The 113,334-nt window shown below is 46.7% G+C and overlaps 7 protein-coding genes and 1 pseudogene across 9 annotated transcripts; 3 read left to right on the forward strand and 5 right to left on the reverse strand.

The window, feature by feature from the left end:
• Positions 1 to 1,136: 1,136 nt before the first annotated feature.
• Arfip2 (ADP ribosylation factor interacting protein 2) lies at positions 1,137 to 5,568 on the reverse strand. Of its 2 annotated transcripts, XM_051149147.1 has the most exons (8): positions 5,401 to 5,568; positions 4,498 to 4,598; positions 4,166 to 4,262; positions 3,391 to 3,509; positions 2,997 to 3,218; positions 2,271 to 2,428; positions 1,950 to 2,124; positions 1,137 to 1,489 (listed from the first exon to the last, which is right to left on the reverse strand). In XM_051149147.1, the coding sequence occupies exons 2-8, from the start codon at positions 4,594 to 4,596 to the stop codon at positions 1,334 to 1,336; spliced, it is 1,026 nt and encodes a 341-aa protein (XP_051005104.1). In that variant the 5' UTR covers positions 4,597 to 4,598; positions 5,401 to 5,568; the 3' UTR covers positions 1,137 to 1,333. The 2 variants fall into 2 exon arrangements, with proteins under 2 accessions (XP_051005104.1, XP_051005105.1); XM_051149148.1 differs by lacking the exon at positions 4,498 to 4,598 and having other exon boundaries at positions 5,401 to 5,559.
• Positions 5,569 to 5,835: 267 nt separating this feature from the next.
• Timm10b (translocase of inner mitochondrial membrane 10B) lies at positions 5,836 to 8,636 on the forward strand. 2 transcript variants are annotated; one of them, XM_051149603.1, is made up of 3 exons: positions 5,836 to 5,979; positions 6,155 to 6,355; positions 8,535 to 8,636. In XM_051149603.1, exons 1-2 carry the CDS (start codon positions 5,914 to 5,916, stop codon positions 6,329 to 6,331), a joined length of 243 nt encoding a protein of 80 aa, XP_051005560.1. In that variant the 5' UTR covers positions 5,836 to 5,913; the 3' UTR covers positions 6,332 to 6,355; positions 8,535 to 8,636. The 2 variants fall into 2 exon arrangements, with proteins under 2 accessions (XP_051005560.1, XP_051005559.1); XM_051149602.1 differs by lacking the exon at positions 8,535 to 8,636 and having other exon boundaries at positions 6,155 to 6,388.
• Positions 8,637 to 11,338: 2,702 nt separating this feature from the next.
• On the reverse strand, positions 11,339 to 11,733 carry LOC127192008 (ubiquitin-conjugating enzyme E2 C-like; annotated as a pseudogene).
• A 4,410-nt stretch (positions 11,734 to 16,143) lies between these two features.
• Positions 16,144 to 79,862, forward strand: Dnhd1 (dynein heavy chain domain 1). Its single transcript, XM_051149149.1, is given in 45 exon segments — positions 16,144 to 16,320; positions 16,513 to 17,332; positions 20,413 to 20,574; positions 22,331 to 22,534; positions 22,618 to 22,728; positions 25,176 to 25,332; positions 29,528 to 29,782; positions 29,885 to 30,022; positions 30,160 to 30,211; positions 33,589 to 33,851; positions 33,936 to 34,179; positions 40,206 to 40,363; positions 41,274 to 41,399; positions 41,482 to 41,758; positions 43,402 to 43,529; positions 43,695 to 43,893; positions 44,278 to 44,372; positions 44,900 to 45,107; positions 53,726 to 53,851; positions 54,170 to 54,267; positions 54,366 to 57,092; positions 57,094 to 57,256; positions 57,459 to 57,624; positions 57,776 to 57,968; positions 58,196 to 58,484; positions 64,057 to 65,606; positions 65,608 to 65,663; positions 65,829 to 66,037; positions 66,408 to 66,612; positions 66,686 to 66,788; positions 70,010 to 70,159; positions 70,392 to 70,574; positions 70,697 to 71,128; positions 71,331 to 71,796; positions 73,125 to 73,421; positions 73,639 to 73,791; positions 73,984 to 74,162; positions 74,266 to 75,231; positions 75,434 to 75,614; positions 76,436 to 76,633; positions 76,775 to 76,973; positions 77,727 to 77,818; positions 77,950 to 78,099; positions 78,302 to 79,104; positions 79,423 to 79,862. Coding segments are annotated over 45 exon segments (14,346 nt in total). The 5' UTR covers positions 16,144 to 16,256; the 3' UTR covers positions 79,774 to 79,862.
• A 13,422-nt stretch (positions 79,863 to 93,284) lies between these two features.
• On the reverse strand, positions 93,285 to 97,053 carry Rrp8 (ribosomal RNA processing 8). The gene is given in 8 exon segments (XM_051149151.1): positions 93,285 to 93,530; positions 93,717 to 93,813; positions 93,894 to 94,000; positions 94,127 to 94,256; positions 94,402 to 94,478; positions 94,480 to 94,840; positions 95,047 to 95,426; positions 96,801 to 97,053. Coding segments are annotated over 8 exon segments (1,371 nt in total). The 5' UTR covers positions 96,900 to 97,053; the 3' UTR covers positions 93,285 to 93,410.
• A 57-nt stretch (positions 97,054 to 97,110) lies between these two features.
• On the forward strand, positions 97,111 to 103,577 carry Ilk (integrin linked kinase). The gene is made up of 13 exons (XM_051149150.1): positions 97,111 to 97,203; positions 97,590 to 97,726; positions 100,979 to 101,144; positions 101,309 to 101,404; positions 101,515 to 101,611; positions 101,701 to 101,784; positions 101,885 to 101,970; positions 102,289 to 102,398; positions 102,496 to 102,623; positions 102,702 to 102,823; positions 102,913 to 103,012; positions 103,125 to 103,255; positions 103,428 to 103,577. Exons 2-13 carry the CDS (start codon positions 97,638 to 97,640, stop codon positions 103,575 to 103,577), a joined length of 1,359 nt encoding a protein of 452 aa, XP_051005107.1. The 5' UTR covers positions 97,111 to 97,203; positions 97,590 to 97,637.
• A 230-nt stretch (positions 103,578 to 103,807) lies between these two features.
• Taf10 (TATA-box binding protein associated factor 10) lies at positions 103,808 to 105,051 on the reverse strand. The gene is made up of 5 exons (XM_051149152.1): positions 104,805 to 105,051; positions 104,558 to 104,712; positions 104,321 to 104,385; positions 104,112 to 104,226; positions 103,808 to 103,956 (listed from the first exon to the last, which is right to left on the reverse strand). Exons 1-5 carry the CDS (start codon positions 105,034 to 105,036, stop codon positions 103,867 to 103,869), a joined length of 657 nt encoding a protein of 218 aa, XP_051005109.1. The 5' UTR covers positions 105,037 to 105,051; the 3' UTR covers positions 103,808 to 103,866.
• Positions 105,052 to 106,900: 1,849 nt separating this feature from the next.
• On the reverse strand, positions 106,901 to 112,936 carry Tpp1 (tripeptidyl peptidase 1). The gene is made up of 12 exons (XM_051149153.1): positions 112,775 to 112,936; positions 112,350 to 112,489; positions 110,947 to 111,097; positions 110,627 to 110,754; positions 110,301 to 110,479; positions 109,986 to 110,184; positions 109,641 to 109,829; positions 109,367 to 109,436; positions 108,455 to 108,575; positions 108,185 to 108,343; positions 107,874 to 107,999; positions 106,901 to 107,696 (listed from the first exon to the last, which is right to left on the reverse strand). Exons 1-12 carry the CDS (start codon positions 112,888 to 112,890, stop codon positions 107,556 to 107,558), a joined length of 1,719 nt encoding a protein of 572 aa, XP_051005110.1. The 5' UTR covers positions 112,891 to 112,936; the 3' UTR covers positions 106,901 to 107,555.
• Positions 112,937 to 113,334: the final 398 nt, after the last annotated feature.

Below are 113,334 nucleotides of genomic sequence, written 5' to 3' on the forward strand. Positions count from 1 at the left end.
GCTAAAGCCACTAGGCCACCCCAACAGCCAAGAAAGACAATTTTCTCAACCCTATGCTTCTCCCACACTGCCAAAATCCTGGTTAATTACTTCCATTTCTTCGAGGATCAAAAGTCCTAACTCTTGCCACACCCACTTAATTTTTCATTCTGGACTGAATTCTTACTCAGACTTCATGTACACTGACTAGCCTTTCTGCCTGAGCTGCCAGTGACCCACTTTTCAGATCTTAGCTTCTAAACTGGCATCACCACCTTTCCAGTCTAATGCCCCTTATCTGGTGCTCCCACAGCATCCCGTATCCCAGCATTTCTCATTGTATTGTAGTTGCCTGGTTACTTGTCTCTCTCTCCTACTAGGCCTTAAGCACTGTGAGCAGGGACCGTGTTTTATTCACTGATGTTTCCCCAGGGCCTAACGCAGCGCCTGGCAAATAAAAGCACTCAGTAAACACTGGCTGTATGATTGAATGCGTGATGGTTAGCCAGCCCAACCCCCTCTAGATCTTATGTTTTTCAGACCCATAGCTGTTTTGGTTCTAATGGGAAGAGAAAGCTTTGGCTCTAACTGGGACTGAGGGGGATCAGGCCTTCAGCAGCTTCTAAAACTTAGCTGCAGCTCTTTTGAAATCATAGGAATTGAAGGAATGATTACTGGGCCCTTCTTACCAATCAATCCACCCCCCTCTGGTCCCCCACAAATTGACCTCACTGGGCCTGCTTTTACGAAAGGTTTATTCCTAGTGCTAGAACCCAGTCTTCTGGGGGCTCTAAGCACAATTCAACTGGGCGGGTGGACGAGGGAAAGGCCCATTCAGATGCAGGACCATAAATGGGGCTCCCCATTATCCCCAGCCCTTTGGTCCCAGTTCCCTTCTCTGCAACGGACACACATCGAAGAGGGACAAAGGGTATCGGAGGCAACACATTGGCCCAGGGGAGCCCAAGAAGAGCTGCCATTGGCTGACAGAGCCTTTTGAGGTCCTGTCTTTGGTCAGGGGCACATCCCAAGAGCTGGGGATATGCCTGAGGAGTGATGCCATTGGCCAGGGAGTGTTTTGTCATAGCCTTTGGCTGTGGAGTGAAAGAAAACGATCTGGGAATGAAGCCCAGTGGCCAGGAAAAAAAAAGGACAGGGCAGCAGCTTCTGGGCCTATAGGCCCTCTTCAGACCACAGCAGTATGGGCAAAACTGGTGTTAAGAGCCCAGCCAGGAAAGGGGGGCCCAAGCCAGCAAGTAGGTGGCAAAGGACATCCCATGTCCATTCTCCTCCACCCTGGGGTTGCCCCACCCAGTGTCCTTCTTGATAGCCAAAGTGGGCTGGGAGCCTCCTCTCACTGCTCCTCTAACCAGGACGGCTTCTCGGCTCCTGGAGGCCGCAGCTTGATGTTGAACTGCTGCAGGGTCTGTTCCAGTTGTTTCTGGTTCCCAGCAAAGTAGGCGGACACCGCGTTGTGGAAGAGCAGCAGCTGTTTGTGCATCACCTTGATCTGGGGGCCCAGCAGGGTCAGCTAAGGCTGGACTCAAGCACCCTTCTTGAGGGGCTGTGAGCCTAACCCCAGGCATATACCAGAGCAGATGGATTCTGCTCTGGCAGTGCTGTGGGGGTGAGGAGTTTCCAAGAAGTGAAAAGAGAAGGGGCAATAAGAAGAAAGAAACCTGACTTGACCTGCTGGGTTCCAGCACCCCAGCCCAGGGGGGGCAGGTTTTTTTTTTTTTTCTCAGTTATGCTCCTGGGACTAGTAACCAGATTCTCGACCAAAAAAAAAAAAAAAAAAAAAAAAAAGGCTAGTGATGACGAGGGTGACCCGGAAGTGGTCAGATGTCAAGAGGCGAGGGGACCCACTGCCTAGCCAGGCTGTATCTTCCCACCCAGCACTCAGGAGGGTCTGAAGGGAAGGGCACTGTCAAACGGGAAGGTGATTTAGGGCCAAGGGAGGAGGGCAGCACCTTGTTTTCTTCCAGAAACTTGAGCTTGATGGCCACATCTCCCCGCAGCTTCTCATATTTGTCCCGATGCGTCTGGAAAGTGGCCTGGGCACTCTCCAGCCGACCACGCGTACCGGCATCCCGGGGACCTAGGCTTAGCTCCTCTAAGTCTGTCCGGTAGGCATCATATTCCAGCCTGGGAAGGGGGAGGACAAAGGCTGGTCTCCACCTCTTCGTCCACACATATAACTCCTTTCCCGTTCCTGTGCATGCCCCTACATGCTTGACTTTTCACCCACGCCAGCCAACTTCCCAAACCCTGGGCCTTGTCAGTGCCCACACCTGGCAGCCTCATACTGTTTGACAGTCATGAGTGTGTCTTCCATGGTCTTGGTGACCAGTGTGTTGATGCTGGAGACAAAGAAGTTCACAGCCCCTAGCAGCGTCTCCCCATTCTTGCACAGCAGCTTCTGCGTCTCTGCGTTATAGCCAAACTCCTCCTACGGGCAGAAGGGAGGCACAGGCCTTGAGCGACAGCCCTTACCTGACCGGAGCTGTACAGCCACTCATCTCCCTCCATCCCAAAGAAGAACCAGCCATCAAAACTAAAACCACCAGGCTGCCTCTAGCAAGGCTTTCTTTCTCAGCCAGTTAGTAGGGTCGCCCCTGGGGATGCCTGAGGTAGGATGTGGGGATAGGAGTTCTTAGGTGAGTTGACAAGACAGGAACAGGGAAAGCTAGTGCAGCAGGCAGGGAGGGGCTCTGATTAGGCCAAGCACCGAAGGCATTCTTGATGACACGGAGAGAGGTTACTTGTGAGGCGCTGGTGAACCCCCCACCCCCTCAACCCCTCCAACTTTTGGACCTCTGTACAAACCCTTAGGCTGCCTCCATAGGTGAGTGATGCTGGGGGGGGCAGGACTGGGCACACCCCAGAGGGGTTCTCCCTGGGGGCTGCAGGAGGGAGGGAGGGAGGGAGGCAGGCTGAGGAATGCCTGTCTGGAAGGGCCAGGGCCCAGTACCACCACCCCCACCACCCCGCCCCCCTCTTTGTTTTGGCTGAGGCACCTGAAGCTCTGGAGACTTCTGGCTGAGGTCAGCAAAGGCATCACCTAGTGCATGCTGGGTCTGCAACAGGCTGTAGAGGTGGGCTGTCAGTGCCCGGCCCAGCTGCAGGACACTTTCATACTTGCGCTTCGTCTCACGGAGCAACTCAATCTGCAGCTCTAGCTCCAGGTCCACAGTCCGGGAGCCTCGGCCAAACCTCTCTGATAACAGCTGCTTTGTGCACTGATTGGGAAGGGTTGGGGGAGGGGTGTCAGAAATCTAAACACCCCAACCCCAATGAGTAAATGCTCCAGCACCCCCATTCTCTTAGTCATAGCACAGACTACATACTAAGACCTTGGGGAAGGGAAAGGTCCCCATGGAGAGTTTCTGAGGAGAGGCACTTGAGTCTTACCTTATATGTGTTGATGCCCCATTTCTTTACGATATCAAACTTTTCTCCAGCGATGCCCCGGGCAACCTCATCACCAGGGCCAGGAGGTGAGGTGCTGTGAGATGGGTGGCGGCCAGACCCTAAAGGACCAAGTTCTCTGACAACTAGTTTCTCTTAAGATACAACCAGACACTTCTGTGGCCCCACTTCCCTCCCAGGTCATGGAATGACCTCTCTGAAGAAGAAAAATCTAGACAGACAACTGCATTCTTCTGGTCACTAGGGCAACAAGGACTCAAGTCAGTGTATGCACCTGGCATTCTTGGGGTAGGGTAGGACTACGGTTGGTGTACCCGGAAGCGAACGTGATGAGTGAGATTGGCAGGGTCAAGGATGGGAGGCGCCAAAAACAGGGAGTTTGGCTGATACTCCCAGGCAGAATTCTAGTCAGCATAAGAGTCTAAAACACAAGTCTGAGTAAGCCTCACAAAGGTCCAGACTTGCGGTAAGCTCCAATGCTCTTGTAACCTACAGGTCTTAACTCGGCTCAGGTGGGGGCGGCAGCAAGGAAAAGACAAATGAGGCTTCCTAGAGACTAAGCGGCACATGGGAAACAGTCGGGCAGCTCTGGGAATGGGCTGGCACTGGACGGCCTGTGGATTCCACACTAGCAGCTCTCCTAATCCATGAATCAAGCTTTCCTATATGTGTCCTATGTGCCTCCAAACTGTCCCAATGGCGCTCCTCCCCGCCTCCCCCCCCCCCTGACTCAAGCCTCTGCCTCTATCATCCATACCTGTAGGGATGAGTCCATCACCAGAGCCCCCATAGCCACCAGACACAATGCTAGTTTCATTGAGGTTGGGTCCTGACACCATCACCTGCTGGAGGTCCTATAGGTCAGAGAAGACGGGGTACTTCAGGAATGTGGGGGCGGGTTGAAACGTTTTGGGGATGGAGATAGTGCGTAGTGAAGTCTGTACAGAACCATAATGAAGATTTGAAAAGGATGAAAGGATCCAGTTAAATGAATATGCTCTCGGGATGTGGTGGGGGCGGGGAGGAGGTGAAGCATTCCTAAGTCAGGTTTGCTAAGTTGAAACAATTAGAAGAATCAGACAGAAGCACCTGTTCCAGCCCATCATCTTCAGGGAGCTGCCCAGCTTCGCCATTTCCGTGGATGGGGATCTCCATTGTGGCTGCCTTCCCCAGGATCCCGTCCGTCATGGCTAGGGGAAGGGACTGGAGTCAAGGTCTCCACCCCAGCACGCTGTGAAGCCCAACACACACAGTTCTGGAAACTGGCCAGAGCGCCGGGACAAGGAGGCCTTCCCTGTGTCCTCAGAGATTGTCCTAGGGCTTGAGGGTCCCTGGGGACCAGTCACCATTTCTTTCCTTGAGTGTGTGTGCATTTCTTCTCTTCTTGAGTATATTAGTTTTACAGATGCATGCATACCTAAGCCTCTGGTGTATTCTCAACCCCCAACCACTCATGCACTCAGTCACTCAACAAACACTTAGTGAGTGCCTACCATGTGTGAGATGCGGAGGCAACGGGATTACAGCAGTGAGGACCAGTAAGAAGGTCTGTGCTCTCTGGGAACTTAAGCCTGAACAGGCATGTTTACCAGGAAGCAAAACCCTTTCCTAGGCTCAGATGCTCACTCGCCACTCAAGCATGCTCTGTGATCCTGGTCTTTCACACCCTGTGGTGTTCCCTCCCCTTTTCCTTCAGGGGGTCTCTCCTTTCTACAGCTCATGCACCTGCCTCCCTCAGACCCTCCCCACCAGGCCTTAGTTGAAGCAGTCGGTGAATGTTCCTGGTGTCGAGCGAAAGCCTCTCTTTCCCAGGACACAAATAAGCCCTTCCAAAGTCAGTTTATGCCTCCCAGATGTGAGAGGTTTTCCCCCAGCCCCCCCATACACCTGGGCATCAGGTGTGTCCTCATCCTCGCCAAGGGCTCAGGGCATCTTGCCTTCAGTACAGGTTCGTGCATTCAACTTCCCTTCGTTCAAGTATGTCCTTCTTACCTGAGCCGGGCCGCTCTTCCCCTTAGGGCGCGAGGCCCGGACGCGCTGGGACCTCGGGTTCCAGTTCCCGTCGCGATTCTAGCAGCAGGTCAGAGAGCTGGCGGAAGTGACGTGCTCTCTGGGCAGAAGAAGCCGGCCACGTCGCAGAGAAAAAGGGCGGAAGTGACGTTTACAGGCATGGGCAGGGCGATCTTGGAGCCACGCCTTCAAGCTCTTGATGAATAGCGAGCGATTACTTCCGGGGCCACTCCGAACTTTCCCCTCCCTCCCACCCCCCAGGTCGGAAGTGGCATGGGCTGCGCGCCTGGAGTGTGATGGAGCAGCAGCAGCAACTGAGAAACGTGAGTAAGAGCTAAGTTGCTCTCAGGGTTAGACGCGCGGTTTGTTTCCCGGGGTATATGCAAGCGCCTCCAGAGGGGGAGGGGGACTGCGTACTCCGGGAAACCTGGGCGGTGTTGAAGTCTTGGTCTTCTTTTCTCACAGTTGCGAGACTTCCTGTTGGTCTACAATCGGATGACAGAACTATGTTTCCAGCGCTGTGTGCCCAGCCTGCACCATCGAGCTCTGGACGCCGAGGAGGTGGAGACTGGGGCGGGGGGGCGGGTTCCAGAGTTGACAATTACGTGACGTGACCTCACCCCCCCACTTCCCCTCGCCCTTCCATGGCCTCACCCCTAGGCTGGGGACCGGGAAGGAAGGAGGAGGGTTTGATAGGACCCCTTTTAGTTTCTACTTGCATCCGTCTTCCTTCCAGGAGGCCTGTCTGCACAGCTGTGCTGGGAAACTCATCCATTCGAACCACCGCCTCATGGCCGCTTATGTGCACCTCATGCCCGCCCTGGTCCAGCGCCGCATCGCTGACTACGAGGCTGCCTCAGCCGTGCCAGGTGTTTCTACAGAACAGCCCAGAGACTCGTCATCAGGCAGCTAGCCATCGCTGGCTCCAGGAGAGCAGGTGCTTGGATGGGATCCTCTATGGATCTTAAGCTTGTCACAGAGATTGAGCCTGAAAGCTGGGTGCTGTTGCTCCTTTTCTTGGAGCCAATAAACCCGGTTTTCACTCTGGTTGATTTTTCTGGGCAGGAACTTTTGTCTTTTTATTGGTGCCATCTTTAATTCTGTCATTTAGTGACTACATGCTGCCCTTAGCCCTAGCAGTGGAGAAACTGCCTTCTGTATGTAGAATTGTCAAAACTCAGCATTACCAGACCCCCAGCAAAAGCAGGGATTATGGGTATGGGTTTAAGGTTGGTAATAACAACGGGAAGTTGGTTCCAAAAGGAGAGCTCTCAGTGGCTGTACTTGAGTCTAACTCAAATGCCTGAAGAACCATTGGCTCATAACTTTGGGTTTTGTTTCGTTTTATGAGCTGTCATACAAAAAGGGAATTTTTTTTTTTTTTTTTTTTTTTTTTTTTTTTTTGGTTTTTTGAGACAGGGTTTCTCTGTGTAGCCTTGGCCATCCTGGACTCACTTTGTAGACCAGGCTGGCCTTGAACTCACAGCGATCCGCCTGCCTCTGCCTCCCGAGTGCTGGGATTAAAGGCGTGCGCCACCAGGCCCGGCCCAAAAGGGAATTTTTACGTGGGTCTAGGGGAAGAAGGCAGTATCAAACCACAAAAGGAGGAAGAGAACAGCACCACCATGCACCATAGGCTTTAGCCACTCATTCCTAGGAGCTCAGTGACAACAGAACAAAGACAAGCCTCTAAGAATTCAGCGATGTCGACTAAAATTTCAACCATTTCCCCAGTTTGCTATATTAGTATTTCCTGCCTTTGTGAAGTTAGCAATAAAGACTTTAAACAAACAAACAAAAAAGGTCTTTCTTCTTGTCTTCAGGTCAGTCAGGAAGAGTGTGCTAGTCAAACCTCAAGTAGAGGAACCTGAGGAAGAGGCAGATGGTGTTAGAGGGGGAGGGTTAAGTGTAATCTGTGTGACCTCCTAATGCTTTCCTTAGAATGCTTGTCCAGAGTCTCCCAACCCTAGCCCTCTGCCCTCCACCTTGCACCAGTCTCACTATAATTACACTGATGCCAGCTTCTCTATTCTGGTTTCATTACTGCCCCGCCCCCACCCCCTCCACCCCAGCAGGGGATACAGATGTATTCATGAGGATTCCTTTTTTCCTGGTGCTGCCATTTACATGGCTTCGTTCCTAGTGTAGGGATAGGGAAGGACGGACTTGGCATGCACCACCATGTGGGGGCTTCGAGGACAATGACAACACGCAGGGCAGCCAACAGCACGGGAGCTGCAGTCATTATCATTTTGCAGGGGACTGAACTCAAGGCCTGTGTGCCAGGCAGGAACCCTAACAACTAAGCCACCTATTTCTTTTTTACTGCTTCTCTTGATCTCATCCCATCCCATCCCCTTGAATTTTGCAATGGGTGGCCAACTTTTCATTTTTCGCAGAGGAATTAAATTCACAGTCAAAACCAACCATTCACAAAGCAGATTTTTCTCTCCACCTGCAGGTCAGAAATACACATATTATTCTTTTTATTTTTGAGGTGGGGGTCTCACATACCCAAGACTGACCTGGAAATCATACCTAAAGATGACCATGAACTCCTGGACCTCCTGCCTCTATCTCCCACGTATTGGCCAGCCAAACATTTGTAAATATTAGTGGCCTCCATTTTAACATGTAGATCTTGCACCAAGCTTTGTTATGCATGCCTGTAACCCTGGCACTTAGCAGTGGAGGATTGTGAGTTTGAAGGTGTGGGCTGGATCAAAACCCTATCAATAAAATGCAGCTGGGACATTAAACCCGCATTCTTTGAATTGCAGCAGGTTGCTTCTCAAAACTCATGTCTGTTGAATATTTTCTGTAAATTTATGATACTTATTCGCTTTAATTGTAAAACTAGGAGGTATTATTTCCTTTAAACATGTCAAGAAGCAAGAATCCAGAGTGTAGGAGAACTTTCTCTTACACATAGTTCTTGAAAAATAGATTCTAGTGTGTTGCTGCCTTTTTTTTTTTTTTTTTCCTTTTTTCCTTCTCCTTTTATGCATTTTTGCTGTGGGGCCCATTGGCCTTCAACTTGTAATCCTCCTGACTCAGCTTCCCAGGTATTGAGATTACAGACATGAGTTGTAACTGGTTGCTATGTAATTCTTTAGGAAGACAAAAATTTGCTGACCAGGAGCTTCCCTGTAGAGTGACCTCGTGTCTACATGATAAAATTCACTCCTTGACAAGTAAGTAAAGCAACTTGGGAACTTAATGACCAGAATGTTGTTGCTGTTCCGAGCTCCACAGCAGGGTGTGTGTGATGAGTCCTTTCAATAAACATGTTCTGTGAATTGTCTGTTTTCTTTCTTCCCACGTAACTAGTAATTCCTGGGAAAAGACTAGAAGCCCACTCTCTGAACTACCCGAACTTTTTTTTCCTCTATTTTGTTTCGTTTCTGAGATGGTCTCACAATGCAGTTAGTCTCACATCTGGACTTTACTTCTAAGAGTTGGGATCACACCTGTGCCCACCACTCAGTTCACAGAGCTCCTGCACAGCATCGTCCGCACCTTCATCTGCCTTCATTAAAAACAAATGTGCCTCAATCTGGCCCGTCTGTCCTTTCCTATTTTCAGTCTCTTCTCCGGTTTTCTTTTCTTCAACACTTAGGAGAAAATCTGTTTCTACTGCCCCACTTTCTATAGTTGCTGGTGGTTTTCAGGTCTTGCAGTAAGGTAATAGTCATTGGAATAGTGAGAGCAAGGCAGTGTTCTCAAGTACAGCACAGTTTTATGGGGGTTTTATTTGTTTTGGTTTGGATTTTTTGAGGGGAAAAGGTTTCAGGTGGTCAAATTCAGGGTTTTGTACATGCTAAGGGCTCTACCACTGACCCCTGGCCAGGAGTAAATTTTGACATAGTGTTATCACATACAACCATCGGAGGGCACTGTAGAGTAATGTTAATGCAGAACATGGCTGTTCTGGCAAGACCTTCAAGGTCTTTGTGGTCTGGCTGGCAAAAGATCATATCGAAAGATCTTCTAGGTCTGTGTGATCTGGCTGGAATACAAACATGCCTTTAATGCAGGAGACAGACGGAAACATCTGAGTTCAAGGCCAGCCTGGTATAGAGCAAGTATCAGGTAAAGAAAAGCTTAGATCCAGGCGTGGTGGAACATGGCATTAAGCACCCATCTTTGAAAGTGATGTCTAATTGAGTGGCTGAAAAGGTGATGAATCGGAGATTTGACAGAATAGGGTATGCCCAACTCTCACGAGAAGAGAGAGGAAAGGGAAGCTATCTAAGATGCAGTTTTACAGAGTGGGGAGGCAGTTTTACTGCGACAGTAACAGAAAGATGGGTTGCAGAGAAAGAATTCAGGTGGAGACTGAACAAACCAGAAAATGAGAAGAAGCCAGAAGGTTACAGCAGATTGCTGAGTTAGTTTGAGGCCAAGCAGAGCGATTCTGGACCACGAGAGAAGCCAGTTGAAATAAGGCGCCTGGGAGAAGAGTTCAAGCCAGAACAGCTGAGTTGAACCAGCCAGAGCTCAGGAAAAGCAAGTAAGGGTGAGCTTATTAAGCAGTAAGTCTCAGAGGCTGAAAACATTCTAGGCCTAGGTTAGATTGTACGGAGGCTAGAAGCTTCCACAATTAGGCCTAGGTTAACAGAAGGAGGCAGTAAGCCTCCCAGACAACAATTAAGCAAGGAGAATTAAAAACTTTTATAGGGCAAAGGTGGTTGTCCTAGCAGTGTGACTTCAGAACTTTACTGCCTGTTCCTTGGCTCAATCTATTTGCTTGAAAGCTGTTCATGCAGCCGTCTCAATGTTTTACTATTCTCCTGTACTTTTTCTTTTTTCATTTCTTTTCCTCTAAATAGTCTTGCACTTCCTGTCAACCACTTAATGCTTTGGTGTTTACAGATAGTCCATTCAGTAATTAAGACCACTTAATTCCTTGACCCATCCATTTAATTGTATCTTGGCTACTGTTATCATTCTAAACCATTCAGTCTTCAGAGTACTATTACTAAAACAACAGAATACTATTTATTTATTTTGGTTTTTTTCAGGATAGGGTTTCTCTGTAGCCTTGGGTGTCCTGGAACTCACTCTGTAGACAAGGCTGGCCTCGAACTCAGATCCACCTGCCTGTGCCTCCTGAATGCTAGGATTAAAGGCGTGCACTGCCTGGCTATTTATTTAATTTTATCCACTGAGCATATTCCTTCTGCTTGGTTTAGTAAGCCATAGTCCTTCCTATCATTTGATTTTACTGTAGCTTTCCCATTGTTTCTTTTCTCACTAGCACTTGCTTTTAGATTCCTAGGCAGTTTAAACCCCAATGATTTTCCTGCTACAGCTGAATCTTTTTTGTGCCCCGCCCCCTTATGAAACGTTTGTGTTTGCATTTGAACAACTAAATGCCACTCAGAGGGATCACTATAGAGCAAATGTATGCCACATAGAGCTCATGGCATCTCGGCTCTCACAAGCTCATTGATTAGTATGTGTGTGTCTTTGAGCAGGTATCACTCTGCAGCCCTGGCTGGCCTGGAATTTCAGAGATCCTTCTGCCTCTTGTCTCAAGTGCTGAGATTAAAAGCACATACTACCACACCCAGTGATTTTCTGTTCTTTACAGCTCCCCTAAGTAACTGTTCTAAGTCAGTATTTGTAACCATCTTAGCCTCTTACTGATTTCTTTCTGTAGGCTGTACTGTTCTCTAGTGTCCTGCTGCTGACCAACCCGTCTGTCGTTCCCTTTCCCTTTACTATGATCTTCCAGTGGGACTATTACAATGCTCCTTTTCCCTATGCCTACGTTTTTTTAAAACACAAAAACAGTCTGCACATATTTCTTTAATATACATTGTAAGGATTCACGCAGACTTAATTTTTTTTAAAAAGCAGTTTAGAAATCAAGGAAAGGGAAGACCACCTAAGAACAAAAATGACACAAAGTGCATCAGAGATCTAGACTGGAGACCTGCTTTGAATAGGTTTCTTGCAGGTATTTTGTAAGTGCTGTGTGTGAGTTTTTTCCAGAGCTCAGTTGCATGCATGTTCAGGGGACTATCGATGTTGGTTTCTTCTAGCAGGCTCTGGACGGAGAGCAAGATGGTCCTGCATCATAACTGTGCAGACCACTTGCCCCTGGGTGTCCATGTTGAGGTGGTAGCGGGGTGTAAGGACCCGTCCCTGTCGGTGCATGGTAAGGGTAGCCGCCACCGGGGAGAATTTATACCTCAGGTCTTCATATACTGTGCCGCTTCCTCCATGGATAGTCCCTACCCTTTTAAACAGGTTGTCTGATTCAGGGAAGGTAGAAGTTCCTTTGTCACTAGACATCATGAAGATCATCAGCTCCTGGAGCCTCTTCCCTACAAGGCCCCGGGGAGGAGGGGGATCCGGGGGGGGGGGGCTCCCCTGCTGACAGCAGCTGGGTCACAGTTTTGCAAGGCCATCCCTGGGGTGCTGGCGCTCAGCCAGGAGTGTGGAGACCCCCTCCCCCTCATACCGACTTTTGTGCCCCATTTAACCTATCTACTCATTAGCCAAGAAATAACGTGCTTAAATCATTCTTATGATAAAAACAGGATTTTTTTTTTTTTTCCTGTGGTGAGGATTGAACCCAGGGCTTTGCATATGCTATGCAAGTGCTCTACCCAAAACCTAGAGCTCTAGTCATGATTTACAGGGCCTTGGATAACCAGTCCTGCCTACCTCCAGCTTTATCTTAACAAAAACTGAGATATTATCGACCTTTTTGTTGAGTTGATTTGAACTCCTTTTTATCAGCAGCTTAATTGAACTTCTGTCAGTTCCTGATACAGGTGACAGAAGCTGTCTCCTAACAGCCTTTTGTCATGAGTCCAGATCCCTTTTGATTAGTTGGAACCCAGCTCAGTTAATGATAGCAAAGAGGCAAAAACCACAGCTTACCAACTTTTTATTTCTTTTAAGTAAAAAACCTATTCCAAAGCTGATGTGGTAGCTTCACAGTCATCTCAGATATAAGCTGCTTTGCCGTTTTCTGGCGGTTTGTCTGGGGTGTCCCCTCATCCTTGTAACCTAAGGTAGGGCTTTCTTCATCACACACACCTTTCAAGGAACAGAATGGAGCAGTTTGTTGATGAGGGCTATGACTTCCTCCCTCTGGGAATCAAGCTCTGGTCCTTTGTAAAAGCAGCAAGCCCTCTTCACCACTGAGCCACTTCTTCAGCCTCCTAAGGAAGTGGTTAAATTTTTAAAATTACATTTTGCCAGGCAGTGGTGACGCACACCTTTAACCCCAGCACTTGGGAGGCAGAGGCAGGCAGATCACTGTGAGTTCAAGGCCAGCCTGGTCTACAAAGTGAGTCTAGGACAGCTAAGGCTACACAGAGAAACCCTGTCTCAAAAAGCAAAAGCCAGGAGGTGAGTTCAAAGTCAGCCTGGTCTATAGACTGAGTTCAAGGACAGACAGGGCTGTTACTCAGAGAAACCCTGTCTCAGAAAAAAACAAAAACAAAAACAAAAAAGCAGGTGGTAAAGTTATTTGAAAATAATGAATAAAACAAAATGGTGATGGGTGGCTGAAAGCTAAAGTTCAAAATAGTCCTATGCAGAAAAGGGAATTAACTAACAATACAAACATAGTTAAGATTTTAAGTAGTGTTAAGGGCTCGTCAGCAGCTACTGAACAGAGTGCCCACTTATTTTTGCCTACCTGGAAAACTTGTGTTAGGGCCTAAACTTCTTAACCTTCTGTAACTTGAAGATTCCTCACAGGAAGAGTTGGTTACCTATGCCTTTATCCCTTCCCTCACTGAACCCTATTATGTCTTATTCATGTTAATTATACCAAGTATCTATTTTCTATGCAACTAAATGGTTTATCATTTAATCTCAAAATTGCCCTAAGAAGTAGACATTTTTTTTTCATTAAAAAAAAAGGAAGAGAAATTATAAAAAATCAAGATTTCAGGGCTGAAGAGATGGCTCAGTGGTTAAGAGCACTGATGCTTTTCCAAAGGACTGGGGTTTAATTCCCAGCAACCACACAGCAGCTCACAACTGTCTGCAACTCCAAGATCTGACACCCTCACACAGACACATACAGACGAAACACCAATGCACATAAAATAAAAATAAATAAATTTTTTTAAAAATCAAGAATTTAATTTAGTCTGATCTCAGAACCAATCCTACTAATTAATATTGTTACATTTATGCATTTTCCCATAAATACTTAGCAATCATCTACTTATGGTATTTAGCACTAAGGACTGGGGATAGAGTAAGAGACAGTAAGAACAATTAGAATCTCTGCCACTGTTTGTCGGCACTTCTGCTCATATACAAAGGTATCTGGGGACCCAGGAGTCCAGGGATCACACAGCTCTGAGATGGGACAGTGTCCCAATGAAAGGGAATCCTGACACAGGGGGTCCAGGAACCACACAGCTCTAGAGATGTTGCAGCCCTAGGGAGGATATCCTTGGCTGTGCTGGAGTGCTACAGTGTAACAGCTCCACTTAGCACTCTCCTCTTCAGTGTTGCAGCTCCCAGGAGAGGGTATCCCCAGCTGAACTGAGAAGCCCCGGAGCCTCAGCCTCTCTCCACTTCTTTGCTGCTTAGCTTCTTCCAATGAGAGACACACCATGCAGCAAATCTCATAAAAGAGATTGATTGGGAGGGACCAATTCAGGGGGAGCTCCCCTGGGAGAAGACAGTAGAGAACTAAACAGTAGGCAGGCCTTATATAGGATTTCTTGGGCGGGGCGGTATCCAGGGTTTGGGGGAGCTCAGAGATTGGTGAATTTTCCTGTTCAGGATTGGTTGGATTTTCTTATAGTGGGGTTGGGGTGAGGTTGGTGGTGGTGATGTGTGCGTGTGTGGGCACATGCCCAGTCTCCTGCTTTGGGGCTGGAAATGACAGTTACAGAATTGGAAAGTGACCACCATTATGGAAGTCTGGGGTGTGGGGCCTGGCTGCTGGAGCTCCTTAGGTGGAGGCCTGAAGACTTCCCTGCCTTGAGGGTTTACAAAGGGAGTCGGCTGCAGGGAAGGCTTTTCCTGCAGCTGCAGTCTGTGTGAATACCCAACACTGTGGAGCTTATAGTTTTAGTTAGGCTAAACAGATAATAAGCATATGAGATAACAAAGTATGAAAAAATAATCTGGGGTAAAGAAGATAAAGAAATGGAAGAGTGCTGACTTCTGGGAAGTTAACTCACTCTAAAGGGGGTAGCTCATCAGAAACTTAGGAGCCCCATGGAGAAAAGTGTTCACTCCTGTATCCTATACTTACACTAGTGAGATGAGTCAACAAGGCCACGCCTCCTAATCCTTCCCAAACAGCTCCAAGAAGGGACCAGCCCTTCAGATATCTGAGCCTTTGGGGTCATTCTTATTCAAGCCACCACAGCCACTGAATGTGCTTGCTTTACTTTTACCTATGTCGGGACAAGTGAAGAATGACACATGCATCTGCCAGTCTGTGCCCTTAATAAAGAGGTGTGCTTCCTTCTCCCCGCCCCCCTACCCCCTGCATTCATCTCAGGAGCTGGAATGGGCCTGGGCGGTTAGCTCTCTTGGACCCTGATTGGACCCTGAAGGCAACAACTGTTTCCTTAGCCGTAGGGAGGGCAGAACACTCTGGTTATAGCCCAGTGAATACTTACGCTTGTATGTGTGTCATTGTGAGAGCAAACACTAAAGCTTCTAGCTGGACAGGTACACAAGCATAAGCCTTTTGCTCAGGAGGCTGAAGCAGGGTAGTCATGAGTTCAAGGCCAGCTTCCCTCTGGAGACCGAACCCAGGGTTTTGAGCATATGAAGCAAGCACTATGCCTCCCACTCACGGATATCTCAGACTTAAAACTTGAAATATATGAAATCAGGTTCCCAACTACGCCCCCTCCCCACAAGCCTTTTTTCTTTTCTTTCTTTTTCTTTCCTGTCTTCCCCATCACAGTTCTGGCACATCAAAAGTTCTACTGGCTAGAGTAAAGTCTATAACAGAGAGGTAGGGCAGGGTTTCTGTTTTTTATAATTAAACCATTCCCAGAGTCTCAGACCCAACTAGACATGTAGCTTGTTGAGAGGGATGAAAGTTGTTTTGTTTTGTTTTTTGTCGTACTCGGGTTTTGTTTGTGGGAGTTGAGGTGGGACAAATGGATATGCTGTTGAGGGAGAGGAGGGGAGGGGAGAATCAGTGAGCAGAAAAGTAAGTAGCCTGCGGATTACACCCTTGATGTTCTTGGTGGGCCAAATCAATCTGTCTGTCATTCTCCCGCCTAGCCAGATTCTCTTTGGGCTTTTCGGTTGTCAGGTTAGAGGTAGCCTGTTGCTGTAGCCTGGGGTCCATCCCCAGGCCCCGCCCACATGCACGCTGAACTCTCCTTCGGACTCCAAGCTGAGGCTCGGGCCTCCAGGATTTTGTAACGGTTCTAACAGCTGGTGGTGCAGTGATCTGGATCCAGATCTGCTTCCCTTGGTCTCCTTGCGCCTCGGGAGGCCCCGCCCACTGGCGTTCCTGGAGCCGCCGCCTTCTGCGGCTTCTTTCCTCTAGGGGGCCTTGGGAACCCGCACCCCCACCCAGCAGTCGGCTTTCCACTCAGATCTTCTCAGCCTGTGGTGAAGACTTCGGGTGACTGGATCGTTCCTGCTTCTGAGTGACGATTTGTGTGTGTGTGTGTGTGTGTGTGTGTGTGTGTGTGTGTGTGTGTGTGTGTGTGTGTGCGTGTGCGTGTGTGTGTGTCGTTTTAAGGCGGTTGTCAACCTCCACAGAAGCTTCCCTGCTGTGAACAGAGTTTTTGAGGTTTTGCAAGAGTGATGGGTCTCCGTGTTAAGTGACTGGGACGGAGTCTAAGCTCAGTCACTACAGCGAATGCTCCGCAATGAAACCTCATCCTCAGACCAAGCCCCCTTCCCTTCCCACGCCTTCTACATGTAGCATGCCAGGTGAGACAGGGCTGGAGGGTGGAAAGGACGGCTTCCTTCTTGGACCTGTGACAGTCCTTGACAGTGAGGGGCTCGTGAAAGGCCCTCTACTGGTCTGCCTGTGCCCTGCAGCTCTGTCCTAACCCTCTTGGCACAATCCAGAGCCTGAACCCTACTCCCTTTCTCCCCCTCCAACCCTGCTGGGTCACACAGGTGAGACGCAGCAGCCAAAAGCCTGGAACTGGCATTTGGACCCCGAGCTGTGGGCAAGATCAGTTCGACAACAGTTGAATACCTGCCTCCGCTTTCTTGTGGAAGAGAGGAAGGTCTCTTCGTCTCCTGATAAGGCATCATCTGATACCCTTGAGTTTGGGCTCACTGGATGTAGCTGCAGCAGCCAAGGACACTCCTGGGACTGTCAGAAGCAACAGGAGCTCCTGAAGGCGGTGGTTAAATCAGAGCAACGGGCATCGCTGGAGCTGCTGCTCTCTGAGCTTCGGTCTCTGTTGTCAGCTGTGCTGCGGGATGGCAGCTGTGAAGCTTGGCGCTATCTGCACGCAGTACTGGGCTTGTTGCCTCCATACCGTGAGATGCTAGCTGGTCAACTCGATTTGCTCCCCTTCCTGGAGCAGCTGTACTGCTGGGCACCCAAGGTCCAGTCCCAACTCCACTTAGACCTGCTAGATGCTATAGACAAGGCTTTTCCCCCAGACAGCTCTTTGTTACAGAGTTCCTCCCATGTTGACTGCCGTCCCCGGAGGAAGAGTTCTCACCGAGGGCCCCCATGCTCAGTATGCCCTTTTGTGAAGGCCCGCTGGGGTGGGCAACAAAAAAAGGAATTGGCCACGTGGCTACAACCACTGACACTGCCTGAGCTACAGCGCTGCCTGGGCATTGTTGGTGCTGAGGTGGCCCTAGAAGAGACCCAGTGGCTGGATAGTCTCAGTCTCTTGCCCTTGGCACTGGCAACAGACATCCCTGTAGAGTATGAAAGCAGAGATACTGATCACGAAGGGGAGCCTGCTGGGAGAAAGTGAGTGGCACTGTCTGGGGCTTTGAGTAGAAGGGATAAGTTGGTTTTAGGTGCCTGCAGGGCCAGTGGCTCCTTAAACCCTCTCCTAATGGCCGTTCAGGGTTAGCCCAACTCTAAACTGAGCTGAACTAGGCTGCACCTTTCTTTTCACTTGCAAAACAAAGCTAGCGCCGCCTCAGTGCTGACCTGTAGGGAAATACTGAAATCAAGAGTCAGCCAGTAGGAAGCCAAGACTTGACCTGGCAGTTTCCATTTTTCTCAGATGGTGCTAGACACTTCTTTGAAGTTCATTTTCTTGGTCATTTTATATTTGCTGAACCATACTTTGGGGCCTATCTTGTGCTGGTCCTGGGTGCTATATGGGGTCTTTGGTTGCTCCTAGGGAGTGCTTGTCTGAGTGGTCTTCCCGCACGGGTCCATGAGAAGTATTCCAGGGCAAAGGCAGAGCCCTGGCTCTTTGAGTCCTTGTCCTGCTCTGACAGTATGGCTGGCCCCTTTAGTAATGATCCATTCCTTCCAGTCTGCCAGCCTGGCTTCTAAAATCCTAGGATTTGAGAATCCCTGAAAGACCCCTTCTGGGAGTTCTTTGACTTTAGGAACTTCTTCCTAGCTATGGTCTGATTTTCTCAATATTTTGTGGCTTATCTATGATACAGACATTCAGTGTTTAGGGGGGGAAAGGTAGTTTTGCCTTTAATCCAACATAGCTTGCTCAGTTTTTGCTCTTATGTTTATGGTTGGATCAATTTATAACTTTTCGTGAACTCTCAAATCCCTAATGGTGGACAGTGGGCAGATTCCTGGAGCTATAAAGCAAAGTGGCAAATGGCAAGAACGTATTGTCAGTAATCCTAGCAGAGCTTCTCTTTTTCAGCATGGTCCCAAGTATAACTTTCCTCTCTTGGGAGACCTTAACAGAAATGGCCATGGGCTGATATTTCAAGAAGGAATCAAGTTGTCTTATGTGTCTGAACATGCCAGTCAATCTCTGAGGTCTAACTAATTCACTTTTACTTTACTCTTCTTCAGACCCTGATTCATTTAATTATTATTATTAGATATGTGGGAGCCTGGTGGTGGTAGCGCACACCTTTAATCCCAGCACTCGGGAGGCAGAGGCGGGTGGATCTCTGTGAGTTTGAGGCCAGCCTGGTCAACAGAGTGAGTTCTAGGACAGCTAAGGCTACATAAAGAAACCCTGTCTCAAAAAAAGAAGCAAACAAAAACAAACAACAAAAATAGATATGTGGCTGTATCTAGATGCTGGGAATGTAAGAAATGAATCAGACTGACTCACTCTTTCCTTTGAAGCCTTACAGTTTTCTGAGGGAGACATTAGGATAAGTAAGATATAATTAAGAAAGTGTAGGGTTTGGAGAGATGGCTCAGAGGTTAAGAGCACGAGGTTCTTCCAAAGGTCCTGAGTTCAATTCCCGGCAACCACATGGGGGCTCACGACCGTCTGTAGTGAGATCTAGTGCCCTCTTCTGGCTCACATGAAGGCAGAATACTGTATACATAATAAATGAATCTTTTTTTAAAAGGGGGGAAAAAAGAAAGTGTAGGGTTGGAGAGATGGCTCAGAGGTTGAGTACTGTCTGCTCTCCCAAAGGTCCTGAGCAACCACATGGAGGCTCACAACCATCTATAATGAGATCTGATGTCCTCTTCTGGTGGGCAGACATACATACAAGAAAGTATAGCAAGGATGTTAAGGGGTATAAAACAAAAGAATGCTGGCTATTGTCTGTGTACTCTCTTATTGGGATGGGGTTAGGAGAGAGACAGAATACAGCAGGAATAGAGGATTTGGGTAGGTATTAGATTAGTAAAGTGGGTTCAGAGGTGAAAATGTGTCAGTGGGACAGCAGTTAGTAGTATTAAGTGCTGCCAGGGTTGCTGAGAACTATTTCCAGTTTTGTGGTAAGGAAGCCAGATTGTAGTGCATTGGGGATTGAATAGGAGACAAGTGGAAGTGCCTTTTTACTATTCGTCAAGGCTGGTTTAAATGAGAGAAAGATACTAGGACCAAGTCTGAAGTAATTTTGGCATCTGGACAAGACTCTTGTTACAGTACAGGGATATTTACAGCCCTTAAGATACAGTACCTAAGAAGTAAGTACTCCATCTGTATTTGTAGACTAAAGGAACAAACAGGTTATGGTAAGAGAACATTTAGAGAAAAGTAAGGGATCTAGCATTCATGTGAGGAAGTAGCCTTGAAGAAAAGGGCACACTCTCCTTTGGGAGAAGACAGTATGGGAGAAGGCAACTGAAACCAAGGGAGCCAAGAAGCTCAGTTTGTGCAGGCAAAGAAGAAATAATGTGATGAGGCTGGGGTTAGGCGGGGTTGAGCATGTGGGTTAGGGTTAGCAGCTTAGGGGGCTGAGGACAGTAGTTGTTTGTACTATAGATCAAAGCGGAATGAGCCCAGAATAGAGAGTGGGCCCTAGGGATCTGTTCATGAGCCAATAGTTCTGATTTTGTGGTTATGTGACCTCACTACTGAGGAAGTAACATTTTTGGTTTTTGTCATGCTAGGGATCAATCCTGGGTCCTCAGGAATGCTAAGCAACTGCCGTACCACTGAGCCAAAGATTCAGTCCTCTTTGTACTTTTATTTTGAGATAGGGTTTTACCAAGTTGCCTATGCTAGCCTTGAACTTGATAGTCTCTTTTGATCACAGATACAGTAGTTAAGATGACTTGGTCCAATATTGAAGCCTATTGCTGATAAGAATTCCAGGACAGTGGGCTTACAGGGTGATTAGCTGGGACAATAATGCCTTCCTATTATTGTATCAATATAACACTGATTGCATTAATCACAAGCAGTCTAGTAGAATCATTTATCATAAAAAGAGTTTTTCATGTCCAGGCTATAACTGACCAACATGCGTGATGGACTGCATTTGCTCAAATGTGATGTCTTTGATTATAGATCAGACAGTTCTGACAGTGCCGTGTCCCCTAGGCGCTTGATCTAGCTCCTGGTTTCCATGGTCAGTGGTGGCAAGACCCATCTCTAGGCACTCATATCTTTGGTCTGTCTTTTCTCCCTAATTTGTCTTGTCATGAAGGTTTCAGCTTGCCTCTGAAGCTCCTGAGGAAAAGACCTTTGAGAAGAAACATTCTAGGACTTCCTTCTTGAGAAGTCAGGTGAAATCCCTTCTGAAGACAGACCAGTCCCAGAAGAAGATCCATTTCCTTTATCTCAACGTGGCTCCTGATCGGCACTTTAAGTAAGAACCTGGATGCAGACTCCTCCCATTCCTGCCCACGTCACCGTGCAGTTTTTCCTCACCATGCTCATCTTCCTTTTTCTGCTTGTTGTCCATACACCTCTCCATCTCATAGTCTCCGGCCTTCTTCCCTTTTCCACCTCCTCCTCCTCTTCGCTCTCCAGCTCCTCTGTGCCACACTTTGCTTTCACAACCTCTTGTCTGAATTGTGCCTTTCTTACCTTTGCTCTTTATTCTTTTCCGCACGGAGGAAAGCATTTATTTGTAGCCTCAGAAGCACATTTAATGCTGACCTTATCCAACCACAGTGCTAGACTCACAGGTTGAAATCTCGATATTAGAAACCATGCTCTTCCAAAGCATCCTGATTTTAGACTGAGCTAAAATCTTCTCCCTCTGGTCTTCCACCTCTTTGTCTTTGTCTTTCTCTCTCTCTCTTTTTTTTTAATCTCTGAGACTAGAAATGCAAGCCTCTGATTCCATGTCAGTTGCATTCATTCACTTTCTCCCATTGGATCCCTTTTTCTCCCCTTGCGTGGAACTCAGTGACTCACAAATGCTGAGTGATCTACCACTGAGCCCAGCTCTACATTCCTCTTTCCATCCCTCCCTCACCCACGGCCTTCACAGGCTATGCTAGTTGTAGGCACACTTTTTATCTGCTGTATTTGAGTTCCTCCTCCTCCTCCTCCTCCTCCTCCTCCTCCTCTTCTTCTTCTTCTTTTTGGCTTTCCGAGACAGGGTTTCTCTGTGTATCCTTGACTGTCCTGGACTCTCTTTGTAGACCAGGATGGCCTCGAACTCACAGAGATCCGCCTGCCTCTGCCTCCCAAGTGCTGGGATTAAAGGCGTGTGCCACCATGCCCGGCTTTATTTGGGTTCTTATGCTTCTACCTCCTTTCCAGCTCCCCAACACTGAGAGAAAGAGGTTAGAAGGGAAAGGGGACGTGGCCTCTTTTAGACTTAGTTCCTTGGGGAAATTCCAATTTTCATAGTCAGTATATCCAGCAGTCCAGCTAACCAGCAAACCAGCAAGCAGCAAACACAGCAGCAGGATGAACCAGCAGCTCCCTTCTTCTTCCTTGGACTCTTTTTCTCAAAATGCTCTGGCATTTATACCCTGTCAGAGTCTTCAGAATTAAACTATCTGTAGCTGGCAAAGACCACACCCTTCTCTGAGCCTGCATGAGGCAATCATAGTTAACAAGTGTTGGCAAACTAAAAGCAGCCCCATATCCCACATTGGGATTACAACAAAAACATGTTTCTATTACATAACTGAGTTTTTGAGGGCCCAAAACTTCCACTACAGATAGTCACTATTAAGACACCCCCACCTCCACCTCACACACACTTCAAATCTCTGAAATGTCCATGTATCTTAAAAATCGAAGAAGTATCACAATGGAAGGATTTTTAACCTCAGCTTTTCATAAAATAATATTCCAGCTTACATGTGATGGTGTCTTAAATTTTGAGATGTTCTATATCTGAAGATAAGAACTTGGAACAGGCTAACAGGCTTGATGCCTTTTTCTGTCTTTTTATTTATCTTTGGCTTAAATTTCCTAGTTGTTCCATTATTCTATTCTGAATACTACTCTGCTGTCTTTTCCCTCTTTCTACTCCTTCTGCCTACCTTCTTGCCTCCTTTTTCTCTTCCATCCTTCTCTGGTCTTCTCAGGATATGTGCAAAAGTTCTTTGGTTCTCACTGCCCAGAAGTGGCTTTTGTTGTTGTCTTTTCATTAAAAACAGGCCTTACAACCTGGTGGTGGTGCCACCAAACAAGGTGAATCCAGAACACTACATCTTTTCTCCCTTTGGGGTCCTGCATGTACATCCTGTGGAGGGCAGTGAAGCAATGACACTGGGTACTTGGCACCGCAACACTACCGTCTGGCACGAACTCCAGCACATTCCATTCTTTAAGAATTGCCTCTTACAAAAGGCTTTGACCTGGTGGGTAATGACGGGATTGGTCTTGGGTAGACATATGGATGAGAGAAATGTGAGGCCTATTGCTACTCACCTCTCACTTGCAGTTGGAAGAAGAATGTGAGGGTGTACAGGCTGCATCGGATCCAGACCTTCCTGAAGAACCATCTGCTCTTGGCTGTTCCTCACTTTGGAGCTGGGATACTCCACATCAGCAGGTGAGGTATTACAAATACAACTGCCACGGATTTTTAAATGTTAAATACTGGCTACATTGGTGCATGCTTGTAGCCTCACCTCTCAGAAGGATGGGACAGGATGATTGCGAGTTTGAGACTGGCCTTGGTTGTATAACAGATCCTATCATGTTTTGGGTTGTTTGGGGGTTTGGGTTTTATTTTTGGTTTTGATGTGTATACATGTATGTTGTAGTGCTAGATATTAAATCTAGTGCCTTCAACATACTAGGCAAGTGCTCTACCACTGAGCTACATCTTCAGCCTTCAAAATTTGTGTCAATGACCACAAAAAATTATCTGAACAAAAGGCAATACCATGTCCATTTATAAAATTTTAAGATAGGAAAAAGCACAAAGGAAAAAAAAAAACCTAACTTTATTGTCTGTAAATAACCACTAAGAACATTATATTTTATTTTTCTAGTCCTATAATACATATAAAATATGATCGTATATTACATATTACTATATAATCAGTATTCTGAATATATCTCCATGCAAATCACATGTTCTTCTATACCAGTTTATCCTAAGTATAACATAATTAAGTACCAAGCCTGTGAGTCAAACATGGGTGTTTGAATCTAAAAATTCTTTACTCTCTCCTCACTTCTCTCTCAAACACACCTACACTTTTCTGAAAGTTGGTTTTCCTTATTTTTATCACTTCCTTGCCTTTCCTTCATGATTCTGTGATAGGAGTTGAAAACTCAAATGCTCAGAGAGCCTAAATGGAAGATACTGCAAGAATACAGTGATTAGAGCCGGGTGGTGGTGGTGCACGCCTTTAATCCCAGCACTCAGGAGGCAGAGGCAGGTGGATCGTGTAAGTTCGAGGACAGCCTGGTCTACAAAGTGAGTCCAGGACAGCCAAAGCTACACAGAGAAGCCTTGTCTCGAAAACTAAAAAAAAAAAAAAAAAAAAAAAAAAAGAAAAAAAGAAAAGAATATAGTGATTGGGTACAAGACATTAGGGACCATGGCACTGCAGCATGAAGATTGCTTCCCAGTTCCAACTAACTTATATTTTGGAATATAAGTTCAATGTGATCAACTTACCTTCTTTTTAAGGATTTCCTGGAAATCTACATTTCATTAAAAAACTTAACTTTTAAGATTAAATATAGTATTTTAGGTGTGTGTGTATCTGAGAGAGAGAGAGAGAAAGAGAGAAAGACAGAGAGAGACAGAGAGAGAGAGAGAGAGAGAGAGAGAGAGAGAGAGACAGAGAGAGACAGAGAGAGACAGAGAGAGACAGAGAGAGACAGAGAGAGACAACTTGGGGAGTCAGTTCTTTCCTTCCACCATGTGGGACTTGGGGACTGAAGTTAGGTCATCAGGCTTAGTGGAAATGCTTTTACCTGCTGAGCCATCTTGCCATTTCTGTAAAAATTTAATTTTTTAAAATTAAAATTTAACATTTGAATACTATTTGGGGTCAAATTTTAGTTAAAGGACTGTGAGGGTCAACTCTCAGCTGTACACACAGGAACTTTTCAGTGTGAATTTGGTACATTGGTTCCCAGATTGCAACCTCTCCTTTAGGCTGTTACCATCCTCCAGATTTGTCTAGTCATCACAATGGTTTTTGTTTTCTGGTTTTTTTGTTGTGGTTGTTTTTGATTTTTGAGACAGAGTCACGTATATCCAAGACTGGCTTTTAATAGCCTACCTAGGCCAAGGCTAGCTTTAAACTTCCTGTCTTATCCTCCCAACAGCTAGGATTGCAGGTGTGTGCCCCCATGCCTGGTGACGGTGTAAATCTTGGATGGATTGGTAGGTCTGAATCTAGATCCAGAAAACTAGCAGGGAGTTTACTCTTTGAGCCTCATGTTAATGGCCTGCAAACTCTTGTGCTAATAAGGAGAACTAAATGAGATAAGGATATAAAGTAACATATCAAGTGCCTTCCAGCAGATCCAGAATAGATACTATCCCTCCTTATCTTAGGCACCCTGTCTACTTATTGGGGGTTGTTCATGTTCCAAGGGATCTCAAGAGCTATGGATGGAATTCTGAGGAAACAGGTGAAGTGGAGAACAGGAACAGCTTCCTCAGAGTCAGTTAACTCTAAAGAAGCTATAATTTAATCACCCTTGATCCTAAAATGCTCCCGTCAGCCTTGAGTTTTTAGGACCTTTGGTTTTCCTTATTCCCAGGAAGAAGCCTCTTGTCTTTTCACAGCTTAGGACTCATCTGAGCCTCTTTTGGAAGAAAGGTCCCTAGGTGTAAGCATCTGTACATTCCATGAGGCTTTTCAAATAATTCCCCATCTGGCAACTTTCTGGTCTTAGGAAACTGTCATTGGTCACTGGAATATTGAGCATTTGCTTGGTGTGCATTGAACTGGGTTGGGAAGAATTGAAAGGCATTGAAAGAGGGACGGCTGGGACACCAGCTCTAACCAGCTTATTTCTTGATTCTAGGCTTCTTCAGGAGTTTCGTACTGTGTCCTGGCTACCCAAGGAGCCAGATACGTGCTATGAGCTGCTGGACTTTCAGAAGATCATAGCCAAAGAGCACCAGAAGGCTCTGCAGTTCCTCTGTCGCTTTCTGAATCTCTGCACATCCATTCTTCAACTGGTAAGAGGCTCTACTTCATTGTGAGACTTTTCTCCAGCCAGAGTTTCAGCCTTCTCTTGGCTAACGCTTCTGGGGCCCCTCTGTGACCTGGATCCTGCTGTTGGATTAGATAGGTTTTTTTTCTCCTTATCAACAACAATTTCTATTCTAAGATAGATGGATCAATAACAAGTGAGCTGAAACTGGGACTTTGATTTTCTCTAAGGATTGTTCCTGGCCTAGGACTAGGAAGGAGAAGGACTGTAACAGTGTCTGTTACATGAAGGAATTAGAGCATTAAGGAAATTAAGAACTGGGATCCTAATACATCTGGAATTATCTTTGACTCCACGGTGGCAGGCCTCCGTGGCTAGCAGATGCAGACAATGATGAAATCTTTCCTGATTATGATTACTTTGTATCTGAGGTTCACATCTCTGTCTAGTGCTCTGGAATGTCTTGTCGGGTTCTTGCCATTGTGGCAATATTAGGACACTGGAACTTCTGGAAGGTGATAAGGCCATGAAGGCTCTGCTTGTCTCCTTCCCCTTCTAAGCCCTTCTACTTCCCCCTCAACATAGTTGCCCTCTCATTTGGAAGATGTGGAAAGAAGCCTTTAGTCAGAGGGACCCAAGGCTGCTTCCAGATAGCGTCAGAGTTAAATTATGGGATATACACCTGGAGATTGCCAAAGAGGTGTTTGTATATAAGAGAAAATTCCTATATGTCTGCTGTCAGAGTGTTGTGGGTGTCACTGGTGTGTGTAAGAGTAAGTTTTTCCTACTCTCACTGTCTTATTCATTGTAAATGTAAATTCTATTTGAATTGTATGACAACAGAAGTTTGTAGTTTACTTTTTCACTGTTTTAGTTGTGGCTTTTGGTAAACCGAAAAACTTAATTTTCTTTTTCAAAATTTTTATCTGTATGAGAGTTTTGCTTGCATTTCTGTCTGTGCACAACATTTGTGCCTGGTGCCAACAGAGGCCAGAAGTGGACATAGGATTCCCAGGATTGGAGTTTCAGTTGGTTGTGAGTCATCATGTAGGTACCATGAATTGAACCTGGGTTCTCTGGAAGAATAGCCATCTCTTTTCTGCTGAGCCTTACCTCCAGCCCCTGATTTTAACTTTCTTAAAGGTTTCTCAGTGCTATCAAGTCCTGGTTTAAAATTTCTCCACTTTCTCCAAGTCACACAAATATTCTCTTCTGTTTTCCTATAGTAATTTTATTCATCTTTAGATTTAGGTGTATAGTCTGTTTCAAGTTTTTATATATGAGGTAAGAGTCAAAATAATTTTATTTTGAATTAGACTCTTCTTCATTTAATACTACTGACCTTTCTTTTGGTGTATTTGTATAAGGGTATGCATTTGTATGTTTACATGGATGCGTGTGTATAGACCAGAGGTAGATGTCAGGTGTGGTCCTCAGTCACATCTACCTTCTGTTTTTGGAGACATGGTCTTTCACTAAACCTGACACTCATCAGGTATCTGGATTTGCTGACCAGTGAGTTCTGGGGATCCGCCTGTCCCAACCCCTGCACTAGAGTTCTATCCCGACTTCTTAACCTGAATGCTGGGATCTGTACTCAAGTCTTCATGTTTTTGCTGGGGGCTCTTTACTGGCTGAGCCATCTCCCCAGATGGCTCCCATGTCTATCTCTACACTCTGTACCACTCATTAGCTTACCCACATTTTTTCAGGATCACACCGATTTCATTATTACACCTTTCTGATGAAGGTTTATATCTGGTATTACAAATCCTCTGCTTTTCTTGCTCTTCTGGCTGTTCTGCTTCTTTGAATTTCTATATTAAGTTTGAAATTAGATGGTTATTTTCTACAAAATAGCCTTTTTTTTTTTAAAGTCTCTCTATGTTCTTTCTATGTAGCTGTGGCTGTCCTTGAATTCAATATGCAGATCAGAATGGCCCTAACCCCCAAAGATCTATCTACTTCTGTCTCATGGGATTAAAGATGTGCATCACCATACCCAGAGATGTACTTTTATTACAGCTATTTTAACAGTTTGTTAACCATTAACATGAATTTCTTCATGTTTTGCATTCTTTACTGTCCCTTACCCAAGATTCTGTGGGCTAGATGTCTTGAACATTTTTTCACAAGGCCATTGTTTTCTAATTACTGCTCCACTGTGGGTAAAAGATATCAGTGTGAAATTAAAATAACTCTTTTAGATTTCTGAGGCAGATTTTTATTATTTCAAGATATGAAAAGGTTTTTTTTTTTTAATTTTTTCTTCTTCTTGGTGATGAGAATTGAAGCCAGAGACTTACATGTGCTAAGGCAAGTGTTCTGAAGAAACTATGAAAATTATAAATTACAAAACATCAATGAATGTTTCCACATTAAAATTTAAACTTTAGTACCAAAAACATTATTTAAGAAACAAAAAGACAAGTATTAAACACATAGAACCACATTCTCTGCTCTTCATGGAGCAGAATGAAGCCTTTCCTTCAAGAGGGAGGTGGGAGGTGGGAGCTCAGTAACCCTAACAGCTGGTCATTGAACTGTTGAAACCAAGGTTTTAATTGGTTCTGAATAAATGCATTTCACTGCCTCATAAAGAGCTAAAGTAGTTTTTAAACATTAAAGAAAAATGTTAACTGTGGGTGTTTTGTGGCTCTCTCTTACTCACTTGCTGAGAGGTTTTTATTAGAAATGGGTATTGAGTTGTGTTTGACAGGGTTAAAAGAAGTACAACGTCCAAGTTATTGTGCCCAGGATTGGTGCTTTAAAACTGTATACTGATTATAATTTTCAATAGTAATTATTATTGTCATTTGTATGGTTTTATGCTCAATAGCCACCAGGGGGGGCCTTTTAATAGAAGGCATTATATTCTTTCTCTAAACATTTATAATGGAACTATTCTATACCAAATATTATGTCAAGCAAGGAAAAAAAAAAAGGATATGACAGAGACTCGTTCCTTGAGTATCTTACAGTAGAGAGGGTAAGTCTTATAGTTTTCTAGATAATGATGAAGTACTAGACCAACAGTTCTCAACCTGTGTGTTGCAACCTCCACAGGAGTCACAGATCAGATACCCTGCATATCATATATCTACATTATGACTCATAACAGTGGCAAAATTATAATTATGAAGTAGCAACAAAATACTTTTCATGGTGGGGTCACCACAACATGAGGCACTGTATTAAAGGGTCACAGCAATGGGAAAGTTGAGGACCACTGCGCTAGACTGAGGGCTGTGAAGTGAAAAACACTAAGCTTTGAGGGGATCCCCAAAGCATGGAGGAACACACTTTCCCAGTTTTGAGGACATGTTTGCTTAAATCTCAACTGACTCTCGGGACACTGAGACTTGAATTCACAGAGAGCAGAAATATAATGCTTAGATACCAGTCAACTCTACCCATAGGCTCAGTGGAACATGGCAAGGAACAGGAGAGCATCAGGGACCATTGAGTCCACCTGGCCAAACATAGCTGTCCTGTATTTCTCTGAGGTTCCTCAACTGGACAAATGCAGAAACTTGAAAAAGCTCAGCCTTTGTCAGTTAAAATCTGCCTAGACCAAGAAGACCCCATAAAGAGACTCCCACACCAACTTCCCTTCAACCGAAAGTCTATGCCAGTATCCATAAACAGCTTGTAATAGAACATGAGGTGACACTGTTTCTCAGCAGGCTCCATTACTCCAGGCCTAATGGTTAGAGTCCAAATCCTGCAACCATTGCTGGCTTTGGTCATACCATATCTACTCTGCCTTGTAACACTTCCTATGCCCCTACACTCACTTCTTCTCATTGGGTTCCAATCCAGGGTTTGCTTATGCACTTGCTTGCCTGCTTGTTTTGAGGCACAGTCTCATCATAACTCAGGCTGACCTTTAGCTCCTGATTTTCTTGCCTACATCTTGAAAGTGTTGGAATTCCGTGTATGTGCCACCAAGGTCAGCTGTCTTCTCCTGGGGCCTCTTCATAGGCAGGCCTGGCCTATCACATTAGCACATGTGCCCTCTGAACGTACGTCCTCTATTTTGTGTCTTCTCAAGTCCTTTAAAGGTGTATGGGATCAGCCTCTACTAAAAAGGAGACTTCCACAGAGATGTCCAAGTTCTAGCTTTCAGATACCAAGGCCTCATTGTCTGCAGGGACCAGTGAGTAGCTGCTTTACTTCATCTTCTGTCTCCACTAAGTTTCCCTTTTCTACCTTGGAAGATTCATGAAGACACATACCAAATGCAACAGGGACTCCAGGAGCGACTGCAAAACTGGAACCGCATCAGGAAAGGCCAGGGCTCCATATATCTTCAGAGGGTGCTGTGCAAGCATCTGGAGAAGAAGCTGAAGCAAGCGGAAACATGGCTGATGAAGCTGGGAAAATTTGCCCGCCTGATTGACTACATGATTTGTCAGAATCTCATTTCCATCTTAGAAGATGAGATAACTTCCTTCGTTGCCAACACTTTTGAAGTGAGGTGGTGGGTGAGGTGGGAAGGCGATCAGGGAGCAGACTGCGTGGGGGAGGTGCACTTTCATCTGGCCCTTCAACCTCCGCTGATGCTTCTTTTGCAGGCCCCAAGGCAAAACCCCTTTCTCTTATCACGGCTGGCCTTTGATGACAACAGCCATTTGTCTCCTATGCCCTCTGTGGAAGCTATAATCCAGAGCCTCACTAAGAACCTGCAGTCTATCAAGACCTCCGCCTTAAAGGTTTCTGGATTGGGCCGGGGGGGGGGGGGGGGCTCTGGAAATTCCTAGTCCTATCCTTTATGGACCTGAAGTTCTCAGCTTGCTTAGAATCTCATTGCTTCTCTATTTCTGTCCCTTCTCTGTCTCCTGGCATGAAGGTAGTGCAATCTACAGACCTGAGGACCTCCAGAGAACCCCTGTATTCTGAAGGTACTTAAAGGGCCTGAGACAGGGGACAGGAAGTCTGAATGAAGGGAGGGACACAGGTAGAGTGAAATGGCATGGGAAGTGGACAGGAGGCTCAGCCAGTACAGGTCAGACCTTGGATATAATGGGCCAGCTTGAACTTGGCAACTGTACATGGCTGGTAGGAAGTAGGAGAGTCTAGAGGGAATTGTGCTCACTAATTCATGTGCTGACGTTCATGTGCTTGCTAATTCACATGCTTTTGTACATGTGCTTACCAATCCATGTGCTTATGTACATGTGTGTGTGGATACAGTAGCTGTCCCCTGGTTTGCTTCAAATTCCAAGTTTTCTCCAGTGCCACACACTTTCTATGCTGTTGAATTTGATTGCTGAACCAATGTGTGCTTGTCTGATGAGCTCAGCTTGTTCAATGTCTGCTTTAGCTCATGTGGTGGTGCTATTTGTGATAGGACAAGTCATCAAGGTTTTGAAATATTAATCCTCAGCTTTTAAAAAGTGAATTAAAATTATTTATTATTTTATATGCATTGGTGTTTCACCTGCACATGTGAGAGTGCTGCATCTCCTGAAGCTGGAGTTTACACTAACAGTTGTGAGCTGCCATGTGGGTGCTAGGAGTAGACCCTGCATCCTCTGGAAGAATAGCCAATGCTCTTAACTATCGAGCCATCTGTCCCCCCCTAATTCTCAATTTTGTTAACCATCAGAAAGAAAACTCATCTTGATAATTGTCTTTCTTCACGGTACGAATGCTGCCATAAAAAAGTCATTAAAATCATTATGTATCTTTTAATTTTCCACCCAACTGGTATGTCTTCATGAAGAAGAATTAAGGATGAAGTTAATTTTAGGGGATCATTCACAAGAAGGAAAAGGTCCTGGAAAAGGAATCTGCATTTTATATAGATAAACATGTAAATGACACTTGTTGGGCACATACTTTCAAAAAATAAGTTTATATTAAGTGACAAAAAGTATTGGTGTTTTACATAGTCATAAATGCTGGTACCTTGTGGCTGTGAGTGGCTTGGCCCACTCACTGGTACCTTGGGACTTGTGCCTTTTCCTTAGTTGTTAAAAATATTGCCCATATGTGAGCTTCTAATTGCTTTGTCATTTTTATATGAGGATTTGCGGTAATTTCAAAATGGTTTTTACTACCATCATCTCAGAATCCCTTCTGGAGTTAACATTGTTATTGTTTCTATATGGAACAGGCTGTAAGGTATGCAGACAAGGGCCAAAGCAAGAAAAGGCTAGATGATTGTTGCAGTAATCTTCTCTCGGGCTGCTCTCTGGCTCAGAAACTTCTAGGTTCTTGGCATGTTATCGAAAGAATTGAAAGAGCACACATAAAGAGCAAGGCATCAAGATGTTGTAGTTAAAGAGACAGTGCAGGACACACTGCAAGGAAGTGGCAGGCCACCTGGGCTGGAGTGCCAATGTGTGTGGCTCCTTTTTGTGTGGTCTGAGAAGAGGAAAAGGAGTTAGTTGCTAAGTGGTGTGTTGTGGCTGATTCTTTCTTCTAATCAACAGGCTTAGATTATGTAAAACTAACTTGGCTATTCAAATCCTTTTCCGTGATGCATCTGATTTTAGCCATAAACATGTCCAGTTGTGCATAGGCATAAATGGTAAATGGACTGTGATTCACATTACTGTGACTAAATCCAAAACTGGTTTATGCAGGCTTGGCTCCTTGCCTCTCGTTCCTGGATATATTCTGCAATATGTTTGGATGGAAACTAACCACAAAGGGGGAGCTAACAAGAGGTTGCTAAGGGGACTAACCAATTGCATTGTTGGGAGTCTACATATCAACCACAACATGGTGCCGGTGGGGATCCCAAGCAGTGGAGTGTGTGCACAGTTTAAGCCAAGCAGAGGTTGCATTTCTAAGCTATCCCTGTGCTTGCCTGCTTCTGTAATGGCAGTGGTAGGCAATGGTTTGGCTGAGTTTGGTAAAGTGATGGTAGATGTGGGTTGAATCAGTTGGATTTTTGGTATAGTTTGAGTGTAGACCTCATGTGTCAGTGTAGAGGCTTGAAGGAAAATGGCTCCTATGGGCTTATATGCTTAAGTACGCTCCTCTGTTGGTAGAACTATTTGGGAAGGAATGGCAGGCATGGTGTTGTTTTTTTTTCTTTTTTCTTTTTTTCTTTCTTTCTTTCTTTCTTTTCTTTTCTTTTTTTACCAAAATCTCAATTACTCTATTTCACCAATAAACACTCAAGAGTCAGATGCTGGGGTAAAAGCCTGCTAGCTCAGAGAAGCAGAGAAAGCATCCAGCTGACCTTCCTACTCAGCTGATATCCCAGAAGGAATCCTCAACCTCCTTCAAACATCCCGTCTACTACCTTTGCATCTTTCTATTTGTCCTCCTGACTTCCTTTTCCTCTCTATTTTTTTTTCTTAACAACCCTGTCTTCACGTTCTGTCAAGTAGTTGCTTGCTCTGCCGCTTGACCTATGGTTGACTTTATTTAATCCTGTTTACAATATTGAAGCAGAATGCTCTTGGATTAAAGGTGTGTGCTAAGGCTGAGCCACACCACAACTAAAAACAGGTTTTTCCAGCAAATAATGCAATCTTAGGGTTCACAATGGGATCAAATATCCTGCCACCACGTGGTCTGGTTGAAGGAGTGTCATGGGGGCAGGTTTTGAGGTTTCAGAAGTTTCCTACCCTTCCCAGTGTGCGCTCTGCCTCCTGCTTGTGGTTTTGAGGTGTCAGCTATCAGTTGTTTCTGCTGAAATGCCTTTTTATAAAAAATACTGACACTGGCAATTAACCACCCCCTAAACTGTTACGGGGAGGGACCAGGTCTAAGGATAATTCCTAGAGGTGGGTATTGGGAGCTGGCATATTCAATCAACACGTATCTGTTCCTCCCTCTTCCTCTGTTCTCTAGAGGCTAGAATGCTCCTAAGAGTACTTGCCAGTCCCCTTGCAGCTAGACAGCATATATGATGTAGGATCTGCCAATTACATTGATCTGAGCTTTCAATTCAGAATTAATTGGAGAAAAGGCAGGTTATATCCCATCCACTCTGCAGATTTGGTAACAACACCCCAACTCTAGATAGTCAGCTTATAGTATTTTTGCTTTTCAGATTTCCTAATTACTCTGAAACCTACCTAATAAGTTGTAGTAATTTCCCTTTTTTGCTCACACTAGACAAATTCTATTCTCAGCATGTGAGTTCTGTCTAATCCACTCCTCCCTTGGATCTGCTGTACTGTGTTAATTAATGTTGAAGACGTCTGTATAGACTCACTATAAGCAGGGAATGGGAGCACGGTGTGGGATGAATGCGTGTGCATTCACAGTAGAGAAAGGAGAGTCTCACGGTCTATTATATCATGCCCTCCACTAGACGATAAAGACCAGTACTCAGATGCGGAATTCCTGATGCCCTATGTCCGTGGAAAGCCCAGCGATGCTGTTCGCCTCTTCTGTGGCCCAAATGTAGGATTTGTGTGGCCTTGGAAGTCTCATGCAATTACTGATGTCCTGGAAGTCCGTGGGCACCGGCTACGGGGTCAGTATTTGCACCCCAATTATAGTCATGTGCAACAGGACTTGGACAACAATGCTAGAATCCAGCAGGCGCTGGCTGTACAGAAGGCACTCCTGGAGGTGAGAGCAGAGGTTCAGGGATGTTCTCCTGGCTGGCAGCTCCCGTTGTAGCTACGGCCTCTGCTACGTCTTATTTGCCCTTAGGACATGCTGCAGGAGGTACAGGAATTCTGCAAAGAACAACAATGGGTAGAAAACGTATATAAGTTCCTGAAAGCCTGGGGTCCTCAGAAGCTAGAGAACCTGAGAGGCTCACCCATCAAAGACTATATAGTGCTGGTAAGGCAGCTGAAAGATTGGCAGGAACGTGTGTCCAATATGCCTGTCCAGTTGCTGACAAAAGGCAAGTTGCTGCTTCTGAGTGGCCGTGAGGTTCAAGCAGAGCTGGGTAAGTGCCTCTTGTCTCCCCTATGCCTTCCTTCCATCTATACACACAGATTATTTTGGGACTAGCATATCCTCCAAGGACATTTGTTTCAGGCCCCTCTTTGGGCCTTTGGAGCCTCCCAAAGCTCTAGCTCCCAAACCCTTTCTCTTTGCCATCTAAGATATGGTCCGAGAGGATAGCCTCTATTTGGCTTTGTTCGTTCCCTGTATTCATTACGAATCACGTTCCAGTTGATGAAACATTTCTATTAGCCAGGCATGGTGGCACATGCCTTTAATTCCAGCACTCAGGAGGCAAAGGCAGGTGGATCTCTGAGTTCCAGACCAGCCTGGTCTACAAAGTGAGTCCAGGACAGCCAGGGCTCTGTTATACAGAGGAAACCTTGTCTGGAAAAACCAGGAAAAAAGAAGAGGAGGAGGAGAAGGAAAAAGCAAAAGAAAGAAAATGTTTTTATTCTTTTTTTTTAAATTGAAAAATAAAATCATTCATATTACATTTCAATTGCTATCCCATCCCGTGCATCCTCCCATTCCTCCCTCCCTCCCGCTTTCACCCCATTCCCCTTCCCTATGACTGGAAAATGTTTTTATTCTTGTAAAGAAAGGTTAAACCAAATATGATTAAGAAGCTTGGGTTGAGCTTGGGTTTCTTCATAGCGAGTCTTGGGAATCTAGGGTGTGACCTTTTCTTGAATGAAGCAGAACACCGTTTGCATGTGTGAAAAGTCACTTCGTTCTGGCTTCACTCTGCATTCCTCCCAGGTAATGAGGGCTCTTCTCATCTAAAGCAGCCACGCTGCCCCAATTTGGTTGATTTTGAACATTTGGTCAGTTTGGAATTCTTAACACCCTAATATTTATTCTAGAGTATTCTTTGCTTCATTTTGCTTCCACAGCCATCCAACTGGGCTGTACAGTATCTGCACAGTTTAACACTCTTAACACAATCTAGCCCTCCTCTTGACATTGATGTTTCTGATGCTGCTCCCCCCCCCACCCCCGAGACAGGATTTCTCTGTGTAGCCTTGGCTGTCCTGGACTCACTTTGTAGACCAGGCTGGCCTCGAACTCACAGAGATCCTCCTGCCTCTGCCTCCCAAGTACTGGGATTACAGGTGTGCTCTACCTTGCCCAGCTATTTCTTTTCTTTTTTCTTTGAATGTATTTTAATTGTGTGTGTGTGTGTGTGTGTGTGTGTGGTATGCAGGTGCTGGTGGTGGCCACATGAGGAAGCTGGATCCCTTGAAGCTGGTGTCATGTCCAACATGGGTGCTAGGAAACAAACTTCAGTCCCCTAAAAGAACAGCAAGTTCTCTTAACCTTTGAGCCATTTCTCCAGCCCTCACCTTTTCTATGTCTGCATAACCATGGCTGCTATTGCTATGGCAGCTCTTTGGGGCTTTACTGAATTCCTTGCCTCTTACATTTGCCATTGGTCTTAGCCAATCATTCCCATGTTATTTACCTTAGGATCCATTATTTTCAACACCGAAACTGCATCCAGGCCCAGTGGGGTCAGTGTTCTGCTATCTTTGGCATTGCCTGCCATCTGGGACCAAGGGGCCTTGTACGTATTGGATTTGTCTCCTTTCTGCCACAACACAGCACACTGCAATTTTTACAATGTAGTAATCCGCACCGGGAACCACTGAAGGAGGCCTCTTCCCAAAGTTCCATAGTGAGAGTTAAAAACACTCTATTCTGTTTTGTCTTCAATCCATTTTACTTTTCTTCACTTCCCTTTGTTTTGTTTTGTTGTTGTTGTTGCTGCTGTTTTTAAACCGGGTTTCTCTTGCTATCCTGGAACTCACTTTGTAGACCAGGCTGACCTTGAAATCAGAGATGTGCCTGCCTCTGCCTCCTGAGAGTTGGGGTTAAAGGCGTGTGCCACCACTACCTCACCTTCTTGGTATTCCTGAATCTGAGAAGTCTAGCTTACAACCTCTTTTTTTTTTTAAATCATCTCCCCTTTTGTCTTCCTTCCTTCCTGTGGGAAGTGTGGCTCATACTGTCATGTACTAGCTAAGTGCTTAGACGTGAGCTGGCCTTATGGAGGCTCATGGTGGGGTAAATCAGAAAGCCATTGGTTTGATTCCTTAGGTTATTTTGACCCTCACACAGGCTCAGTTGTTGTAGTATGAGAATTACCCCACAAACCACTCAAGTACCAATCTCAGTGAGATATTGATGGGTTATTGAGTGAACACATTCCCCAAGACAAGGCTGATTGCAATCAGGGCCACAGAAAGGACTCTGGAGCCTAACTGTGATATTGGCCTTTTTCTTCCTTCCTTCCTTCCTTCCTTCCTTCCTTCCTTTCTTTTTAAAATATATTTTATTTTATGTGCATTAATGCGAAGTATCAGATCCTTTGGAACTAGAGTTACAGATAGATGTGAGCTGCCATGTAGGTGCTTGGAATTGAACCTGGGTCCTTTGAAAGAGCAGACAGTACTTTTAACCTAGAAGAATTGATTTTGTTCTTAGTACATTGTATCCAGATAGCTAGACAAAGCATTTTAAGCTGACTGGCTAAGATATAGACTTGGGGGACTTTCCATTTCCCCACTGTTCCAGGATAAAGAAACATAGCAGGGTATTACAGTTTTGTTTAAGTAGAACATAAATCATTAATTCAAGCAGAATGTTCAACAAGTATTGAATTGTAAGTAAAAGGCTGTTCAAGCTCCCAGACAGGCAGAGTCTGAGAACCTGAATATAATTTCACCTTATGATCAAAATGGAGACTTAAAAACAAAACTGTTTCTGTTATGCTAAAGACAAAAGCAGGTGCTAATAGAGGAGCTACAGTTTTAATCAGGTTACAACACAATCATAATAACTATTTCCAGGACTAAATATTGGATGAACACACACACACACACACACACACACACACACACACACACACACACACACATGCCTGCTTTATTTATGAAGGTAAGAGCCTTGACTCTGGGGCCTGCAGAGAGATTGCTTGAAAGCACCTCGCTGTCGAGCCCTCTTGGCTTTTGCTCCTCATTGGCTAAGTGTGCAAACTTCACTGAGTTTCTTATGGGCCACCGAAACTTGCAACTCTTAGGTAGGGGGTGGGGGTGGGGGGGTTGTTCATTCTGGCAAAGTGGGAACAAGATGATGTGACTGGCTCACTTTGTTCCTGGCTCTGTTTTTGGGCAGACCTTTCTCTGGTACTGACCAGGAGTCTGTGTTCTCTTTTCTTTTCTTTCTTTCTTTCTTTCTTTCTTTTTTTTTTTTTAAAGACTTATTTATTATGTATACAGTATTCTGCCTGCATGTGTGCCTGCCTGCCTGAAGAGGGCACCAGATCTTATTACAGATGGTTGTGAGCCACCATGTGGTTGCCAGGAATTGAACTCAAAACCTCTGGAAGAGCAGACAGTGCCCTTAACCGCTGAGCCATCTCCCCAGGCCCTGTGATCTCTTCTAATTTGTAAGCTTCATAATCCTTAGCCCAGGATCCACTGGCCTCTTCAGTTCAGTGTCCTACTGTCTTAGCTCTGTTTCTCACTTGTTTTGTGATGTAAGGCCACTCAGCTTTGGTTTCTTTGTACCCCAGGTATGCTAATGTGTCACTGAAGGTTACAGGAAGGAAAATAAAGTATTTTTTCCTTATTTTTTTCTTTGCTTTATTTTTTAATTACTTCTAGAAGTGGCTGACATAGGCACTGGCATTTTCATTTCCTCTAATTCTCTGTCTGCTTCAGTCACCTCTCTGATCATCCTTTATGAACTTTTCTGCTAGCTCCCTTGAGCAGAGAAGGGAATTAAATATACGACGCCCAATCTATCACCAAGTCGTTTCCTTTCTTTTCCCTTCTCATATCTCTCAAATCCGTTTTCCAGTCCATCTCCACTCAGCTCCTGGACCCAAGGAGCCCTAATACTTTATCCTACCATTGTTTCTTCATGCCATGTGGTGTCACTGTTGCAATCCTACCAAGTACTCCTGATCCCAAAACAGCACCATTTCTTGGCCTAGCAACAATTACCACCAAGAGGGATGCTCTGTTGAGCATAGGTGCTCTTCAAAAGTTCTTTCTCGGGGGCTGGAGAGATGGCTCAGTGGTTAAAAGCATTGACTGCTCTTCCAGAGGTCATGAGTTCAATTCCTAGCAACCACATGGTGGCTCACAACCATCTATAAGGAGATCTGGTGCCCTCTTCTGGCATGTAGGTGTACATGCAGGCAGAGCAGTATATACATAATAATAAATAAATTAATTAAAAGTTCCTTCTCAATAGGTTTTATCAGTTTCATATCACGGTGCCTAGTTCTCTTGTATAGACTCTCCAGGTCTCTGACAGTTCCATGCACGGTGGGTCTCAATTGTCTGCCCTCCAGACTCACTACTGTACCTACCAGCTGCATAGGTGCTAGTAGGGGGCAGGAAGATTAATGTTTTACATAACATTGCATAATGTATAAAATAAGATATAATTATGTACGTGTGTGTATATATAAATATACATGATTTATGTGTACTCCAAAGACTACATGTATACATGTCTAACTCTACATTGTGTTTGGAAGCTGAACTATAATGGAGTGAAGAAGAGCCCTCACAGTGTGAGTCATTACTCTATCATTTCACTCTACATTGTATAACATGGACCACATACAGTTAACTTCTGTGAGCCTCTGTGTGCTTGTTTATGAAATAAGTATAAACAATAGAACTTGCTCAGAGGGACTCTATGAGGACAAAGTAAGTTAATACATGTGAAATACTTAAAATAATGTCTGACATAATGGACTCTGTGGTATACAATATTTTTATATTACATTTTGGTGTTCTATGTCTATTTTAATCGAGCTATACTTAAGAAGTGTCTTACAGCATTGTAGCATATCAAAGTTTAATTTTTCCTTTTTTTAGTAGTATATAAAATGATGATATATTTTATAGCTAATGAGATCTTAAAAGTCTGGGAATTATACCATATTGACATTATTCCTGACTTTCTTAAAATTACAGTTGGGGCTGTAGAGATGGCTCAGTAGTAAAGAGTGTATGTTGTTGTTCCAGAGGATCTGGGTTTGGGTCCCAGAATCCCAGGTATATATCCAGGAAATCAAGTATATTTGGCTTCCTCTGGCACTTACAGTCCCATGCACATACCCCCACCACACACACACACACACACACACACACACACACACACACACACAATACACAAGAGTAACAAAAATGAAAAGTTTAAAATATATCTACATATTTTAAGTTTGTGTGTACTCACATTTCATGGTATATATATGCACAAGCATGAGTGTGTGGGTGTGTGACTGTCAGAGGACATCCAAGAGAGTCAGTTCTCTCCTTCCACTGTATGGATGCTGAGCATTGACCTCAGGTTGTCAGTTTGTTGGCAAGTACCTTTACCCATCTGAGACATCTCTACAGCCCCCTTATTCCTACTGCAGGAGGCAATGAAGTTGTTCATATGACTAAATGTAGATTATCTTCTAGCCTTATATCCACTTGAACTTTTTTTTTTCCACTAAATCTGCAAAAGCAAAAATCATGCTGGGCTTGGTGACACATGATAGTAAGACCTTGAAGTCAAAACACCAAATTAAACAAAACAAAACAAACAAACAAACAAAAATCAAAGAACAAAAGGAAACAGAACCGGGGACAGCTTTTATGTTCTTGTTGGTGTTCCTTCTGCCAGAATAAAGAAGGGCCCCAAAAGAACACAGACAAATTAGTGAATGTGCATTTCCATGTTGCTTAGAGTGTTAGAACTGCTCACACACTCAATTCTGTACCCTCCTGCAGAGGCCTCTTCAAGTCTTTCCGCGGCCCCCGCCCTTCACTATGCTTGGGCTGGGGGCTCCAGGCAGCTCAGCGGATTTATCACACTGTAAGAGCCCCTTGTGATTGGACCTTTATGATCATGTACTTATCTCTCTTGTCATATTATGAGGAAACTTCCTGTCTTGCCCATTCACTCTTGTATAGGAATTCTTATGCATCCTCTAACTCTATATCCGCTTCTTTCCAGAATCCAAATTAAACAGCACAAGGAAGAACATTCTCGATCAGGTGCAAAGTGAATGCTGGAGCCGTAATCAGCAGCTGATAGCAGAGCTGACAGACTTCTTGCTGGGCTTCCGAACCATCAACTCAGACATTCATGCCGTTGCACAGTGCTCCCAAAAAGTGAGTGCTCCTCATCCTTTCCCCCTCATATATCCAGGGCCTGGCCTGCTTAAAGGCTCAGCACACTCTTCTTTAGATTTCCGTTGAGCTCTTTATGGCTTGATGATATTAAACTATACTTCCATATGTCATCTGTCCTTGCTGATTCTTGCTCTGCCTGTGTGGTGCTCTGCTTTCTCATGTCAGGAGCAGACCCTGAAGAAACAGGATAAAATCTTGATTTAAGACAATGGTTCTTAGCCAGGCATGGTGGCACATTCCTTTAATCCCAGCACTCGGGGAGGCAGATGCAGGCAGATCATTGTGAGTTCGAGGCCAGCCTGGTCTACCAAGCAAGTCCAGGACAGCCAAGGCTACACAGAGAAACTGTGTCTCAAAAAACAAACAAACAAAAAAAGACAATGGTCTTCAACCTGTGGGTCGTGACACCTTTGAGGGTCAAACAATCCTTTGACAAGGGTTGTGTGTCAGATATTCTACATATCAGGCGTTTACATTATAATTTATAACAGTAGCAAAATTATAGTTATGGAGTAGCTTCAAAAATAATTTTATGGTTGGGGGTCACCACAACGTGAGACACTGTATTAAAGCATTGCAGCCATGGGAAGGTTGAGAACCACTGCTTTAAGAGGTATGGTTCTGTACCTTGAGACAGTTGGCCAATTAGGGATATGTTGCCCTAATATCAGGTCTGGGAGTTAAGAACTAGACTGCCTTTAAGACCCAAGTCGAAAGGGAATCTGGTCCTGAATATAACCCTCCTAATCTCAAATAGTTTAAGGGCTGAAGCTGGCTCTGGAGCCTCCAGATGCCCACTCTAGATAGTGGGATTACCTCCTGAGGGTGAGTCCAAAGAGGTGGGCAGCAGGGTAGTTGGGGTGCTGGTCTCATGCTGTAACCTCTGCAGTTGCATGAAGCCAGTGAGCAATACAGCCAGCTGGAGGAGCGAGTGGAATATGTCCGGTCACTCCATGACCTCATCCGCAACCACTATGGCCTTTTCATCGCTGAGAATGAGACGCTAGACATCTCGGTGAGAGAACAATTCAAGGAGCCATTTGTCTTTCCTGGCCTACCTCTTCTATACATCTCACTGTCCTCTGCTTGCCCCGCAGCTTCTGGATGCATGGGAGGCATTTCAGTTCGAGAGAAGCCAGGCTTCAGAGTTCCTGCTCAGCAAGCAACATGCCATTATGCCCAAGCTGCAGCAGCTAATGGCAGCAGCGTTGGCAGAGCTAGAAGGCCTGCTGGAGGAGGCAGTGTCTGGTCCCTTCATGGATCCTTCACAAGAACAGAGGAGCACTGAGCACAAGCTTGCTGCCTTGGAGCATCAGTTCCTGAATACACTCAACAACTTCAACGACCTGTGCTTTTCTTACAAAACCTTCACGGGTACTGCTCTTTACCGTCTCCCCCTTCACCCTGGGATGGACCCACCCCCACCCCAACTAAGATGATGGTTGAGACTCAGGGTCCTGTGTCTTCTGTGGTCCTAAACAAGCCTCCAGAACCACATACTTCCACTGGTCTCTTTTTACAAACAAATATCGCAGGACAAAAGCCTCATTCGCTGTATGTCCCAGGTGTTATGTTAGTGAAATTCACAGTCTGGTAGGGAAAGCAAACAGCTGAGTATTTCTTTAGAATGTGATGGGGCTGGGATTAAATGCTGATTCAGAAGAAATGTGTGTACTCATTGTAAAATGTAGCCTTGGTGTAGCCTTGGTCAGCGTGTCCTGTTCCAAGCAGCAGTTAATAGATAAAAACAGCCGAGATAAGATCTTGCTGTGGTTGGTAACGGCCTCCAGCCTACTTATCCTGGGGGAAAAAAAAGAAAAGACTAGTGAGAGTTTTGCCACTGCACAGGATGAGATCAGGACAGAGACTGGGCTGAGATAGCCGTCCTCTGCAGGAGTGCAGCTAGGCCGGTCTCTTTCTGTATGGGCTCTAGCCTCATAGGCAGTCACTCAACCTCTTGAAAGGGTGCATTGTGAGAGTGAGCTAGCAACTGAAGGAGGAGGTGTGGTAGGAGATGCTCTAGAACCTTCTCCCCCCCACACACACACACACAGAGTGCTGGGAAGCCTTCAGTCCATATTCTAACTGTTGTTGCTATAGACTCCTTTCTGTTAGGAGTTTGGGTTGTTGGTGGAAAAGCAGGGTAGAGGTCTTAGGACATTGGTGCTAGGCCCAGGGAGCTGCATAGCAGTATGTTCACTTCCGTCTGCACCCAGCTCCTCACCTAATCCCAGTTTTTGTAAACATTATGTAGTACTTTAGATCCTGATGATTTGGTAACCATCCTCAGTTTCTGAAAGTTCATTCACTTATTCATTATTCTTTCAGCACTTGTTCAGTGCCTGCTATGTACCAAGCTCAGGGTATATCAGTGAACAAATGGCAAACATCTCCGTTGATGGACCCAATATTGCAGCTGGAGAAGAAAGATGCTAAATAATAATTATAAATTAATAATTGATAATGAAGTTATGTAACATATTAGAAAGTGATAGGTAACCTAGGAAAAAAAAGTAGCAGAACAAGAAAGAAAGAGTGTCTGAAAATTCTAAATGGTTGGAGAATGGTGTTTTGTGGGATAATCTGCATAGGCCTTGTGAAGAAGGCACTGTTTGGGCAGGAACTTGGGGCTGGAGGTGGTGAAGGTGTGAGTGGTGGCAAGCTGTCTGTGGCAAGAGTTTTCCATAAAGAATGAACTAAAGGCATTGGCAAGAGGGAGTATGCCTGGTATATATCTGAGCTACAGTCAAGTCCGTTGTGGTTGGAATTGAGTGGGTGAGCACTAAAAGAAGGGAAGCTTCCTCCCCCCTTCCCCCCCATCACCCCCAACTAGGTGTTTCCTAGGAAATCCTTTCTTTGAAATCATTGCTCTTTGTGTGGCCTCACTTCCACTGCTGAACTGAGAGATTTACATAGGCACATCTCATTTATTTTTTCTGGACTTCTGTTCATTAAAGGCTTTTGACTGACCCATTTCCCCCAACAAAGCGAATCTCAGCCAGCCCTATTTCACACAGGGGAGGAGAGTACGATGTCTCCGCCCGCTTCTGGGAGCCGGCCTATAGTACAGCAGCAGCGCATCTGGCGCCTCTACCGAATCATCTTTGAAAACTTCAGCGAGTGGAAGTGCATGGCTTTTACCAAGGTGCTAACAAATCTCCTGGGAGCTCTGGGGGTTAGGGTTAGGGTTAGGGGGTGGTGGGGTGGTCGGGGGGTAAGTGGGAGGGGGGATGGGGGAAAGGGGGAGGGCGGAAGTCAGCAGGTGGAGATGGGAGGGTGTCCAGCTGAAAATGAGCTCTTCTCTCTGCAGTTCAGCCTTCCTATGGCCTGGGAGAAGACAAGTACCTGGCTGACAGAGGCTGTGCGGCTCAGCACAACCCTGGGGCTGCACAGTCCAGTGCTACAACGCTGCATGCGCATGCTAGAGGAGTTTCGAAACTACCTGCCCTTGCTTACCAAGCTGGGCAGCCTCCACCTGGAGAACTTTCATTGCCAATCCCTCTTGAGAGGTGTTTTTGGTTCGAGACTGGGGAGAGGGATGGGGGGGGGTGCGGGGGAACAAAACAGTGTTTGGAGCAATTCCCTGTTCCTCCCTTCTTTCCCAAACATATGCTAAACTCATTTACATTAGAGGGAAACACATTTCTGTGCTTCCTCATTACAACGCATGGTCCTCTCAAGCAGTGGGGATTGGATGATACAGGTGCAGCCTCAGATCTGGGGTTGAGTTGTGCCCTGGACCTTGAGCTCCTGAGTTCTTGGCTCGGGGCTGTTCTCCTGACCTTGAACTACAGTCCAAGCTGGTGTGGGCTCAGGGTAGACATGAGCTCTGGGATATGAGCTCAGTCTAGCCATGTGCTAGCTGCTGTTCTGACTGCTCTGTTCTATTCCAGTGTTAGGGCTGGGTGGTCTCCAAAGCCTGGACTTCCTCACACTGGGCCAGCTGCTCCACTGTCCACTGCTGGAATTTGCAGATCGAATCAATCAGGTGGGGCTCACAAGAAAGGGAGGAGGTGGCAGGAGCCAAGGTACTGGCTTATAATAAAGCCAGTCAAGGCTGAGCAGTCCCTTGGGCTATGGAGAGGGTGGTTGGCATGTAGGTGAGAGGAACTGAAGACCTTCCTGGGGGGTAGGAAGTGTCTCCATCCCTCTACAGGTGAGGATCGGATAGCCGTCCCAGACTCCTAAAATGCTTCCCCTGGTGGAAGGCAGTGGCAGATGTCAGCCAACATCTGCTTGATCCCTAAAAGCTGACTAGGGTATTGTCCGCTTGGTGGAAGTCATGCAGGAGGCTGCTCAGTAGAAGCAGCAGTGCTGAGCCAAGTGCTAGTAGTTTGATGTGGCTGCCACCAGCTCATCACTGAAGCCTGCTGGCTCCACTCCTCCTTGGTCTCTGAGACTTCCATTCTCCAGGCCCTTGGGTTTTGCCTCAGACCCAGTCATCAATTCCCAGTTTCAAGGCTGCCCTTCCTGAGGTACTAGCCAGTTCTGGTTTCTGCGACGTACCTTTTCCAGGTCTGGCAGTATGACAAAGAACAAATTCATGCCCAAGAGAGCCTGCAGCAGATGCAGCAGTACTGGGAGGGGCGCCAGCTGCGGCTGCTCAACTTCATCCTGCATGTGCCCTACAAGCCCCCAGCCCCAGAGCGGTCCAAGAGGCAGACGTTCCGGAGCCCGCGGTGGGAGTTGGTGGGCAAAGACAGTGGCACCTTCCTTCTCTCAGGTGAGTCTCAGGTGATCCAATAAATACTTCCAGCTAGAAGCTCTTCTCACTTCCCTCCTCCCCCTGCCTTTTTTTAAAGACAGGGTTTCTCTGTGTAGCCCTGGCTGTCCTGGAACTCACTCTGTAGAACAGGGGGGCCTTGAACTTAGAGCTCCGCCTGCCTCTGCCTCCCTGGTTGACTGAGTCCTGGGATTAAAGGCATCCATGTATTGTGAGATAGTCTCTTCCAAGCTCTCTTAATGTCTTAACCTTTGCAGGGCTCTTTACACACAAGCCCCTTCCTATACTCAGTGCCTGGCTCCTTCAGTGAAGTTCCTTTTCTTGAGTACTAGGAAATTATTTTGTATGCCATGCTATGTATACTGAGATCAGGAGACAGCCTGTGGGTGTTGGTTCTCTTTCTACCATGTAGGTTGTCAGGCTTGGCAGCAGCAGGTACCTTTTGGAGCCATCTGGCCATGCCTCAGAAATTGCTTGTGGGGCTGGAGATATGGCTCAGTGGCTTGGAGCACTTGTTGCTCTTATGGCGGTCCTGGGTTCAATTCCCAGCAGCACATGGTACCTCACAGCCATCTGTAACTCCAGTACAGGAGCCCAGGGCCTTCTGATGGCCTCCACATGAATCAGGCAGATTCACATGCATACATGAAAAACACTGAATATGTAAAATAAAATACATCTTAAACAATTTCCTTGTAGTCATTTTTGTAGCACCTATCAGTGCTCTGTCCTCTGTATTTTACCCTGCCAGTTTTATGCTTTACTTTCTTCCTTTCTTCCTTCCTTCTTTTTTTCTTTTCTCCTTCCTTCCTTCCTTCCTTCCTTCCTTCCTTCCTTCCTTCCCCAGTTGATAGAAGAGGACTCTACCATGGTCCTGAACCATGGGCCAGGCAGGGCTCCCACTTTATTTGACCTCATTCTCAGGTCACAGGTTGTTGGTGTGAATGACAGTTGACTGCATGGTGTTGCAGGCATGCATAGCACTTGCAGCAGTTTGTGCCAGTTGTAGTGGGTAAGCTGACCAAGGGATTCCTCAATGAGGCCACCACGCAGGTACAGCATCAGGTGTAGGGTGTACTCATTCTTAACCTTGCAGTTAGGCAGGGTGCAAGCATCTTCTAGGACATTGCCAGCAATATCTGCTACTGCTGGTCAGGTGGAATGCCTTCCTTGACTTGGATCTGGGCCTTGACAGTCTCCATGGTGTTGAGGCGTCATTGGGCTCAATCTTGAGCGTGATGGTCTTACCTATCAGGGTCTTCACAAAGATCTGCACATCTGTTGATTGGCCACCTTGTTGAAGACAAAGAGCCATTCTTTTATTCTTTCTCTTATTAAATTCATGAGCCTCAGGCTGGAGAAATGGCTCAGAGGTTAAAAGCACTGACTGCTTTTCCAGAGGACCCGGGTTCAGTTCCCAGCACCCACATGGCAGCTCATAACTATCTATAACTCCAAGATCTGACACCCTCTTACAGATATACATGCAGGCAAAACACCAATGCACATAATTTTTTTTAATTAAAAAAAAGCATGAGCCTATTTTGTGCCAAAAACAAGGCACTGCGAGATCCACAAATATAGCCATATCTTACATCCCAGTGAAATCGTCAATACCATTCATTTAAATTCATGATAGACCACTATACTGAGGACAGTAGGTAAAAGAAGACCAGCTCAAAGAACCATAGATATTAAGAGAAGTAACTCTTTAGACAGAGGCCTCAGGCTAACTTTTGAAGAAGGTAAGAGTTGTCAAACTTGCAAGGTGAGAAAAACAAGCCACTTAAGGAACTGCACTTTTACAACTTGGGGGAAGGAAGGGTTTATTTGCCTTATCAAGAGAATAATCAAGGAACTACTCCATCATCAAGGGAAACCAAGGTTGGAACTCAAAGCAGGCCTCTAGAGACAGGAACTGAAGCAAAGACCACAGAAAAATGATCATTACTGGCTTGTTTTCTCTGGATTACTCAGTTACCTATACAGCTAAGACGCAATTGCTTTGGCATGATGCTGTTCACAGTGGGCTGGGTCCTCCTCCATCAACCAGCAATCAAGAATATGCCCACAAGCTGGGCATGGTGGCATGCAACTGTAATCTCAGCACTCTAGGAGGCAGAGGCAGGTAGATCTCTGTGAGTTTGAGGCCAGTGTGATCTACAAAGTGAGTCCAAGACAGCCAAGGCTACAAAGAGAAACCCTACAAAACAAAACAAACAAAACAAAAAAGAAAGAAAGAAAAGAGAACACCCCGGGATTAAGGTAATTTCTCAATTGAAGTTCCTTCTTCTAAATGTGTCAAGTTGAGAACTGAAGTTGACAACTATGACAAAAAACATCCAAGAAGATGTGCAGGACTTGCTAGTAGAGAAACTCTCTTATTCAACATAATTGGTATCAAATCAGTGAATCTAAAAAGTTAGTTAAATGTGTAATCATAATAGGTAGGTAAATAGGACTTGAAATTTTTTTGTTTTTGTTTTTCCAAGATAGGGTTTCTCTGTGTAGCCTTGGCTTTCCTGGACTCACTTTGTAGACCAGGCTGGCCTCGAACTCACAGAGATCTACCTACCTCTGCCTCCCGAGTGCTGGGATTAAAGGGTGCACAACTGTGCCTGGCTCTACTTTATTTTATTCATCAATTTATTTATTTACTTTACATCCCGGTTCCAGCTTCCCCTCCCTCTTCTCCTCCCAGCCCCTTCCTCTCCCCTCCCCTCCCTCTTCATCCTGCAGTCCACCCTTTCTCCTCAGAAAAGGGGAGGCCTCCCATAGAAATCAACCTACCTTGTCATATCAAGTTGTAGTAGGACTAGGCATATCTTCTCCTATTGTGGCTAGACAAAGCAGCCCAGTTGAGGGGTGGGGGGGGGATCCAAAGATAGACAACAGAGTCAAAAGCCAGCTGCTGCTCCTGCTCTTAGGGTTCCCACATGAAGACTGAGCTGCACATCTCTTATATATGTGCAGAGAGCCTAGATCCATCCCATGTATGCTCTTTGTTTGGCAGTTCAGTCTCTGTTGGCCCCTATGGGTCCAGGTTAGTTGATCCTGTAGGTCTTCTTGTGCTGTTCTTGACCTCTCTGACTCATTCAATCCTTCCTCCCACTCTTCCACAGGATTGCGCAAGCTTTGCCTAATGTTTGTCTGTGGGTCTCTGCATCTGTTTCCATCAGTTGCTGGGTGAAACTTCTCAGGTGACGTTATTTTAGGACCTGTCTGCAAATGTAGCAGAATATTGTTGTATCAGGGGTGGGCTCTCTCTTAGAGCATAGGTGTCAAGTTGAATCAGTCATTGATTAGCCTTTCCCTCAATCTCTGCTCCATCTTTACCTCTGTACCTCTTGTAGGCAGGATAAATTGTGGGTGGAAGGTTTTGTGGCTGGGTTGATGTCCCAGTCTCTCCATTGGAAGTCTTTTCTGGTCACAGGAGGTCAAGTCAGGGTCCATATCCCTGTTTGCTAAGAGTCTTAGGTAGGGTCACCCTCATTGATTCCTGGGAGTCTCCATTGTCCTAGCTTTCTAGATCATTCCAGAGATGCCACACCACCACTGATTCCAGTTTTCTCCCCCCCCCAGCCCCACCAAATCCCTTCTGCTCCATCCCCTTCATCACCCAGTTCCCTCCCTCCCTCCACCCCCCCCCCCATGTCTATTCTATTTTCTCTATTCAGAGAGATTCAAGTGTTCCCCTTCAGGCTCTCCTTGTTACTTAGATTCATTGGGTCTGTGGACTGTAGCATGGTTATCCTGTACTTTAAAGCTAATATATACTTATAAATGAGTACATACCATGTTTGTCCTTCTGGTCTGGGTTACCTCACTCAGGATGATCTTTTCTAGTTCTGTCCATTTGCCTGCAAGGGTCTTGAGGTAGAACTATTCCAAATTTTCTGAGAAACCACCAAATTGATTTCCAAAGTGGTTGTACAAGTGTGCACTCCCACCAGCAGTGGATGAGTGTTCCCCTTGCTCCACATCCTCACCAGCATGTGCTGTCACTTAGGTGTTTGGTCTTAGCCATTCTGATGGACAGAAGATGGAATCTCAGAGTCATTTCAATTTTCATTTTTCTGATGACTAAGGATGTTGAACGCTTTTTTAAGTGTTTTGTTTTTTTTTGGGGGGGGGTGTTATTTGGTTTGTTGATGTCTAATTTCTTGAGTTCTTTATATGTGTTTTTAAATTGGACTATTTAGTTTGTTGATCACACACACACACACACACACACACACACACACACACACACTTGGATATCAGCCCTATGTCAGGGCTTTGTGAAGGATTTGTGAAGATCTTTTCCCATTCTGGAGGCTGCTGTTTTGTCTTTTTGATGATGTCCTTTGCCTTACAAAAGCTTTTCAGTTTCATGAAGTTCCATTTATTAATTGTTGATCTTAGAGCCTGAGCTGTTGGTGATCTGTACAGGAAATTGTCTCATGTGCCAAGGCATTAAAGGTATTTCCCATGTTCTCTGCTATTAGATTTAGTGTATCTGGCATTATGTTGAGGACTTTGATCCACTTGGACTTGAGTTTTGTGCAGGGTGACAGATGTGGATCTATTTGCATTCTTCTACATGCAGGCATCCAGTTAGACCAGCACCATTTGTTGAAAATTCTTTTCCTCCCATTGTATCGTTTTTTACTTCTTTGTCATAAATCAAGTGTCTATAGGTATATGGGTTTACTTCTGGGTCTTCAATTTGATTCCACTGTTCAACCAGTCTGCTTGTATATCAATACTATGTGGCTTTTGGTACTATTGGTCTGTAGTACAGCTTGAGATCTGGGATGGTGATATTTCCAGAAGTTCTTTTATTGTACAGGGTTGTTTTAGCTCTCCTGGTTTTTTTTTTGTTTGTTTTTCCACATGAAGTTGAGAATTACTCTTTCAAGGTCTGTAAAAAAAATTGTGTTTAAATTTTGATAGGAATTGCATTGAATCTGTAGATTGCTTTTGGTAAGATAGTCAGTTTTACTATGCTAATCCCACCAATCCATGAGCATGGGAGATCTTTCCATCTTCTGATATCTTTTTCAATTTCTTTCTTCAAAGACTTGAAGTTCTTGTCATACTTGTCATACAAGCAAAAGTGCTTGCTTGGTTAGAGTTATACCAAGATATTTTTTATTATTTGTGGCTATTATGAAGGGTGTTGTTTAAATGAAGAGAGATTAAAGCAATTCCACTAAAATCAGGGACATGACAAGCTGTCCTCATTCATTCCATATCTATTCAATATAGCACTTGAAGTTTTAGCTAGACAACTAAAGGAGGTCAAAGGGATATAATTGGAAAGGAAGAAGTCAAACTATCACTATTCACAGATGATATGATAGTATACATAAGTGACCCTAAAAACTCTACCAGGGAACTCCTACAGCTGATAAACACCTTCAACAAAGTGACTGGATACAAAATTAAGTTTAAAAAATGTGTAGCTCTTCTTTATAGAAATGATAAATGGGATAAGAAATAACTTAGGACTTGAGATTTATATTTTAGTGAAAACATATGCACATCTGCTTGCTAACATTTTGTTCTAAGAACAAGAGCTTTTTATCAGCTCACCTTTTCCAAAGTCTTCTATGGTTTCTATAGAAACAACAACTCTTTTTGTTTGTTTATTTGTTTTGAGACAGGGTTTCTCCATCTAGCCTTGGCTCTCTGGGACTCACTTTGTAGAACAGGCTGGCCTTGAACTCACAGAGCTCTGCCTGCCTCTGCCTCTCAGAAGTTCTGGCATTAAAGTTGCATGCCATCACACCCAGCTCAAAATAACAACTCTTTTCTCACACACATTCCAGCAGTTACCACTTTGTTAGATTATATTATTTAATGAAAATCATTGCATAACTCATACAAATGGGTTTTCAAATACAAATAGGTTTTAAAGTATATTCATCTAACTTGCATTTAATCCGGCATATGATTTAAGTTGGAGCAAAACTGTTGGAATCTTCTAAAAGAATAGCTTGAGATTTATGAGGTTCTATTGGAGTTTGGTCATTAGATAGTACCATAGTAGTAGTTTGAATTACGCAGTGCCTCCCACATGCTCATGTAAATTGTGAGTTTGATTGCCAGCTGACAGGCTTTTAGCAAGTTATTGGATCCTAAGGGTTTAGTCTTCTGATGGATTTAGGGTTTCGTGACATTGTTGGGTGGTAGAACGCAGATGGGTCCTAGTTGAGGAAGTTTACTGGAAATGTGTCCTTGTGAGCCACACCTTTTGCTTTGTTTCTTCCCGTTTTCCTTTTTCTCTGTTTCCTGACCACCATGATGTAAGCTACTGAGCTTACCCTCCCCACAATGACTGGCAAAACCTCTGAGACTATGAACTAAAAGAAATCTCTCCCCCCTTCACTAGGGGAATTGCCAGGCAATTTGTCATAGCAACAAAACTTTATACAGTCAGTATATCCAACTTATAGAGGACCTTCCAACCCACTGATTCTAGAGCCCAAAGACTACTTGGAACAGAAAATAGACATAGGAAGTTAGAGAAGTCAGATTTATGCAAAAGAATTTATTCATTAACATTTAAATCATGGAACATATTTGGTTTTGTTTGCTTGTTTGTTTTGGTTTTTAGTTTTTTAAGACAAGGTTTCCCTGTGTAGCCCTGGCTGTCCTGGACTCGCTTTGTAGGCCAAACTGGCCTCAAACTCACAGAGATCCACCTGCCTCTGCCTCTCTGAGTGCTAGGATTAAAGGGGTGCGCCACCACAACCAACTGAGAATATTTGTTATAGGGAAGTGGTGAGCCAGATTTTAGTTTAATCCAGAGAGTTGAAAGGCAAAGAATAGAGACTTGGAGACAACTGGTGTGACTCAAGTGAAAAATATGGGGCTTACACTAAGATGGTAGCACTGGAGAATGAGAAAAGTAGATATATTTGGGCTACTTATGAATCTCTCTGGGCAAAAGGTATAGCTGGTGCAAATTTGTCTAGAAGGAGGATATGGCTTTTCTTTTGTTCTTTCTTCTTTCTTTTAGGTTCTTTTTGAGGCAGGGTTTCTCTGTGTAGACCAGGCTGGCCTCCAACTCACAAAGATCCACCTGTCTTTGTCTCTCTGGTGCTGGAATTAAAGGCGTACACCACCATACCCAGCTCTAGTATTTGGCTTTTCTATTATAATAGGAATCCATGTGCAGTATTTGGTTTGGAATACCTTTCTTATCTGCTTTTACACTGATTTCTTGTTCACATCTCTATTTAGAGCTAATCATTTTTTTTCTCACAGTCCACAGAGGCTTTTTATTTATTTTTTACATCTCTAGAAGAAGAATCCCAGGATCTTCCCTCCTGTGTGTTTTCATCTTGCTTCTTCATGGTCCATGATGCCAGCTGAGGTTGTCAGTACAATGAAGCCAAACTGAGCATGCTTCCTTGTCACAGCTAGGAATCAGACGATGACTTCGGAGCATGGCCTGAGGAAGACCTGGCGTTTGTCCCTCTTCTCAGCGTTGTTGATGCTCTTCAGAGCATCCGCCAGGACATTCATGTGCACCATGGTGACGGTGCAGAAAGATGGCGGAAAGATAGAGCTAATCATTTTAAGTGTTGACTGAAACGTATTTATCTGTAGTTAATACTTAGGCCATGATTCAATGGACATTCTTTTCCCACTTTTCACATAAGCACATTGTATGCTGATCTTTTGCTCTTGTTTGACCCTGGTTCCAATCTTTGTCAGTCTGACTCTCTTTGTTCTGTCCCACTTTCCTGTATAACCCTTAGGTTCATCTGCTACTAAAGTAATTTTTAAAACTATTGGAGAACAAACTATGGGTAGTTTTGTTCTTGGGCCTTAAGTGTCACTTTAGGTACCAAGTGGACTCTTCGAATCTTCACTTGAGTTCACAGTCCTCAGTCTACTTTCTGTCCATCTTTCCCCCTGGCTCCAACAGAGTACTGTTCACTTGACATTTCTCCCTATGGGTTTTTCTCCTTTCTCTGTAGTAGGCTTCTGCATCAGCTCTGGGTGCAGTCATCGAGGACACATTTTATGGTGGCTATGCACTGTGAAACTAGTAACTTCGAGTGGATGAGCCCAGGACGATGGAACCTTGTGTATCTAACTTACCTAGGAAGCTATACTCTCGTAGGGGTGACACTATTAACCATTTACTCTCCCCTTTCGATTCTTAGCACAATAAGAATGATTCATATATGAAAAGCATAGTTCAAGCCAGGCAGTAGTGGTGCATACCTTTAATCCCAGCACTCAGGAAGCAGAGGCAGATCTCTGTGAGTTTGAAGCTAGCCCGGGCTACAGAGCGAGTTCTGGGACAGCCAAGGCTACATGGAGAGACCCTGTCTTGTAAAACAAAAACAAAAAGAATGACAGTACCTAGCAGGAGAAATCAGCTGGTTTAGAGTCTGCCCACAGTGCCTGTCTTATGGTCTCAGTTTTGTACCATATCAACTCTATGGGCTGATGAAGTCTTTGAAGATAGGAAAAGTATTGAGGTAATTTCACGTGCCCCCCACCCCCGGTGCCGGAGGTCAAAATGTGCCCTTTCCTGCCCCAGCACCTAACTTTGACTCACATAGAATGATACCAGATTCGCTGAACTTTTGACAGTGCATCTTTTTCTGCCTTAGACTACAGCAGCCTGCAAAATGCCATCCAGAACAGTCTCCAGGCACTATTCAAGATCTTAGCCATCCAAAAATCAGGAGAGTTGCATAAGACAGCTTTAGAGTGGGTGACTATGATGTATGGCCTGGGTGAGTACAGGCCTCTAAGTGGGTGGATGGGTGGAACCTGATGAAGATTAGCCTAGAAGGTGGCAGGTGGACGTTGAATAGAACGTGTGGAAGACAGAGTAAGGACTTCCCAGGCTCCTCCTTGGTTCAATGTGACCAGGCCTTTGTTTCTAGTGACTGCTTCACTTCCTCTCATAAGGTCCGTGGGTTCTGCTGTGCAGTATATTTCTGTTGGGCTAGTGGGTCACTGGAGAGGTCAGGCATATGCTAGACCTCCCTCCCCCTTGAAGGTGTCAGGACCCTAGAATCTCACGTATCTACTTCTGACTGCTTACACAGGTGCCCTGCTGGAGGTGTGGGTGGCTTTCCAGCAGAAGTGGATTTTTCTGAATAAAGTTCTCCATGAGATGAAGATCCAGTTTCCTAGTGCTGAGATGGTAGGAAGCGGAGTGGGCAAGAGCTCCTGAGCATCAGAGCCCTGGATGGAAATGTAGAGCCAGCCCGTGACACTCACTTACCACCTTTCTTACCACAGAACGCCCGTTTCAAGGTCATGGATGATCAGTATCGGACGCTAATGCGCATCTCTGTAGCTGACCCAATGGTTCTGTCACTTATAGTGCCCAATGCCAAGAGGAGCCCATACTTCCAAGGCCACCATCTACAGCAACTCCTGAAAGCAGGATCCACGGAGCTGGAGGCCATCATCATGGCTTTGGAGGATGTCCTCTATGGAGTATGTGCCCACTTCCCCCGCCTTTTCTTCCTCAGTGACAGTGAACTGGTGGCCCTGCTGGCTGCCCCTCTAGAGACCTGTGATGCCCAGCCATGGGCACAGCGCTGCTTTCCTCAAGTTAAAGCTGTGAGCTTCAAGTCCAACCCAATTGATGAGAAAAACACTAATAACCAGGATTCAAGATCAAGTACAGAGGCTCCTGTGGATACGGTTGCTGTGCTAGGGCCATGTGGAGAGAAAGTGAAGCTTCAGGGGCCCCTTCCTCTACATCCAGATCTTCCAAAGTGGCTAGCCTCTTTGGAGAAGTGTCTGCGTTTTGTAATAGTGAACCTGCTGCAGGGCTGTGTGGCCACCCGCCTTGCTCAAGGCCCTTCCCTAGTTAAAACACTGAAGACAATGCCTCAGCAAAAACAGGTGCCCATGCAACTATATGTCCGGCACTGGCTAGATGCAATCCAGGTTTTTCCATGGCAGTGCATACTGGTGGCAGAGCAGATAGTGTGGCGGGCTGAGATGGAGGAGGCTCTGCTTGAGTGGGGGACCATGCACATGACTTCCATCCACGCACACAAGCTTGAGGTATTGGTGCAATTTATACAAGCTCAGAGGAACTCCCAGGGTGAGCAACCTCTGCCTTCTGTTCGCCAGACAAGACTATTCAGTGCCCTGTTGGTCATGGCAATGACTCACAGGGATATAGCACAACTCCTGGAGAAGAACAAGGTCAGCAGCCTCACAGACTTCCACTGGGCCCGCCAACTGAAGTATCACCTGGGCTCATCTCACCTGAACCCCAAAAATCCCCTGCAGTGTCTTAAGACGACTGCATCTGCTGAGCCCTCTGTGTCACCAGCTGCATGCTGGGTAGATGTGCTGGGCCGGTCCTTCATATACAATTATGAGTACCTGGGGCCCAAACAGGGGCCTCTACCAAGCTTGATGCATGAGCGGCAAGTGTTGGTTCTCTTATTGGCCCTGGAGGAAGTCGCCTGTGGGACCCTAGTGGGCCGGGATGGTTTGGGCAAGACAGAAACCGTGAGTAGCCTAGCATGGGCCCTGGGCCGCCAGCTGGTAATGATGCCCTGCTTGCCCCAGATAGAGTTCCGGTGTCTGAGCAATTACCTGAATGGTGCCCTTCAGAGTGGGGCCTGGCTGCTGTTGGAGGACGCTCACCACCTGCCTCCTACCTTGCTCTCTGCCCTGGGCCAGCGTCTGGATGAACTGCACCATCTTTATGTTCCACTGTACCAGAAAGCCTCTAAAAACATAAGTACCATAAACCCTACTAACCCCCTATTCCTTGGTGCTGGTTTCTTTGAGAAGCATCATGTGTCTGTGTGTCTTGGCTATGGCTGTTTCCTGACATTCCATGCCCTGAGTACTGATATACCTGCTAATCTACACCTGCTACTGCGTCCTGTGGCATTGTCACTACCTGACCTGCAGCGAGTGGCAGAGCTGAACCTGCTGGGAGCAGGGGTGCGGGATGCCTCCCGCATGGCTACTCGCCTATCCAAACTATTCTCCCTAGAGCGTGAGCTGGTGTCTGGGACTTTGCCCTGCCGCTTGCCGCTGCTCAAACAGATCCTAGAAGACACCATACAGACACTAAATGTACCTGAGGAAGAAAACAAGTCTCAGGCGCCCCACAACCTAGCTTCCCCTGAGGAGGCTGCCCTACTGCGTGCCCTGTTGCACTCACCACTGTTCAGCATTCTTGATGGATTCCGCCTGCAAAAGCTCCGAGAGCTGCTCTGTGGGATTTTCCCTAATGCTAGCCATGTGATGGCAGAGCCTATGACTCATAGACTGATGAAGTCAGTCGTGGTGGAAGAACTTCAGCAAGTAGGCCTGCTTCCCACCCCTAACACACTGATGTCTCTGGAGCACCTCAGTCAGGCCCTGAGGCGAGCCTCTGGCATTTTGCTCCTGGGCCCTGCAGGCAGTGGCAAGAGTACTTGCTGGAAGAGCTTATTTAAGATTCAGAATCGACTGGCAGCCATGGAACAAACCTCAAACCAGGGCTTCCAATTTGTGGAAATTGTCCACCTATATCCTAGTGTTCTCAGCTCTCAAGAATTCCTAGGGTGGTCAGAAGGTCCCTCCTGGCACTATGGCATCCTTCCCAAGCTCCTTCATGCTGCCCCTCACGGTAAGAGTGTGGTCTCAGAAGGGCAGTCAGAAGAATTCACCGGGATCCAACAATGGATCGTATGCGATGGTGCCCCTAGCCCTGCGTGGTTAGACTCTATCACTTTCTTCCTGAGTGACCCTCCCCAGCTGAGTCTCCCAAATGGTCAACAGATAGCACGACCCCTGAATACCTTTCTCTTGATGGAGGTGGCAGAGGCGGCAGGCATCTCTCCTACGGTGGTAGGCCGGTGTGCTCTAGTCTGGTGTTGTGGGGAACAGACTTGGCAGTGCATTCTTAATGTTTTGATGGCATCTCTGCCCAATGAATACCACCTTCAGCAAGAGACGGCCATTGAGCTCAACCATTTAGCTGAAGTGCTGGTGCCAGCAGTGTTTGCGATTCCTGACCCGTGTAGGTGCCAGCTCTGTACTACAGGTGCATGGGCATCAGGCTGCTTGCCCAGGTGTGGCAGAAGTCACCAGCCTGGCCCGCATCTTGCGTGCTCTACTCGACCCCCATCTACGCTTATATGAGGAGGAGAAGCCACACACTCAAGGTAGGAAGGTAGGAAGGTTGGCTTTTGAGAGAGAGCTGGGATGTTAAGGGTAACTGGGTTACCTCTGAGCCACAATCATAGTTTCTTGGTGAAGCTGGTCCAGGGAACTCAAAAGTGAAGAGAAGTAATGTAGCCAACCTGTTTTGCCCTCCATCTTCTTTTTCTATGTGAATTCCTATTCTGACCATGGGGATCATTGCAGAGGACTTTGGTGGCAGCGAACTTGAGACCCAGAACTTCAAATCTTCAAAAAGCAGGGCCCAGTCTGTCAGTGACGATGTGAATAAGAAGCAGAGGAGACATTTGCTGGCTATCAGCAGCTTTCTCTTTGCCACAATCTGGGGCTTTGGAGCCCACCTTCCCTCCAGGTACCACAAGAGTGGGAGGCGTGGTGTACAGAGAGCTGAGGTAGACTGGACTTTGGGAATTAAAAATGGGAAATTCCAGCGGGGAGATGATAGGTGTCATAGATGGAACTTTTATGACTGTCCGACTTGTACCTGCATGTCCCCTGAGCAGGCACTGGCTTCTCTTTGATAACTTCATGAGGAATTCTATTAGTTCCCTGCCCAACTACCCTGAGCTACCTCCTTCAGCCTTGGTGTTTGATCTACATGTGAACCTTGAAGATGGAACACTGGTCCCCTTCTCTGGCCAGTACCTTAGCAGCCATGTCAAAGGAAGTCTGGGAACTTTCCAGCCCTCTTCCCAGGTATGAAGACAGTGAGGAGGTAGTTTGGGTTAAGGCTTAAGGAGCTATTGTAGAGGGTAGCCAGTATTTGAGGTCCTCCCAAGGTCCACCTATTCCCATACTCTGATATTTCCACAATTACAGGAACACACAACCTGATTTTTAAGTTCAGCTTCAAGACAAGTTTCCTAGGCTTGACTGCTGTCCTTTCTAGAGCTGCCACACTAAGCCCTGCTTCTATCCTGCAGACAGAACGGCTTTTGTATGTGGTGGACCTGCTTCTAGCAAATGGACATCCAGTGCTGCTTGCTGGAGAGATCGCAGCAGGGAAGACAGCTTTTGTGGAGGCGCTGGTGGAGCCAAACCACCCTTCCATCCACAGCCCCATTCACTCTGCATTAAGCTCTACCCACCTTCGTCACTTGCTGAGCAGAGGGGTCCATGGCCAAACACAAGCCAGCTCATATCCTGGGTATCACCAGGACTCCAAAAGCTCTCTCCTTTTCCTGATGGAAGATCTGCACCTGGCTGCTTCTGGTGAGGAGCTTGGGGGAGGAAATGAAGGAAAAGCTACTGTCATCTCATACTAAACCTATGGCAGTACTCATTGATTCAAACATGTGCCTACAGATCAAACTAAAGTCGTTTCTTATACATGTTCTCTGAGCAGTCACGTCTACTCTCAAAGCTTCACTGACCATGTCTGATGGGACCGATGAGCTATCAAACATCTCTCTTAAACACAGACCTACTTATCCTACTGCTATACATCTCTACCCTTGGTATCTCCGTGGCTCCTCAGATCCAGTACTGGTCTCATCATACCTTCCCAAATTGCTCCTGTGTCTCTGAATAACAGACACCACAGTCCAACCAGTTAATTAAGCTATAACTTTTTAATTAAAAAAAAAAACATTGTGTGTGTGTGTGTGTGTGTGTGTGTGTGCACGTGTGCGCACACAAGCATGAGGTAGGGCATGCCAATGTCACATGTGGAGTTGAGAGGAGAAACTTGAGTCCTCTCCTACAATGGCGGATGGGGCATGGCCCAGGGATTGAACTCAGGTCAACAGGCTTGGTTCCAAGTGTCCTTACCCGCTAAGCCATCTCACTGGCCCCCAAGACAGGGCTCTTGTTGATGTCTCTTCCTCTTTGACTAATGTCTAGTCCAATGTCTATCAATTCTGTCTCCTAAATATCATATGAATCTTTGCACACACTTCTTGGACTAGAGATAGACAATACCTGGAACATTGATAAATCCAATGTAAATAAAGCCCATTGTAGCCAGATATTCTCTGGCTTCTACACTCTGTTCTCACTGGACTCATGGGACATTACATAGGGATGCTGTCCTCTGTGCCCTTGCCTAGACGTATCTGGCAAAAATCCTATTTATTCTTTCCAAATCATCAAAGACAATAGAACCCCAAAGTAGCCTAAGCTCCCAGGCTGGGTTAAATATCATCCTAAGCGTGTATGGATAATAGCCTGATTTTATGATTGCACACATGCTTGTCTTCTTAACACATGGTGAGCTATATGAGGGCATGAATCCTCATTCATTCTGGTACACAGAACAGGAGCCAAGTGCTCAATAAGTATTTGTAGAAGAAGAGATAACAAAAGAAAGGAGGGAAATGACTAAAACTTGGGGATACTGATGTTTACATTTCCAAAGTATGCTACCTCCAGATGACAAGTTCTACATATGGTATGAGAATGAGCAGAACTAAGTTTAAATAGAAGTTGTTGGAGTCAAGGAAATCAGTGAGCTGAAATACTGGACGGCTGCTCAGATTATATATTAAAGTCTGTTATGGTATGTAGAAAACTTGAACCAGGTATATTAATACTTTTAAAAACTGAAAGGTGAAAATGTACTGAGTACTATGTCTTACATGCATTATGATATCCTTAATGTTTATAAAAGCATGGGAAGATGGAGATTCTTTTTTATTTAATTACTTATTTTTATGTGTAGGAGTGAATATGTATATGTACCATATGCATGCCTGGTGCCCATAAAAGTTAGAAAAGGGCACCAGATACTCTGAAACTAGTGTTACAGACTATTGTGAGCTGGTATGTAAATGTTGGAAATACAGCCTTGATCCTCTGGAAGAGCAGCCAGTAGCTCAGTGGTTAAGAGCTCTTGCTGCTCTTACAGAGGACCTGAGTTCAGTTCTCAGCACCCAAATTGGGTAGCTCACAACTACCTGTAACTACAACTTCAGGAGAAATGATGCCCTCTTCTGACTTCTGTGGGATAACCATACCACACACAGATACACACACACACACATACACACACACACACACACACACACACAGTTAAAGACAGACATAGGCACACACACAGTCACACACGCAGAGTCATATACACACACACATATACACACAGAGTCACAGACAGACACCATAGACACAGGCGTGCACACGTATATGTGTGTGCGCGCGCACACACACACACACACACACACACACACACACACACACACACAAAAACAAATCTCAGAAACAGGAAAGATAAATTTTATATCTTGTTTGAAATACCCTAGCTATGAAGTATCAGAATTAATATTAAAATCCAACTCTATTTTGTTCTAAACCTGTCATTCTTTTAAACCATATTTTGGCTATTATGATAAATTTAAATATAATTAAGGTATTTGTAGACAATAAAAGGAGTGAAGTCAGGTGTAGTAAGATTGATGAATATATTGCAGCTAAGAGAAGACTTAAGTAGGAGGATTAAAAGCATTGCAAACAACACGAAGAATGCTAGAATTCCTGGTATGAAAAAGTGTCTCTGAGTGATAGTCACCAAAACATTTCCTACAAAATTTAAAGAATTACTACATGTTAAAAAAGAAAGGGGGAGGGCTGGAGAGATGGCTGGGCTGGAGAGATGGCTCAGAAGTTAAGAGCACTGACTGCTCTTCCAGAGGTCCTGAGTTCAATTCCCAGCAACCACATGGTGACTCACAACCATCTAATGTAACCTGATGCCCTCTTCTGACCTGCAGATGTACATGTAGACCACTATATAAATAATCAATAAATAAATCTTTAGAAAAAAGAAAGGGGGAAGGAATGAAGAAAAAGAAAAATATGATTTGATTTGCTATCAAAAAGAAACAATAAGCCAGGAATGGTGCCGCATACCTTTAATTGCAGCACTCAGGAGTCAGAGGCAGGCAGATCTCTGAATTTGAGACCAGCCTGGCCTACAGAGTGAGTTTCAGGACAACCAGGCTACAGAGAAAAACACTGTCTCACCCTCTCCCAAAAAGCTAGGTGAGGTGGTGTACCCCTATAATGCCAACATTCTGGGAGGCAGAAGCAGACAGATCTCTGTGAGTTTGAGGCCAGCCTGTTCTACAAAGTGAGCCCGGGACAGCCAAGGCTACACAGAGAAACTCTGTCTCGGAAGGGGAAAAAAAAAAAAAAGGAAAAAAAAAAATCCCATCACTTGGAGTTGGAGGCCAGCCTAGTCTACAGAGTGAGTTCCAGGACAGTTAAAGCAAAACAGAGAAACTGTCTTAAAAACAAAACAAAATGAAGGAGTAAAAGGAGGAAGAGGAGAAAGATGAAGAAGAGGAGGAGGGGGGAAGGAAGAGAAGGAGGGGAAGAAGAAGAAGGAGAAGAAGAAGAAGAAATAGAGGAGGGGGAGGAAGGAAGAGAAGAAGAAGGAAGAGGAGGAAGAGCAGGAGGAAAAGGAGAAAGAAGCAATGATCTAGGCATGGCGGCACATGCTTGTAATTGCAGGCAGCAGGAAGGTGAGGTTGGAAGATAGATCATGAAACCATCCTGGGCTGCACAGTGAGGCTCTGCCCGAAGGAGGAAGAAAAGGGTGGAGAGGAAGAGGAGTTTAATGGAAACATGACATATATGTTAGATTTAGCAGCTAGATACTTTAAAGCAACTGTTAAAGTATTCAAGGGTCTGGAGAGATGGCTCAGCAGTTAAGATCACTTTTTGCTTTTCCAGGTTTGGTTCCTAGCACATACATGGCAGTTCACCCCATCTGTAACTCCAGCTCCAGAGGGTCTGACACCTTCTCAGTTTTGTGAATATCAAGCATGTATGTGGTGCAGGCAAAACATTCATACTCACAAAATAAATAAGTCCAAAGAGTATTCAAGGGTGCTTGAAAGATGACTCTGGTTAAGAGCATTAGTTTCTTTTTCAGAGGACCAGAACCAGAGTTAATTCCCAGCACCCACACGGCAGCTCACAAGCAATTGTAACTCCAGCTCTGGAGTATCTAATGCCCTCTTCTGGCCTCTGCTAGAGCTGGAAAACACATCACACACACAAACAGAGAAAGAGAGAGAGGGAGGGAGAGAGGGGGGAAGAGAGAGGGAGGGAGGAGGGTGGGGGCGGTAAATAAAATCTTATAAGACAAAGAATGTTAAATGACTTTGTTCCGCAGAGAGGTAGTAGTAACATGGAAAACCAGACGTGCAGACAAGAGTGAAAAGTATCAAAACTCATGACTATGTGCCTGCATATAAACAACTGTCATTTTCTTTCTGCATTTTCCTTAAAAGCTGGTAGTAAAAACAAATATAATGATGCTGTTAGGGGGCTCAAATGTAGGTAGAAATAAAAGTGGGGAAAAATAAGTTGTATTACCGTATTGTTATTTTCTTGTATTTGCCTAAGCAAATAAACATTATTTGGAACAGCCAAAGACTGGACCTATCCTCACCATATTAATGGACCTACAAATTGTGTCATTTTCATAATGAAATATTGTATAATATATCAAATTACTAATAAACAAAAACATATATGAAAGTCAAATGCAGGCTGAGTGAGAGGAGATAGATATGGACAAGCAGCTGCCATAGGATTCTATCTATACACGGTTCTTGAAGAGGCATAGTCGATAGTGATATACATAAGTTCAGAGAGCAGTATCTGTATGGTGGTGGAATGTGGGTGACTGTAGAGAGTCACAAAGGAATTTCTAGGACTGATAAAATCTAAATAGCACTTAAATGGAGGTTTACAGAGGTGTCCACATTGTCAGAGAGAATAAACATGTATATTTTGTTTTATGTAAATCACTTTTTTCTCTTTAATGGTTTTAGATTAGGATATAAAGTGATGGGTTTCATTATGGTATTTTTATGCACATGTGTCTCTATACTTTGTTCTAAACTCTTTTCCTACTTCCCTACTCATTCTTCTTGCCTCTGAAAAATTACATCTTAAAGTCACTTAAATTTCTATTTATTCGTGTGTGTGTGTGTGTGTGTGTGTGTGTGTGTGTGTGTGTGTGTGTGTGTGTACAGGTGCTTTGGTGCTTCATGTAGAGGTCAAAGAACAACTTTCAGAAACTAGACCTTCCTTTCACTTTCTGAGGCTAGAGGATCTCTTGCTCCGGTGCTGTGCTATGTACTCCAGGCTAACTGGCTCACAGCTTCCCAGCAGTTCTCCTATGCCTACCTCCCATCTCATAGTAGGTGTGCTGAGATTACAAATGCACCTAGCTGTTTTATATGGATTCCAAGGATTAAATTCTACGTGTCAGGCTTTCTTGGCTAGCATTCATACTGAGTCTTCTACCTCCCTACCCCTGTGCTTTGAGGCAGGTTCTCAAGTAGCCCAGGTTGGCCCTGAAACCACTATATAGCCAAAGGTAGCCTTGAACTTTTGGTCCTCCTATCTCCACCTCCCACATGCTGGGATGATAGTTATGTGCCACCATGACTGGATCAATGCATAGGTGTGACATAACTGTGCATTCTCTAATGGAGGTGACTTGCACTTTCTAATTGTGATCTGGCCCAGTTTCCAACTATCTCAGGTTCCAAATCTTATTATAGTGTTCATCTCCTTCAGGCAATGAATAGGTAAGATCAAGGGGGAGGAGAGAGAATCACTTCAGTTTTAGGAATATATGGAGAGAGAGAGAGAGAGAGAGAGAGAGAGAGAGAGAGAGAGAGAGAAACTTACTTGGAGGTTACCAAGTGCCAAAACATCAGGTGCACAAAATTCCTTCAGAACTCTGTGTGCTAGAGACAGAGTTAGGAGGCAGGATGGGACATGCTTTCATGGGGACTTGCATACATCCTCAATGCTTAATGTTTTACAGACCCAGAGAAGAGCTGCCAGCCAGTGCTGGAGACTCTGCGCCAAGCAATGGAAGGTACCATCTATGCCCACAATACTTTGGAATTACAGACTCTGCAGCCTACAGTCAACTTCCTTGCCACTGCTACAGTGCCAGGCTACTCTGAGCGCCCACTCTGTCCACGTCTCTTCCGACTCTTCACAGTGCTGGCCCTGGACAGCATCACCAAGGACACCCTTTTGAGCAGGCATGTACCTAGTATCCAAGCCTGGCTTGAGCGCTTCCCCACTTTGGAGCAGGAACACACTCTGGCAAGAGCCCTCGTCAGGGCTTCAGTGGAGGCCTGGGAAGCTGTGTGTAACTGCTTCATGCCTTCACCTCTCCATCCACACTACCGCTTTTCCCCACATTCTGTAAGCCACATTCTAGGAAGCCTGCAGCTGCTGCCTACCAGAATGGGCTCGCGAGGTTTTATAGATTATTTCCGTCACCAGGAGCACCTGCGCCGGGTGTCCGGCTTGCGTGGAAGTCGCCTGACTGTCATGATGTCTATACGCGTCATGGTGCGCCTTTGGTTGCATGAGGCACAAAGAACATTTTGTGACCGGCTGGACAGTGATAGGGAATGTTCCCATTGTGCTAAGCTGCTTCTAGAAGTAGCGCAGAATGTCTTCTGTTCTGGACGAGAGTCTCAGCCCATAGTCAAGGACTATGAGGAGGAGGTGGAGGACGAGAAAGTGCCCGAAGTAGAATCTGAAGGGGAAATAGCCCAGTGGGAGGACTTAAGCAACAGTGACAGCAGATCAGAGGATGAAGAGGATCCCTATGGCCTTCAAGCTACCACAGGCTCCTTACTCAGTGAGAGCAGCCTAGCACCATTCCCCGTAAAACTGGTAAACAAGGAAAACACAGAAAGTGTAACTCAGGTGGCCGAGCAGGAGGAAGAATTAAGGGATTCCAGTGGTAAGCTCCAGTCAGAGACACCCAAGAGTGAGTGGCAGACGGCACCCCAGAGGGACTTCATGTTACCCTTGTTGCTTCCGGTCCTATTGCTCTATCCCCAGGAGAAGCCGTCAGACCTAGTGTTCAGTCTGGAGCTTACAATTGGATCTAACTTTGAGAGTCCCAACTTGTACTTGGAACGGCAGTGGGAAAACCTAGGAAAGCAGCTGGCTGCCTCAGCTGTTCGGCTGAAGTTGAATCCCCACCTTGCCCAATGCCACATGATAGTCCAGCATGTGACCCGCCTGGTCCGAGTTCTGGCTAGGCCCCGGCAGCATGGCCTACTGCTCTCAGAATCTCGGGGGATTGGGCGCAATACAGCCATCATCCTGGCTTGTAGAATTTTTCAGGCTCGCCTCTTTCGTTTGCCACCTAAGTCAGAGGAAGCTATTTTCCAGTGTCTTCGAGATGCCAGCTGGCATGCTGGTGTGTTAAACCAGCCAGTGGCTCTTCTGGTGTCTGAGGGTGTGAATGTTGCTATGTTTCACCGACTGCTGGCCCTGGCGACCTCAGGCAGCTTCCCTGACCAGTACACAGAAGCAGAGCTGGATCACCTTGAAGAGCATCTCCCCTAAGGACAACCTTGTGGGCAGATACTTCAATAAGAGGGATGCAATGTTGCACAGGTAAGGCCCGGAACCCCCCCCCCCTCCGTGTTAGCTCTGCTTTTACTCTTTCCTGGCCAAAAAGACAAGAAAAAAAAAAAAGGTATAGGTTGGCATGAGGGTAAAGGTCAAGCTTGGAACAGGGGTCTGGGGGACGACGACAGCAGAGTCTTCCCTGACTTACAGGTTCTGCCAGCAAGTGTGTAGCAACCTTCACATGTTCTTCTTGATGGGAGATGGCCAAGCCCAAAAACAGCTGCCCTCTACCCTTCTCCTGAGGCTCCTACAATTGACCACTGCCAGTGTTGACCGCTATGAACCCTGGGACCAAGCTTCTCTGGTCAGGATTGCCCAGCACTACCTGGAGGATGTTGAGAGTCTCCCTCATGATGATGGTGAGACACTTTTCATATGTTCCTACCACTCACACCAACCAACTAGTGATTTACTAACCAGGGCACTCTCTCTCTCAGTGCCTTCATCTGATATCTCATGCTTGTTCTCACTCTCCTTGCTTTCTGACTGATATTTTCTTTCTTTCTTTCTTTCCTTCTTTTTTGAGACAGGGTTTCTTTGTACACCAGACTGGCCTCGAACTCACAGTGATCCATCTGCCTTTGCCTCCCGAGTGCTGGGATTAAAGGCATGAGCCCCACTGCCCAGCTTGATATTTCTATTTTCCTACCTGAACAGAGAGAGCATCGTTTCCCTGTCTCATTCCTATCCAATGCTACAGGGTCAGACCGAAAACCATATCCATTGCAGGCTCCTTGAAGTGTCCAGATTTCAAGGCCTCAATTCCCAACATAGCCAAAACCATGGCTCTCATCCATCTTTCATCTGCCTGTTACCATCAGCATGTGTGCCCTGCGTTGCCACTTGTCACCCCCAAGATCTTTCTGGAATTGTTGGATACGTTTCTGCTGCTGAAGCAGCAGATGATTCTGCAGATGAGGATGAGGGCCCAGCGGTAAGTGGCCCCACCCTGCAGTCTGCTTCCTTCTGCCCTCTTGAGTCCACTCACTGGCATATTGTGTTTCTAGCTTCCACTCTGCCCTGAAGAGACTGAGGATGCTGGTTGAGAGGCACAGCACCCAGAGTAACCTGCTCACTGACTTGGAAAAGCAGCTAAAAGGCTCCCATAAAGTAAGAGGGAGAGGACCGTCATTCATGCAGTTGTGTTAAAGCAAGAGGACAAAGGTGGCCGGGGAAGAACCAACCTCTGGGACCCTTGCTTCTTGTTTCTTTTAGTCTTCTTTTCTCTGGAGGATCTCTCTAATCCCTGCTGCCTCTTCCATTAGAGCCCAGGGCCCAATGTTTCCCACGATACAGGTCAGATTAGATTGACTTTTGCAATACAGAAATCTCAAGTGTCTGCCCCTAGATGCCTATACTGCTTTGACTCAGTTTGGTATGTCCTCGAGATCCCTGGGTTTCTTATCCTCTTCAGTGAACCTCATGACAGCCATCTGCGCTCTCTCTCTCTCTCTCTCTCTCTGTCTCTCTCTCTCTCTCTCTGTCTCTCTCTGCAAAACGAAGTGAATATATACATATATACGCATATATATATTCGCTTTGTTTTGCATCTTTCTTCAAAAAACAAAAGCACCAAATGTATAAGACTGTGGTGAACAATGAGAACCTGTGATGAGCAATGAAGACAGCAAAGAAACAGAATCATACTTATATGGCGTGCTAGACATCAATGTCCTGAACTCCTTTAGTTAGCCTCTGCTGCTCGCTATTTCCCGGAACCACTTCTATCTCCCCCCTTCCGTGTCTCCCAATGCTTGCGCCACTTGCTCATCAGCCTCCCTGTTCCCACATGTTACCCCAAATGCAGTTGCTTTCTGGCCTCGAACTCACGGAGATCCACTTGTCTCTGCTTCCCAAGGGCTGGGATTAAAGGTGTGTGCCACTACAGTGGGCTAGTGTCCCATCCTTTTTGTTTGTTTGTTTGTTCGTATTGTTGTTTGTTTTTTGTTTTTGAGATAGGGTTTCTCTGTGTAGCACTGGCTGCCCTGGACTCCCTTTGTAGACCATGCTGGCCTCAAACTCACAGCAATAGGTCTGTCTCTGTCTCCCGAGTGCTGGGATTTCAGGCACGTGTCACTGGGTAATCTGTTCAACTTTCTAATAAGATTTAGGCCTTGCAACTCCTCATACCTCTTCATATCAATGTGAGCAGGGCTATCTCCTTATGTTACATGGTTTCCATCATGTTGTGTGTAAATTATGGCCCATGGAGTTCACAAGACACTGGTGCCCTCTTCCCATCCTAGTCATCCTATGAAGACTAGGTTAGCCCTCAAAACTCATGTGAGTTTTACAATGGGGAGTGGGAGTAGTAGAAAGTTCAAAGTAAACAGGAATCTTCTTTCTCTTATATCCTAAAATCTAATGTCTTGCCTTGGGTCCTACATTTTCTCAAAATAATTAATATAATGAATTATTGATCTGATTGAGGAGTCCTCCTATTCCTTAATTCCTTATATCATTCCATAATACAGAAAGCTCTAACTACAGATAAGAGACATTCATAATCTCAGGGGTCTTTTTGTTATATCCCTTGGTCACTCACACAATGGTCCTAATAATACATTTTCCCACTCCAATAAATGGTACTACTATTCCCTTAATCATCTAAGCCAAATCCCTAGAATCATTCTGGTCTCCTCAATTTTTCTCCTTTCTCATAGTCAATTAGTTCATATAGTCATTGATATCACTAACAAAATTAATAAAAATCTACATATTTTTTGCCCAGACCCTCAACATTTATGTCTGTATTTATATTTATATCTACTTGTAAATTGATGGATAGATAAAAAGGTAGACACATCCCTTGCACAGAGAGCAGCTCTCCCTTTCTGACTTACCGATGAGAAAACAGAGATCCAAAGAGCCTAAGGGGCTTGACGAGGCAATTTTAGTTATCCGTATTTTGGCAGAGAAAGTTCAGACTCCTCTAAGATATACCAAGAATTTTTTCCAGAGAAGAGAGGAGAAGAGAGACAGGGAGGGCAGGAAAGGGGAGGAGGGGGAGGAGAAGGAAGAGGAGGAGGGGAAGGAGGAAGAGGAGGAAGAAGAGAAGGTCTCCGTATACAACACAGCATTTGTAGAATGAAGTGGATGTTCAAAAATATTCTTTGTAAATGTAATATAATGTAATGAAAAATGCAGTGCACCGAAGTTGTTACCTGAGGTAAGAAGTAGACAGGCATAGAGGGAGGTGGACAGAAAGAGAATCTGGGTTGAAGCATCAACTTAAGTGAAGGCACAGAGCCTGGAGAACATACTGCACACTGCAGGAGTCAAGGGCAGGAATGGCTGAACAGTGTAGTGCTCAGGGTAAGAAAACAATGAGCCCAGAAAGATGAGTAGCCAATAAGGCAAGTGTTAAGACAAAGGCAATGAGATTCAGTCAAAGAAAACCAATTAAGCTGTAGTGTGGTGAGTGACTGGAGGAAGGCACTGGGAACAGAAATCAAGTTATAAAAGTAGTGTGGATCAGGAGAGAGACTCTTGAGTGTCAAACATTCAGGAGATATAATGGAAAGATCTAGAAAATGAGCTAGTTTGAGGAAATGAGAATGGAGGGAAGGGAAGCAACAAGGTTTCCTCTGTGAGTAATCTGAGTGTATTCTGTCCCAGTGTTTTTGTTTTGTTTTTTGAAAAAAAGACACAGGAAGAGGAGTAAGATTACAAGGCAGCTCAGGAGGCATGAACGCATTCATCTGGGAGAACAAAGAGTCGGATGGTCTCACAAGAGACTGAAGCAGAAGGATACATATAGTGTAGGGCTGGGGAAGGGATGTGGCTACAGAGAGAGACTGAGTTTTTAGAATAGTGAGACAGTAGAATATCACACCACCTGACACAGGACAACCAGCCAAGGCCTTGAGATTAGAGCACGGCAGATGTCTAGGATGAGAAGAAATTGGGGGCCCAAAAACTATTATTAAGAAAGTGGTTTAAAAAAAAAAAAAGAAAAGAAAGTGGTTTAGGGGGTGGCAAAAAAAAAAAAAAGACACTGAGAAATCCAATGTCATGAAAGCCAGGGGAGGAGAAAGCTTCTAGAGGGAAGGACTGTATTCTCTGACAACCACTACTGAGGAGTTAGAAAGAGAAGAGATGTTGCAGGGTAGTTATACAAACTTTGGAGCTACTTGTATTGGAAAAAGACTGTAGGAAAAGCAATCTCTGGTTGGGGCTCTGCTACAAGTCACAGAGCCAGAGCACGAACTCTATCTGTTGGCTACTGCGAGTTTGATTTGGCCGTCGTATCACACTCTTGTTGTCTCTGTGAGGGGTGGTCTCATACAGCCCAGAGAATGGAGCTGCATGGTCTGGACCTTTGTTCACAGAATGTTGGCATGTATCAAAGCCAGCTGGAAGAAAGCAAGTTACTATACAAGCAGAAGATGGCAGAATGCAAACAGCAGGAGAGCCTCATTGAGAATCTGGTCAGACAGAGAGATGCCCTACAGGCTCAACAGGAGACTTTCCTGGGGCAGGTAGGTTTTTCCTGCTTACCTGCCCTGCTGGGGAGAGGACAGACACTCAGAGGACAGAATGGGGTGACTGCTAGTCAGGGCTCCTGGCAGGGAGGCCAAGGTCTTAGGGTGGCTTGGGAATGGACCCTCATGAGGACCCTTAAGAGAGATGAAGATGAGTCTTCTTGGAAACATCCTGAAGAATGAGCAGAGCATCCCAGGCTCTCTGCAGCATGCATCTGCCCTCATTTAGATGGGCAAGGCATTTCTAGGTCCATTGAGGCAGCTGCAGGTGGCTGACTTTGAGGAGATAAGGAGCTACCGAGCCCCACCAGAATCTGTAGTCCAGGTGACGGATGCGTTGTGTGACCTGTTCCACCATGATACGGGCTGGGCCAGTGCCAAGCAGCTGTTATGTACTGAAGATTTTTATCAGGTAGGGAAGATGAGGCACCATAAAGGGAGAGGGGTGGCATCAAGAGAACTGGGCAGGATTAGCCTATTGAGTCAAGGTCAAGACAAGGTCTTCCCTTGTCCCCTTAACACACGTCCTCCCAGGAGCTGGTATTCTTCCCCAAGGAGAAGCTGACGGACGCAGAGCTGATAAAGTTAAACCAAGCTCTGAAGGCTCCAGGTATGAGCGATGCAGCCTTGAGGTCAGTAAGCATCCCTGCAGCAAACCTGGCAGTCTGGCTCTGGGCTGTTCTGCGCTACGGGCTAGCACAACGCCGGGGATTGCCCACTGGCCTGCTGCTGCGGCAGGTGGATGCAACTCTGGCTCGGGAGCAGGCCCGCCTGGGCCAGTTCCAGTTTCAGGCCAACGATTTGCTAGAGCAAACTTTGTCTCTGACTAAGAAGCTAGAAGAAGCCCAAGTCTCTTATGGCCTCGTCATGGAGACCCTCAATCAGGCACAATGTGGACACTATCACAAATGGACCATGAAGTCTGCACTGCTCACACCCATACACATGTGGACCAATCAGCTGCAGGTAACAAGCCCCTCCCAGATGTCTCTCTCCCAGTTCATTTTACATCCTCACCATGTGCCTCACTTCCTCTGTCCTTCCATACGCTCCCCTCCATACTTTACTCTAGGCATTGCGTCACTTCCTTCAGGTAACCCTCTGTCTGCCCTTCTACTGCCCCCCTACCTCACCAACTACTCATGTTTTGGTTACTTCTCCACCCCAGAAGTTGAAGACTCACTGCAGTACTGTATTTGGAGATGCCCTCTTGTGCTCAGCTGCCATTGTCTATCTGGGTCCCTTCCCACCACAGCGGCGCCAAGAACTGCTGGAAAAGTGGCTGTCTCTGTGTCAGGGCTTTGAGGAAGCCCTATACCCAGACGATGTGGCACAAGCACTGAGGCAGAAATCTGTTGGGGTACCACCAAAGAGCCCTCTGCTGCCCACATCCACTCCCTTTAGGATTAGGACCTTGCTGAGCTGTAGATTAGAACAGCAACAGTGGGATCGAGACCTGAAGCCCCAAGCGAGGTCTGCCCGCTTCATAGGCCTGCTGCTGCGAAGCCACATCAACTACAACAGTTGTCGTTGGCCTCTGCTACTTGACCCCAACAACCAAGCCCTCATCTGGTTGAGCCCACTACCTCCAAAACAGAACAAGTTGTTGGCACCACCTTCCAAATTGAGAAGAGGTGGGCATGGATAATGATACTATGCTTTTGAGGTGTCTAAGCACCCCAATACTCAGCTTCCTTCCCTTTATGGTGGAGCTACTGAGTTTTTGTGGCTAAAAAATATTGTATTTCACCAGCCTGAACTATATTAATAACTTGGTCTTGATTACTGTTTTTGTGTGGCTGATTTTAGTTCATGTTAAAATGACTCTAAATCTACATAGCTGATCAAGCTATGACCTTTCACTTCTCCAATATACTCAACACTGTGAGAAATCTTGCTTACAACTAAAGCTTACAATCTAGCTACTGAAGAAGCCACAATATGAGGGTAGCTTTCACCCAACAGCTTGAAGACAGTTTGGTAAACATAATGAGATTTTATCTTAAAGCCAAAACAACCATGCTGGGCATGGTGGCACATGCCTTTAATCCCAGCACCGGGAAGGCAGAGGCAGTTGGATTGCTATGAGTTCAAGGCCAGCCTCATCGACAACATGAGTCCAAGACAGCCAGGGCTACACAGAAAGACCCTGTCTTGAAACACACCAAAAACAAACAAACAAAAAACAACAAACAAAACAAATAACAAATAATTCACTAAACCGGAAGGAGGACCTCCAACCCCAGATGAGCCCTTCATCTGAGTCCCATGTGTGACTGAGCATCTCACCATGTTTTGCTGCTGGACCACTACCCTTCAATACTTAGGGATAAGGAACGGTGGCTTGGGCTGCTAAAATTGCAGTAATTTGTTAGCAAGAGAAAATGAATGGGACAAAATGAAGGTCCTTCAGCCTCCACTTGTAAGAGAGCCTAGTAAGAAAACAAGGATTTATCTCTTCTTGCAGGAGAAAAGGGGTTGGGGATGGCTGTTCTCACACCACTTTGTGCGGTTTCTAGGACCCCAGCCATGACTTGTCCAGTGTAATAGTCCACAGCCCTTCACTTAAAAGTCACTGCTTCAGGCTCCAATTTCCATATCAGGGAGGACAGGTTTTAGTTGTTACAGCCATAACAGCTTATGCTTACAAAAAGAAAAAAAGATGGGGTAGGTGTTGACTCCTCAAATCAACTATAGAAAGGGCAGAAATGGAGCCAGTTTCAGAGATGACTAGCCATGCTTGGGGGTAGTCTAACTTTACAGTAATAATGACAGCCAGAGTTTACTGTTGTGTATCATTACAGATGTGGAAACTGAGTCAGATGTGGAAACTGAGTCAGAGAACTTAAGCAGCTTTTCTAAACTATCTTCCTCTAGACCTCCACTCATGACCCCTCCCCTCAGGTAATCAGGACTCCTCAAAAACCTTGTCCCCCCTCTATGATACATCTTTCTATCTTAGCAAAGTACCATGTGACAAACCAAGACAGTGATGATGAAACAGAAGACGAACTGGAAGATGATAATGAAGATGGAGATGAGGCCAGTGACCAAACCAAAGAGCAGAAGACAGAGGAAAACAAGGGTGAGGAGGAGAAGCAGAAGGAGCAAGAGGGGGAAGAAACAGAGAACAAGAGCGAGAAAGGGAACTCCAGCTCAAGCCAAGACTCTGGGACCCGGTCTCCGCCCCGCTGCCTCACTGTGCTCTCAGGCGGAGACCCAGAGTTGGGTCCTCAACTCCTGGAGGCAGCTGCCAACGGTGAGAACCACCACCCCCATTTCCCCCTAATTCTGTGGCCTTACAATCCTTTTCTACACCAATCTGTCCTCTGCTCCTACATCCCACTGTGTTGAAGAATCTTGACAGAGCCCTCTTATTAGCCAAGAGAGAGCTGGTTGGAAGCAGATGTTTGTTGTGCAGGACTGGGAAGCATGGATGCTGACACTGGATGGGTTGTTCTTCCTTCCCCTCACAGGCCTGCCTGTGCTCTTGACCAATATGGAGCTGAGCCTAGGGTGCCAAGAACTCCAATGGCTGCTGTCAAGGGAAAATCTGAGTCCACCCCGTGTGCAGCCTGGCTTTTGTCTCTATCTGAGTACTACCTTTCCCATCCATGCTTTGGAACAAGGTGAGACCAGAGTGTAAGTTACTAGCATAGCTTTGTGGACATAGTAGGCCCCCCCCCCAGAATCATCTCTAAGGGGCTTTCATTCAAGTAGGCCCAGAGTGGGCCCAGAACTGCAATGAAAGAGCCACATTCCCTATCTGTTCCACCGGTGACTCTGACACTAGTGAATTAGCATTTCCCATGTGACCCAAGTACTAGGTTGTGAATTGCTGAAAGCATTGAATGTCCTGGATCTGGGTCTGAACATGGAAATACTAGAAGAACAGATGCTGCATGAAATCCTGTGCAGAGAGCGCCCCGAGTTTGAGATGCGCTGGCAGGACCTCAAAAACAGAGCAGTGGATACCTATGAAGCGGTGAAGGCTGCTGAGGTGCACGAGGGCTCAGTCCGTGGGGGTGGGATACACATTGGGAGGGTTGAAGTGTAGATCTGGAGATGATGTTTGGGTCTACCCAACAAATTACCACGTTCAGGAACAGCTGCTGATGGTACTGCTATGCCAGAACACAAAGCATCACAAGCCATCCAAGTTTCTGAGGGAAATGGTGAGGATTCAGGCAAAGCTGTGTCAGCTGAATGCACAGATGGAGGAGCTGGAAGAGCAGAAGCTGGAGGAGATGATTTTGTGGGCACCCTACCGGAAGGTAGCTTGTCAGGGAATGGCTGTGGTAGAGGCTCTAAGCCCACTCCAGAACCTACTGCCGTTTTTCTGTATGAATTCAGAGAGTTGGTTGGCAGCTACAAGGCGAGCGCTGGACAACATGAAGCCACATGATAGTTATCACGGAGAGCACTTGGCTAGCCATCTGTTGAAGCTGAAAGTATACCTCACCCGCCAGCTTCTGAGCAGCACTGTGGCTGCCCTAGGCTTGGCCCAAGTGCCCTTGGTGAGTGCCTTGGGTGCTTTGGCCCTGCTGCAAGTGACAAAGAAGACACCAAAGCTAGAGAGGTTGGCACTGTGGCCTGGACTATCAGCCTCTCCCAGCACAAGCTACAACACACAGGTCCCTGGTGTGGTTAGGCCAGCCTGGCTAGGCTTAAGAGCCTGGCAAGAATGTGGAGCATTGGAGCAGCTGTCCCCATTTGCTGGGCTTCGTGCATCCCTGGCAGGCCACTCCAGTGTGTGGCAGGATTACCTATCACTGTCATCCACTGTGCTGGGTCCTGCACCTGGTCCTAATTCTGAGCCACTTAGCCTCTTCCAGAAGCTGATCCTGTGGCGTGTACTGAGACCAGATTGCTTGGCTGGTGCCCTAGCACACCTCACTGCCAGCCTACTAGGTCGACCCCTAGATGAAGACTTGGTTGCCCCCACCTTGATCTTTGAACATAGTCAGGCCACTCAGCCCATAATGATCTTGCTGCCACCACCTGGCCTCTCTACAGCCATCACGCATCCTGTGACTGCCATCCGGAAACTGGCTGCCAACCATGAAAAGGTTTGAATATACTCAACTGGCCCAGAGTGAGTGGGCTTCTGTGGGCTGGGATGGAGGTGGGGTGGCTATCCCAGCATTGTCATGGGCATTTTTTAATCACATGGGCACTTTAGAATTATTGTGGCATAACTCCGAATCTGTCAAATCATCCCAAGATCACCTTGGGTCACTCTGTCACCTTTCTATCTGTTCCTATGCACAGAAGCATCTGCACGTGATAGCACTGGGCTCTAAAGATTGGGATCCTGTGTCAGCTATAGTCAAGACTCTACACAAGGCAATGCTCCAGGGGCACTGGCTGGTGCTGGATAACTGTCATTTGATGCCCTATTGGCCAAAAGAGCTGTTACAGCCATTGCTGGGACTGGTGGATAGAGCCAAGGGTAAGTGTACTATAGGCAGAAGGTGACTGTATAATTCAAATGTTGACTTCTGTACTCCCATATATGGTTGTTCTGAGAGTCTCCTGTCTCAATGTGTGTAAACACTGCTCCCCAATTGTCCTCTGATATGCCAATAAAGCAGCGTACAGTTAATCATTGAGCAAGGGAGAGAATAGGGCTGGACTTCTTGCCAGCCAGGGGAGGAGGAATTAGAGGATGAAGTAGGAGATTCAGCCATGAGCAGCGGTCCAGGAGACATCAGGAGAGAGGAGCCGGATCAGGGAAGCTACAAAGTACAAGTATCTCTGGGATGTGGGCTTAGAATTATTGTGCTGTAAAGATTATTTTAAAAATAATAAAAATCGCCGGGCGTGGTGGCGCACGCCTTTAAGCCCAGCACTTGGGAGGCAGAGGCAGGTGGATCACTCACTGTAAGTTCAAGGCCAGCCTGTTCTACAAGGTGAGTCCAGGACAACCAAGGGTACACAGAGAAACCCTGTCTCAAAAAACCAAAAATAAATAAATAAATAAATAAAAATTATTTGTGTGATAGATGGGTTAGGAAAGAAACTGAGAAACAAACACAACTTTATAAAATTAACTTTAGTAGTGTACTGCCTCAGGATAGCTTCAAGGGTCCTATGCAACACTTGGTCTTAAGCCTGAATTCTAAGGCTTCATGGATGATCTTCAAGTTCAAAGCATATCCTTTTGGCCTTGTGTCTGATTTCTGTTGCCCCAGTCCTGACTATGACCTCTGGACTTGTGGATCAATCCATTCATTACTGGAGGATTTACTTCAGCCCTTTATCTACCCTTAGTGATCTCAGACCTGGAACTGTTAGACATAATGGAAAGTGAACTGTCAGCCAAACCAGAAAGCTCCTCGGAACTGTTAGCCAAACTGCAAAGCCATTCGGAATTGTTAACCAAACCGGAAAACAGTGATGTGGTCACTGTCCACAGTGATTTCCGTCTTTGGCTGATTGTGTCCAGTGAGGCCAGTGCTTCCTTTCCAGGTAAGAGTGTCCCCTTAGAAGCTATGAGTCCAAGGGAGGAAGGACAACAACAGTGCTGACTCAGCACTCTGCTTCCTCCACAGGGATGCTGACCACTCTGCTTCCTCCACAGCGAAGCTGACCACTCTGCTTCCTCCACAGCGATGCTGACCCAGCACTCCAAACTTGTTTCCTGGGGCCAGTCCTTAGAACTGGGCCGTATCTTGATCGACAGCATGGACTCCCAGCAAAGAGTCTGCACACAACCCCTCACCGAGACGCTGCCCTTGTTCTTCCTGCATGGTCTCCTACTACACCGGCAGCTCTATGGGTTAAAGCTGCAAGCACACAGGGGGCACTGGTGAGTGATTCTCTAGTCCCAGTCAGTCACCTAGCAAACACTTATTCTCTTCCACATGATCTTTGGGACCCACAAAGAGTGCAGGCAAGGAAGTCTTCTCCACGGAGGTTACCTTACGATCTCACTTTGAGCTGAGCCTTGAAAGCAGACACAAATTGGGTAGAAACGGGGCTTGAGCAGAGGGAATGACTTCAGTGTGGGTGATGTACAAATGCTGGGGATGGTGAAGAAAAAGGTGAAGTTTTTCACAAGGGGCTTTTAGAACCGGGGCAAGAGGCCTGGGGTTACCCTGCGGACATCAGGAAGCCATGGGGGGGGGGGGGGGGGGGTGGGGTGGCTGTTAAATACGAGAGGAAACTTGATTGTCTGTTGAAAGCAGCACCCAGGCTGCGGTGTGAAAAATAGACAGAAGGGACGGGCCTGGAGGGTCTAAGGAAGAGATTGTGATATGGGGGGGAGATAGTCAGAGTAAGGTCAGGAATAAATACAGGGCGAAGAATAGATAAGGGTGACTCCTAGACTTCCCTGACACCTGGATGGCTGGTGATGCCATTTGTTAGGCTAAGAGGTGGAACAGGTTTTATAGGGAAAAGCAAAACTGCAGTAGAAAGCAAGTTGTACTGGGGTGCAAAGTAGTGATGTCCAGTGAGTCCTCGTAAGTCCAGAGCTCAGGAGAGAGGTTTGCACTGAAGATGTGAAAGTCCTCAGCCTACTGTTATTAAAGCTGACTGTAATCTCTGTACCCCTACTCAGGAGTCAAGTGACCTTGACCAAAGTTCTTCAGACTCAAGAGAAGCTGTGGGCCAGTCTCAGCAACCCAAATGCTGCCTTGCTGGAGCTGGCCGGTGAGGTCCTCCTCCTGTCCCCCAGGAGACCTGGAAAAGGGTCGGGTGGGAGTATGCAGGCACACAGCTTTGGTTGGAGGGTGATAGAAACTGCAAGGGCAGAAGCTGAGGGCCTCTGACTTCATCTGTAGCTTCAGTGTTCTACGGAGGTTCCTTGTGGGACCCAAAGGACAGAGAGGCCCTGGCTAGCCTGACACAAGCCTGCCTGAATCCCAGGAGCATGAACTCGGTCCAGCCAAACACACCTCAGTATCTACTGGCCACTCTGATGCCCAGCCCAGGTAAGCTTCAGGCAAATGTCCATAATGGGGTGGGGTAGTGCATTGCACTGCCCTCCCCCACAGGAATGTGGGTAACATTTGCACCAGTAAAGGAATGAGAAGGCAGTGTTTGATAGGTACTGAGTCAGAGGAAGGCCTCTTTCCTAGGGTCTGGTGGGGACAGTCTGTTTTGTTTCTTACGCCCCTCACGTCCAATCCTAAGAGCTAGGGGAGCTGGATGCCATGACAGAGTGCAAGGCCCGGATGCACCTGCTACCCACATCAGCAGAACCTCGCATCTGCGGACTAAATGAAGGGCCCAAGGCCTGGCTGTTGAGACGACAAAGCCGTGTTCTCCTGAATGTGCTGCAGCAGTGCTCACTAGCGTGGGTTCCTTCACTTCACGTAGGAATCGCCCAGCGCAAAGAAAGGCGACTTCGGCAACGCCTGGTGCAAGCCAAGAAGAGGCTGGTGGCACTTCAGGCTTTGCTAACCAACCGTTCTTGCTCAGGCCAGTGTGGCACCCCCTGGGCGGTGCTGGGGCCCAACGCCCGGCCACCTGTGGAGGGCTTCTTAGAGACAGAGGTGCTGGAACTGAGGCAGCTGGTGGGCATACTGCAGCGCGACCTTGACTGCCTACTGCAGCAGCTGAGGGGAGAGACCCCGTGCGCTTCCAGCCGCTGTGTGGCCGTGGCCCAAGCTCTTTGGGCTGGTCGCCTACCTCGACCTTGGAGATCTCATGCGCCTGCTGGTCCACAGCTGCCCTGGCAGTGGCTGAGACAACTGTCCCGCCGTGGGCACCTGTTGATTCGCTACCTGGACAGTGGCACGAGTGAAAATGCCAGTGAACCAGAGCGCATCTTTCACCTGTCAGCTTTCCGCCATCCCCGGCGCCTGTTTCTAGCACTGCGTTGGGAAGCTGTCCTGGAGCACTTGGGATCCAACCTTCCTGGTAACCCAGGCCCTGGCTCCGGCAGTTTCCAAGCTAAACGTCGTGAGCTCCACAAGCGCCCTCTGCATATCTGGGTATCTTTTTTAAATTATTATTAATTTATTCACATTACATCTCAATGGTTATCCCATCCCTTGTATCCTCCCATTCCTCCCTCCCATTTTCCCCTTACTCCCCTCCCCTATGACTGTGACTGAGGGGGACTTTCTTCCCCTGTATATGCTCACAGGGTATCAAGTCTCTTCTTGGTAGCCTATATCTGGGTATCTTGACGTCACTCTTCCTGCTCCCCATCCCTTATCCTTAACCTATCTGACTACATCCCATCCTGTCTGTCCCTGACTGACTCTTCCCTTCCTAGCTTTACCTAACTATTTTCTGGTGCCCCCCAGGTGGAGAACAGCCCCAATCCTAAGGTTCCAGAAATGGGATTGCTGCTGATCGGGTTACAACTCCAGCACGCTGAGTGGGACCAGACAGACGGGGCCTTGCAGGACACCTTTTCCAGCCAACCCAGCCCTCTGCCTCCTGTCAGCGTCAGCACACAAGCCCAGGGTGCCAGGGAGAAACCAGTCCCAGCTGTCCTGGGCATGTACTCCTGTCCTGTATACATGACTGGGCCCCTTGGCACCACCAAGCTGCACAGCAAGAACATCCTGATGCACCTGCCACTACCCACAAAGCTCAGCCCTGACATCTGTATCCAACGGAGAGTCCATGTGTGCAGCCCAACCTTAACCTGAGCCCCCACCTAAATAAAACTGTGGTGATGTCAGGGATGCCGTCTGGGATTTGGAAGACAATTGGAGTATGTGCAAAATAAATGTGGTACAACGAGGTTCAAGGATGCTAATGATGGGGAAGGGGGACGTATGCAAAACCAGTGGGGCACAGGCTGTGGTACACTTTGGATACAGGGGCCTGCTGTTAGTTATGTTTACAAGAAGAATGGCAAACTTGCAATGGCTAACACAGAATTTGAGCTATGGTCTCAGCACTTGCACCAAATATCCAGCGGGTGTTTTTGAATTGAGAACACTAAAGTTTCGAGTTGCTTAAGGCATTTAGCTGCATTATTGGAATGCCCCAGTTCTGCCTTACCGCATTCCTCAAATGAGTCATATACCAAAAAACCAAAAGCAAAGGCCAAATGGGATTCACGATCCATCACTCATTCAACGATAACCAGCTGAGCAGGCACTCCTCCATACCGGAAGTGTTCTTTCAGGCACTGATGATGCTGTTCAGTGCCAAACTCCTGTTTTCCTTGGAAATCTATTTCTTGTCCCATGGGAGTTCCAGGACCAGTTTCTACCCTTCAAAAGCATGTCCCCCAGCTGAGTGCTTCCTTCCTCCAAGAAGACCAGGCCCTCTAATAGCCCACTCATCCATCCGTTGTTGATATTAGCATCTTCATTATTCAGCCTGCCTCTACTGGTCCCGCCATGAGGAGGCCAAGCCTTCTGTGCACACACCCACTGGGGGCTACCTCATACACAGACTTCACCACTCCACAACTGGACCCCAGTGGGTCATATTACTCTTCCCACCGCCTTTCTCTGTTTTGAGATAGGGTCCTGCTATGTTCCCAGCTGGCCTCAGACAACTGCCTCCTCTGTCCAAACGCTAACATTAGAGCACAAACCAGCTCAAATGCGTTGCTCAAAAGTCCAAGTTCAATGTCCTCAGACCTAAACTCTTAGCTATAAACCTCCATAAAACCCAGGAAATATTCCAAAATATGACACTCCCATTCAAGGAGGGTGGAACAAATAGTCACCAAAGAAAGCTTGGACCCGAGCAAGAGTAAAATCCAGCAGGACAAACATTAAGTCAGAAGCACCCTGGGTATGTGTGATAGTATGAGCTCAAAAGGGCATGGGCCATCCCCACCACTAAATTCTTGCCATTTACAGCCCACATGGCTTCTCTCTAGGGCTTGCTCCACTCACTGTGCCAGGCTTTTCTTGACAGCTGCTGTATGTCCACGGCCTCTCTAACTTTCTGGAGTCTCCTCTGCAGTTCCACTCACTCTCACAGCTTCACACATTGTCAGAGCCTTCCTGTGGGGGATTCTGACCTGACCCTGCTGGACACTGGCCTTCCAGACTTTGAAACCAAGAGAGAGCCTGTAATCCCACAACTCTTACATTCTACATGCTGAAAAGTCCAACATCCCTTGGGCAATGCTGATGTCTGTTGTCAGCTCTAACACTAGCTTGATCCACTGACTACCTGGATGGCTGAACCCCTACAGGGAAGCACTTCCCTAGGTGGCCTAAGCGAACAGCTCTGAAAGCAAAGTCTTTTGAATGAATTTAAAACCTTTATACCCTTGTGCCTACCATGGGTGGCAGCTAGCCGGTTCCTGAGATCACCTCAGGTGCCTTTCTGTTCTTCTGATGCCAAGCTCTGGTCTTTGTTTTCGCTGTTAGTTTTGGGGTTTGTTTTAAAGGTTTTATTTCATGTGCATGAGCGTTTTTCCAGGATGTATGTATGTGCACTATGGGTAACTGCCTGGCTCTGTGAGGGGCACTGGATCCTCTGAGACGAGTGTTATGGGAAGTTGTGAGCCATGACGTGGATTCTGGGAACCAAACCCAAGTCCTCTACAGGAGCAGCAAGTGCTTGTAACCACTGAGTTGCTGCTCAGCCTCTATCTTTGAGATAGGGTTTCATATAGTCAGTCTGAACTTGAACTTGCTACGTAGCTGAAGTTGACCTTGAATTTTTTTTTTTCTTTCGAGCCAAGGTTTCTCTTGTAGACCAGGCTGGCCTCAAACTCACAGAGATCAGCCTGCCACTGTCCCCTGTGTGCTGAGATTACAGGCATGCACCACCACACCCAGCTGACCTTGAATGCTTGATCCTACTGCCTCTCCCATTGGCTGGCATTGGTAGACTTGTACGACCACACACAGTCTACTCTTTTCAACAGCCACATTTCTCTTGGCTTCAACTTTATTTTTTTTCTGGTCAAACTGAAAGATTTTCAAATCTCAACACTTTGCTTTTGGTAACAATTCTTGCTATAAATTTAACTAAAAGCAGCTACCAATAGTCATGTCATGCCTGGGTGCCAGGCTACCTTGAAATGTCCTCTGCTCTATTAACTAGTCTGAACCTTTAAAGACATGAAAAAACTCAGGACACTACTAAAATATAAACAAGTTCTTACTTGAGATCAAAAATTAATGGTCTGTAGTCCATTTCTCCAAGAGAGACCTTATTCTCATCTTTATTGTCTATTCTCCTATTAGCATTCTGGCCTTTTGGGTTCTCACCAGAACTGCCCATTTGTTGGCTCAATTTTCTTAGCAAATATATTTTATTACAAACTGAGAATACCTCACTTATAACCTGACTAACCTAAACAATAGGAAAAGAAGATCAAAGAATACAATAATGAAACCATAAGGATATCAGTTCTGAGGAACGATTCTCCTGACGTAATCAGTAGGATTTCTTCTGCTGAAACCTGGAGCAACCAGAACCCAGAACCTCAGCCGGAGTCTGAAGCCCTGAAGCCTTCTCTAGAGTGGGTCTCTCTAGGAGCATCTCAAAGTGGAGCGATGAACAGCCAAGACTACCCAGTCTCCAAAGGCCCCGCCTCTTGTCTTTGGCTCATTTTTATACCTCCTCTCAGCATTTACTCAAGGATGCTTTTCAACTGGTTAATAGCCAATCTCCCCCACGTGGTGGTTCGACTTCTAAGGCGATAAACATCACCTGCTCTCTCATAAGTCTTTTTCATCCCCCACTTGTGATCTAAACAAAAAACATGTTTATCTCTCCTTCACCCATTCTAACCAGAATTGCCCATTAAGCATCTCTGACATGGAGACCTCTCTCGTTTGTAACTTTGCAAATTCTTCTCCCAAACCAATCCCAAAGATTCAGACTTAATAACAATAACAACCTTACGTCTCCAGGATAAAATTGTGGTTAGCTTTTGCATCAACATGACACATATCTGAAAAGTCTTGGCTAATGGTTGCAGGAGTCTGTTCATAGTTGATAACTCCATTGCTGTGCACCACAGCAGTGAGCATGAACTGGAGTAAAGGTACTTACATCATGAGGGTCAGGAAGCAGAGAAGGATGAGGAAACAGCTGGAGACAAGATGTGTTTTTCAAGGCTATATCACCAATGACCTGCTTCCTTTGGTTATGCCCTAAAATTTAAAGGTCCTACCATTTCTCAAAATAACACTAACTTCTTGGGACCAGGCCTTCAGCATACTTAAACTAATATATATATATACTATTGGTAAAAGGAATTTTTAAATGTAATTTTGGAGCTAGAAATGCAACTCATTTAGCTGATAATTTTGGCCTACATGCACAAAGCCCTGGGTTTGATTTCAAGCACTCATAAAACTGGGCATGGTGGTACACACCTGTAATTCCAGCACTTGGGAAGTCGAGATAAAAGGATGAGAAAGTCAAAGTCATTCTCAGTTACACAGTGAGTTCAAGGCCAGAATGAGCTACAGTAGACCCGGTCACCAAATAAAATTTGCAAATAGCATCTATAAATTTGAGATATTTTTAGTTCTGTCTGTCTGTCTGTCTGTCTCTCAGCCTCTCAGCGTTTCTCGTGTAATATGCCTGGCTGTCCTGAACTCACTTTTGTAGACCAGGCTGGCCTTGAACTCACAGAGATCCACCTGTCTCTGCCTTCCCAAGTGCTGGGATTACAAGCGTGTGCCACCGCACCTGGCTTGAGATTATATTTTTATGCATATAAACAAATTATACTTTGGTTATTTATATTCCTGGTAAGAATATATACATATAAAAAAGAGACATTAAAATAATTTTTTCACAAATGTCACTATTTGTAGAAATGACAAACCAGAAATAATTTGTGATAGTTTCTAGACAGTGGACAAATGCTATTTCTCTTTCTTTTAGGTATGGTTGGAGTTTGTTTGTTTGTTTGTTTTTTAACCATTTATGAAGCTACATCTCACATTGATAATGGAAAGGATTCCTTTCCATTTTGGTAATGAGATGGTTTTGCCTTTGTTCCCTTTCCTGCCTCAGTGACTACAAGAGTATGTGCTGAAATAGTGTTTCCATCAGTTGGGTCCCTGAGTGTGACCAAAGTCCCTCTCAATCTATACTGATAGGGGAAAACATTTCACATTGGAAATGAGATGGCTCAGTAGGTAAAGGCACATGACTCTAAGACTGACCAACTGGTTTGGATACCTGAGAACCAGAAGATAAGCAGAATCTCTGACTTCCACACACATACCATCGCACACGTGTAATACCTATCCATCAAATAAAAATGAAAAAAAAATCTTAAAATGACCACATTGGCATTCCTGAGGCCTTTTGTTTTGTTTTGTTTTTGTTTTTGTATTTTGAGACAGGGTTTCTCTGTGTAGCCTTGACTGTCTTGGACTCAGACCAGGCTGGCCTCGAACTCACAGAAATCCACCTGCTTCTGCCTCCCGAGTGCTGGGATTAAACCCTGAGGTCTTTTATCTGTTGGAGTGTTTCTCTTTTTCTTTTCACTACATCAAGTATATTGCCCTGTAAATTATAGTAATGGTAGGTACCAGAAATAAAAATTAAGGAATTTTTAACTTTAAAAAATTACCATATTGGTTTAAATCATTAATATTTGGGGCTTTTCTTTCTGCCAAAATGACCTAGCCACTCTGATATATGGACACTCACAGTTTAAGCAATCAATAAAGTGTGGCTTGTTCACAGCTACACTCAGTGCTGTGGATGAATGATGAGGGTGAGCGCAGAAAGCTGGATACATGGAAAGGCTATTTCCATGTGGAAGTGCAAGTGGTAAAACTATGTAGAAAACCAAGGAAATAACACTGATTCAGGGTAGTGGGAATTTTGTGGAATCAAGAGAAGAAAGTTGCTTGTGCTTGAAAAGTGTCACAAAAGAAAACTTAGGTGATAACAGCCTTCTGCTGCTTAGTCAGGGTGGTTATTGTTTTGTGCATTTTTCCTTATTGGTGCTTTGCTCCCGTCAATTAAAAGAACTTTTAAGAGATTACTAGGACCTCAAAAAACAGCAATGTGCTTTGCACTGAAGTAAAGCCCAGTCCAGGCACTCCTATTCGTGGTGACTCTCTACTTTTGATGATGCTCAGGGATTTAGACACCTCTGCAAAAAGCATCAAGTTGGGTGTTACTGTAACTTTTATTCACCTGATTTGTCATCCTGGAGTCTTATTGCCTCTGTCTGCTAACCTAGGCCTAGTCCTGGGAGCTCCTAGCCTCTGTGCAATCTAATCTAGGCCTAGAATGCTTTCAGTCTCTGGAGACTTACTGCTGAATAAGCTCACCCTTTCTAGTTCTTTCTGAACTCATGCTGGCTGGTTTAACTCAGCTGTTCTGGGGTCATACTCCTCTCTCAGATGACTGATTCCATCTGGCTTCTCTCTCAGCCTCTGGTTGAATTGTTCTGCTTGGCCTCATATGAACTTTAGCAATCTGTTATAATCTTCTGGCTCGTTCTGTCTTCTCCTGTGTCCAGCTTGTTCTCTCTGTAACCTGTCTCTGTACAACTGTCCATGTAAAACTGCCTTTTTGAATTTTAATTCAGAATATAGTTGCTCTGGCAAGACATCACATCCAAAGAACTTCTAGGTCTGTGTGATCCGGCTGGAATACAAACCTGCCTTTAATCCCAGGAGACAGAGGCAAGCAGATCCCTGAGTTCAAGGCTAGCCTGGTATAGAGCAAATTCCAAGTACAGAAAAGCTTGGCGGTACATGCCTTTAATCCCAGCACTTATGAGTCACAGAATGCAGATCTCTAAGTTCTGGTCTGTCAGCTCGGTTTAGTCAGTGAGTTGAGAGGCAGTGCAGTGGAGTTGGCATTTGTGGCAGTTCAGTTCCTGGAACAAGCTAGACACAGGTGAGGACAGAATGATCTAGAGCATTAGAAGGAGCCAGGAGATTAAAACAGATTGCTAGAGCTAGTTTGAGGCCAAGCACAGCATTTCAGTCAGAGGCTGAGAGAGAAGCTATATTGAATCAGTTTAGAGAGGAGTTTGACCCAGAACAGCTGAGATGAACCAGCCAGCAAGAGTCCAGAAAGAACTAGGAAGGGTGAGCTTATTCAGCAGTAAGTCTCAGAGGCTGAAAACATTCTAGGCCTAGATTAGATTGTACAGAGGCTAGGAGCTCCCAGGACTAGGCCTATGTTAGCAGATGAATGCAGTGAGCCTCCAAGGCGACAAGTCAGGCAAATAAAAGTCACTTTAACAGTTGGGCAATGTGGAAAGAACACGAGGGAACTGTTGGTTAGAGATCCAAGTCTGGAAGCAGCAGCTTCATCATTAACCAATTGTCTCAACTCCATGACTTGGTGACACACAACTCTATGTGAAGATGGGGAATACAGTATAGTTGACTTGCCAGGAGGAAAGCGAGTGTGAGTTCTCCACTATAACACATACCCAAGCCACCATGTGGTGTGCCAAATGAGTCCAGGGCCATGCAACAAATGCAACCAGGGGAACTGGCTTGGAAGCATATGGACACAGTAACTGGCACTTCTCATCAGCACAAGTAAAGAACTGTCGCCAGCTTCAGCCTAGCCTGCATCCCACTGTTTGGCGGGATAAATGTGCACCGGTTTCCCATGGGCCCCTGGAAAGGTAACCAACCGGTCTCCAGGGTAGGTTGCGACTTTCCCTGCAAGGCTTCTTGCTAGTGAGACTCTTTAACACTAGGTGGCAGTAGATACTCTGTGTTCTAGTTTGCTGCCTGGGGAGACAAGGTTTTATTACACCTCACAGGTTAGAGTTCATCAAGAAGCCAGGGCAGGAGCTTGAGGCAGGAAAACCTGGAGGCAGGAACAGAAGCAGAGGTCATAATGCAGTTTAACTAGTTTTCTTCTGCTGGCTTATTTAGTTGTCTTTAAAAATATATATATTTCTATCATGTTTCTTTTTTTAACATATACACCTATATTATTCCATGTGATATATTATCTTTCTTACACAGGCCAGGCCCACCTGCCTGTGTGTGGCAATGGCCAGAGTAGGCTGGGCCCTCCTCACAATCATCAAGAACACGCCCCACAGACATGCCTACAGGCCAATCTGATGGAGGCATTTTCTCAGCTGAGAGGTTCTCCTTCCACGTGACTCTACTTTATGCTTATTCAACAAAAAATGAACCAGCATATACCGTCAGGGTGAAGAGCTGTGGATCTGAGGGGCGGTTGGGTTATATATCATAGGAATCAGCCAAAGTCAGCTAACGCATTTGTCCCCGTGTAGAGTTCCAGAGACCTCAACATTACACACAAGGGTCAACATTCAAATGTTTGTCTTGGTAAAACATATCAGTGATGCATTTATTGGGTAAGGTTAATCTTCTCCACTATACCTTCTTCCATTGCAATCCCCAAACCAACAGAAAAGGTGAAGAATGAGAAAAAGATCAAATTCCCCTACTACACTGAACTGGAGAAATTTGGGCCCTAGGAGCTAATGATAAATTACTGAAATGTGGGAAGTGGCTGAGAAGAAAAGTGTATTTAAAGGGTTAATTTTTTAGACTGGATAGTCATCATGGAGAACACAACATATTTATACCAGAGTACTAACAAGTAAACAGATCCTTGAAGTAAAGCCTAAGAGGAATGGGGGTGGGGTGGGGTGGGGGGTGGCTGCAGCAATCAGAGACTTCCAAGTAATATAAAAGGTATCTCTGCCTAATTGAGAATGCATCTTGTGACCAAGAGAATCACAAGCCCTTCCTCCTAACACTCTTGAGCTCCTAAACCAAAGCCAATCCACCAACCTTCAGGACCCCCCCTTTTCCCCAAAGATTTATTTATTAATTTATACAGTATTCTGCCTGCATGTGAGTCTGCATATCAGCACCAGCTCTCATTGTAGATGGTTGTGAGCAACCATGTGGTTGCTGGGAAATGAACTCATGATCTTTAGAAGAACAGACAGTGCTTTGAACCTCTAAGCCATCTCTCCAGGCCTCCCTTGTTATATTGCTGGGGAAAAAAATGTTTAAAACATTTGGTGGGAGTATTTAGTCACAAATAATTGACAAAATATTTCTGTTTTCTGATTGTGAGCATTATTTTTCATTTAAAAGTAGGATAGAGGGTTGGAAGGATACCTCAGAAGTGAGCACTTCTCTTGCAGAGGGCCCAAGTTCAATTTTCCACACCCTCATCAAGCAGCTCACAGCTGTCTTTAACTCCTGTTCCAAGAAATTCGATGTCTCCAGCCTCGGCCACTGCACTCAAACATGCATAACAGACCCTCATACATGCAATTAAAGAATAAAATAGATCTTGAAAGTAGGACAGTTATAAAGTGCAGGCTGTCATATTTGACCATGTCCCCTGGAGGTGGAGACCTGGTGGTACTCAGAGGAAGGATAGCAAGCTACCAAGAAGAGACTTGATACCCTATGAGCATATAAAGGGGGAGGAAGTCCTCCTCAGGCACAGTCATAGAGGAGGGGAGCAAGGGGAAAATGGGAGGGAGGGAAGAATGGGAGGATACAAGGGATGGGATAACCATTGAGATGTAACAAGAATAAATTAATTAAAAAAAAAAAAAAAGAAGGAAAAAAAAGTGCAGGCTGTCATCGGGTAAGAGAAATGTTGAAGCACCCTAAAGGAGACAGGGTCTGTGGTAACATGGACAGGTAGACACACCCAGGGTGCACACTGACAAGTGCCGTAACATGCTCACCCACATTTGCTTAAGGGGTTTAATTGTTTCAGAGTTAAATTTTCTCCTAAAATAGCCAAATTTCATGTATACTATGACTCCATCCCCTTCAAAATCTGTTCTGCGAGGTCAGCTTCCCAGGTCGGGGAGGGACTGTGAGGAAACAAAACTGCCTCATCTACCTTAGTCTGGTCTGAAAACATCCCTCAGGTGATCCATTAGTCACATGACCTGCCTAATGCACAGGGCTGGAAAATATAGTTTAATTGTATGTCCAGAAAGAGGGTCCTGGGGGAATTTCTTCCTCAGGGAACAGTACTGTAGGAAGAGATGGAGGGCACGTGTGGAAGTAGAGAGGGCTTGGGGTGCATGAGGAATGAATAGCAAGCTCTGGCTCGAGCACTGAGGAGAGCGAGTTAAGATGTCGCTGGATGACAGACTAATGTCTGGGTAAGATCACACAGGGCCTGAGGAGGAGTCTGTCTTTTGTTCTCAGGCAATGAGAATCCCTTGAAGGATTTCATGCAGAAGTGACATAATCTGGTATACATTTCATAAAGATCACTTGGCAGTAAGAAACATGAATTGCTTTGGGGTGGGGGGAGTAGCCAGAAGTCCTAGAACCAGGTGGCTAGTCAGAAAACTCACCTGGGAAGGATGACCTGGAAATGAAAGGCTCGAATTACTAGTCTCTGTGAAAAGCTGTGGAGGGCTTTGTGCGATTATGTAACTGGTGAATGCTTGGAGCTGAGCTGTCTCTGCCAGGATCACACTGTTTCTTTTGGAACCGTGTTCTCTCTCAGGACTGTATTACAGGAACAAAATCAGGAGCACATGAATAATTGCAGAAGCAAGAACACTCTGCTTTGAGAGCTCTGGAGGGATGTTGAACCTGTACCAGGTCTGGATTGATACCCATATCCAACTTTATTCTTGTCCCCTACAGCCCTGAAAGAGTAGGGTTACTCTCTCTGCTGGGGAGAAAGGCTGCAGCCAACCTGCAAGGTTCTTTTGTTTTGTTTACTCTGTTTTATGAGTTTTGACTGCATGTATGTCTGTGGACCATGAATGCCTGGTGTGCCCAGAAGCTTAAGTGGGCACTGGAACCTGTAGGACTAGATGTTTATGAGCCACCTTGTGGGTGCTGGGAATCAAACCTGGCTCCTTTGTAAGAGCAGGCAGTGTTCTCAACCACAGAAACATTTGTCCAGCCCCATTGTGATACAGTCTTGTCATCAGCTAAAGGTGCAACCTCCCCCCCCCCTTTTTTTCCGGTTTTTCGAGGCAGGGTTTCTCTTGTAGTCCTGGACTCACCTTGTAGACCAGGCTGGCCTCGAACTCAGAGATCCACTTGCCTCTGCTTTGCGCCCATCCCCCACCCCCACCAGTGCTGGGATTAAAGGTATGTGCCACTACACCAGGCTATGCAAGGTGCAATTTTTGTTTTGTTTTTTGTTTTTTTGAGACAGGGTTTCTCTTATAGTCCTGGCTATCCTGGACTCACTTTATAGACCAGGCTGGCCTTGAACTCACAGAGATCTGCCTGCCTCTGCCTCCCGAGTGCTGGGATTAAAGGCGTGCGTCATCCCACTCCTAGCTTTGCCTAAGTCACGGAGCCTGCTTTGGGGAGTGGAGGAGAGCTCTCTGCCTCTTTTCCACCCCTTTGCTGATTATTCTAGGCACAAGTACTGACAAGGAGAGGCAAGGGCAATGTAGTCTGGTTTGACTGGGTAGCTCTGTGACCAACAGGCCTGGTAGACATTCAAAGGGGAAATCCCACTAGTCTCTGATTGATGCTGCACTACTCTGGGTGGTCTTCTGCAACTGCCCCATCAGCCCAAATGGCTGGACCCTTGCTGTTTTCTATGAAGTCTCTCTATCTCTTCAAAATGATCCCACAGGACAGGACGCAGAGCAAGAGTCAGACTCTAGGCTCATCATCCCCCAGTGGTAGGAATAAATATCATAGGTTTCCCAAATGGTCCCAGTAGATCTTAGTTGCAATTGTGGTCAGGGGACAGAAACCTGACCCTCTCCCCTTTCCTGCAAAGGATAGACTAACAAGCTCCTGACACAACACTGTACTATGCTCCTTCCTCTTCTGTGTTAACACTGCCAGCACGTCTACAATAGTAGTTCCTGTACCCCCTGGCTGGCCTGAAACTCTGTAATCCAGCCTGGCCTCAAACTCACAGGGATCCACCTGCCTCTGCCTCCCAGTGCTGAGATTAAAGGTGTGCACCACCACGCCCAACCATCATTCACTCTCTTTCTAACCTTGAAATGATCTTCATTTTCCTCTCCTCAAAATCCCAATCCTCTCCCCACCTTTATTCTCAACAAACAAATTCTGTTTCCTCCAAGGAGGAAACGCACACTCAGCAGAAAAGGATTTCTAGGACCCTACTCAGATCTACAGAACCAGAAACCGCGAGAGGGTTTAGAACGCAGCATGACAACGAACCTCACCGAAGACTCTAGTCACCCTCAAGTTTGAAAGCCACTGTGTCTCAGTTAACCCCTCCCACTACCACTTACCTCGTAATACTCTTCAACCTATACTGGCCGTACAAGCCTACTGTCCTTTAAGCTGGGCACGCTGTGAGAGTGGATGGTGTGTGTATGTGTGTGTGTGTGTGTATGAACGAGCATATGTAGGTGTGGGAGCCAGAGGAGAAATCAAGTTTCCTGCTCTATTGTTCTATCGTATTATCTGGAGACAGGTTCTTACTGGGTCTGGGCTTACCATTGTTCAGGTAAATTGGCTAGGCAATAAGACCAGCCAGTACTCTGCCTCCCCCATCCCAGCCCTCCTCCGCTTTGGAGTTATAGGCATGTTATAGTTATGTGGGTTCATGCCTGTACAGCTGTACTCTTAGGCACTGAGATATCTCCCCAGACCCCAAACTCATGGTTTTGAGTGTCCACACCAGCATGCCCAGTTTACTGCACACTTTTCTCTCAAATACCCTCAGCATTCCACTAACTCTATGCTGTGGTTACTTTCTCTAATCTCTAACACTAGCTCACAGCACCCTTAGTATAAGCTCAGAGCTGGCTTCTGCAACACCCCCGTTCCATCAACTTCAGTTATCTGTATTGTGATTCCTTAACGCCCCTCACCACACACACAAGTTAAAAAGTCAACAAAATCTGGAAATAGACAAATATGGCTTGAAAGGTTGCAGTAAAATGTACAAACCACCCACAACACAGTACTTGTATTCTACAGAAACATTTTGCATACAGCATGTTGAGAATATAGATGCTTCTGGGTGTGGGGGATTATGAAAATGCTGAACTATTTGGGAAGATAAGAAAACGTTAGTACTGAGATGTGCATTCAGCTCACGCGATACTGAACTGATACTGAACGGTGTTTGCCAAGGTTGGCCTCAGAGTCCAGCCTCTAAACATGCCTTTTGGCCTCTGCCTTTTTTCAAAATCTTTATTCCTTTAGGCCTGGAGGCATCTAATTGGCCCAGAATCCTGAGACCTATTTGTTCCTAGACAGAAGTCTCAGGTCTTGTTTTTTTGGGAATAGGTAGACAAGCCTGTAATTTTACACCTGGATTCAAGGTAAGATACCTTCCGGGTGAGCTCAGCATCTCATCCTAGCGTATCTTCCCTCAGCACGAGTTCAGGGAGTTGTCTATTTTAGCACCTGTAGTCTTTCTAGGATGTGCAAGGTAGGTACCATGGCCAGACCCTGCCAGTGAGCAGCCCGAGCAGTAGTTGCTAATGAACGGACATCCAGCTTCCTTACTATCCCCTTCCACAGAAAGCTCAAGCCCCTAACTAGCAAATAAGACTGTTTACATGCCTATAGCAAGCCCTTCCAATCTTGGTAACAACTAAATCATTTACTCCTCAACCTCAAAGCCTGCCTAGAGGTGATCATTAAAGAGCTGTAAGATCGATGACACACAATAGCCATAGCCAGTTTATTCAGCGTCTTTTAGTATTCCCAGCTCTGACTGCAGCTTTCCTCACTTAACCCATACAACATGCTGTAAGACAGACAAGAGCTTCATACTTTTCAAATGAGAAATGCAGTATTCAGAAATTAAATAATTCCTTAAGATCGGCATGATGGCTCATGCCTATAATCAGGAGGCTGAGGCAGGAGAATTACCATTTGTTTGGTTTGAGGTCATCCTGGACTAGTATGAAATGCTATCTCAAAACAAAAAACAAAACAAACAAACAAAATAAATGATTCTGAACTCCAAGAAAGAAAGAAATTAAATTAACTCCCAGCCCCAACTAGCACTGGGACCTGCCATAAGCAGAAGCTGCCTGCCTGCAGTCTTGAAACTGAAGGAACATAAACCATGAATGAGCAGGGATTGGGCAGCACAGGCCAGAAGACAGCACAGCGGAGCGCCCGCGTGCCTCCTGAGAGATGGAGAGAAAACCAAACCCGGAGATGCATCAAGCCAACTAGCTTCCACGATTCCCAGACACATCCACGCTCTCACAATCAATTTCCTGAGGCTGCCCAGGTAATTTCATGTTTTCTGTAGCCAGGAAGGCTTCACTAGAGTAGAGCTGAGCTGGAGGCGTCACCACAGTGTTGTTGGTAGAAAAGGAGGGTGGTACCAGGTCCTGGCTCATAGCCCGGGTAGATGCATCCTCAGAGTTTGGAGTCTGAGCGCTCCCTTCCCAGCAGGGGTCCACTGGTCACCTGCGCTTGTAGAGACACGGCTGAAGCTTCAGGCCTGACAGTTGGGCTTTGGGCCCTACTCGAGGAGGGCCAGTCTTTTCAAAGTCAAACAAGAAGAAGTGACTGTTGGTCAGGTCCTAGGAGCAGAGAACACCAGTGAGCTACAAGCTTTCATTTCAACCGCACGACTCTGCTCCCCCTGCTCAGAGCTTCTCACAGCTCCTCCCAGAGTTTTGTCTTGAAAGAGCAAAAACAGCCTCCTTCCCGAACACCATTATCCAGAAAAGAACAAAGACAAGGGCAGACTTCTTAGGGACCCTCACCTTATAGATGACCTTAAAGCCGAGTTTCGTCACAGCCCCCAAAAAGCTCCGAATATCCTCAAAGCGGCTGCTGACTTCAGCTACTTTGAGAAGACCCCTGGGAAAAGGAGGGAGTCGTGAGGAAAGGTGGAGACACATGTGTGCACACAAGAAATCATCTGTGTTCAAGGGACTCACCCTGGCTTCAGCACTCGATTTGCCTCCTCGAGGAAGTCCCTGATGTTAGTCCCCATTAGTGAAAGGCAGAACACAGCCACATCCACAGACTCATCCCCCAGGGGCACCTGGCGAGGAAGAATGTTGGATGGAGCACATGGTGTAGGAAGGGGAGACTCAGCACCAAGTACTTGGACTGGATACTAGGACAAGAAGACCTAAGAGGGTTAAGCCAGATACACAGAAGGGCTTACCTGGGCCATGTCACACACCGTGACCCTGGGGTCCAGAGAGGCCAAGTCAAAACAGTGCACAGGGTTCCGGATACTTGAGGCTAGGCGGCAGTCTCCACAGCCAAAGTCAGCTACCACCAAGGATGCAGGCCTGGGAGTGGGAGGGAGGGGAGGCTCACCTACTGGTCTGCTCAAAGTCCTTTATTACCCACATCACCGCCCAACACGGTCCATAGCACGCACACGCTTGCACGCACACGCTTGCACGCGCACGCACACACACACACACCCATTACTTCTGGCGGAGATCTTTGGCGATCCGGTCGACTGGGTGCAAGGGCCACTTCTTCACTTGTCTCTGAAAGCCGCGGTGGGTAGAGGAGAAATGCCTCGGGGTCTTCTTGGAAGAGGCGCTGGGCGGCGCTGCTGGGCCCTGAGTACAGCTGTTCGTTAAGGTACCTGAAGCGGGCCCCGTCCAGCCGTTGTGCCATGCGTGCTCGCAGGGCTCCAGCTCTTGTCTCTTGGCTGTCTGGTTGTGGGGCGGGAGGTACCTCAGTCTCCTCCGTGGAAGGCTTGGGAGGAACTTGGTCTGGGGTCTGAAGGGGCCGAAATTTGTTCTTGTGTCTCCGCTTATTCTTCTGCCGGTTCCGCCACTGTTTGCGGCTCAGGGTGTGTGAGGGGTCAGGTGATGTGGACTCAGGGCTTGGCTTGGGCGGGTCAATTGTAGTGGTAATCCTCCTCGAACTGTGAACTGCAGAGAAGGTGAGAAAGGCTTGCTCCCCTAAATTCAGAGGCATGGCAAGTCATCCTGGCTACTCCCTTGTCCTTAAGACAGAGCCTGGATAAAAGTACCTCTTACCAGCTGGCCGGCAGGGTGTGTGTGTGGTGTTTGTGTGTGTGTGTGTGTGTGTGTGTATCAAAGAGAGACCCCTACCCCCCACCCCCATACACATACATATATACTGGTACCTGTTTGGCCAACACCGTCCAGGTGCTGTGTTGGGTGTAAATGAGGATATTTACGGCATTTCCCTTTTCCTTTTTCCTCTTCATCAGAGATCCCACCAGGAGGAGCTTGTTTGCACTTCCTTTCTACTTCCTCAGAGCCAGTGATAGATGGTTCCTGTTTTTGACATTTCCTTTTTCTTTTCTCCCCTACTTCCTTTGAGGTATTGGCAAGTGAGGGCCTTTGGAGGTATCTGTTCTTCCTTCCTATCTCCTCCTCCTCAGAGTCACTGCCAGGAAGGCTTGGGGGTTGCTGGGAGAGAGACGCTGCTTCCAGGGCCCGTAATGTGGCCAAGAGATGGCGGCGCTTGCGGCCCTGGAGGCAAACAAGGGAAGAGAAGGGATGAGGCCTGGAGAGTAATGGGAGATGGAGGCCTGGCTCGGCTGCTGGTAACTTGTTAAGTCCTGCCAGGCCCAGAACGTTCACACCGCAATCTTAACCACTAGGAGGCTGGAGGGCAGAAAAACGTATGTACTAAGGCGACGAACAACAGAACCAAGGCAAGACTGCAGATGTCTTTGCCTTTGGCTTATAATATTATAGGAGCAGCAGAGAGGTCTCTCGAAACAGGAAGGACAGCATCACGCATGTCTATTAAAGATGTTCCTAGCCAGGCGTGAGGCAGAGGCAGGTGGACTGCTGTGAGTTCAAGGGCAGCCTGGTCTAGAAAGCGAGTCCAGGACAGCCAAGGCTACACAGAGAGACCCTGTCTCCAAGAACAAAAACAAACAAACAAAAAGTTCCTAAATGCAGGAGAGACAGGAGCCTGATAGGAAGGAGCTGCACACAGTCAGGCCACTGGCCTGCATTAAGAGGATGGGCTACAGAGATGAAAAAAATACCTTGAGCTAGACTGAAATTCAGGAACCCTAGGGAGGTACAGGAATCCTCACATCTGATGAAGCTCAAAGGAAAAGGCCTGTTTTCCTCCTGTGACTGAGAGGCTGGTTTGGGGTCCGAGTCCTGCTTCTGGCCCTCAGCCAGGCTCTTACCTTGGAGGTTCTGAGTTCCCTAAGTCTCGTTTGCACAGTGATTCTATTACCTGCCTTGACTGTGTCCAATATACTTTTTACATTGCAATTAGGTGGATCGCTGTGAGTTCGAGGCCAGCCTGATCTACAGAGTGAGCCCAGGACAGCCAAGGCCACACAGAGAAAACTTGTCTCGACTCTCCGCACCTCCAAAATAAATAAAAAAAAAACCTTTCCAAGGCTCGGGTGCAACTCAGTGGCGAATGTCTGAATGCTTGTCTACCATGCTGAACCTCTGAAAGTCATGCTGGGTGAGAGAAAATTTGGAGAAACCACCCCACTGTTAAAACTACTCCACTGACTTCTAAGTATATGGAAAACTTATTTAACTTTTCAAACTTTTTATTTCCTCTGTGCTCCACACCCCAAATCCCCGCATTCCTATTTGGACACACTTTTACCCGGTGTATTGCTGCCCCGGGGTTTCTGCACGTTTTTCTAAATCTCGGGTACGCTTTTCTCCACACCAACTTCTCACCAATTATTTTTAAAGGTCAGTTTTGGGGAGAGTTTCCGGATCTTCAAGATCAGGACTAACTCCCTCATCACCCCGACCAACTGGAACATAGCAGGGTCTCCCTCTCTCCCCAGCACGCACAGGGGCGGCCCGGGAAGATTGGCTTCACCTCCTTAAACAGCCCAGGCCCGGGCAGCTCACCTTGACTGGCGGGGCAATCGCCGGCTGAACCTGTGTTGTCGCGGGCCGGAGTCCCAGGGCTGCCGGGGCCGCCTCGACCCATTCGGGCTCCTCGAACATGCCGGTGGCTAGCACGGCCGGAGGAGCCCAGGCTCTGGCACACGTGCAGTGCGCGTCAAGGAATCCTAGACTAAACCCGGCCAGGAGCCACCGAGTGAAAGTCTGAAGTGGCTAGAGCGGCCAGCGCCGAGCCGAGCACCATCGAGTGCAGCCGCTGGCGAGCTAGAGAGGCAGTGGGAGGTCGGAAGGGAGGGACGGCGGCCCGCGCTGGCCGGAGAAGGCCGGGGCGGGGCGGGGCGGGGCCGGGCGGCGGGCGCGGCCGGACGGGAGTTCCCCGGAGAAGGCGCCTGCGGCCCGAGTCCCGGTGAGTGCGGGTAGCTCCGCGCCCTGCCCATGCTGGTCCTGCAAAGCCGGTCTCTGCGATCTTTGCAGCCGTTCTGAGCCGGGACCACCTAGGAAGGACCCCTGTCCCCTCCCCCGGGTGTTTGCGGCTTGAGCCCCTCCCCCCCCCCCCGGAGCCATGCTCGCGGTGCGGGACCCCGTGCCTGCTGACACTCGCTCAGACTAGCAGAGTCTCCCCTGCACGGCCAGACCCGCCAGTCCTTTGCTCTCAGGGGTCGCCCCGCTGCCTGAAGCCCTTCACAGACAACCACGTCCCTCCCGCGACGCTTAGTCCCCCAATCCCAGCACAGACAACTCTGTCCTGCAGAGAACAGGGCTGGGCTCATTCTCATCCCTGCTCTCTCGCAGTACCCCCAGGCTTCCCCAGTCCGGGGGTCTCAGTACCGGGACGCCGCTATGGACGACATTTTCACTCAGTGCCGGGAGGGCAACGCGGTGGCGGTGCGCTTGTGGCTGGACAACACAGAGAACGACCTCAATCAGGGGTGAGCTGAAGCGCCGGCGAGTGAGAGGATGGCTAGAAGTCCGCTCTCCGATACTCGGGGTGCTCCTGTCGGGCGGGGGCAGCTGCTTTTGCTATCCATTGTAAGGAGTAGTAAGCAAAGCCTGTCGATGGAGGAGGGGTGTGCACAGAGGAAGCTGTGTCTGAGCTGAGTTTGGTTTTTGTTTTTTAACTACATTTCACATTCTGGCTCTGGGGAGCTTTGCAGCCTTTATAAACTCATGTCAAAGGAAGGCCCTAGTGCCAGAAAATAGTCTGGGATTACATGTGGTTGGTGGAGAGGTTTCTGATCCCTAGAACGTTGCGGCAGAAGTGGAAAAGGACAGTAAAAGTCTGTAAGCAAAGTTCTAAAGCAGTGTAGCGATGAGGCTACCCATTTGTCAAGTGTCACCTTCAGAGCAAATGCTTCGAAGTGATGTGTTGGACTCTAGAATTGGGACAGGCAAAAAACTAGAAGTGGCGAGATCCCTGAAGTCATATGGATGAGGTAACTGACTTGGTATGGGAAGTGAGGGGAGTGAAAGAAGACAGAAGGTTCAGGAGGTTTAGGTATTGAATACTTGGCAGTTGCTGATGTTCCATTCTGGACTTAGTATAGTTAATGGTGGCACAACAGTGTTGTGGAAATGTGTGTCAGGTTGTTGGTTATGCAGATTTGAAGTTCAGGAGAGGTCTGGTTGGGAGACCTAGATACCACAAATTAGCATTTAAATGGTACCTGAAGATTCTATAGTGTGAAAATTAGTACCTCAGAAGAGTAGAAAATAAAGGAAGAGGATGAGAAGCCGACTGACAGGGAGCAACCATCTAAAAGGGAAATAGGGAAATGGATTAAGATTAGGAATGAATGTTTTAATGAAAGGAGAGTAGTCAGTTGTGCCACAAGATACTGACAAGTTAAAAGAACATGAATGAGCATCTTAAAAGTCTCCATTTAGCTGGGCGTGGTGGCACACGCCTGTAATCCCAGCACTGGGGAGGCAGAGGCAGGCGGATCTCTGTGAGGGTTTTTTTTTTTTTTTTTTTTTTCTTTTGGTGTTTTTCAAGACAGGGTTTCTCTGTGTAGCCTTGACTGTCTTGGACTCACTTTATAGACCAGGCTGGCCTCGAACTCACAGCGATCCGCCTGCCTCTGCCTCCCAAGTGCTGGGATTAAAGGCGTGCGCCACCACCGCCCGGCCTCTGTGAGTTTGAGGCCAGCCTGGTCTACAAAGCGGGTCCAGGACAGCCAAGGCTGCACAGAAAAACCCCGTCTCAAAACAACAACAACAACAACAAAAAAAAAAACCAGCCTTTATTTAGCTTACATTTAGAATATATTTGAATATTTGATCTTTGTGAATATTATTTCAGAGAAGTTAACAGGAAACTGCATTACACTGGATTCCTTCAAATAAAGAACACTTGTGGTGGGTACTGGAGTCCTTGAATCAGATATCATCTACACCCTAGAGATGGCAGGTTTCTGACAGGGAGAAAAGTAAATGGGAGGTGAGGAGAACTTTCTAAAATGTTGGCTGATACAGGAAAGCAAGAAAAGCGGCATTGGGAGAGTTGGGTTGGTAGCTGTGGTTTGCCTTAGCAGCCAGAGCATCGTGTAGTTCAGAGTGGCCTCCAGCTTTCTGTCCTTCTGAGTGCCGGGGTTTCCGTTTGTTGCCACTGTGTTTGGGGATGAGTGCATTTTTTAGGTTGAAGAGGATCACCTATGCCAGGCTTCACCAGCTCCCAGTAGTCTGTATGTTATTTCTCTGTATTATTCAAAGTTATTTGTTTCATTTTTTCACATAACTTGTGTGCTCTAGGAACTAAGCTGTCATCTGTTTGGATAGTAAGGAAATAGAAGTTTAGGCTGTTGTTCAGTGGGCGTGGCACTTGGAAGAGTCCTTGCGGTCAAAAGGTGAAGGGGTATCGTTAGCGAAACCAGAAATTTTTGGTGGCTCAAGGGGACAGGGCGTGGTGCTGGGGTGGTTACCTCCCTGCAGACTTCCTTGAGATAGAAATTGGGCCCTGTGCATTTGTCCTCACACTTGGGCTTACCCTGAGGCCACAGACTGCTGGAGGCTGTTGGGTCAGAAGACATGGCTCACAGCAAGAGCTATACTCACATCCTGGGAAAGCCTTTGCTGATTTGTGTTAACAGAGCTTGGCAAACTGGAAGAGCAGTTATTAAAAGCTTCATACCTCCTTCAGCTGTTAGGGGATTCTGAGTGACCAAGCCAGGACCAGTTCAAGGCCCCTCCTCCATCCCCCCCACAGGAAGTGACCACAGCACTAAGGCATCTGGAGGCTGCTGGCCTAGACCACAGACCCGCCCCTTGTTCCGCCCCTGAGATCTGCATCCCAGGACTGGAGGGAATTTCCTTTTATGGCTCCAGGCTGTCAGTTTTACCCAGCCCACCCAATTGTTCTGTTTGTACACTTCTCTTTATAAAACACATGTCCTTTGGGAATGAAAATGCAAATCAGATATATTTTTTATTCTAAAGCTTCTATTTACCTTTTCCTTTGTGTTCTGGGTTGGTAAGTAGGAAAATCCTGTTTTGTGTGGTTGTTTGCCTCATCAGTAATCAAAAGCATGTTTCCTTGTCATTATATCCCTCCAAAATATTTAAATTCCATTCCATTTTTAGATTTTAGTTTCAATGCCAGAGCCAAATAGTAAGCTTGTCCCCTCTCCTGAGCTATGGACTGTCTTTAGTACGCCCCTGTCCCCTCAAATAAGTGATCTAACAGGCCAGACAGCTCACACCAACACATTCCTACAGGCCAGTCAGTGTGACTCTACATCCAGGCAGGAGATGCACAAACGGCAGTGGACCGGGACTACAGGCATTACTAACAATGGCTGGATGACAGTAACACTGGAGACAAAGCTTAACGGGACAGCATATGTCAAGCATTGAGAGGCTCTAGGTTTGATTCCTAGCACTGTCAAAAAAAGGGAGGACAAGGAACCAGGGAAAGCTAGAGGACCCCACCTAACAAAGTGGAACTGTTAGGGAGGGGGTGATGGGAAGTGGTCATTAAGGCGATACACCTTACTGCTGTTGGGATAGCGAGGAGATTGGGTGTGAAGCTCAAGGGAAAATCTGAACTAAACTTCAGGAATTGCTAACACGAGTAAGAACTAAGTACTAGAGACCAACCTTCTCAGTGAATATAAATTCTTCCCCGGTGAATCAAAGCCTTTGTCCCCTTGCAACTCCAGCTTAGTGTCTATGCCCTTTTCTCAAAGGGATGACCATGGCTTCTCCCCCTTGCACTGGGCCTGCCGAGAAGGCCGCTCTGCAGTGGTTGAAATGCTGATCATGCGAGGAGCCCGGATCAATGTGATGAATCGTGGGGATGATACCCCCCTGCACCTGGCAGCCAGTCATGGACACCGCGACATTGTACAGAAGGTATGGGCAGACTTTCCACCACCCACAGCTCACACACACACTATCAGGTCAGTAACAGGCAGTCATGTGGCGAGTGTGTGCTGTCCTTCCTTTCCACATGGCTGGACACAGACTCTCACTTGGGACTGACTGTGCCTTTTCCCTTTCTTGGCCATGGGGTGCAGCTGCTGCAATACAAGGCTGACATCAACGCGGTGAATGAGCATGGCAATGTGCCCCTTCACTATGCGTGTTTCTGGGGCCAAGACCAGGTGGCAGAGGTAAGTACTCAGACCCAAGTCCTAGGAATTGTGTGCTGCGTCTGTGTTCATGCATGCTTGCGACTCACAGTAACGGGCTCTCTGAACAATCAATCATCTTTTCTTTTCAGGACCTGGTGGCTAACGGGGCTCTTGTAAGCATCTGTAACAAGTATGGAGAGATGCCTGTGGACAAAGCCAAGGCACCCCTTAGAGAGCTTCTCCGAGGTTCTTTCACTACCCCTAGCTTGTATTCTCTAGTCCCATCTTTCCTCCATAGCACAATTATTCTAAGACTGTTTGTTCTTCGTCCCCAGAACGGGCAGAGAAGATGGGCCAGAATCTCAACCGTATTCCATACAAGGACACGTTCTGGAAGGGGACCACTCGCACTCGGCCCCGTGAGTCACTACTGTGGGGGAAGGGGTTGTAATACAGGATCCTAGGCTATTGGGGATGTATTAGGGTAAAACTGGGTACCTGATCTGCCCATATTCTCAGGAAATGGGACCCTGAACAAACACTCCGGTATTGACTTCAAACAGCTCAACTTTCTGGCAAAGCTCAACGAGAATCATTCTGGAGAGGTGATCCCTGCCCTTTTGCTCTCCCTCTCTAACAGTCACAAACTGCCCACTCTGTATTCTTTGTTTTTTTTTGTTGTTGTTGTTGTTTTTTTAATGGTTATTCAAGGCAAGGTTTCTCTGTGTAGCCCTTCCTGTCCTAATTCACTCTGTAGACCAGGCTGGCCTCAAACTCAGACTCTGCCTCCCGAATGCTGGGATTAAAGGCATGTGCCACCATGCCTACCCATTCTGTATTCCTAATTAAGGTTTTCTTCCAGTTAGTAGAAAAGAAATGGTATAGCCTGAGCTAATGTCTCCTAACCTCTACCTGTCCTTCAGCTATGGAAAGGCCGCTGGCAGGGCAATGACATTGTTGTGAAGGTGCTGAAGGTTCGAGACTGGAGTACAAGAAAAAGCAGGGATTTCAACGAGGAGTGTCCCCGGCTCAGGTGGGATAGCAAAAGTGCAAGCTGTTGTTTCCAAGAACGCCAAATAATACTGAAAAGGGAAATTCTGTTGAGTCTTACTAGTCTCTCCTTCTCCCAGGATTTTCTCACATCCCAACGTGCTTCCAGTGCTAGGTGCTTGCCAGGCTCCACCAGCTCCCCACCCCACCCTCATCACACACTGGATGCCATATGGATCTCTCTACAATGTACTGCATGAAGGCACCAGTAAGGATGCTGGTCTTCTTGGGAGGGACTAAAACAGGGAGGGTAGACTCTAAACTATTGATTCTTGTGTCCTGTTAGATTTCGTCGTGGACCAGAGCCAAGCTGTCAAGTTTGCTTTGGACATGGCAAGAGGCATGGCTTTTCTCCACACGCTAGAGCCTCTCATACCCCGGCATGCACTCAACAGCCGTAGTGTAATGGTAAGGCCACAAGTGCACTTCTGGTCCCCAAAGCCCTCTGCCTGCCTAGAATAGGACCCACCTTTTTGAACTTAACTTCTCTTCCTCAGATCGATGAAGACATGACTGCCCGAATCAGCATGGCTGATGTCAAGTTTTCTTTCCAGTGCCCTGGGCGCATGTATGCACCTGCTTGGGTGGCACCTGAAGGTAAGTGAAGGCATCATGTTGGGAGACTGAGAAGAACCAGTTCAGTACCAGCAGAGGAGGCATTGACTGGTCAGGCTAGTCAGCTGGAAATAGTAAGCCCTATTACTTCCAGCCCTGCAGAAGAAGCCTGAAGACACAAACAGACGCTCGGCAGACATGTGGAGTTTTGCAGTGCTTCTGTGGGAACTGGTGACACGAGAGGTGCCCTTTGCTGACCTCTCTAACATGGAGATTGGAATGAAGGTGAGCTTAGAACTGCAGATACTTGTATAGGGTGGCGGTGCTGACAATCACTGGTAAGCTCTTTGTACAACTTACACAGATAGATAGTAATCTTACCATTCAAGGGTCAAAGGCTTTTACCCATACAACAAACACAAATTCTGACGCTCACCTTGTCCCTTGTAATTTGCAGGTGGCACTGGAAGGCCTTCGGCCTACCATCCCACCCGGTATTTCCCCCCATGTGTGTAAGCTCATGAAGATTTGCATGAATGAAGACCCTGCAAAGCGACCCAAGTTTGACATGATTGTGCCCATCCTGGAGAAGATGCAGGACAAGTAGGGCTGGAAGGTCCTTGCCCAAACTCCAGAGGTGTCAGAACATGGCTGGGGAAGTGTGCTTCCCCAAAGCTGATTGCCTCCCCTGTCTCCAATCATGGTACTACCCCAGTTCCGGGGCTCATCCCCACCACTGTAGCCCCAAATGGGGCTGAGTTCAGAGCTTTTGTCACTTGCCATATGATGTCTCCCAACATGGGAGGGATCAGCCCTGCCTGTCACAATAAAGTTTATTACGAAAACAGGCTGGTGTGGGGACAGAGGGAAAGACAAATACATCTGGGTCGGGTGGCTCAGGTGAAGTAGTGCGGCTTCTTCACATTAATACCGTACTCGCTGAGGGCTGGGGTCAAGTCCTCCATGGTTAAGGTATACTTGCGGTCCTGGGGAGAGAGGGAAGACCACCCAGCTGAGCGCAGTAATCCCATGTTCCAACCCCTCGTAGGTGACCCTGAGTAGGTCTGGTACCTCCCTTAGGATGCTACTTCCCCACAGGGGTTTCAGGATAAGTTAAGCCTGTCCTGCTGTCCTTTCACACCTTGCTCTTGCTCCGGGAGCTGCCAGAGGCTGTGCCTTTCATTTTGCAGTGCTGTAGGGCATCATTGGCAATATCTGAGATGAATTTCTGGGCAGCTAGTGAGATGAGCCGAATTCTAAAGAGGAAAATGGGGAGCAGGAGTAAGGAGATTTTTTTTTAGCAAACTCCACCCAGCACTCAACCAGCTGACCTGCCCTGAGTTTACTCACATGCGTGGGTCGGAAGCTTCAAAGCCAGCACGGTTCAGGTAGTAACCAGTCACTGCATCTGGGATCTGAGAAATCAAATTAAACAGTATTACCTCTGTCTCCCGATGCGCCGGATGGGAAGGAGGAATAAAAAGAGCTAGCGGTGTAGCAAAGAGAACGCTTGAAAGCACGAAGGTTTGGTTGAATGGCATCATAGCGAGCCAGAGCCAGATGCCCTAGTTCGGGCGGGAAGCCCACCGTAGGCGTGTAATCCTCCAGCTGCATCAAGAAGTCCACCAAAGGTGTACTGGACACTACGGGCTTCACTTCTCCATTGGCCGCGCTTGGCAGGGCGTAAACCCCGTTAGACATTGCCCCCTCAGGAGGTGCCGCGCCGCCCGCTGCCACCGAAGCTGAAGGAGAATCAACAACGGAGGTGAGAGGCGCAGGGTTTCCGTGGCGCCCAGCCCGCGACTCCCCCTCCCTCACCCAGCCCGGCGCTCACCCGGCCCTCGCCGCTCTGCCGGCTCCCCGGCCCGCGCCGCGACGGGGCCCGCGCCCGCAGTGGCGGCTCCAGCCCCGGGGCCCCCTGCCGTCCCCGCGGGACTGGCCTTGCTCTCCGCGGCCGTGCTGGTGGGCAGCGCAGCGGGAGCCGACACCGGGGGCGCGGGACCCGCGACCGAGGCGGCGCCGGCCTGTGCCGCCTCGGGGTCCGCGCCGGAGCCGCTGCAGCTCATGGGGCCGGTGGGAGAGGCGGCGAACAGAGGCGCTTCCGCTTCCGCTCGCCCAGGCGCATGCCGAGTGACGTCGAGGCCCCGCCCACCACTGTGGGCGGGCCCGCGGCTAGCGCAGTTCTGAAACCTGTAGCCGACCACCTTTGGTTAGCTTTGGGCGGATTAGGTGTAGACTGCTAGGCGGAGGCGAGCTATGAGAGGTGTGGCCGCCACCCTGCGGCTCAGCCTCCTTGGGTGGGGCCTCAGAGCACCTAGGATTCCGTACACTTCACCCGGGTGCAGACTTTGCTTGGGGACTCATTGGTCAGACACTTCTCCATTAGCAGTCTCCTGACACTAGTTCTTTGTAGTTCCCTTACTCAGCCTTAAAGGATCATAGTAGATTTGGTGATTGTCTCTCCCACCAACAACGGTTCCAGGAATGTGCTGCTGTAAATGGAGAGATGGGTGTTTCACCCTGAAGAAATAGCATGCCAAAGGCACATGGGAAAGCCCATTTGGCAGTCATGTATTTAATTTCTATTTGCCAACTACTGGGCTGGGACCTAGGAATACAAGTAGAATTAAGTTCCTAGTTCACTAGCATCAACGATCTGGGAAAGGAAGGCAAACAAACTGGCAATTTCAATACTGTACAATTGTTTCTTAGCTACATGTAGGTGCAGTGCAAGGAAGAAAGCTAACACCAGCTGCTTAATTCCAGGTGTCAGAGATTAACATTTATTCCCTGGTTTTGAAGTCCCAGCTTTTACCCAGTAATCTTTGGAGGGTTTGTACAAGTCAATGTACTGCTTGGTCTGGGAAGTGACTTATACAGTTTAGAGGGAAAAGGGCATGGGCTCAAAGCTAATGGAGAGGGAGAGGGAGAGGAGAGGAGAGAGAGAGAGAGAGAGGAGAGAGGAGAGAGAGAGGAGAGAGAGAGAGAGAGAGAGAGAGAGAGAGAGAGAGAGAGAGAGAGAGAGAGAGAGAATGTGTGTGTGTGTGTGTGTGTGTGTGTGTGTGTGTGTGTGTGTGTTTGAGGCATGGTCTCATTATCCAGCCCTGGCTTGCCTGGAACTCTCTAAGTATGCCAGGATGGCCTCAAACTCAGAGACTTGCCTGCCTCTTGCTCCTGAGTGCTGATGAAGATATATTTGAAAGGTAAAGTCAGTAAAACTTGTTGAAGTTAGTAAGGAGGTTAAAAAAAAAAAGAAAGAGTTAAGAGCTAAGGTTTGTGGCTTGTTTGAAAGAGGCATTGTGTATTAGGAGATGAAACAGTTTAGGTTTGTTGAAGGGGGATGATGTACTGAGGTGTCTTACATCTGAGGTGTCAATCACTATGGGTACAGATGTCAGCGATCTATTCAAAGGCTGGTGAATAAAGTGATAAGAGCAAAAACCTAAGGATGGAAGCAATGAAGAACAGCAGTCTTCCAGGGCTTAGCACAGCAGGAGGCAAACTACTGAGGTCAGATGGGGTACACACTGGAAGCTAAGGAAACAGGGTGACGGGGAGCTGATGGAAAGAGCAACACCCAGGTTCACAGAAGCTGGATGTTTGTAAATATCTCAAAGTTGAAATTGAAAACTGGAGCCAGGCGTGGTGGCGCACATCTTAAATCCCAACACTGGGGAGGCAGGGGCAAGTAGATTGCTGTGAGTTCAAGACCAGCCTGGTCTACAAATTCAGTCTAGGACAGCCAAGGCTAACACAGAGAAACCCTGTCTGGAAAAGCCAAAAAGAGGGAGGGAAGAAAGAAGAGAGAGAGAGAAGAGAGAGAGAGAGAGAGAGAGAGAGAGAGAGAGAGACAGAAATTAAAAACTGACTGTTGCTTTACTGTAGCCAAGAAGGGGCAAATAAAGTATAAATTTTAAAAATTGTTGAAGCAAATTTTGTAATGACCTGTTTATTTTGTTGAGAAATTTTGCCAATGAGAACATATTTAAAACATTTTAAGTTTACAAATTTTTAACTTTTTTTAGACGATGTATATAGATTGTTGCCAACCTGTTCTTAAGCAAGCAAACAAACAAAATGGCCATAAAACAAAGATTGAAAAGTGTATACTAGAAAACATCAGGGAGACCATTGCTCCCTGGACTAAATGATTAGTGCAAAGGTCTCAATACTGTGAACTGAGAAACCAACTTAAGAGAAACAGAGCGTAAGTCGGTGCAGAGGTGGTAAGCATTGGATAGGCCTGCTGGCTGGTGTCAGTAATGGAAGACCGCCCTTCAGCCCCTGCTTTCACTTCTCAAGTTGGAAAGAGGGAAAAAGAGATGGGGGTTGGGGCAAGACAAGAGATGCTGGTTATAGCATCTTGTTGAGGATCTCGAGGCAGAAATTAGGAGACCTGAGTTTGATGGAGCACAGTAGGGTTCCAGTCGAGTCCTGCTCCCAGCATTTGAGGGTTAGGGAGAAGATGCCTGCAGCAGGCCACAAGGAAGCATTCAGCAGGGCTTCTGTCGAGCAATAATAAGGAACTGAGCCTTCTCCTGTAGTACAGGGGACAGTTCTGCTTTCCCAGCAGGGCAGGAAAGGGTCAAGGGTTAAGAAGGGTCTTCAGTAGTGCTGGGAAGTTGGGTGTTCCCCAGCCTGTCACAGGATCCCAACCAGGACCAGAGCAGAAACCCTGACCCTCCACTTCTTCATTCAGGCAGGACTTATGGCAGCCACGGGTTACCTGGAAAGGAGGTGGTGGCGGCATCAGAGCTGAGCCTGCTGGTACCAGTGCTCGCAGACTGTGCCTTACTTATATTCGTAGCACAGAGGCAATCCCACATAGCAAAAGCGCTCCCAGTTCACATTAGCCGTTGCCCTATCCTGTGACTACATCCAACCTCTTTCCCCTAACACTTACATCATAGAGTCCTGTCCCATGCTGTTGATAGAGCCTTGGGTTGAGAAAGCCAAGAGGGGGGCGGCCATTGAGGATCCTGTGCTCATTTATCAAGGATAAAATTCCCCCAAACACTGGAGTAGAGGCCTGCGAGATGAAGATTCAAGAATAGATCAGGGTTTCAGAGGGATTAGACGTTTGAGGAACGATACTCGATACTCGCAAAATGAGAAGTGTCTAAGGTGTCAGGGCTTCTGGGGTGCAAGATTTTTGTAGGTAAGGGAGTGAGGGGAGTTCCTGAGTGCGGGGTTTAGAGCCAAGCTGATTCTCACCGAGGTTCCAGATACCCACGGGGTGGGGATCTTGTTGATGACCACCCAGTAGCCATCAGAAAGTGCGGCAACATCTGGGTAGGCACGGCCGCTGGCATTGAAGTAACTAGACGGTGGCAGATGAGCGCTGGACTTCAAGAACTGGGCTACTGCTTCCTCCTGAAGGACATGTCTGAGTGTGAGTATTGGCCAGTAGCCTGTCAGCAGGCTGCTGGACTGAGGGCAGCCCCCTGTCCCAACCTCCATAAATCCACCTGAACATGTACAAACCTGGTAGGAAGGCTGTGGGAAAATATTGCTGAAGCCTCCACCACTGATATAGTCAACTACTTCATCTGTGATGAGGAAGGGATTCTTGAAGGAGGTGCCTCCTACTGTAGTGACATAAGGGCTAAGGAGAAGACAGTATTCAGATGGTGAGTGACCTCCAAGATATGTGGACATGGGTGGGTGTGGTTGGGGTCCTACTGGAAAAGGGAATGAGATTGTACACAGGGTTTACTGAGAGGCTGAAAGCCCTCAAGACATGGCTTGAGTTGACTGTGTATACTTCTCTATATGAAAAACAAATACAAACAAACAAACAAACAAACAAAACAACAAAACAAAGCCAAAACCCAGGGCTGGAGGGATGGCTCAGAGGGTAAGAGCACTGGCTGCTCTCTTCTAAAGGTCCTGAGTTCAAGTCCCAGCAACCACATGGTGGCTCACAACCATCTATAATGAGATCCGGAACCCTCTTCTGGTGTACATGCAGGCAAAACACTGTGTACATAAGATAAACAAACAAATCATTAAAAAACAAAACAAAGCCAAAAGCCCTGCAACTAAAATGTCTAGAGACTAAGAGAAACACTGGTCACCATATTCTGCTCAGGAGTCTTGTAGCCTGGGACATACAGGAAGAAAAGAGGCAAGTACAGCAACTAAGACAGGTAAAGCACTGGGTGGTGGTGGCACATGCCTTTAATCCCAGCACTCGGGAGGCAGAGGCAGGTGGATCTTTGTGAGTTCGAGGCCAGCCTGGTCTACAAAGTGAGTCCAGGATAGTCAAGGCTACACAGAGAAATCCTGTCTCGAGAAACCAAAAGAAAAGAAAAGAAAGAAAGAAAAAAAAAAGACAGGTAAAGCAGAAGCCACAGCAGCTCCTGGTGGGGTCAAAGACACATGTGAGGTGTTTACCTAGAAGCAGGGAAGCTAGGACGGAACTTGTATCTTCTGGAGACAGACAAACACCCAGCTCCAGAGTCACCTGGGAGACATATTACATATTCAGATGAGTTGGGAAGAGCTTGGGGTGTAGGCCCATATTCCAGGGAAGAAATGTAGGTGTCACGTTCTACTGCAGGTCACAGCAGTAGTTGTTAGTATGAATCAGAAACCACGCTGAAGGTCAGCTGGGGTAAAGTGTCCAGGTTCGGTAGGTGGGAAGTCTAAATTTAGGGTAGAAGGTTACCTGAGGCAAAAAGGAGCGTGAGACCACGAGCAGCAGCCTTCATGAACTCAGTGTTGACTCTCTGCATGTAGATGCTACTAAGAGAGTCCTCATCATCTCCGTAACTCACAGTATGTACGTGTGGCAAGGTTGACTCATTGCTGAGAAGCAGGAGCCACTGTAAGAAGGGCTCCTGTGCCTCATGGCGGCCTGGATCATTTTAAAAGAAGGGATACGGTGGTCACCGGAGGACTGTTAGAATCTCCCTTCAGTCCACGGCACCTCCTTGACGAAATGAAACGAAGATCAACAGCCTACTCCAGCCCATCTTCCCATCCCCCAGCTAATTAATTCTTTTAGCACTACCAGGGCTCGTGTAGACCCATGTGGAGATGTTGGCACCAGCGCTCATCAGGTACTCTACATCTAGACTGGCCTCGATCCCAGCTCGGCCTCGCCCCTGTTTTCCAACCACTCTGGCTACGGATGTGTGGTGCGCAAAGCCACCACCGAACAGGCGCATGAACACGGACAGATCTGAGTTGTGGAAGTACTGTTCCAGGAACTGTGGAGACATTCAAATCAGGGAATCGCGGATCAGAGAGCGAGGCTCAGGCAGTAAGGCATTAAAGATATCTTGAGGAGGTTGTGAGGACCACACCAGGGCTTTGCATGGTTCACCTGGGCACAGGCTTGGCTATTGTTGGTGGTGCCAGAGCCCACATCTTGTGCTGTCAGGTTGTACCGCTGACGGAGCACAGACGGAGTTACTCCCATGTGCAGGCCAACAGTTTCTACCCCTTGCGGTTCTGGCCGTTGTCTCAGAGATGATATAGGGGGGAAACGGTGCAGTCCCCCCACTGCGAAAAGGGGTAAGGCTTAAGAAGGTCTCACAGTCACTACCACCCACATTCCTGCTAGCAACACCGCACGCCTCTTATGGCATCTACACTTCTTCAGCCTCTAGATCTGCCATCCCCAACCTCCACCAATCCCATTGGGTTTACCAAAATCCACATGAGGGGCCAAGGCCTGGGGGAGTTGGTAGGGATGCGGGGACCTTACAACGCGGGTCTCCGCAGGTCCCCCGACATAGCGATGAAATTCAGCCCCAGGGAGCAGCTGCTCAGCCTGCCTGGAAGTCAGAAAACAGAAGGCATGAAGGGGAGCAGAAGAGCTGGCCTGAGCTCCCACCAACAGCCAGCCGTCATTTCTCATGCACTAGCTCTACCCACAGGCTCTCAGCAAGCTTTCAACTCCCTCCTTTTGGGGTCTTTTGTCTCCTTGGAGTGACAATTAATGCCACGGGGCAATTACTACTTCTCACCAGACACTCAGCCGGCAAGTCAGAAAGTCCTGCGTGACCACTGAACGGCAGTTCCGGGCTCCAGCTGCTGAGAGCCATTTGTGGACAGTGTGAAAAGTCAGTTGAGATGGTCGGACCAGCTCACTTACATCCTCCAGGGTTAGGTACTTTCCTGCAGGGATTCAGAAGAGGATCTTGTCTTCCTTTGTGGCTCTCCTGGCTTGCCTGTTTGTACCCTCAGTCAGCAGACATCAAGACGTCTCAAGGAAGACTGTGTAAGTGCCACGCATACTGGGAGTTTAAGGCTGGGAAGAAGAGCCTGGAGAGACTCAGAATGTCATGGCCAGGAAATATGCACAGCATGTGCTGCCACAGTCACAAACATTCAAGGAGGTTGATAAACTTTAAATGTCCCATTTTAAGCTTATCTTAAAAAAAAAATTTTTTTCCCCCAAATTTTTGGAGCCAATTATACAGAGCCTTGTGATTTAGCTCAGATCTTCATGCTTGGTGATTTTAAACAACATAATGGTGAGTCATTCTTTCCTGCATGCAAGGAGCTTCTTGGGTGATCTAAGGATGCTCCTCTCCTCAGCCTCTATTCTACACACACACACACACACACACACACACACACACACACACACGCCTCACCATGCAGGACTTTAAGTAAGGGAAGGACCCAATCCAAGCTGACCCTCAGAGAGATGTTCTGGAGTAGACTGGGACAGTGCTCTGGGGAGTCGGGTGAAGGAGAGGAAACTGCACACCAGTGAGGGTGCTGGGCAGTAGTCCAGGAGAGAAAATAAACAACTGAGTTGGTGGAAAAGAGGGACAGCCAGAGTGGATTAACCCAAAGTCAGTTTAGGAGCGGAACTAGCAACTTCAGTACTCAGGAGGATGCAGAAGGAGATACGGTGGGGGCGGAGGGACGGGACGGTCTGATAATCACTTACACATACTAGTGCTATTTCTCCATTTGCTAGCTGGCAAGTAGAAATCAACATTTCAATCTCGATCTGATTACGAAACATGTGCTTGCAAACACATCTACTCCACACCCGCCCCTCGTCTTACCGGAGCCTGAACCTAGGGTTTTGCACATGTTCGGTGAGCACACTAAAGCGTTTTTTTCCCCCCCCATCTTGACAGTCTTGCTTCACTGCCCAGGCAGGCCTTGGGTCCAGAATCTCCCTGTTTTAGCCTGTGTAGGTAGGATTATCACCTCATGACACTAGAAGTAGATATGTTCTTAGTTTGAAGGCTGAAAAATTCTGGTGAAACATTTGGTGTGTATGTGTGTAAAAATATGGCAGTTAATGCCAATTGTCTGTCAGACTGGAAACACAACCCGACATGACCTGCACCAGCCACTGCCTGCCTGGTTCTGCCTCCCACTTCCTGGCCCCACTTCTGATAGGCACCATATCGAGGAGAACTGGGATCCGACACAGCCTGCACCAGCTCCGAGAGTCTTTCGACGTTCTGCTGTTTCAGCGCAAAAGTGAGACTCAGCTCTTCCTCAGGGTCCACGCGGCCCAGGGACACCCAGCCTGGGGGCAGCCTGCAGGGTCAGGGACAGGGCTTGGTTAGGCCATAGGTTAGGCCAAATCCAAATCATGGGCTGTTTTGGGATTTAAGAACTGAGGCTTCTGGTGGAATCCCAGATACAGATAGGAATCATAGGAGGTAAGTAACAGGAGGTTAAGTCGAGGAGGGGTGGCGAGGAAGGTATACAGTGGGTACTAGGAGCAGTTGTGAGGGAGAAAAGAAAAAAAAAAAAGCTAAGACCGAGTCAGTGGCCGCAGATGAGGATAGGAAAGGCACCAGCAGCACTAAATCAACTCACATCCACCGTTGGTCCGGCTCAGGGCTGTGAGTGCATTGGCCGGCGACGACGAAAGCAAGGAGCCCTAAAAGGCTGCAGAGAACGCAGGTGGGTTTCATCAGGAGCCGAACCACCATTGTACTCCCTCCGCAAAGGTGTAACCCCGCTAATGCAATCCTGTTTAGCTACCCCTGCCCTCCCACCTCAACTTCTCACCAGCGTTGGAGTCCCATTTTGGCTTTCAGCGGATCTGTAGTCACGTGGCAAGTCACATGAGCACTGCCTGGTACCTCCGCCTCCTTCCTGCCTAGTAACTAGTGACGTTGCTGACTCCTCCCTCCGAAATGAGCCATTCAGCTTGCTGGGGCTGCTACTTGGATTCCTCCACTACGTGATGTTATGTTGAGATCTAAGCACAGGACTCTCAGTCGGCTGCCCAAGTGTGTCCCTCCAGGAATCACAAAGGAGTGGCCTCTAAAGGTGTGGGCTACTCCTAACTGTCCACCATTAGAAAAAAGAGCTCTCAGAGTCTAGCTTTCTGCATATAAAATTCAATGGCTGGTACATAAAAGCAAGCCGCC

Source organism: Acomys russatus, chromosome 7 (genome assembly GCF_903995435.1).
Source record: "Acomys russatus chromosome 7, mAcoRus1.1, whole genome shotgun sequence".
NCBI lineage: Eukaryota > Metazoa > Chordata > Mammalia > Rodentia > Muridae > Acomys > Acomys russatus.

Bases quoted from the DNA above. Each gene is read 5' to 3' on its own strand.
- Arfip2 (XM_051149147.1), bottom strand. From the start codon at position 4,596: ATGACGGACGGGATCCTGGGGAAGGCAGCCACAATGGAGATCCCCATC. The intron at 4,263-4,497 runs GTGCTTCTGTCT...TCTGACCTATAG, and splicing joins AAGATGATGGGCTGGAACAG to GACCTCCAGCAGGTGATGGT. The intron at 2,429-2,996 runs GTGCCTCAGCCA...TTCTGCCCGTAG, and splicing joins AGAAGTCTCCAGAGCTTCAG to GAGGAGTTTGGCTATAACGC.
- Timm10b (XM_051149603.1), top strand. From the start codon at position 5,914: ATGACAGAACTATGTTTCCAGCGCTGTGTGCCCAGCCTGCACCATCGA. The intron at 5,980-6,154 runs GTGGAGACTGGG...TCTTCCTTCCAG, and splicing joins GAGCTCTGGACGCCGAGGAG to GAGGCCTGTCTGCACAGCTG.
- Ilk (XM_051149150.1), top strand. From the start codon at position 97,638: ATGGACGACATTTTCACTCAGTGCCGGGAGGGCAACGCGGTGGCGGTG. The intron at 101,785-101,884 runs GTGAGTCACTAC...CCATATTCTCAG, and splicing joins GACCACTCGCACTCGGCCCC to GAAATGGGACCCTGAACAAA. The intron at 102,824-102,912 runs GTAAGGCCACAA...TCTCTTCCTCAG, and splicing joins TCAACAGCCGTAGTGTAATG to ATCGATGAAGACATGACTGC.
- Taf10 (XM_051149152.1), bottom strand. From the start codon at position 105,036: ATGAGCTGCAGCGGCTCCGGCGCGGACCCCGAGGCGGCACAGGCCGGC. The intron at 104,386-104,557 runs GTGGGCTTCCCG...TTGATTTCTCAG, and splicing joins TGGAGGATTACACGCCTACG to ATCCCAGATGCAGTGACTGG. The intron at 104,227-104,320 runs GTGAGTAAACTC...TTTCCTCTTTAG, and splicing joins GAAGCTTCCGACCCACGCAT to AATTCGGCTCATCTCACTAG.
- Tpp1 (XM_051149153.1), bottom strand. From the start codon at position 112,890: ATGGTGGTTCGGCTCCTGATGAAACCCACCTGCGTTCTCTGCAGCCTT. The intron at 111,098-112,349 runs GTGCCTATCAGA...GAATCCCTGCAG, and splicing joins TCCCAGTTCTCCTCGATATG to GAAAGTACCTAACCCTGGAG. The intron at 110,480-110,626 runs GTAAACCCAATG...CCCTTTTCGCAG, and splicing joins GGCCCCTCATGTGGATTTTG to TGGGGGGACTGCACCGTTTC.